This window comes from Maniola hyperantus, chromosome 13 (assembly GCF_902806685.2).
Source record: "Maniola hyperantus chromosome 13, iAphHyp1.2, whole genome shotgun sequence".
In the NCBI taxonomy this organism is placed as follows: domain Eukaryota; kingdom Metazoa; phylum Arthropoda; class Insecta; order Lepidoptera; family Nymphalidae; genus Maniola; species Maniola hyperantus.
Window position 1 is genome coordinate 4,749,393 of NC_048548.1, and position 129,756 is coordinate 4,879,148.

General features: G+C 37.5%; 1 protein-coding gene across 2 annotated transcripts; it reads left to right on the top strand.

The window, feature by feature from the left end:
• The first annotated feature begins 62,897 nt into the window (after positions 1-62,897).
• Positions 62,898-117,161, top strand: LOC117987410 (cell adhesion molecule Dscam2-like). 2 transcript variants are annotated; one of them, XM_034974421.2, is made up of 34 exons: positions 62,898-63,113; positions 66,164-66,383; positions 75,934-76,079; positions 80,547-80,705; positions 81,950-82,078; positions 82,810-82,915; positions 83,487-83,688; positions 84,170-84,389; positions 85,630-85,777; positions 86,349-86,515; positions 86,590-86,680; positions 86,763-86,941; positions 87,024-87,169; positions 87,243-87,378; positions 87,476-87,595; positions 87,690-87,875; positions 87,984-88,128; positions 89,368-89,525; positions 90,156-90,393; positions 95,372-95,511; positions 97,270-97,340; positions 98,223-98,466; positions 103,228-103,409; positions 105,067-105,190; positions 105,892-106,021; positions 108,194-108,375; positions 109,148-109,324; positions 110,389-110,618; positions 111,417-111,729; positions 112,133-112,361; positions 115,350-115,456; positions 115,559-115,711; positions 116,737-116,808; positions 117,021-117,161. In XM_034974421.2, exons 1-34 carry the CDS (start codon positions 63,107-63,109, stop codon positions 117,044-117,046), a joined length of 5,283 nt encoding a protein of 1,760 aa, XP_034830312.1. In that variant the 5' UTR covers positions 62,898-63,106; the 3' UTR covers positions 117,047-117,161. The 2 variants fall into 2 exon arrangements, with proteins under 2 accessions (XP_034830312.1, XP_069358757.1); XM_069502656.1 differs by lacking the exons at positions 62,898-63,113; positions 66,164-66,383; positions 75,934-76,079; ... (1 more) ...; positions 81,950-82,078; positions 83,487-83,688 and having other exon boundaries at positions 82,809-82,915.
• Positions 117,162-129,756: the final 12,595 nt, after the last annotated feature.

Consider the following 129,756-nt stretch of genomic DNA (forward strand, 5'->3'; position numbering starts at 1 on the left):
TGCTAAAAAGTATTGGTTGTTCAGGCGATAGTAGCAAATGTGCGCTGAGTTGAATGTAGGTAATTTTACCTAGTAGCACAGAAAATTACAGGGCAGGTAGATCAACTTTACGCTGGACGGCCACGGGCTTTTCATCAACCACAGCCCATTTTAGTCAATTATGACGTCACGGCCACATGTAGCAATTTACTGCAATTCCAGAAATATTCAGCTTTGCCCCACTTATTGCTACAGATCGATCCATACGTGTTTCCGAGCAACAATTGCTTAAAAAATTGCCCATGTAAGTGCACCATAACTAATGCGACTGTATGCCCAGCCATAGAGTAGACACTAGTGACTAGACAATAGAGAGATACCGCAGCACAAGAAGCGGCGAGAACAACTTTATGCGAACACGGCTACGCTTTTAAGAAGTCAACGTTTCAGTGCTTTGTATGCGGTAACGTGCGCGAAATAGAGATCATGGAACTCTGGAGAGATTTACTCTTAACTCTAAAGCTTAAACAATGCGGAGTTTATTTGTCTGTAAAGTAAACACATTTTATGAGGCCCATGTAGGCAACTTAGGAACTTATTTAAGTAAGATACACATAGCTTGCGTAAATAATTATGTGAAGTTTTTTAAAACCAGTAACTTATTTCGTCTCTCGGTTACCTTCCTAGTCTATTTCTTTAGTGGTATTCAGCCAGCCGTTACTATGCCGTGCGACAGTAGTGCGGCTGCAGCATTGCAACTACGCGTCTGTATTTCCATAGGTTTGTATGCATTTAAGTAACCTCTACTTGAGGCAAAACCTCTTAGTAGAAGCTACTTACGTGCAATGTAGCGAAATAGAAATTACTTAGTGAAAAAACTAACACGTAATTTACAAGATTCCACGTTTCATAAATAAAATATTCTATAGGGATGCTATGATATTATACGTACTTTTTATGTTATATTTATCACATAAAAAGTACGTATAATATCATAGCATCTTAGCACTTATGTTCATTATTTTTAAGGGCTCTACAAAAAGTTTTACGCCAAGCGTTTTCGCATTTATTTTGATAAAAGTACACCCTGTGTCAGGCAAAACTATGACGATAATGTGTATTGAACACTTTAAATATTTGAAGGGGAGGCGGTGCGAACCCATTAAATTGATTGTAGGTGCACTTTGAGGCCCACGCGCCATGCTAAGAGTTTGCAATTCCATTTAAATATGACTTTGTTACTTTTTAATTTTTCGAGTGCACAGTTCTGTAGGTACTACCTCATTCTCCTGTTCACGAGTAATTATTTGTTTGTAATTTATATTATTGTTGCAAAAATTCTAGCAAGTCGCAACAGCTGTATTTACAAAAGTTGCTTAACAAAGTTCGGAAAGTTCTTTTGAGAAAATGCAATTAAAACTGCAGTTTAAATACTTAACTTAACGTAAATACTTAACTTGTTTAACTACGTTGTCTAAGTTGGTAATTTGATCTACATATCTAATCTTTTCTGTTCATAGATATAGAGAAGACACTGGTACCCCGTACCACCGTGTTCTGAGCACACCTAGTTTAGAGAAATATTACAACAGAAACGGCGCCACTGTCAGAAGACATTTTACCCAATTTTTGGGTTTTTTAGACTAATCTAGCCCGTACTGTCCTATCCACAGAACTTTAATGGTATTATTTCTTTACTATCTCAAGCCCGCGATTTCGTCCGCGTGGACTACACAAATTTCAAACCCCTGTTTGACCCTTATAGGGATTTAATTTTCAAAAATCCTTTCTTATCGGATATCTACGTCATAATAGCTATCTGCATGCTTTTCAGCCCGATCGTCCAGTAGTTTCAGCTGCGCGTTGATAGATCAATCTGTCAGTCAGTTAGCTTTGCATTAGATTTTAGTGCAGCCGATTACTTAACCATACGAAACTGTAGACAAGTAATTAGAATGAATATATTTAGTATCTCTAGCATCCAAAGCAACCTAAAATTAAACTGTGCCTAAAGCTCGCAAATAAATGCAATTTTGCAGTAATCATGACTCTCCATCGGCTGGCGAGAACCTATTTACTTATTCAATTTTTTGTTGTTGTACACCAAAACAGAGTGTAAGTCTCCTACGAATCTCTTCACGAGCTTTCACAATGGAGGGTCTACATCAACAAGTTATACAAGTTAAGTCCATAGTAAAGAGATCAAATTCCCGTAAAATTTGAGTGTGGCAAAGATTATGACTAATACTAATATTCCCCTTTTTCTTCCAACTGAGCAAAAAGTATGTGATAGGAGTAAAAGAAGATATAGAAGCATTATGATAAAGAACTTATAAGACCCCTTAAAAACACCTACTGTGGGAAGATCATAAGAGGCATAAACAAATAGGGCACACGATCGGTGTCCCGCCGAGTGGCCATTAGCGAGATCGTTGCGCCTCCCGGTATCGCCTAAGCACCCTCTAGTAGCTTTGTCTTACAACCCTCGACATGTCCTGTCACAATACTGTTACATGATTGCTACTCAAAGCTTTGTTTGCACGATGTCGCCGATAGGTCACGTTTAGGCCCACTTGATTTTGTATAGCGCATATGAATTTTTGATCTGCAGTATTGCTTTTTCGTTTTTATGTAAAAGGTACGTGTTAAAGTCAGGCTTATATTGTAGCTTTTAATGTACGGAGTAGGTACCGTATTTTACTTTTTACACCTGTTACTGTTGTGCTTCCCGGTGTCGCCTAAAGCACCCTCCACTAGCTTTGTCTTACAACCCTCGACATGTCCTGTCACAATACTGTTACATGATTGCTCCGCCAAGCTTTGTTTGCACGATGTCGCCGATAGGTCACGTTTATGCCCACTTGATTTTTTTATAGCGCTTTGAATTTTTGATTTGCAATATTGCTTTTTTCGTGTTTATATGAAAGATATCTAAGTACCTATGTACTTTCAAAAAGAGGCCTATGACCCCGATAGCCATCTCAACCTGTCGCTGACTATAATCATTATAATTTACAAATGCATAATAACGTACTAATTTAATTACTTACACCTCACTAAAGTTTTAAAAGACTGATTGCCTATTCATTTATGCAAATATTTATTGCCTACTTTCACAGCTATTAATTGTACCGTAAAACGAATGAATTTTTATTACCATACGTATGAGTATGAGTAACCTTAACAGGCATAAAATGCGAATTGCGTATAAACAGTACCTCAACCGTATATGTATGTTTGAGTTATTACGAAAACTGAAAATGATTTTAAGGGTTTTATTCAGTAAGTAGGTATAGCATGAGTATTCGGCTATGCACATTTCGAAAACTTCGATGGTTTTTGTGCGAATCAGTTTAAGTAATAAATCAAAATAGAGTAAAAAGTACCATGTCACATAATTGTGGAGCTCGTTAAAATAGTGTAAAATTCGGAAAAAATGCATAATTAATATCTTTTAGAGCGATTTTTATTCCACTAATGTTACTCATCCTATGCCATAATTATGTACCTACCTACAAATTAAATAGTTGTAGTAGAGTGAACTAGTTGTGGTGAGAGAACTAGCTGTGCTTTAAATTTAACGCTTATTTCACACTACGGGACATAAATTATATTATAGCCCGGTCAAAATGGACATTCATGATTAGATAATAATTCGCATACGGCTAAAATTTGGTACGAATGTTGGGACTTGGGAACATCAATATAAATCGATGGGGACCATTCACAATTCATTTATATAATGGTGTTCCCAACATTCGTACCAATTTTCAGCCCTATGTGAGTTATTGTAACCTTGAATGTCTATTTTGACTGGACTATAACATAATTTATATCCCGTAGTCATAGTGTGAAATAAGCTTAAAGCTTCTTGGTCTATCTGTATATTCTGACTACTACTGGTTTATATCCTTTTGATTGATTACACAAATTCTATAATCACCTCGATTAGTAGTTGTATCTATAAGTAGAGGAAATCGACCTCGATTATCATTTTCGAAACTATAAAAGCTATGTACTAGGGCCACAACTCTCATAAAAATTCACCCGCACACTCCAACAAGGGATGAGCTCGTGATTTTTTTAGCTGATTCTGTTACTAGGCTCACTCTAGCGTTCAATTGGGCACTTTATAAATAAAAATATGATTCATATTTAAAACCTATAAAGTTTATTTTTGTTTTGATTAAAATCGCGGACAAAAGCTTGGTTTATAAAGTTTGTAAACGAAGTCTTTAAAGTTTAATGAACCTCTACCTAGATTTAACAGTTTGATTTCGAGAATCAAGTTATATGAAAATCCTATGTTTTTGAAGTTAGAGATATGAAAATTGGCATTTAGGGTTTCTGGGTTCCGTGCCTTAAGGTGAGACTGAGTGAGTAGGTACTCGTACCTAAGTGAGGCCTTTTGCAGCGGGAAAATTTCAGATCTCATGAGAAACCAGAAATTTTACGCGGACGAAGTCGCCGGCAACTGTTAGTATACTAATATTTGACGCCTGCCAGTGACATTGAAGCCTCGACATTTTGTTAGAAGTTCTCTAACTATCATGAACTGTGGCTCTACTATCTGACAACACGAGATAGCAAAAAACCTATGCCTGAAATAATGGTAACACAAGTCTGTCTATCATTTGATGTTTTTAACTTTGACGTTTTCCGTATCAAACTTGTTTGTTAGTATAAACATGGCCCTACCAGGTACCGACCTATTGTGTTGTTCTATCCAATCCAACCAACCCATTGTTTTCAACGTAGTTGTTGGACGGGTTCATTGTTTCGAGAATTTTCGATTTTGATTAATTTTATGACGGTTAATAATTTTATATAGGGCTCTTGTCAGTTCATTTACCTAGTTTAGGTATTGTTTGTTAAGTAGGTACCACTACCACTGGCTTTTTGATAACCTTTTGATAATGGGCAACGTCAATTGGCGAGTTCTGAATAGCATTCAGAAATAGAACGCAAAACATTTTTGAATATACCTTCCACCGGTATTTTCTTGATTAGGTACATAATTAACTTACGTAAAACACCTGCGCATGGAAAATTTATGTTCTCGAGTCGAACAAAAAAATACCTTAGTTATTTTAAGTCATACCCTTACCTACGCGTATGCAAAAAGCTAATGTCACCATATCTAAATAGGTATATAAAAGGAAAAGGTGACTGACTGACTCACTGACCTATAAACGTACGCCTTAAACTACTGGATGGGTCGGGCTGGAATTTGGCATGTAGATAGCTGAGACATCCGCTAAGGATTTTTAAAAATTCAACCCCTAAGGGGAAAAATTTGTGTAGTCAACGCGTGAATGATGAATGCATGCGCATGAATTCGCGGCCACAAGCAAGCAAGTATATATTATTTCATCAACACCTAACGATTAGTTTCAAAGTTATGAGGGAATTGATCAACTTACAAATACACATAATTGTTCCAGTAGTCGGTTAAAAAGAGCCTTGCAGTGAAAAACGTTTAACGCGCATGGCATGCAGCTAGGACGCCGTAAGAGTGCTTGTGAGAGACTTACGGCGACCATAAGAAAGAAAGAAAGAGAGACAAGAACAAATTCTCAATGGACTCATTTTACTCTTAAACGCCGCTGTAGAAATCCAGGCATAAAACTCTAACAGAAAGAATGTCTAGACATAACACAGGGTAGCTACAATATATGCTACGACTGCGTGAATACTTGATACTAAACATAATTTACCGGCTGGATTCAGGCGGCGCAAGACCGTAGCGTGTGGACTGTGTAAGTCCCTACAAGAGACTTATGCATTAGTTAATAATATTTCAATGATTCAAAAAAAAAAAAAATATACTAAGGTACAATTCGATATTGGACGGAAAGAAATAGAAAATAGTGTAAGTTAAAGTGCAAGTCCGAGATAGGCTGCAGACCGCAAACTGCAAGCTGACACCACTGATTTCTATGAATCTGTAGAAATTGATTCCGAGCGCCGCGGCAGCAGACTGCATACAGATAGAAACCAGTGGTGTCGCTTGCAGTTTGCGGTCTACAGCCCATCTCGGAATTGTACCTTTAGTCAAAGTCCAAGATTCTTCGTAGTTCGCACTTTTAATACACGACCGTAAAATTTTATTCTGGTATCTACTTATATTGTCCTTCCTTGTTCAGCATTAAAATTCATGTCGCTACCTACTGCTAAGTACTTAGTTCACACCGCGTTTTACTAGAGAGCCTCTCAGTCGGGTTTTGAAGTACCACGACCGTGAGGGTCCGTGAAAAAGGACTACTTAGCGAATACTAATTACGACAAGCTCAGATAAAGCTCCTGAATATCGCAGTACTTAGTTGTCAGAATCGTAGTGCACTTCAGTTTATAAAATTTTTGGTTGCGTATTTGTTTGAATTTTGGAAATTGTATAAGTAATGAATTTTTTTATCTATCTTCGTGTGATGGGTGCTTTTGTTAACTATGTATCTCGTTTCTATTTTAAATTTATTAATATATCATAGAGTTGTTAGCAAAGATGGTATTTGAATTAAAATAGAGTCTTTAAACTTTTGGTAAGTCAAATAAAATAATTCTGAGTACCACTACTACTATATTATGTTTTGGGTGGATATCTACTGCTGGATGTACCTTACTCAGAGGTCTTTTCAACTTGTTTGTGTTAATCTATAATTCTATTCCCAAATGTTGCATTTTCCGTTGAAGAGTCATCATGCTAACACTTTGGGAAAAAATGCCTATTTCGACCTTTGCTTTGCGACTATTTTTGATGATATTTGTCTCTGAAAAGAAATTATTAAAGTAGACTTTGAATTATGTGACCGTATCAACATCTGGCGTCACGATCGCGTGCCGCAAATATTATCTTTAAAAGTAAGTGGATAAAGGTTTGCTTATTTATTTAATTTTAGATTTTTGTCTTCTTTAAGTAAATTATACCTACCTACTTAATTTATATAAAAAAACATTCGCCGTGTAACTAAATCGAATGTAACAAAATGTAGCCCTTTACACGAATAATCCTCAAATTGCGGTGTTAACTCAGTGGAAACGTCTGAATAACTAAGCTAAGTGTCAGTTAGCTTGCAGTTGCCTCGAGAGATTCATTTGAAATTCATATTGCCGTCGATGGGTGCTGGATTTAGAGGTGAACTAAACTGTAAATGGTGAAGTTTGATGGCATTAGAATTCCTTGTACACCACTAAGTAATAAACCTATATAGTTGATAAAAGCTGTCTATTAAGTACGGGTAGGTAGGTTTAGTACGCGACAGGGTGGGGACGCCCCGCACACCCACACAGCGCCCGCACTAACGACATGCGGGTGTGCGGGCGGATGTGTATGGCTCAACTGTCATATCAAAAGTGCGATTAGCCTTAATAAGGACTAAAAAATCGAACTTTTGACACATAAAGTTAAAATGGTGCGTGATGAGTTAAATTATACGCGTTATAGTTAGGTATTCGAACAAAATCAGCAAATGTGGTTAACCGTCACTTAAAGAGTAGGTAAGTTGTTACTATTGTAGTTTTATTCCACAGCGTCGGTGTTTTTTACTTGAGTAGTAAAGGCAAACGTTGTTAATGAAATTATTATGTAAGTTCATACTTTCTTAGTTTAACATTCATAGTTCATATTCCGGAAGTTTCTCGTTCAAAATCAATTTAAAATGTTTGACTTATTGACTTTAGCTTAGCAGTGCGCTCTTTTTTAGGGTTCCGTACCCGAAGGAAGCCAACGGCACCCTATTACTAAACCTCCGCTGTCCGTCCGTCCGTCTGTCTGTCAGCGGGCTGTATCTCGTGATACTTAGTTGAAATTTTCACAGAATGTGTATTTCTATTGCCGCTATAACAACAAATAATAAAAAAATCCAAAAAAGCCGTCATGAAAATTAAAAAAAAGGTGTTTTTTCTTGTATGATGGTATGGAACGCTTATTTTGATCAATAGCGGAAGAGCGTCAGTCAATCGGATGTGATGGCGATCATCACATTGTCACACTCATCACTTCAAAAGCTAGCTAATAATCCATACCTGCATTAAGATAATTGCCGGATAGCTTCGGATCGCACGGTGGCTGACGCTTTTGTTCCCTACCGCAAAATTCACGCTTTGAAGTCCATAATGTCGATTTGCATGACATAACGTTGTTTGCGGTATCCACTGTGCATGATCGAATTATCAAACCCATTTTATGTACCTTTCATTGCTTAAGTACCTACTAGACTACATACCTAGATACTTAATAACTTATTTTTTTAAAGGTCTATTCGTCTTAGCTTCTTTTTATTGATTTCTAGATGATGCCCGCGACTTCGCCTGCGTGGATTTAGGTTTTTGAAAATTTCATGGGAACTCTTCGATTTTCTGGGTTAAAAATCCATACTTCAATACCTAATATTATAAATGTGATAGTGTGTCTGTCTGTCTGCTAGCTTTTCACGGCCCATCTGTTTAACCGATTTTGACTAAATTTGGTACAGAGATAGCTTGCATCCTGGGGAAAGGGACATAGGCATCATCTAGTAATATAATATAATAATTATACACAAATCTTTTTTGTGCTTTTTACTTGTAACTATCACGTTACTTCCTAAACGTTATTAAAAAATATATTGAGAGCCCGATCTTTTTATGTAGCTGCCTACATCCTCGTATATTTTTTCACGCACAGATAGTGATGTTGGAACTGTAAGGATTTATTTTAGCCTAGCAGTCTAGGGAGCTTTCAAAAATCCCTTTTGAAAACCACTTACTTTCGATGACATCGCTCCTGCCTGCATGATCGATGGATAGATTCTGTTTAATGTACCCGTAGACTGACGTGATCGTTTTATAGAACGGGACAGAACTTATTGCAATATCAGATCCTGCTGGGCAAAGTGATCAAGTGATCAACTCGAGAATTGTTGATAGGTTGTTTTTATCTATGTGTTGTTATAGATTTATTTTCTGTCAGTGAGGGAACGCCCCACACATCCTCACAGTCCCCGTGCTAACCTGTTGCGGACGAACGCGGGTGACATGCGAATGTGCGGCGTGTCTCCCCGCCTCATGCCCCAATTGCCATGTGGACTATACATGTGGGCTGATGAGGTAGTTTTATTTATTAAACTACTGCCCAAAAAATGATTGTGATGTTTTCAGAGTCTATGAATGTATTGCATATGAGTTTCTTTACTCCACAAATATCAAACGGACTCTTGCCACCACAGATATTCCTGCGCTCATTGAGCCGGCAGGAATTAGTCGTGATGATGGGGGCCATCATCCCCCGGGAACGGGGATGGGCGCTAATGTGGGACGCAACGTGCGTTGACACATTGGCCCCGTGTCATATTAGGGAGAAAGCATGAAGACCGAGAGCCGTCGCAGAAATGGCTGAAAACAGCAAGTGGTGCAAGTAGGTATGCCTCTCTTATCGAGAGTTACATTTTTGTTCCGTTTGCCGTGGAGACCCTGGGCCATGAAGTCTTAGTGCAAAATTTTTTTTACGAGACATTTCACCGCGATTAACAGGTTTATCTGGTGACAGAAGGGCTGGCTCGATTTTTTGCGCAACGGATCAGCCTGGCTGTCCAGCGCGGAAATGCAGCCAAGAATACTTCTTGGCACCATTCCACGCGGGAATGATTTTAATATAGATGAAGTAGGTATCTATGATGATGAGATATGATTTTTGTAATAGCCTTCCGGATCGGCGGTGGTAGAGTCATCAGTCAATTGATATAATATCATAAGTGGCACAAGTTGTCCTACTTGGAATAAAATACATCTGATTTCATTTCAAGCGCACGCTGGCGCTTCCAGGCGGGTCGAGCATCCATATTGATACTTAAAGAATGTGCCCATGTAAAAGAGGCCCGCACCGATTTGATGTTTGCTTTGTAGATTACTTTTCGCGCCTCAAAGCAGATGCCGGGTTGCTGCACTTAGTTTAAATTGGAATTCTGAAAGTCCGAGGCCTCTCTGTTGCTTACAAGTGTCTGTCTGTTTTGGATTTAATCACACTAATGTCTTTATTTCAAGATTGCTCCGTAGAGTCTATGTTATTATCTCGAGACATACCTACGTGTCTGAATGTTTTCCTTCCTCGACTTTCTTATAGCAGGTTCTATTAATCACACAATGGTAGGAGCTACGAGCTCCCAGACCTTTCTGCGTACGATTAGGCACAACATTTACCTTCAGAATAGAGTGAAGCCGAAGTGCAGCGTCTTCACTTCGGCTTCAAAAAAGAGAAAGAGAAAGTTTGTGGTTAATGAAGTTGGTTTGAAAAAAAATCATACTTGTACGCAAATTAAGTACAGGTAATTTTTACAAATTCATATATAAGTTAGCTGTCGACTGCAATCTCTCCCCTCTTCGCTTTACTCAGCCTAGGCTCGTTTCGTTCAGGACCTCGTTCGTGAACTTGTTTCTGGCTTCGCGCTTTACAAAAACACTCCCGGATTAGAGTTTTGACTGTAACATATTATACAACCTATGAGGTAGTATTGTAGGTATTTTAGATTTCAGGCAGCTTTTGCCGGTATGTAAAGGTATTACGCCGATATTTGCATACATTGCATCCTCTCTCTACTGGTATGGAGGCCGTTGTTTGTGCAATAATAATTGAAAATCGGATCAAGCCCCCGGCTGCCTATTTGCGCTTATCTTCGGCAGCTCACTCAGTCAGTTCTGACGGATGTAAATATTTTATTGACCGTACAACTTTTTTCACATTTTATTAAGCAAAACTCAATACATTTATTATCATGTCACATCAGTCATCACATATGACATAATGTCCTTACATGTGGCTATACATTGATACAGTACGATGAGGTAAATTCCGCATGACATTTGCAAGCAGCACGCCTTTGATTTTGGTACCTATCAAGTATTCGCCTCGACCACAGATGAGATGGCCTTAGATGGATTTAGATTCCTTAATAGGCGGATATCGCAAAAGATAGAACAAAACTATTCATAGGCCAGAGCATTATATAATATTCAAAATCCACTGAAAACGGAAGTTACTAAAATAACATATTTTTTAAGTATATTTTCCCCCAATATACTTGTACGAGTATACAATCCCCATTGTTTTTAAATATCTATGAATCTGCATGCAAGCATACAGCTTTAAATATATTTTATTATAATTGAACAGTAAAGATGGAGTATCATACAAATGTTCTCCAGAATGAAAAGGATCGCATTCGTCCTCCATTTGTTTTTATTCAAAGAGCGCTATCGGGTGTGAATGCCGAGTTTTTTTCAGTTTCCGAGTCTGGCTGATGTTTAAAACTTGCAGGTACGCGGCACTATTTCCGTTTGGCACAGTTTCATTACGATGTAGAATTCTACCTGCGATATTGCGAATTCCATTTTTGAAAGACTCTCTATAAAGGACTTTTCTCTTTTGTCCTCGTATAGGTGTAGTTTTGTTGAAATAAAAGCTCAAAATGTCGTAACTCGTGATAGCCGCATTCAAGGCTTGGCACCCATTGACTCATTGGTTTCTATTAGGTACCTACCTTTTTTTTTTTAAAGAATATTAACCATGTTAAATGACTAATATTCCCCTTTCCTCTCCAACTAAGCGTCAGGCTTGTGCTAGGAGTAGGTACGACAATAGTGCAACGAGCGGGGTTTGAACCGTCGACCTTTCGGTTTTCAGTCCACTCCTTTACCGGTTGATCTATTGAGGCTTTAAATAACGCGTCCAAACTAAGAAAGGGAAATTGTGTCCACCTTATTGTGACGTCCTTCATGAGGACTTCGTCCGCGTGGACTACACAAATTTCAAACCCCTATTTCACCCCCTTAAGGGTTGACTTTTCAAAGTCCTCTCTTAGCGGATGCCTACGTCATAATAGCTATCTGCATGCCAAATTTCAGCTCGATCCGTCCAGTAGTTTGAGCTGTGCGTTGATAGATCAGCCAGTCAGTCAGTCAGTCAGTCAGTCACCTTTTCCTTTTATATATTTAGATTGTCCTACAAAATCCCTTGAACAATTGTATATGTTGTATAGATAATAATAATTCATACTTTCATTCTTACTAATATCATCAAATATCATAAATGTGTCTATCTATTACTTTTTCACACTGTTTAACCGATTTTAACTAAATTTGGTGCAGAAAAAGCTTGCATCCCGTGGACGGCTAAAGGCTTATAGTAGGTACCTACTTTTTATCCCAAAAAGTAATTATGAGGAAACCGGAATACCTAAGAGTTCCCCAAAATGTTCTCAATAGTGTGTGAAGTCTGCCTATCCGCACTTGCCAGCGTGGTAGATTATGGACAAACCCTTCTTATTCTGCGAGGAGAACCATGCTCAGTAGTGAGCCGGCGCCAGATTGATCATGATAATGATGATGAACCAATAGCATTCCAATAAGTACATGATCATGTCCCTACCTATATTAAATGGGATTTTATGTATCAATTTCACACACCAATGAAGATAAATTACAGTATTAACAGCGTACGATATCCCACCGGAAGCGTACGTACCGGAAGTGCCCGTACTTCCGGCCTACATCCAGTTCAAACTGCCTGTGTAATCTGTGCTGATAAATATTCCGAAGCATTTGAAATTACATATATTAAACCATGGGCATTTGCACTGTATACTAATTAGGCTTTACAGCCAGCGAATGACAAATCAGAGATTATAGCTTACTAGATAATGCCCGCGATTTCATGGATAGGAGTTAGTTTTTCGGAATAAAAAGTAACCTTTGTTACTCTCCGGGTCTTAAACTATACGCATACAAAAATCACATCGATCCTTGTTGCGAGGTGATTGAAGGGCAAAGTAACACACACACACAAAGATAGGAAAAAATCACACTTTCGCATTTATTATATTAAGTACCTAGTAGGATTATTGAAAGCCGTGTAAAAATAAAAGAATTTGGAGTGTTCAGTTTAGGCAATATCCATTGCTGCCCTAGTTGGTGGCTGGTTGAAAATTTCGGCCACGACTAGCAGGAAACCATTTTTGGTATTAGAAGACTACGTAACTATCAACAAAAATAAAATTAAATATAGGTGTTATAAACGGCTCTTTTTTGATTACATAATATAATAAATATTTCTTTGTTTATAGTCAATTATTATCGATGGATTTAAAGACTCCAAAAATCTAGAAAAGAAACCAAAAAATCACCGAGAAAAATACATAATATCATAAAGAGATAATACCATAAAAGCGTAGATAAATTACAGTCATTATAAAGTTTTAAAGTTTAAAACAAAAGATTAATCGAATCGCACTAGGACTCCGGACGTAGATCACGAGTCGCAAGAGGAAACACGTCGTGAACAACTTTACAGGGACACGAATACGCTTTTAAGGAGTCAGCGTAGTGGTGCTTTGTAGGCTGGTAAGGTGCGGGTAATAAAGATGTGGGATTAACTGTTTACTCTGAAGTTATAGAGCTCCCTTAGTGGTCAGAACAGCTACAAATTCTGATCATATACGTCACGGATTTTTAGGTGTATTTGAGTTACAGGTGTATTTTGTGATCAGCTAGTATTGGATATAAGCGTAGTTTTTCATAAAAAACATGATAAAAATTCATTAGCTATTACTAAGGACTTGTGTATTGGCACAAGAGTGTACGTATAAGTCACGAAGTGCAAGAGAAATCGCATCATGACTCGTGAACAACTTTACAGTGACACGAATACGCTTTTAGCGTCGCGCTAGTTTGTGCGCTGGTAACGTGCGTGTAATGAAGATGTGGAACTAACTATTTACTCTGGAGCTTAAGGGCTCTCTTAGTGGTCAGAAGAGACACAAATTTCAGTCACATTTAACTGCCAAGGATTTCTAGGTGTATTTTCAGTTCTAGGTGTGTATTGTGACAATGTTATCACTGATAACTTATCAGCTATAGGTATTGGTTATTGGCTATTGGCGAAGTTTTTCATAAGAACGCATTAGCTATTGTACTAAAGGACTTGTGTGTCTTGGCACAGGAGTGCACCTGAGTCACGAAGTGCAAGAGAAATCGCGTCGTGACTCGTGAACAACTTTACAGATACGCGAATACGCTTTTAGCGTCGTTATCGTGCGCGTAATAAAGATGTGGGACTAACTATTTACTGTGGAGCTTTAAGGCTCTACACAAGAATCGAAAACAGCCTATTTTAATGTATATAACGGGTACATACCACGATTAATTTTTGTTTTGTTGTCGATATTTCATGTCGTTATCAGCACTTGGAATCAAAACAATGAGTAAACAACGGATCATTTTATTTGTTTGAAAATTGGGGATTAGCGAAATTAAAGAGCTTTTCGGATTTGCCGCGGTTTTTCACAAGAATTTTTCCGGTTTTAGTAATTAACTTTTGAATTAAAGATGAACACTACTTAATTAGTTAATTAAGTACAGTAAAAATATTTATAGAAATGTACCTAGGTGTGTTAGTCCGGGGGTACACGACCTAATTTTTTGGCCGTAACATTTCTTTTTCAGCTCTCATTACAGAAATACAGACTCTATCTTCTTTTACTACTTAATATAATTGTTTAAGTAGGCACCTAGGCTGCTATGTTTACCTCCGAGCTAAGATAAGCAATCCTTCACTTCCAACATTTCTGAAAATTGCATGTGAAATTCGGTGTGTGAAAATTCTCTTAGATCTGTGTATATCTAAGCATAAAAAATATTGCTACTTATCCAAACAAATCATAAAAAATCATATCTAATCAGAGTTACAATAGGTAAGAAATTTTATTGCAAAGCTTGCAATAAAATTTCCTTGGAAAATTAAGGCAAAAGGTACCTAATAAAAACATTTAAAAAAGTCTTGATTCAAGTAAAGTGCTTAAGCGAGATCAAAAAACTTTCCTAATGAATGAGTTGTACCAACATTATGATTATTATTTTTTCTCTTTTGATATCCGGTTTGGCTTTCGCGGAATTAGACCAGCCTATTATTTCAATTTTCATAATTTCACCGATTTCTTATTCAAAAATATCTATGAAATAAAATAAATAAATTTAGAAAAGTTACCCTAGCGCTCTCCATACAAACGTAGTTTGGTTCGAATTTAAATATCAACAACTTAAACTCAATGAGATGTTTGTAGGTCACATTCTAGATACAAAATTTGTAAAAATACCTAAAAAATTTGGATGCTAATCTCCCACACGGCTACAATGTACCTAACACCGTATTTTAAAACTAAACATTTTAACAAAAATCTGGAATACCACAGACACATAATACCTATATTGATTTCTAAAACGTGCTTACAAAATTTGCATTGAGTTCGATTAGTTGATAACCAAGCTAAGTCCGTTGGGAGCGCGCTGCGAATAAACTTTTCTCAGTGTGAAGTAACGTTTCACAGCACAGTAGGTCGATTTCGCAAAACCTGCATCAATCACTGTTACAATCGCAATTGATGTGATTGGCTGAATTTATGCTATTCTTATTGCAACAATGTATTGTAGCCAATAGTGAGCGAGAGTTAACCAATCAGAGGTCATTGCGATCGCGACATTGTGGCTGTCATTCTACCGCAATCGAGTTACAGTCCATAATAACGTCATTTTGCTCGTCTATGAATTTAAATTATACTGCGTCAATTTTGGTAAAATTAAGCTTTAATGTGAGTTGACCGAGCCTTAATCGAAATCCAAATGCAATCAACTTATCGACCTCTTCGAAATAGGCAGTAATTTAATTGAAGTTTTCTACAAACAATTTGCTGTTTAAATATTTTGAATACTGCTATTAGTATGCGACAGGTCGCGATGGCAATCGAGGAAGGAACCCCCGCACACCCGCACAACTCCGCGCTAACCCGGTGCGGGTGAGTATGGGTAATGTGCGGGTGTGAGGGGTGTACACCCCTCACACCCGCACATCCCGCCTCATATCCCGTTTGATATCTCAACCTGTCGCGGACTAAGTATTTCTGTATTACTCAATGCCAAAAGAATAAACACTTAAGTAAGTACCTACCTATTAGTAAATTTTTATAACATTCTATTATTTATTAATTAAGTAGTTTCTTTGACGATCCAAAATAATTTGGTGACCATATAATATTATCTAGGTACCTATTTCAATAAAGAATATAATATTTTTATTTACTTAATTTATAAATGGTGATTTGAATAAAATATGTATGTCGCAGTTTTCATAAATTTCCTTTAAGTATAGAGACATTCATGTAGCTTGTAGCGATAAAATAAAATTTACAGAGACCCTTTAAAAAATGTATGTAATTTATAACAGCATTTTATGGATGGATTGATCAGTGGAACAGAAATCGCTTCAGCATTCCCATCGATTGATGCTCGCAGCCAATGGGTCGGAACACGATACCTATTGTTGCTTTCACACATACCAATCTAGATTCAAGCCATGCATGATTTGATGTAACATCGGCATTTTATTGGCGGCCATTGCTTTTGCTTTATTCTGTTAAAAGAATTTAATCGGACAATCTGTTGACTCTGTTGTGATTTAAAAATACCAGTAATTTTTTCATCGCATCTCTAAATAGCACAAGACGAAGTCTGTCCTCTCATATCTAGAATTCATGTGGATTTCATTATTATTTAGAATACTTACGAGGCAAGTTCGTATTTAAACCGCATTTTTTATTGTAAGTAAGATAGGCTGGCGCTTGACGACAATCATGCAGCAATGATGAAGTCTAGGTTGAAGCGCGCTTGCCTAGAAAATGAAGAGGTATTTATTGAAGATGAGGTATTTAGGTTATATGTGGCTTGAAACTTGGACGCCGGAAGATACTATTGGTTAACTGTTTGATTGACTTATCAACATAAAGCTAAACCAGCCTCAAAAAGCCTCGGTAGTTTTGATTATAACTTAGACTCTTACTTAGAAATTCATCCGAGAGAAGCCATGGTGGGTCAGCTTGTTCTTATTACACGAAAGCGTATCTTTCTTCACCGTTTTCAAAGGAGCAGTTCACTTTTACATACATTTAAATTTTTCACCGCATTGTAATTACATTTTTTTTAAAATCCGCTGGTAATATTTACGAGGTTACAAATGCAACAGGCAGGTAGGTACGTACTACCACTCCATTATTAAAATGATGTCGGGATGAAATCATACATAGAGCACAGAATACAGAATACAGAGGACACAACCATACCACTGAGTTAGACCATGGAGCAGCAAATTTAACACATCTAGCTGAGATATCAGGAGGAGCGGACATAATTTATCGAATGATTTTTTTAAAAGTAATTAAACACAAAGTCCACCTTTTTTACTTTTGTTACATTTTAAGTAGCTATAGACAGTGTAAAAACTCATTCATTAAATTGAAACTGGATCTCCAGTGACAAAAAGCATGATTGGTGAAATTGGGTATTTGACTACATCAAAAATATTTTTTTTTTCGTACTGTCACGTTGGATTGATTGCCTTTGATCCCTCCAACTTCGCTTTAGGGAATTTGACGTTCCTTGTGTTTTAAGATTACGTAGTAAGTACTACTTCAGTTAGAGATATAATAGTATTATGGCTCATATCGGTCGTCATCCGCAGGTTGATAAAATTGCGATACCCAATTTGGGTATCCAAAATCCTAATTTGTACATAATATGTAGTTTATGGAATTGCAATAAATTGAAATTGAAATTTCAATTTAAATCATCATTATTATCAGAAAATAGTCTTTAAATAAATATATCAGCATCTTTAACCACAATAATAATATTGTGGGTAAAGATGCTGATATATTTATTAAAATATTATTTTCATTTATATGTATTAGATACTATTGGTACTATTTTATTATTTGTAAGAACGTAATTTTTTTAAAATAACCAATGAAAAAACCGACTTTTTTTTACTGACGTAGTTCTCTATTGCCCTCGTCATATTTTTTTGATATATTATTCTGCTCTAGTAGTATAAAAACTCCCTGGTACGCATTATCAAACAATGTGTTGTGAGGCAAATCGTCATTACGCGCTCCGAAGTGCGAACTCTGCGGAAGCAGGACAAAGCCGCTTTTGTCCCGACAAAGTTCCAGCACTATCCTGCAATTATCTAAATGCAAGTCTAGCCGATGGTTCCCCATACATTTTATTTTATGAAATACTTTGTCACTTTATTTTAACGGACTCGCAGGATGCCATGCAATTTTAATATAATATTTATTTTCGCCTCGATAGCTCGACGGTTAATAGTTCGGACTGAAATCAGAAAGGTCGCTGGTTCAAATCCCACCCGTTGCACTATCGTCGTACCTACTCCTAGCACAAGCTTTACGCTTAGTTTATTTTATTTTATTTTTATTTTATTTATTAAATTAACTAACGGCTACTTACACTAATACATTTAAAAAAAAACTTAATTCTGAAAATATTACTTACCAGTTGGAGAGGAAGGTCTATATTAGTCATGATAAACTATGGCCTGCAGTATTCTTTAAAAAAATATGATTTTCTTGATATATTTGTGTGTGTGTGTGAGTATGTGTGTGTTGAGTATGCCTGAGAGTTCACACACACGCACACACACTCATACACACGTATGTGTGTGTGTGAACTCTCAGGCATGCCGGTTTCTTCAGCAAGTGATATTTTAATTTCTTGAAACGCACATAACTCCGAAAGTTAGAGGTGCGTGCACGGGATCGAACCCCTGACCTACCGTATAGTGCGTCTGTCTATGCTGCAATTATCTAAATGCAACTCTCGTCGAACGATGGTTAGCCATAGATTTTAAGTTGTGTTTTTTAAAATATTCTGTCGCACTCACTTTATTTTAAAAGACTCTTCGAAATCGTATTTTTCAGTTCAACGTAAATTATTACTTTCGGTAGTGCTCTCTCTCGATACGGTACGGTAACTACAGGTTTTTTAATCATTTTGAATGCCTAGAAGAAATCACTACCTACCCATATTATAAATGAGAAAGTATGTTTGTTTGGTGGTTTGTTAGTTTGTCGGATTTTTTGCATGTGTATAGTTAAAGACCTGGAGAGTGAGATAGGCTACTTTTTATCCCAGAAAATCAAACAGTTCCTACTGGACTTTTAAAATCCTAAATCCACGCGAACGAAGTCGCGGGCATCAGCTATTTTTTATATTAAAATTGGTAGGTTGAAACTAGAGTTCGAGGTTGTAATTTCTGCGTTAACCTTGAATTCGAGCTTTAACCTACTGCGCTAAAGCGCGGGTGTAAAAAGTGTTCTTGTATGATGGTAGGTACTGAATGCTTCAGGTGCAAGTCCATCGCACCTGATAGATTTTTTTCTCTATGCTAACCCCCTGATGTTTATAAATCAGGGTCCTTGAATTTCCTTGCTTTATTAGTATCCGCTAGTCGTAACGAAAATCCCTCACTGTGTACCTATAGGTTTCAGCAGAGTGAACTAGAGTGAGGAAACTTTCGGTTTGATCCTGAATCGAAAAATGTCAAATATTAGGCTATGGTGACGTAAAATCAAACCTAAGAAAATTACGGCTACCTGCGTCAAATGTACTAACATTTGTCGCCTGCCAGTGACGTCGAGGGCTCGACGTTTTGTTAGAAGTTTCCTCACTGTCGTGAACTGTGGTGTCAGTATACATCAGTCATCTAAATATATAAAAGGAAACGGTGACTGACTCACTGACTGACTAACTGATCTATCAACGCACAGCTCAAACTACTGGACGGATCGGGCTGAAATTTGGCATGCAGATAGCTATGATGACGTAGGCATACGGTAAGAAGGGATTTTTGAAAATTCAACCCTTCAGGGGGTGAAATAAGGGTTTGAAATTTGTGTAGTCCACGCGGACGAAGTCGCGAGCATAAGCTAGTCTACATCTAACGTTTTACCGAAAGCTCGTTAGCATAAAATAGTCGTATTCACAAAACCACGCAGGTATTTGGTTGTTTTGATCGTGGCATCCTGATGGAACATATCAATCTTGCCTTGAGCCGGCTTCGCATTCCTGACAACAAACATTACGGAAAATCCGCCGAATTCCGCTACAAGCCACGATTTTCTAGAAATTAGCAATTTAATTATCACATACGCTTCTACACGACTACAGATCATTTTCGTACAATGAATTTCGTACGAAGTGAGCCGGGCCGCATTGCGTTGGTCTCCGGAGAATGACTTTTATCGCTATATACCGTCAAGTCATTTTATCGAGATCGGTGCTGTGTGGCATGGTGCACTTTGGCGTGGCGCGGTCCAACTCGTATGCAGAAATTGTAACTTGTTTACGCGTACATATTTTATTTTAAAACTACCTACATTATGTTCATAATAATGCACAATACCTACCTAGTATATTAGACTAAGTACTAACGACAGAGGTATGTGCAGTGCTCAGACAAGCCGCCAAGCGCTTACGAGCACGAAGAAACCAATATTGTAAGTGTTTTTTTTGTGTGGAAAAAAATAATAAAAAAAATCAAGCAGCATTATGGATAGGTATGTGTTAGGTAAGTAAATTATTAAAACTTAACCTTTCTCGAAAAATTTCTATATGATGATGATTGTAATCCGCATAAGATCTAACGTACACAAAAATCAGTGATAGCCTAGTGACGTCATCGGCCTCTTATTCGGGAGTTTTGGGGCTTCGAGCCCGGGATTCAACCTCTAATTTTTTGAATCTATGTGCGTTTTAAACATTTAAATATGGCGTTAATTAAAAGAACGCGTCTTGGCTTTTCTTCACTGCCACTACGCGTTGTGGTCGTATAGCATGATAGCCACGACATGAATTTCCCTATGTGGCTTTTCGGTGATTGCCACAATGCGTTGTGAGCTGTTTTTTCGCTCAATGAGCGTTTTCGGTCTTGGAGCGTAAACCTGTTTTTTTACTGTAGGTACATACCTATACAAACAAATTTCTTTTTATAATAAAAAAAAGGCTTTAGGGTACTGTTGAATATCCATTTTTTTCACCGATATTTTATACTGATACATAGGATTTATTTATTACGTACAACATAGCGCTATGAGCTGTTCCAAAGTACAAAGGACAAAACGCCTATTATATTAAAAGGAAAATCCTCAGGCAATTTTCCCTCATCCATGTAGAGGCGATGAAGTGTAAAATTAGCCCATTGAGAAATGTTCCATTCGGCTCACAATGGTGAAGTGTGTGCGAGATTGCGGCGGTGACGTCACAGGGCACAACAAAGCCAGTGTTCAGAAAAGCCCTTACTATGTCCTAGGCGCCTCGGGCGATAGGCGTTTTACACTTCCGCACTGAAAAATAGAGTACAATCGCCGTCATTTCAATTTTAGGGACTTTATTGCAACTTACATATACGAGTACCTTCCTATTTCTGCATTTAAGGGAATTTACCTAGTTAAGCACGTTAGTACTATTATATTATTCTGTGGCAAACTTCTAGAGGGTGGAGGCTGGCCCTTACTTTAAAGCAAAATTCTTAGCCAATTTATCCACATCCCAATAGAGACGATATATGTAAATATGTAAAATTAGCCTATTGACAAATGTTCTATTTCACTGCAAGTGTGTAGTGTGTATGAGATTACGGCGACGTCATAGGGCACTACAAAGTTACAAAGCCCTTGCAATATCCTACGCGGCTCGGGCTGTAGGCGTTTTACAAGTCCACACTGAAAAAGACAATACAATCTACGCCATTTTAATTTTTTTATAACCACTGCTTCTCTTTTCGCATCGTAGCTCTGACAGCATTGCACCACAAAGAACTTACAGCATAAGGGCGGTTACAGAATACAGACTAACCTTTTTCTCCACGTATTACGCTCAATTTGGAAACACGCGCTAGGTATCTACATGTTGCGCTTCAATTTTATCAAACGCGCGTGCATTACTCCGGCGTGTTCGCTCGAACCATCCCCCCGAATGTGTAAGAAAAACGTATTCATCGTTGTCGTAATCGTCAACAAACTCTGCCCTTTGATTGGCTGTAAAAAATGTAAACAGCAAATCAACCAATCAAAGGCATGATTTTTTGACGATTACGATAACGATGAATACGGTTTTCTTACACAATCGGGGGGCAGTAGTGCAGTGGTGCAATGTCAGTCCGTAGCAATATGGATTGTGAAAAAGAAATCGCTAGCGAGTCCTCACTCCTCATCTTAGATATACACTTGTAGACTATTTAGTTAAAATGGAACATACTAATAATCCACAAATATTAGTTAAAATATCATCATTTTTTTAACAGTAGTTACATAAAAAGAACCTCTTATTAAATTCTCACGCATGTATGTCTACTATCTATAGTACGCGACAGGTCGAGACGGCAATCGGTTTGGGGACGCCCCGCACACCCGCACAACCCCCGCGCTAAACCGGGATAGCGCGGGTGACGTGCAGGTGTGCAGGGCATCCCCCCGCCTCATACCCCGGTTACCATCTCGACCTGTCGCGTACTTAGGTACGCATCAAATGCACACGTAGTAAGTACGATATTTAAAAAAAATTTCGTTGATTATTATTTTTTGCAATTTAGACTACACACCAGACCTTTTAAAGTTCATCGTGCCGTATCTACATCAAAAGCTCTCACCCTGCCCGCGCAACATCAATACTAATTAATCCTCCAACATTTTTATGTAAGCCTTTTTTAAATTAGCTTTTCATGTTTATTACGTTCTAGTCCTAGAGGGATGTGTGTACTTCGAGGTTATATCGGGTGGGAGCTATGCCCACTCCACCTATCAGTATGTGACTCTGAGAAAACGGCAGCTTGCCGTGGCTGCCGAGCCTAACATGACGTTGTGGGATCATTTCCACTCGAACGAGTCCAATAGGCGTCGCGCAGCGGCACCAACGCACGTCCTTACAAGTTCTTGGAGCCTTTCATTATACTATGCACTGAGAACCGCTACCGAGGAGGTTTTAGCGGGTAGGAATCCCATATAACCCGATATCTTCCTATCCTAGGATATCCTAGGATATTGATATCCTTTCCCCCCGCCTGCAACGCAAAATAAAAGTTATACCTACCTATTGGTGACGGAGCATATTATCAGTCAATCGTGCTGGGTAAGCAACATTGTTTCAAATCGGTCACTGATTGGGTGATCAACTGGAGTTAACGATGGTCCGAATTTGGGGTATTCCTTTCCTGCATACTTCCGAGAGGACGCCTAACTGTTGGTTCGCTAAGAAAGGATTTTTTAAAATTTAATCCCTAAGGTGGTAAAATAGCTTGAAATTTGTTTAGTCCACGCCAACGAAGTCGCGGGAATAAGATATTATTAGAATTCATAACCACTTTTTATCGGACAAAATACTTAGTGCTTTCGTAGAAGCGTAAAAAATCCTGACTGTATAATGAAATGAAAAAGTGTTTCACAGAGCATCTCTGAAAACATCGAAACGCAATATTGCGTGTTGAATTTTACATTGTGACAGTTGGGAAAAAGTGCAGCATACATGCACATAGACAGGTACGTGCGCGTTTTAACCACCTGCAGTCGAAACTGAAAACCCGTGGATCACCAAAATACAGGCTGTAACCAGAACGCTAGCAAAAATTTAGCGTTATTGTTATACTACCTAAACACAATCCAATACCAATAACCATTTGCCTCATTTTGTAGTTTTAGTGATTTAGTAATTTTCAAACCCGCAATGTGTAGCGTGCGAAACTCGGGTCATTGCCCCGCTTACGACGCAGCATTGACTCTGAGTGACCTACTAACGTAACGTTCGTTGACCTCTGGCGTCAGTCAAATATTTTAGTTGCAATATATCGTAAACTTTTACATAATACCTAATAGGACTTTTTTATTTGTTTTTTCGCGGTTTTTTATGGTATCATATCAGTAATCATCAGTACTATCCTGTCTTCGTTTTTGCCAGCGTTCTGGTTACACCCTATAGAATTGGTTTTGGTTTTATGGTTTAGCACAAAAGGGCAATCTCTATACTTTGACTGTGAGAATTGGTGCATCACAATAAATAGGTCGTTAAATAACACTGGTTTCTATCGATGTATTTAATTCGACAAGTTGCGCTACTAATGCTAGAATTATAGGCTCTGTGTTGAGAGATACTAAACCACTTGGTGGTTATTAGATGTGGTTTGAATTAATAAAACAATTTGAATTAAAAAAAATCTATCTGAAACATAGTGTAAGAGTAGTGTAAGATAAATTCTTAAATGTAGGTCAGACATATAAGATAAATGACTTGATAAACTTTATATACAATCGTAAGTTAACAAAGGCGAGTTTAAACACGCAGAAACGCAATTTATGGTACAATAACTTAAACATAAACGTTATTACAGCAGTTGGGGTATTGGCGCACGTCCAAGCTGCAGTCGGTCGGCTCCCAAGGTGCGCTATAAACTTATTTGTGCGTTTCGGAATGTCCATGTTGAACATGCTTAAAGACTTGCATGTGCTTCCATATATGGCTAGTATAGCTGTAAGCCAGTATGGCTTACAGCTATACTAGCGGTATACGCTATACGGTATTTGACAAATAGTCATATCAGTGACTTTATATCAAACGTCAAAACGCGCGCTTAGTATGCGAGATTCTATGAAATACTGGGATTTGACGTCACATCTTAATGACGTCCTTTTTTATTTTAATCGATAATTTAAAATGGCTATTACCTACACTTAAAACTAACAAAGGACGTGTATTTTACGTATTTTGGAAGTCCCTCTATTTAATAATCACTGAGAAATAATTTATTCTTGATATAGTCAAATACCCAATGAAATTAAATTTTTAAATTCAACCAAAAAATGTCCTTCAATCTAGTGCACAGAAAAGGTAGACACAATAAATGTCGAAACCTGATGGAGTGCTTTGGCATCCGTATTCCGTACTAGGAAAACCTGTGTCACGGGCACCGCAGCCTTTCCTCGGATCTTGAACTGCGGTTACTTAAACCGTACAAATTTAAATTTTGGCTATTTGCTAATGCTAACGAGATGGAAATCGGAATCGAGGGACGCTCGCACACCCGCACGTCACCCGTAATAACCCGCACCAGGTTTGTACGAGGGCTGTGCGGTGTACGGGGCGTCCCCACCACGATTTCCATGTCGACCTGTCGCGTATTATAGCTAATACTCAAAGGCAAGTTGTGTTTAATATAAACAGACTACCTTCGCTTACATAATATTCCAAAATATTAATCGGAGCGGATTTCAGGAATCTAGGTCGGATGCGGAAATGCGACGGTCGGATCGGATCCGTCCCGGAGCGTTATGCGCATGCATCCGGCGGCTTATCATTTACTATTATTTTTATTACTATTTATATTGATTACCAGTGAACGAAAAATCACAGAAATATTCCGTACGCTCTATATTATTACGTAACAAAATCTCTACCGTGGTGGTATATACATAACATAGTAATATACTCTACCGCACGCGTCTTCAATTTGAGTATAGCTCCGTTACTGTCACATGTGGCCAATGATTGCATCGGTCTATTGCGATTTTAGCAGACGTAAGTTTTTGGTCCTACTTTCGAATGACATTTTGTTACAAACGCGATTTCTATACTTTGTTGTTCACTGATGCCAACTGTAAGTAAGTACCTATCTACAATTTGACATCAACTAAAAAGAAGGAAGAAACGTGGCAGTGACTCGTATTTTACGAGTTTACAGTATACACTTAATCGTGTCACACGCCCTAAATACAGACACTGTAGTACCAACGGGGACACGCGAGAACAACTCTTCTACACGAAAAGGCTTTTAAGGTGTCAGTGACGCACTTTGTACGATGGTGCAGGGTGCGTGACCGAAAGATCCTGAAACTTTTTCTTTTATCTATAAGTTCTATATTTGAAAACTTATTCGTAGTATAATCAACATAATATTATATCAATTTCTATAGGCATTATTTGGGGTCTCATTTAGGGTCGTCGATATTTCAATTGTCAAATAAAACTTTGACTGAAGAATAAGTTTTTCTATAGGAAATTGGACAAAATTATTTCCCAGTTAGGTTACTTAGTGATTAAAAAATCTGTTTACTTAATTATGATCGTTGATAGTAGATGATCGCAGATTGCTGGCGTTTATTCTGATAATTGAAAAACGTGTAGGTACGTACCTACCTGCACCCAGGTACTCGGTTAAACTCCTGTATATAATAAATTAACTTTCAGTTAATAATCTACTTAATTAGTAAAAAAAATATCGTTGATGAAATTGAACACGCTCTTTATATTTTTCTCTATTTTGAAGCTGTGCGCGCTTTGACGAAAAAGTGCAGTTGGTATTTTAAAATTATTTTAATACGATCTTAGGACCTAACTAATTAAGAAAATAGATGATGGGTAATCAACACAGATAAGTCTTTTGCAAAATTTTATGAAGCACTTTACCAACTAAATGAGTTTATAAAATTATTTTTCTGATTTATAACCTGCTACTTATAATCACTTCCCGACCAAATACCTCTCTAGACCTAATGGTAAGAGCCGTTTTTCGCACAATGAGTATTTTCACGGTGAAGGAAAACATCTTGAGGAAACCTGCATGCCTGAGAGTTCTCTATAATGTTCTCAAAGCTCAAAGGTGTGTGAAGTCTATCAATCCGCACATGGCCAGCGTGGTAAACTATGGCCAAAACCCTTCTCACTCTGAGAGGAGACCCGTGTTTGTAGTGAGCCGATTGTCGATGATTATCTTTTATTAGTTAGGTACATAGGAGCAGAAACTGACTAACTGATGTGTCAACGACCAATGTAGATACTTAGGTACAGCTCAAACTGTTGGGTCTAGAAAATTGAGCTTTTGCAAAACTGTTTCCTCTTTAACATTATTATTATAATAAGAAGATAAGAAAGTTAAAGCAAGTGATATTTAATTAATTAAAACGCACATAACTCCGAAAAGTTAGAGGTGCGTGCCCGGGATCGAACCCCCGATCTCCGATTAGAATGCGGACGTCCTAGCCACTAGGCTATCACAGCTTAAAAAGATAATAGTTTATGGATATACAATTAATGATAATAAAAAATTTGATGAGATTTTGCAAATAAACAAAGCAAAATAAAATACGTATCTACAAATTCGTTCCGTCAATATAAAACATTTAAATCAGACATAATTTGCTGAGTGAACACTCGATGATGGAAGCAAACATTCAGGCGTGCGGGCTTGATCCGATTTTCATTTATTACTGCATACAAATATACACACATTCTCTCACATAATAATAATTTAAATGAAGTTTATTGCAGTGTATATTATGTTTCACCACCACCACTAGGTACCTATATACGAGTGGTTAGGACGTAGTAGAACTGCCAAAGACTTAGTTCCGTACCTAAAGAGTACCATTGGCATTCTTTCGGGTAGGTACGGAATCCTAAAAATGGTGAAGAACATTTCAGTTTTAATATAAACATTTTTTCTTAATCTCGAGATGAAAATCTTAGCCTCGCGTTCAAATTACTCGGTACAATTTAAACACTTAAAATTCCGCTCCAGAGTTGTCGTGTAATTTACATAATAATACCAATTACGTTCGAAGAGTTCATTTCGGAGTCTCAATGCGTGATAAGATTTTCTTGTAATCTTATTTACTGAAAAGGTAATTTCGGCTTAACTAAGGACATTTACGTAATGTCTGAATTCCTTGAAATTCGTATCGTAAATTCTTTGAACCCAGAAGCGTTTTGGTATAGTTTTTCGGTCTCTTTTTTTCGTGGTCCTTCACTATTTTCAGGGTTCAGTACCTAAAGGGTGCCAACGGGACCCTATATTACTAAGCCTCCGCTGTCCATCTGTCTGTCTGTCTGTTAGCGGGCTGTATTTCATAAACCGAAATAGGTATAGAGTTGAAATTTTTATATTGTGTATTTCTATTGCCGCTATAACAACAAATAATAATATTTGACACCATGGCAATGAAAAAATATTAAAAAGTAGATACATCTTGTATGATGGTACGAACCCCTTCGTTTGCGAATCGGATTCGCAATGGACCGGTTTTTATATTATACCTATATAGTGACCTATTTATATGTTAAGTGAAGTATGAGTAGGTTGTCGAATTTTCATAATGAGTTTTCCGAGTGCGCCGAGGGACCTGAAGAGAGCCCGCATTACAAGGTTCGCCTTTTTGCCGAGTTTTACGACCCTGTCGGGGCACATGACAACGTTATTAAAAACTTTACCTGCCGGCGACATTAAACAGTCATTTGTTTACATGTCACGGTGCCTTTAGGCCTCTTCCTAACAAGACAAGGCCTTTGACCCAAAACTACATAACATATCTATCAAATATTATGGTAAGGAAACTTTTTTTATTCCATTAGATACAAGTAAGCCCTTGACTGCGATAATGCAGTATAAAATGGACGCATGCAAACTTGGTAGCGGTACGGCAGATTTATTAAACTCTTATCGTTTTCTACACGGTATTATACAGGAACGCGAAATCGCTTTGCTTGCCGGTAGGGTGGTAACTAGCCACGGCAGAAGCCCCTCGCACGCCCAGCGCAGACATTACGGACAAAACCTTGTTGGGAGGTGACACAAAGTCCGCTGGGATTGAATCTCCCAAATAGGAGCCCGACGTCTTAACCACTAGACTATCACCACTTATTTCGGTACAAACTCTATAGGTAGGTAAGGAGATTATGTACAAAAAATATTGATAATGATATTTGGATCATACTCTCAGAGTGAAGCCACACGATGCATTGCGTCGGTAGTGCGGCGCCTGAGCCTTGCCGCTGCGTCATCCTACATAGAAACCGCTGTACCATGCCGCACGATGCGTTACAACGTCGTGCGGCGCCGCACCACACGCGCTATGCACTTGGGACCAGAGAGACGAGGCAGGGAGGGGTGGTGCGTTGCAATGCCATACTTTATGTCAGAGCGGCAAAGCAGTGCTCGTGTGGCTCGGCTAATACTCGAAATAGAGGTGTGGCGCCGCAACGCACTGGAAACGCATCGTATCACGTATGGCCTCAAAGCCTAATAGAAAAACACGCGCCACAAAATATTTTTAGGGTTCCGTACCTCAAAAGGAAAACGGAACCCTTATAGGATCACTTTGTTGTCTGTCTGTCTGTCTGTCTGTCTGTCTGTCAGTCTGTCAAGAAACCTACAGGGTACTTCCCGTTGACCTAGAATCATGAAATTTGGCAGGTAGGTAGGTCTTGTAGCTGACATTCGGGAAAAAATCTAAAAAACGCGAATTTGTGGTTACATCACACAAAAAAAATTAAATTGTAGTCATGAACTAATAATAAGTATTTTCAATTTTCGAAGTAAGATAACTATGTATATCAAGTGGGGTATAGTCATATGAAAGGTGCATTCCTGTGCATTCTAAAACAAATTTATTTTTATGCTTCATAGTTTTTGAATTATTATCGTGCAAAATGTCGACAAAATACGACTATAGTAGGTACGGAACCCTCGTTGCGCGAGCCTGACTCGCACTTGACCGGTTTTTTTAGTTTTCGAGTAGAGCGTGTGCATGCAGGTAGGAGGCCTTTTGAAGTTCACAGTGCCGTATCTACATCGAAAGCTCGCTGGCTGTGTTCCATCGATGCTAATTAATAACGCTTATCCAGCAATGTTTTTACCGGTCTTTTTTTCAAATTAGCCCTCCAAAGCTCATAAAGAACTGTGAATTTACACGGAAAAGCTTTTTAAATAATTATGTTTATTGCTTATTTAATGCAGGTTTTAATACATAAACAGTTCGGTCTGAATCATGCCGGAATATTGAGGTCAAAAATTATAAGAACCATTAAATTATTATTTTATTTATCAACTAGAACTAAACGATGCTCGCGACTTCGTCCTCGTGGATTTAGGTTTTCCAAATTCCATGGGAATTCTTTGATTTCCCGAGGTAATAAGTAAGTACCTATGCTTTGCACGCTCCGCGAGGCGCACTTGAGGTTGACAATTGAGTCGCGCCTTCGCCTTCATTTCAACCCCATGAGGATGGTACATCCGTGTTCGCCGCTGTTCGTCTGAAAATACGCCCCAAAGTGTCCCGTGAAGTGAATTGTGCATGTGCAAGGGACCCAAGGGCCAAAACCCTTCTCACTCTGAGAGGAGACCCGTGCTCTGTAGTGAGCCGGCGATGGGTTGATCATGATGATGATGATGAAGGGACCTCTAAGTGCTTGCGCCAAGCCTGTTCCTGCCTGCATTTTATCAAGGTTAGTGCACGAGTCCTTTATCCTTCATGTACCCCTTCTGACCTGCGTGGACACTTCTAAATTCAATTGTGGTCATGAACTAATAATTAGTGGATATATTCAATTTTTGAAGTAATATCAAAGGTTTACCTGTGTATTCTAAAACAGATTTTTATTTATTTTTATGCATCATAATTTTTGAATTATCGAGCAAAATGTCGAAAAAATACGACTGTAGTACGGAACCCTCGTTGCGCGAGCCGGACTCGCACTTGGCCGGTTTTTACTAATTTATTCCGTTAAGCATGTTAAGCAAAGCTTAGTATGAGTGCTCATTATTTAGGAATAATTTAAGATGGGATGTCGGGACTTCAAACGTTTTGAGTGGGCACCGTTGATATACAGAACCATAGATACACAGTTGGCCACTAAGATACATTAAACTCACCACGGTCTTGAAATACTTTAACAACCAGTCTTGAAATGCTATAATATAGGTGGTAACTGACCACTATCCTGAAATGTTTTAAATAAAAAACGTGATTTTTGTCTTAATTATTCTTTTTAATAATGAATTCAAGCCCCATAAACTACCGCTGTACAAAACATCACATCATTTTATTACTACTGTCCAAGACCCTATTGACCACGTAGTTGAAATACTTGGAGATGACGTCAGCAGCAGCTGCTGCTATTTTTCGGCGCATGCACCTACTGGGGCAGTATCTACTGATGATATTATCATATTTTGATATTCGTATTTCAGAAAAAAGTTGCTTGAGTTGCAGGTAACGTGTTCGGCATTCATTGAACCATGGGTCTTGTAGAAGCAGAGTGAACTAGAGTGACGGAACTCTTAGTAAGATCCTGAATCGACGATATGTCAAATATTACGCTATGGGTGACGTGAAATAAAAGAAAAATAGGCTATTTCATAGGCTACCTAGCGTCAAATTAAGAACCTTTGACGCCTGTCAGTGGCATTGAAACCTCAGCGTTTTGTTACAAGGTTATGAACTGTGGCAGAAGTCATCATTGAAGTAAAAATTTCAATGGTAGAATAGAAGTCAGACGTTTTCCTGTCAATAAAAAATGATAAAATAACGCACATTAACAAAATTAACAACATTTTCAACACAACTTGTAAATATTAAAAAAAAAAGAATGAAAATATTAGTCATGATTAACATGACTAATATTTCCCTTTCCCCTCCAACTAAGCATAAAGCTTGTACTAGAAGTAGGTATGACAAAAGTGCAACGGGATGGGGCTTGAACCGTCAACCTTCCGGAAATCAGTCTGCTCCTCAACCGTTGAGCTATTGAGGCTCTAACCTACCTACTATAGAGTGTAGAGCGTTCGTAGGGAATACATTTTCTAAGGAACTGGCTTATCCTTGAATACTTGTATCAACGGTGGGTACTCAAAGTTTCATACATATTAACAAGAGCCGTATCTCTCCACGACGTGCGTGAATGAACTTATGTGAGCGGTGAAAAGCCCTTATTACAATTTCCACTTTTCCTAATAGCCCCTAGCATATGCGCCCATGCTGCATGTTACGCAATTCGTATATTTGTACGCTCAAGCACACTCGTGTGGTAATTTATGTGCATTAGTTTTACGTTGAAATGATCGTGAAAACCTGTCTTTTCTTTTTTTATATTATGGAAGGTTGAAAAATCGTGGGATGGTGGGTTTTGTATTTTATTTAATTTTGTAGCAGTATCATTTTATTCCGATTCATATTATTCTTATATCTTCAAAAGTATTTACGAATTTATGATAGCCTGAATAATTTATGTTTGCTGTCTATTAGTGCATTTAGAAAATATATTATTGTGGTTAGAAACGACCAATATGATGTGCTTACATAATGATTTTGTTATAACGGGGGTTTGCTCTCGTAATTCGTAGCTATATTTACTAAAAATAGGTAATAATACTACATACTTGTATAAGTTGGAAATCGCCGTCAATCGACAGACGCCCACAGCATGGACAATGTTTTGCCTAGTCTGGATCTAGCGGCTACCTGGGACTCGCTTGGTGTAATCTGTGGACAGAATAAAGTAATGGAAATAGAAACCATTCCTAGCCACAAGTAATTTCGCGCATTTTCGACAAAATACTATTGGCAATCGAAAACAAAAAAGTGAGGTCACAAACGTGGTGATAGTTTTGATTCATGAAGATTTTTCTGTCATTTTTTTAAAATCTTTGCATTATATTATGTAAGTGGTATTATTAAGATTAAGGAAGCGATTTATTTGCGCGTTCCTGTTGCTGTAAGCTAGTCGTAAGCTATAAACAGTTTAGTCCGTGGATGCAAAGCTTTATTACAGTTCATCAGAACGTAGTATAATGTATGCTCTGCGGTAACAGAATGCACGTGTTCCGTCACATGCGCCGAAAATTATATCGTATTCATTACGTAGCGGGCTTTAACCTATTTTATTAATGGTGAAGATTTATTTGCGCTGAAATGTCCTAGTCATAGGTATTTTAATTAATTTATACGTAGGGTTGTTAATAACTACATGGCATATTTACATTGATAATAATGTAGGTATGTCAAGTTGTAGCTTCCTATAGATATACAATATTAGCACAACATATTTATTTAACAGTAGCAGTCCCGCGACTTCATTCGCGTGGATTTAGGTTTTTAAAAATCCCGCGGAAACTCTTTGATTTTCCGGGATAAAAAATGTCACTCAGTTGCTCCATTGCAACGCGATTGAAGGACAAACCAATAATCCAACAAACCAATAAACTAACAAACATTATCAGGTAATTTTTGGTAAAATCGAACTTCAAGTGGTGGTCACCCTGTTTTTCATACAAATAACTTCCCTGATGTATAAAAATGAATTCCACCGAATTAAAAATCAGCTTGGATGAATATTAGAGTATAGGTCTGTAGGGTAGGTATAGGTACTATTTATTCCAAAAAATCAAAGAGTTCACACAGGATTTTTAAAACGTAAATCTACGCCGACCAAGTCGCAGACATCATCTAGTACATCGATATAAATGGCAAGATATGCCCAAGCGAACAAAATTTTTTACGGTTTTGAAACCAAATAAATCAGCGCCACCTCTTAGATACTAATGAACGACCCGTTTGAAATCCAGACGTCACTGAGGTTGCATTGGTGCTTAATAAACATTTTAGGACCAATGAATCGGTGCCATTTTGCTTGTTCAATGGCCCTGTCCTTACAAAGTAATATAAAAGTCAATGATCTAGTTATAATATGCTGAGCCTGCTTATACGAAGAATCTTATTACATAACGCCACACTGTATATAGTAGGTAAATAAGAAGAGTATTTACACAAAACACAACAGTAAAATTGCAAAACATGTATTTTCGAATTTTGCATAATTGCAAGCAACTTTTAATTGTGTTACATTAACGAATCATCGAATTCTGAAGCGTAAATGAACGTCCATTAAATTATGTTCTCTTTACCTTCAACATTTACTTGTTTATGTTATAACTGTTAAAATAAAATGTTTGTTTGGATTTAATTAAGATTTTCCTTTAATTTTCCTTACGTAATGAACATCAGTCAACTTATTTACTAGTGCATACGAAGACGGAAAGGTTTATATTTTAATTCGATGCGTATAAGTGGGCTAAGAGCCAGCGCATGCCAGACCACGTTATTTTATAAAAGCTGAATGTTTATCTGCATCAACACTGGGAGGAACGCTTGTTTGGATCATGGTGGCTTTGAAAGATACCAGGTAATAAAGGTGTAAAAAATCTTACGTCAAAGTATAGAGTATAACTTTTTATATTTTCTTCAGAATAGTAATAGAAATCACGTGATGCATTGCCAGACACTTAGTACCATTGCAACCCCCTGCCAGACACCTTTATCTTAGTAGCATGGCAACTCCCTGCCAGACACTTTTATTTAATAGCAGGGGGAGGGGGACACTAATACATACAAATACGCTGAAAAAAGTGTGCCATACAAAATGATGGTTATTAGTTTTGTCCATCCATCTGAATTTCTGTTTGTCAGCGGGCTGTATCTCATGAACTGTAATAGGTAGAGAGTTGAAATTTCCACAGAGTGTGTAGTTCTATCGCCGCTATAACAACAAATAATAAATTTCAAAATGGCGGCTAGCTAAAAAAAATTAAAAGTACATACCTAGTGTTATATTATTTTGAAAGCACGATAGTACGGAACCCTTCGTGTGCAAGTCCGACTCGCACTTGACGTGTTTTTTTGTTAAAATACCTAAATTCACGCGGACGTAGTTGTGGGTATCGTGTAGTCTTCTTCTTCTAAATATATAAAAGGAAAACGTGACTGACTGACTAACTGATATATCAACGCACACTGCACAGCCCAAACTACTGGACGGATCTGGCTGAAATTTGGCATGTAGATAGCTATTATGACGTAGGAATCCGCTAAGAAAGGATTTTTGAAAATTCAACCCCTAAGGGGTTGAAGTATGGGTTTGAAATTTGTGTAGTCCACACGGATGAAGTCGCGAACATAAGCTAGTAATAAATATATGCCTAATGATACAACGAACGTTACCTTTTTTTTACGAGTGACTCGACGGCTTCAGCCCTCTTGACATATTGGAGAATCACTTTCACCGTTGAAGGGATTTCTTGTAATCTTCCCCTACTTTAGAAACGTAAAGAAAAGGAAAGAAAAGATGAATCAGAATACAAATATAAATGATCATTTACATCAAAGAATAATATTTTTGACGATCGCAGTAGACGCAGTAGACAACGCTACGATTTTATAAGTGGGAAAATCAAAAATTTTAATCAAAGTAATTAATTATTTCATACCAATACCAATCTCTTTAAATTTTAGAGATCCTAAGTTCTTCACATTTCTGTATTAAGACGTGTAGTCCCTCCAAGTTATCCGGCTTAGACTTTCCACGTGAAAAGAGACCATAGTCAAAAACATGCCATGGGATAGAAAAAACAAAATAATGTAGGTTCTTAAATATTTTATATTGTTGGTGTAAAATCAATACGAAGTTTATAAAAGCGAGTTATATAACCTTGAAACTTTGTGACGTTAATTAGTCCCTTTGTATTTTCTTCTTTGTTCGTAATTAATACCTATCTATTCAGTCTGTTAATTATACAGTGAAATGCGAACGATTTACTTTCTTTATAAATCCGTTAATTACTTTATTCACCAAACTATTAAATATATTTAACGCGACCTCGTCCGCGTGGATACAGGTTTTTTTAAAAATCCCGCTTGAAGTCTTTGATTTTCCAGGATAAAAAATTGGCTTTTTATTACTTCTGAATAAAAGCCATTTTCATTTCTTTCAGCCAAATCAGTTCGGTCCTTGTTGCGCTAAGGAGCATCAAACATCCAGACTTTCACATTGTAGGATAACGCAGCGGCAACGCTCAGGCGCCGCACCGCCAACGCAATACATCGTGTGACTTCACTCTTATGGGATAACACTCATGTATCTCATGTAGCTATCTATCAACGAAATTACAACATAAGGTTATTATATATTAAAAAAAAAAACGCATTGGTGGTTTCTCTGGTACTGCAAATGTTCATGGGCGGCGGTAATCACTTAACATCAGGTTAACACCTGCAGCTGATAACACCTGCTCGTTTGCTCGCTATTTTAATATAATAAAACAAAATTACAATCAGATCATTAGATCCAGAGAACCAGTAACCCCTTGGACGAATAAACCACTAATTATTCGTCCAAGTCCCCTACAAATTTACAAATTTGCCTCTTTTTGATAAATATTACTTAGGGTAGATAAATATAGACTTATAATTTTTATCTTTGCATACTCACTTACCATTATAATAAAAAATTACGTGTACAGAGTAACAATCAGACAAACTAGCTGATGTTGGCAACTTAATCCGCGTGGTTTAAGTGATTGTAAAAAAACATTTTACGTTTTACATTGTAATTAATTTGCGCAGTTATTAGAATTTTCCTAGCTTGGAGGTATTAATCAATCTGGTGGCAGCATGTAACCCAATAACTCACACTTAAAACGGGTCGGCGCACATAAACAATAAAAGGCTATAAAACTTCAGTGGAAGCATTTCCCCGACACCCTAAATGCTCTATTAGGCACTTTATTTGAGTAATGACCCTATTTTTATTTTCTTTACACTGTTTCTCTACGATTGTTAATAATAACCTAATATACAGGGTGTAACCAGAACGCTGGTAAAAACGAAGACAGTACTGATGATTACTGACATGATACCACAAAAAACCTATCAACGCTTTTTTAGATTGGAGATGTGTATTTGCAGACAGAGTAAAATTGTCTGTCTCGCCGTGGCTGCAGGCTATACAGTAGACTGCATTTTTCCCACTTACAAAGGTCTGTATCTCTGAGAATCTCTGAGAATAGTAAAGGACAAAGACCAGTAAAGTTTTTGACTATCTGTTTTGTGAAATATGGATTAAAATTACAATAAGATATTAAAAAAAAGTTATCTGCGATTCTGTACACGGGAGTGTGTAATAATTCTAATAAATAAATAAGTACCTACGTAAATAGTGTTTGTCTCGTGGGCCCCGTCGCAACGGAACAACAGATCGTAGAGAATTTTTTGTAAAGTTGTAGTCAAAGACCTCATCCCGGGAAATCAAATGATTCCTGCGGGATGGCATGCTATTTTCAAAAACAAACGAGCTTTCACGGGAGTTTCATCATCATCATCGGGCATCGCCTAGTTCTATTCTCCTTTCTCATGAAATATTACCTAAATGATGTCAAAAGTGTGTTGTTGTTGGCTTGTAAGTTAAGTTTTAAGTTCAAGCTAGACTTTACAATACGCGACAGCGACGCGCGACTAAGACACGTCGCGCCACTTGCATGCACGTTGTTTTGTACAGAAATATGTGGATAGGGCGAGAGACCGCGACGCGCTACACTTTGTATGCAATTGCGCGGCACTAAGTGTCGCGTGTCGCCAACGCGTGTCTCGGTCGCGCCTTTAAATTCTCAGCAGTGTACACGTGTCGCCTTCCAAGTGGTGCGTATCGCTGTCGCTATCACGGTCGTGTAGCTCAATACGCAGATTGTGACTGTTTTATATAGAGAAGATACTAATTACGTCGGTAACTACTTATTAATTTTCAAAAGTAGAGAACTATGACGTATTAAGCTATCTTCTTAATATTTTGGGCTTATAATGGAATATAATTATAATATTATAGTCCTATAGTCCGCGACAGGTTGAGATGGTAATCGGGGTATAAAGCGGGGGTCGCCCCGCACACCCGCACGTCACCTGCGCTTGTCCGCACCGCGTTAGCGCGCGGGCTATTCGGGTGTGCGGGGCGTTCCCTCCCCGATTACCATCTCGACCTGTCGCGTAATAAATATAATCCTAGATCTAGATCTTTCTTTAATATTAGTAGGCTTTTTAATTTAACTTTATTATGCAAAATATATTTCTTGATAAAGACGTCAAAAATACTTTTAAAAATATTACTCTCCTAAGAAGGAAGGAAATAAGATTATAGCTTAAGCTTTATCGTGAAATCCTAAAATGAAAGGTAACGCGGCCATTAACGGAGTAGACTTGGGTGAAATAAATTCCCTTTGTGTTTCGGGAATACGAAATCTGGACGAAATTTTTTAAGGCGCAAAGGTACTTTAATATTGTAAGCAAAGACATCTTTCTGAGGGGATTTTCTTTGTCGAGAATAAAAAATTGCAAACTCTTCGAGTCAGATTTACACTGCCGAGAGATTTGGGATTAATAATATCATGATTCGTGACACTCGTGAATCATAACGTAGGTACGTCTTATAATTTTCGGTTGATACTACGATTATTAAGTAATCAATTGTTATTCAAACAACGCTGGAATCTACCAGTGACTTTAATTAAAACTAACATTATTTAAGTTGGTTATTCATTGTGGGGCCCCATCAACTAATTGTCACCATCTGTCCCCGAGGCTGAAAAATTCGATCTGATGGCAGTTTGGGAATAAAGTTACAGAATGTGACAGGGATGCAACAGGGCAGAAATGCAGTGGGGGATGGAATAAACATAGAATAAACGTTCATGGCTTCAGCGTATGCAAATCGAAAGACAAATAAGAATAAAAAGACGAAAGAATAAATAAAAATAAAAAGTGTACAGGGTCCCACTGTGCCTTCATAACCCACGGTTGAAATTTGAACCCCCCGAACTTAATCAGGTAGGTGCAAACTTTTAACTGTGTTCTATCCGAACTCAAGCTCGATGTAGTATATAATTCACCATTAATTTTAGTTCTCTTAACTTATCCTTATTAGTCTAGAACTAAATACCATGATAACAATTACAACGATCCTTAGAGAGCATTTAAAGAGCAGGTACTTAACACACAAATTTTCTCATTAGGAGTCTCACTACCATAATTCCCTGAATAGAGGCTTTAAATCTCTCGCCGTGCCCTGATTCATTTGTTAAGAAGCGCTTTGCTGAATAGACTGGTACTTACACAAAACGCTTAAACAAGCCCTGGTCACACAAAACGCGTTATAGCAGCGACTCGTGCAAGTTTAGCTTACTTCATACAACTTCTAGTGTAGTGGTGCTCGCTGTTATCTATAAGTAGAAAGTCCTGGCCTAGATTCCAGACAAAGGTAATCCAAAAATTTATTATTTTTACATTGGCTTTGATAAGTGCCTAATGGCTGAGTGCTGACCCATCCGATTACGTATGTGACTTGTATGAAGGACAAACCAATAAACCAACAAAAAAAAACACACTCTCGCATCTGGGTATCTGATATCTCTTACGATAGTTTAAACGCTAGGAAACATGTTGTTCCTAGTATTAATATTTCTGGGAGCGTTGCGCGTTATTTTTGACCAAGGACTTGAGTATCTAAAGAGAAGCAACAGTAATTCAATGAAAATTGTATTAATTAATTCAATTCTCATAGAATTAATTGTTCAATTTTCGCCACCCTGTTTGATTATAACGAGACTTAAAAGTAAATATTTTATGAGTAGCAGTAGTAATTTATTAACATTTTCAACTTCTGATTTAATTATGAGGAGGTTAAGTAAATATTGGAGTGAAGAGAAGGATGTGTATTAATTAGAATAAAAATAATACATTCATTAATTTAAATACAGTAAGAACATAATTTATGTGCCAAACATTTTTTAATCAGAAACAAGTGAACATTTGCAATCCCACCCGATTTGATGTAACTTGAGTTTAGAGTTTCTCTACGTGATCAAATTAGAAATGAGGAGATCCGTAGGAGAACTAGAGTAACTGACATAGCTCAACGAAGCCGAAGTGGCAATGGGCAGGGCACATAGTTCGTAAAAACGATAGACGTTGGGGTCGAAAGGTGCTGGAATGGCGATCTCGCACCGAAAGACGCAGTGTTGGAAGACCCCCCCCCCCCCTCCCACTAGGTGGACGGACAATATCAGACGAGTCGCAGGGAGCCGCTGGATTCAGGCGGCGTGAGGAAGAAGACCGTGGCGTGTGGAAGTCCCTACAAGAGACAACCATGTCCAGCAGTGGACGTCTATCGGTAGATGATGATGATAAGTCACACACCAGCCTAGCGCAGTATTTATGTACCTTTATGACCCCTACGAGCATACTTAAAAATATGGCGGCCCGTCAGGTACCAGTTTATAGAAGTATAAAAATAATCCATGGAGAAAAGTAGTGGTGGATTTTGTCGGCTTGTGGCACTTTCAGGCGTCCGCCTCAGCAATAAAAGCCTCTTTGTGCGAACCTTCGTGTTGCCTGCAATAACTCTTTCTATAGTGTGCTGTACACACGACGAGAAAATAGAAAAGGGATCTGAAACACTAAGGAGGGACCTAATATGTCGTTTCAAGAAATCCATGCTATCCATACTAGTGCATATCCAATCTAATATTACAATGCGAAAGTGTGTCTGTCTGTCTGGCTGTCGGTCTGCCTGTCTACTAACTTTTCACTGCCCAACAGTTTAATCGATTTTGATGAAATTTGGTACAGAGCTTACATCCCGGGAAAAGACATAAGCAACTTTTATATATAAAAGGAAAAGGTGACTGACTGACTAGCTGACTGACTGATCTATCAACGCAAAGCTCAAACTACAGGACAGATCATGAAAATTCAACCTCTAAGGGGGTGAACAGGGGTTTGAAATTTATGTAGTCCACGCGAACAAAGTCGCAAGCATAAGCTAGTTTGATATAAAGTACTAATCCGTAAGATTGTCTGACGTGACGTAACGTTGTTAATGCTAATGTACCTAATGGACTAAGAGCCAGCGCGTGCCAGACCTTCGTTATTTTAACAACCGGCCAAGTGCGAGTCAGGTTCCGTACTACAGTCGTATTTTTTCAACATTTTGCAGGATAATTCAAAAACTATGATGCATAAAAATAAATAAAAATCTGTTTTAGATTGCACAGGTGAAGACCTTTCATATGATACCTCACTTGATATAGTTACTTACTTCGAACATTGAATATACTAATTATTAGTTCATGACCACAATTTAATTTTTTTGTGTGATCTAACCCTAAATTCACGGTTTTCAGATTATTCCCCAAATGTCAGCTATAAGATCTACCTACCTGCCAAATTTCATGATTCTAGGTCAACGGGAAGTACCCTGTAGGTTTCTTGACAGACAGACAGACAGACAACAAAGTGATCCTATAAGGGTTCCGTTTTTCCTTTTGAGGTACGGAACCTTAAAAAGCTGAAAGATTCTCTGCGTGAATAAAGGTTTAAAAAATCTTACGTAAAAGTATAAAGTCCAATTTTATTATATTTTCTTCAGAATAGTATTAGAAATCACGTCATGCATTGCCAGACACTAAGTCGTGGCAGCCCCCTGTCAGAAACTTTCAGCTTTTATAAAACAACGAAGGTCTGGCACGCGCTGGCGTTCTCTCTATAATACATGCACATCTAGATACCTACATGAAAACGCGCGCTTTTATAATTAACGTGTCCAGGTAAGCGATTGTCCGTAGTTAGCATCTCAACGTATAAAATTACTAGCTGATGTCCGCGACTTCGTCCGCGTGGAATTGTTTTTAAAAATCCCGTGGGAGCTTTTTGATTTTCCGGGAAAAAAGTGGCCTATGTCACTCCAGGTCTTTATCTGTACCCATGCAAAATCACGTTAATCCGTTGCACCGTTGCGACGTGATTGAAGGACAAACCAACAAACCAATAAACCAACAAACAAACACACTTTATAGATAATTGATAGTGTACAATTACATCAAGCCATGTTTTTTACTTGTAAACTTCCTTATAAGAATCTATCTTGCCTTCAAAAAACAGCGCTAAAATAAAGACATTATGTACCTATGTATACCTAAATTTATTAAGGCGTTTTTCGCTACACGGGGAGTTCATTGTTCTGCGCCACCTGAGCGCACATATTTTTCAAGACTAAAGTGCAATAATAAACCTAATTACAAAAAAAATAAAAACCGACTTCGTTACACAAACACTAAAAATTGAAAAATAATTTAATTTATTACCGAATATATTATGTATACAAGAGTTAATATAGTTCCATAATAATACTTTTTGGTGCCGGTGCCAATTAGCTTTAGCTGCGCGAATCGTCTCGAAATCGTCGTTCATATTTTTATGGGACTCCACAATGGCACCTCATTGGCACCGACCCCAAAAAATATTATTATGGAACTATATTAACTCTTGTATACATAATATATTCGGTAATAAATTAAATTATTTTTCAATTTTTAGTGTTTGTGTAACGAAGTCGGTTTTTATTTTTTTTGTAAAAAATTTTTATTTCACAATTTTTAGTGGCTCCATGGAATTATGCTATGACTGGTTAAAAATCTACTGTTTACTAAGCTATTACACTGATCGCGAGCAATTTACTCTTATCCGTTGAGGAGTTCCAGTATCTATCTTCGAAGATGTTCATCAGATCTTCACCAAATTGAAATGGGACCAACTTTGAAGTATACCCTTTCAAACAAAAAAAGAATTTTCAAAATCGGTCCAGGCGTTTTCGCGTAATCGGGGAACATACAAAAAAAAAAAAAAAAAAAAAAAAAAGATTCCGACGAATTGAGAACCTCCTCCTTTTTTTGAAGTCGGTTAAAAATTATTATCTAAGACCGTATTAGAGTAAGTAACGTAGAGTGAACTTAAGTTTGACGACATCCCTGGTGCAGTGACGAGCACTGTGTTCTTATGACAGAGAGGTCCCGGGTTCGATTCTTGGCAAGGGCAGTTTTGGAGTTTATAATTTCTAAAATTCTCCCTGGTCTGGGTCTGGTGGGAGGTTACAGCCGTGGCTAGTTACCATCCTACCGACAGAGACGTGCCGCCAAGCGATTTAAGTAGCGTTCCGGTACCATGTCGTGTAGAAACCAATATGGGGTTTATAACTGCCATAACTCTTCCAAGTCAGCTTGCTACTTAGACGTCACCATCACTTACCACCAGGTGAGATCGCAGTCAACGGCTTCCTTGTAATCGAATAAAAAAAAGTAAGCCCATAAAGGAGAAATTTAGAGTTACAGCGTAACATAGGTATGTATGCCTTAAAATTATAAGCGTTCAAGGTTTTGTTCGTTTTGGTTAGATACAGAGGTGGTATTCTCGGTCATTTAAAATTATTCTTTTTAGTTCATGAGCTATAGAATAATATACAATAGTAAGTAGAATAGCTAATAGAATACAAGTTCTTCATATCTTATCACAGGTAATACAATGTTTCTGTTGAGACTATTTACTTATTTAGTCTCTGAAAATATTATTTCAAGAGAAAATAAAAGAGTAAAATTGCCAATGCATATAAGATAACACATTTTATATTTAAAAAATTTGACGAGCGAACTGATTACTTGCATAAATTAAATAAAATTATGTAAATGCTCGACAGCGCTCGACATTTTCACAAGAGAAAAATGTTTATATTTTCCCTTTATGCTCTCGTTCTAATTAAGGAAAAGGCCAATGAATAATTTTATTCTTGGGTCTTCTTTTTTCTCGTAAAATAAAAACATGTATCTCAGCTTAGCCTTAGCATCGCGTAGATTAAAATAAAAAAATTAAAATTTCCCTTAATTACCATCTAAAAACTTAGATGGTAATTAAGGGAATTGCAATAAACATTAATTTGACTTTTTTGCATCAAAATTCAAAATTATGCACTTTTTGATTGTTAATTGTTGAGTTTGTAAGATATTATAATAATTGACATACTTTAGATAGGTACATTAGAGCCTAGCTCTTAGCACATTCTCTATTAAATTAAGGTATACCTACTTATTATTTTTCAATCATTAGTACCTAGTATGTGATCAGATATACCTATGTCTGCCTAGATACTACCTAGTACATATCTAGTAAGTAATCGGTACATTACCTAGAAAGTAATCCCTATTAAACATTCTTAAAACGTTAAGTAGGTATATATTTGTTTCTCAGATTATATGGTGATTGCTTATGAGGTAAGTATATTATCTTTTTACTAAATAAATAATACAGTTTTGTAGTTCTTTTGTCAGTTCTGACTTTAAACGTTTTGGTAACATAATATAAAGTGATCTCCAAGCATTAAACCAAGTAACTTTTCATGCGAGGTTGGTAGGTAAATGTCAGGGAGTTTCTAGTTGTTCTTAGTTCGCTGTCGTAAATTAACATCAGACGAACAAACTTTGATACTGCTTTGGTATACTTAACATTATAGACAGCCAGTAGACAGCTGTTTCAGGGACACGTCGCTCAAACTTTAAGTTCTTGAACAGAGTGTGTAAGTTTTTGAATAAACATAGCTCAGCTCGTTCACAGGTGTTGGCGTTACATATCTATTTTGTATGAGCCAGTACATTTCATCATCATCATCATCATTATTATCAATTGATAGACGTCTTTAGCTAGACATAGGTCTCTTGTAGAGATAGAGATCCAGCGGCTCCTTGCGATTCGTTTGATGTCGTCTGTCCACCCAGTCTTACGGCGCGGCGCTGCGCTTTTTGGTGCGAGGACGCCATTCTAGCACCTTAGGACCCCAATGTCTATCGGTTTTTCGAACTATGCCCTGCCCATTGCTACTTAAGCTTCGCAACGCGTTGAGTTACATTGGGTATTCTGGTTCTCCTACGCTTGGGCAAATGTGGCAAAAGAATATTGATAAACTCTGGGGTTCCAAGGTGCTGGAATGGACCTTATACTGGAAGTCGCAGCGTTGAAAGACCCCCCCAATAGGTGGACAGACGACATCGAACGAGTCACACGGAGTCGCTGGATTTACACGGCGCAAGATCGTGGCATGTGGAAGTATGTGTTATGAACGGCACGTGCAAGAGACCTATGTCCCAGGAGTGGACGTATATATCTGTTAATAATGATGATGAATTTCGTTATAGTAATTTTCGAATTGTTATCTTCCATGTAGACTAAGAACGTGCGTAGTTTACACAGTACCTACTGCAATTAAGCTCAAGTAAAATTCCCACCGGAAGCAAACATCCGGAATAGATATCCGGCTCATTTTCAAAGCCTAATTAAGCTCTATGTAGTATCAGTGGTTTGGAACGATTACATAATGTGGTAACCTATTTTGGCCCTATTTTTTTACTTATTTATACATAATATATAAATGAGTAATATAAATCTGCTATATTATAAATATGCCAACAAATAATTAATATGCCACGTGTTAGTAAATTGGAAATGCACATATTTCAAAATCAACGATTTAGGTTTGTCTACAAAAAGGTAGCTGAATTTTCCATTAACTTCTGAATAAAGACTGTTTAGGATATTACATTATTTATTATTTTCTTTGAAAAGGAGTTATCTTACAGCCTTCGCCATTTCCTCCTGATACCTAAACAAGTTATTGTATGTGGTAGATACCATGGAAATTCGCACAAAGAGGCTTTTATCGTTGATGTACCGAGAGTGCCTCTCTTCCGCAAAATCTGCCACTTTTTGAAAAGAGCTATATTCGTTAACGTTCTGGATAGATTTTTAACATTGTAACAGTTCTATTGTTTGTTTACAAACATACAAATCGATATAACTAGGCCTTAGATTTGTTAAAACTACTCACTAAATCATCTGATAAAAATAGTTCCCTCCACTACGAATATAAATCCAATCAAGTTAATTTTCACATGTGAAATAAATTAAAAGTATGGCAAGTTGGCTTTTGAGCGAAAATAGGATTCCCTGCTAAGTAAAGCTCTACATGCTCTACGAGCTACGGCGTAGTGGCAGCGTAGCTGTTTGAATTTTATACTTAATTTAATCTAAGCATGTACGTAGTATTATAATATTACGTAATAAACAATAATATCTTAATAATGAAAAATTTGGCTTTATGTATGTACCTATGGATACATCGTACGAAGGACATACTAGGTACGGATTGTTTATTGATAAAAACATATTTTATAGTATTTTAGGGTAATATCTAAATCTTTTTACATATTTTGCTGTAAAGTGGCACATAATATTACCAAAAGAAAGGTACCTGTTTAATCTCCTAGTGCGATTGTTTTATGAACAAAGGCGATGCCCCTTATCTGTGACACGGGCTATTCAACAAATAGCCGTTGTTCGATGTTCATTTGTGAAAGAACGCGTCAGATCCCCTTGTCTCCCACTCGGTACGACAGTCAGCTTTGTTGTCTGGTGCACAAATAGGATTTAAAAGCTACTAAAATATCATTTCGCGATTATTTACTCGCCGATTACGGCAAAGCCAAAAGGAAGTGTATGATTTTAGCAGTCTATGAATGTATATATGTTTGTATCTATATTCTGTGTTCCACCGTAGCACCTAAGCTACTGGGCCGATTTTGATGAATTAAGAATCAGACTAACAGCCGCACTCAGAGTCCCTAATCGTTACGATGCGACGTTTTAAGATTGAGTTAAAACGAGACATATTTGTGTGAGAGATATAGCTCTGTCTCGTTTTAACTAAACTTAATTAACGATTAAGCGACTCTGAGTACGGCTGTAAGGATCTCTGGATACATTTAAATGTGTGTCCACGCGTCAAGACATTCTAGCATCCACAAGGGTCGTCCGCACAAGGAGTGTCGCGGAAATGAGGGTTGTCTGGTGTCAGACACCATTTCCGTCTCGAGCGGGCCGGAAGTGCGCGTTTCGATAAACATTGCCGCCATCTACAATTCTGATATACAAAGCAAAGCATTGGAAATCTTTACTATCACTGCGTTCTAAAGGATCTCTGAAACATCGGCGAGATATGTGTCCGTCAACTTAGCAGAGAATATGCCAGTAAATATGGCGGTTTTTTTGGTTAAAACGCCAGAACTATCTTTAAAAAGTATCAGGAACTCTAGAACTCCTTTTTATTTTTGATCTGCTGGCACATGCTCTGCTAAGTTCACGGACACGGCGAGATATTACAGATCTAGTGCTATCCTTTTCTGCACAAAGCATTATGAAAAGGATAGCAATACATTTAGGGCTATTACGGAATTATTACGAGTAGCTGCATTAATAACCTTTATATTTGTATGAGATTCTGTATCTACAGTAGGTACCTATAGTTCTTCAAAGTACATAAGAATAAAAAATTATTTAATACAACATTTAATGCCCACAAAATAAACATATTGGCAAGGAATTGTAAAGCAATTTATCTTCCTTCGCCTGCACAAGAAGATCAGGAAACGATGTAGCTACTCGTATTACCGACAAGCTGTTGCGGTCATTTCCAGTTTCTAGCAAAATCCCCTTCAGGAGAGAATATAATGCAATAATTTTCCTCGAATTCGGTATATTTTGTTTTGACTATTTTTTATTTTCCATTTTTATTTATTTATTTAATGAACTTGGTTCTTTTACGTGACTCTTTCAGCGAAATATCAAAAATCACTCTTAAAATTATTATAATTTCAATTGGTTTTATTATTTAAACAACAGATCTATATTTGCCACATGTACCTACCTTAAATACTTTGAAGGACTTTTTAAATCACCTATTTTTTTTCTTTATTTATTTAGGGGCTTTTATATTTTCAAGACCTAAGGTCTTTTTAATCCACTATTTACTTAAGAGACTCATTAAGCTTTTTGAAATAAATAGGGTATCCTATTAAGATGTATATTTATCCTTTTAAAATACTACGGCACTAATTCGGTTGTATACTTAATAAACGAAATTTATAATCAGTGTACTGCAAGTTTACAGTAAAAAGCGTAACTTTCAGATCTATCAATTAAGTTTAGAGATATTAGGAGTACTTTCGAATTGGTACTTACCAATTTATTATTATCATTTACGATCGTAAACTAAGTGGTTTCCAGTCAAATACCACTGGCTCTATATAAAAGGATTTCATGAATAAATAAGAGCTGTACATGAATAAATAACGGCAGTTAACCTTAATGCTAACAATGGCAGTCCAATGAATGTACCTACAGTGCTACATGCGCATGTACACATGTGATAAACGAGCTGCTCGCGACACGGAACCGCTTTTAGCTACCGTGTCCACCTGGACGCCTATTACGAGGTTCCGGGAGAGAATTTCACGTAGGTAACAATTTTTTACATGCAGTGCGGTAAGTACGGAAGTAAATGATATATATTTTTAATGAAGGCTTTTGAATTCTACCTAGGTACATAATTGTAGGATTCCATACCCGAAGGGTGCCAATGAGACCCTTTTACTAAGCCTCTGTTGCCCGTCCATTGGTCCGTCTGTCTGTCTGTCAGCTACCTGTGTCTCATTCGCCGTAATTTCTTTTTCTATTACAAGTTAGCCCTTGACTGTCATCTCATCTGGGGTTAAGTGATGATGCGGTCTAACGTGGATTTTTTTACCAAACCCATATTATATCTACCACTTATCGGTTTCTACACGGAATAATTGTACCGGAACGCTAAATCACTTAATTTATCGCTACATCGCTTATTTTTAATTAAATATAATTAATATATATATAGTATGGCAAAGGCTTTGCCGTTACGGTGGTAACTAACAACGACCGCCCTAATTTGCCCCCGCTGGGAACCAAATACGGAACCTGCGGAAAATTAAAATTTTACACATCCGAATTTGATGACATACCTATAAGCTAGTATAGCAAATATTATAGCAAAATAAGTAAGTATGATATAACAATTTCCTTTTCTAAATAAAACAGAAATAAAAAGTAAAATCTTGAAACGGTCCCCTGCATAAAAAAGAAAAGTAATTGCGAAATATTGTTTAAGACTTTCAAAAAAAGGTCTTTGTTTAGCTCCGGAACCGGCGATTCCGGTTAAAATACCAATTTTTTTATAAGCTTACTTGAAACCACGTAAATCCGCGCTCTGTGTGCTTAGTATAGATTTTTTACCTCACCAACGTTGACGGAATTCGAACGTTCGTCGTCCCAGCGTACCTGAGCTGTGCGTCGCGGCAAATATGGTTTATAATATGAGTGTATATGGAGCAACGCGCTGTCGCGTCGCGTAGCTCAGCGCGAATGTGTTTGGACCATTAAGCGTTAAATCAAAATGACTTTAACTGCCTTGTTTTAAAGCTCAAGTTTGTACATAAATCTACAATTGGCGCTACAAGTGAAAACCAAGGTGAAATTCAAAGTAAAAAAAATATCGGTGATATTGAATTTTTGACTTTAAATCAAGAAGTTTTCGGTCCATTTCACTCTGATGTTATTATATTTTATCACTCGATTTTTTTTATTCCGTTACAAGTTGACCTGACTGCGATCCCACCTTGTGGTAAGTGATGATGCAGTCTAAGATGGAAGTGGGCTAACTTAGAAAGAGTAAGGTCTTTTCAAAGTTTTTACTAAACCCATAGGTACCTACCGGTCGGCTTCTACTGGCAACATACTGGAGCGCTAAATCGCTTGGCGGCACGACTTTGCCGCTCGGGTGGTAACTTGCCACGGCCATAGCCTCCTATCAGACCAGACCAAAGACAATTTAGAAATTATAAATTCCCAAATTGCCTCTGCCGGGAATCGAACCCAGGATCTCCAACTTCTATCAACGTTGGTGAGAAGTGAAATCTCATACTAAGCGCACTGAAAGCCCGTCTCCGCAATTTTTTCCGTGTATATTCTACTATTGGAGGAGTTATTGCAGGCACCATGGCTCACACAAAGAGGCTTTCACTCTGGATGAAAGTGCCGTTAGCCGGTTAAATCCGGAAGTAGTGCCGGATTTGGGCTGTGTAAGTCCTACTTTACTGTATATAGGTTATTTTAAAATATATTAAACAAAACATTTTAGTCGGCCAAATCGTTTCAGATTAGGTACCTTTTTATAGCAAAATATCATTTTATGCACTTTAAATGTCTACTTAGACACTCTCGCCAAAGAATAATAACTATATTACTTACTTCGTAAAGAAGCGACACTCACTCTCTCCGTGTTTTTAACGTAGGGGTAGGCCTAGTAATAAATAAATAAATAAAGTATTTATTGCTGAATTTATATAACAACAATTAATTCGAATCTCGCACTTTAGTTCCTTTGCGATCGATCATACGCGGCAGAAAGTAATGTATATCGGCCATTAGAATGACATTCCGGCTTTGTAGAGCGTTGGCTCTGTGACTCATACCTATATGACGTTTTGTCGGTCTCAACGACAGAGACAATGCTCTACAAATCTGCTATCTCCTTCTAAAGGTCGATGTACATTACTTTCTGCCGCGTAATGTAGTGAAGAAATACAGATGACGACATCATAACTCCTACTCATTTTTAGTACCTACTGAAATATTATGCCTCGCTCCTTTTTAACCAATGATTGTATCGATATCGCTGTTTACAGCCAGCTGCTAAAACCCCTTATCTATGTTATACCGAGGCTCGGAACAATTTCCTCATTTTTTAACCGAAAATATTCTTTGTTTCACGCCCGAATAAGGAAATGATGCATTTAATACTACGCATAAAATATTTGTTGGGTTTTTTTGAATATTATCGTAAGTGAAACACCGTGGAGTGCTTCTTAAGAAAGAAACATACTTTTAACAGGCTGGGCTCACTTGGTCATGTGACCCGAAAATTACACCTAGGTAGGTACAATGTCGTGCCCCTTTGAGGGCACTTGCGTAATTCTTATCTATATGAAAGGAAAAGCTGACTGACTGAATGATCCATCAACGCACAGCTCAAGCTACTGGACGGATCGGGCTGAAATTTGCCATGCAGATAGTTATTATGACGTAGACATTTGCTAAGAAATGATTTTTGAAAACTTTAATTCCGAAAGGGGTAAAACAGGGGTTTTAAGTTTGTGTAGTCCACGTGGACGAAGTAGTCGTGGGCATAAGCTAGTCTCTTATAAGAGACAGGAAATGAGAAGAGTTATCTTTACTAAATATATAAGGAGGTAATGTCGTAAGTTTGTTTGTAGGGGGTAATCTTTGGAACTACTGAACCGATTTTAAAAATTCTTTCACCAGTAGAAAGCTACATTATTCCTGAGTGACATAGGCTATACGGGATCTTTAAAAACCTAAATCTACGCGGGCGAAGCCGCGGGGATCAACTAGTGCGTTATAAAGAGAGGCATATCTGACGCTGTGCGAGCTGAATTGCACTTTATTGCGTCGCAACAGGACTCACTATTTATTTAAACATCTTTGCGGAGTGATCCTTTTGTACCTGAAAGGCACTATTAAGTATTCCGTGGTGTTACTAGCGCCTTACTTAACTACGCAAAGACATGTGTCCGCCCCTAGTCCCTCGTCACTTCAAAACCTTGAAAGCCACAAAAACGCATTGCCGCACTAATTCTGCCTTTTGTCAACTCACTTTGCGTTATAAATCCACGTAAGACATAATAGTAAAAAGTAGGAGAGTAGTAGGAGCGTGAAAAAACAAGCCTATTCCCAAAGGTTTGGGTTGCTTTATGGCTACCATACAGTTACTTTTTATTCTTTAAGAACTTCAGTTTGACGTTTTCGAACGAAACGACGTCTCTGAATTCTCTTGTGAGCGAATGGCTTCGAAATGTTAACACCACCAAAAATGACTTAGGTACGTGGTGTTAAAACTTAAGCGAAGAAATGTAAGCGTGTTTCTGCCTTTACTTTACAGGGAACTTCTCCGCTTATCACAATAGCATTACGAGTATGTGGATCGTACATAGCCGTTAAGCAGTAAGGGCACGTCCTGCTCAAACTACTGAATGTCGACGACGCTGTTGTTTAGCGCCAGTACAGATAAGCCGGCGCCCTGAATTACTGAGATAGGCTAATGGGAATCATTTGCTCGACGTCGCTTGCATACTGAGCTCCATTTTTCAAGCGTACGAGGTTATTAGACGTAGATACGTGTGTAGCGAAATTGTGGTCGTTACGGTATGAAGTTATCTTTATTACGGTTATTTATACTACATGCAGTTCATATAAATTACAGCACCTAATATATAAAAGTTGAGCGCTATACTCCCGCTATATCCCCTGTGTATAGGTAACATCCATCGATCTTTATGGTGGGTACGTAAGTAAAAACAAATGCCATACTTGGTCTATGGCTGGAATTTACTTGTTCCTATATGCGACGTCCATGCCACGCGCTATTACGTCCTAGAGACTTAAAATTTGGAGGGTATTTTGTTTCTTAAGAGTATCCACAAACAAAGGATTTTTCGAAGTTCCACCCCTAACTGGGTTAAATGGGAATTTAAAATACTAACTGATAATAACCGGGTCCAATGGCTCACTGTGATCTCCAAAGCATGGCGGATCGATTCGGATTCGGCCTTCGACCAAATTCGGATCTCCAGGCCGGTCACTCGTCCAGTTTTTGACTTGGGTCAACATTCCCTATCAACCGCAACAAGTCAACATTCCCTATCAACCGCAATCGATTGATATGCGTTGTCAGAAGTAGGCCACACGTCCCACCTATTAAAAATTGAACAACTTACAATTTTTTTCTAAAGTACCAGCGATAAATTTAAAGCTAAAAGGTGCAATTTTTTTAGAAACTCTACCAAGCGTAACATTTTAGTACCTTTTGTGTTTAATAGGGAATATTGAGAGAGGAAAATTATTTTTACGGGCAACGCATTAAGGTAATGAATTTTCCACTTTTTCGGCCCGACACGAAGGCAAATCGGGCCTTCCAAAAGATTGAATAGAATCGATAAAGGGAATGAAGACATTACCTTCTTATTATTAGGTTGAAAGGATACAGTGCGTAATTGATATTCTACCGAGGACTCTTATTTCTGAATTGCGACTTGATTTTTGCTTAAATAATTTGGGTAGGCTTATTGTAACATAGTAATTTTGTCATGGTTATTGATCACTTGCTTTAACGGTGAAGGAAAACATCGCGAGGAAACATGTCTGAGAGTAATTTACTGAAAGGTGAGAGAGATTTCAGATTGTTTCACAGTACTTAGGTAACTATTAGTACCTAGGTAGGCACGTACCTATTGTAGAATATCTTTACGATAGATGCCTTCATTGATCGATCGTCCTTGAAGTGGAAACTACTGGTACAATGTAATGAGAGGTCAATTAAGGCTAATAAATGCCGCGGCACGTCCTATTGATGCGGGGTTAGTTGACTGAGTTATTTTTGCAAGATTTGTTCCAAGAAAGCGAGAAAAATACTTATAATGCGTCCTAAAGAAAGGCAAGATAGAGAAGTTTCATGTTTCCTTGCCTTTCTTAGAAGACCAAAGACCTTATTCCAGTGGCTATAGTCTTCTTGGGAGGTCAAAAGTTTGATCTCGTGCACTCACCTCTAACTTTTCATATAGCTCTCTGAGAAGTTCTCAAAGGTGTGCGAAGTCAGCCCATCCGCACTGGGCCAGCGCGGTGGACTATGGCCTAAAACTTTCTTATTCTAAAAGGGAAATTCGTGCTTAGTAATGGGCCGGCGCGGGCGATAGGTTGATCATGATTATGATGATATTGCTTTTATCTTTTTAAATAATCATAATTTTTCTAAAGTTTATAAGTGTGCCGTCTTATCCCTTACCTACCCTACCATTCTGCTTTCGTCTGATAAGATAGTGGGGTTCGTCATTAACGCCCAAAAATATTAATCAATCCTATCTGTAACTTGTCGATAAGTTACTTAGCAACTTTGTTATTGACTAAAAAATGTAATACCGTATAAAACTTTACTCCTCACGCGCCATTTTAACTTTTTGTGTCAAACATTCAAAGGTACGATTTCAGTCCTTATTTTTGACAGTTAATAAGACCCATAGAGTTAAAATGGCGCGGGAGGCATCATTTTGTACGGATTATGTAGTCTTTTTTGACAGTCAACAACGTTGTTAAGAAATGTATCGACATATTACAGATCTTACAGATAGATTGTTTATTAATTTCGGCCGTAATTAAACTCTAGAGTAAACATAAAACAGAGATACAAAAAAAAATTCTTTGCACTTTCAAAAAAGCGCTTGCTTAGCTTTATAAAAATTGTATTCCAAATGCGTTCATAGTTGCATAAATTACGTCGGGCGTACTAATTATTCTGATGCACAAATGGTGCTCGGCGTCGTTTATATAAGAGCGAATATATTTTCATTTGTATCCTTTTGCGCATTCGTTTTAATTCATGCAATTTTTTTAAATGCCGTGAAAAACTGACGGGTCCGAGCCAAGCAGCAATGTTCCGCTGCATTGCTGCTGCGACATTGCCGCCTAGCTCGGAATATAAGCTTATAGAGATTGTATGGGGACCAGTAGTGCTGCGACAGCACTGTTGCGGCAGCACTCCTGTGTGCAGCGTGCTTCGGAATCATACTTTTAATCAGACAAATTAACCTTCTTCTGTCGTGTATCAAAAATCGACACCATCGAAAATAAAAATAATCGTGTCGTGCATACAAAGTAAGCTCGACCTCTTTATTCTTAAATACTATTTAAGTAGTAATTCTTAATAGAATCTGGTCGATTTTATTTAGGACTTCATACTAAAAATATCTCTGTACAATTCATAGCACTAGAGCCAAACGGCCGCAAAAGGAGTATCGCGGAAATGAAGGTTGTCTGGAGTCAGACGCCACTTCCGTCTCACGCGGAAGCGCGCACTCGCTAAACAGCGCGTGAGTGGTGATATCTGTGTGTCTATGACGCTCCATTGAGAGCATTGTCTTGTTTTGTAGATGTTTTGAGCTAACCTGAAAATCGCATCAACCAAACGGCCGTAAAAGGAGTATTGCGGAAATGAAGATTATCTGGAGTCAGACGCCATTTCCGTCTCGCGTAGAAGCGCGCAATTGCTAAGCAGACGGTTTGAGCTAACGTGAAAATCTGTACAGTTAATAGCAACAGCCAAACGGCCGTAAAAGGAGTATCGCGGAAATGAAGGTTGTCTGGAGTCAGACGCCATTTATGTCTCGAGCGGCCCGGAAGCGCTCACTCGCTAAACAGCGCGTCTGTTTAGCAGTCGTGATATCTCTGTGTCTATGACGCTCTATTGAGAGCTTTGTTTAATTTTGCGGATGTTTTGAGCTAACGTGAAAATCTGTACAATTCATAGCACTACCCAAACGGCCGCAAAAGGAGTATCGCGGAAATGAAGGTTGTCTAGAGTCAGACGCCATTTCCGTTTGGGGCGGCCCGGAAGCGCGCACTCGCCAAATAGCGCGTCTGTTTAACAGTCGTGATGTCTGTATGTCTACGACACTTACCACACTCCATTGAAAGCTTTGTCTTATCTTGCGGATGTTTTGAGCAAGCTTGAAAATCTGTACAGTTAATAGCACCAGCCAAACGGCCGCAAAAGGAGTATCGCGGAAATGAAGGTTGTCTGGAGTCAGACGCCATTTCCGTCTCGTGCGGCCCGGAAGCGCGCACTCGCTAAACAGCGCATCTGTTTAACAGTCGTGGTATCTGTGTGACGACAACGCTCCATTGAGAGCTTTATATTGTCTTGTCCTACGGATGTTTTGAGCAAACTTTTGGCATCCTCATCAAAGTCAAGCGCTAATTTACTAATCTTAAGCTCAAGTTCGATCGTGCATGGAGTACTGCAGCCATTTATGGTATGGTTCTGTTCAGTATCGTCATGCTAGATGAAGCGCTAGTGCGCTAAACTTTAAAGTTTCCAATGGCGCCGACTCTGTTGTCTTCTCTAAACTAAATTTAGAGTATCTGCATCTTTCTCTTTTTAATATTACTAAAAAAAGACGGAATATGAATTTGAAATTTAAAGACTCTAAATTTTAGAGCACGCTACAAATTTATAACAATAGGTTTGTGGCTGGCAGCAGTCGCGAGGTTTGACCAATGACTTCTATGTTATATTAGAAGTCATTGGACAAACTAGGCTACTGCATAATATTATGACTATATTATAGTGAGCGAGTTTTATACCTAAGGAATCAATGAATGAATGAAACTAAACATTTCACATTTTCACATCATAAATAAAATATTATATTATAAATATTAGATACGATTTTAATAGCGGATTTATATTCAAAGCTTGAATAAATACGACCATTAGCGGGATGAAACTTCGCTCAATACTAAATGGGGTAAAACGGCTGAAGTGGATTGCACTAATACGGTTACAAGGGCGGCTTATCAGTTCCGGATTTGAGTTCCCTTTGGGATTAGTTAGGAACTACAGATTGACCTTCATTATTCCTATTGATGTTTTATAAACTCTATGCAATGAGAGTACTTGTGTATATTATAAAGAAAATAAAATTGTCTGCTAAAATAAATAAACCATTGTCTTACAGACTGTCAATGGACTAAGAGCAAGCGCTTGCGAGACCTTCGTTATTTTATAAAAGCTGAAAGTTTCTCTGCGTGTTGTCCCCATGTTTGTTTGGATCATTGTGGCTTTGGGAGATACAGGTAATAAAGGTGTAAAAATCTTACGTCAAAGTATAAAGTCTAATCACTACCCTTATTATAAATGCGAAAGTGTGTTTGTTGGTTTCTTGGTTTGTTGGTTTGTCCTTCAATCACGTCGCAACGGAGCAACGGATGGACGTGATTTTTGCATGGGTATAGTTAAAGACCTGCCCCCCAATTGTGTAAGAATAACCATTTCATGGCTATCGCAATCGTCAAGAATTCTGCCCTTTGATTGGCTGTGAAAAAATTTAAACAGCGAATCAACCAATCAAAGGGCAGACTTTCTTGACGATTGCGATAGCCATGAAATGGTTATTCTTACACAATTGGGGGGCTGGAGTGTGACATAGGCTACTTTTTATCCCGGGAAATCAAAAAGTTCCCACGAGATTTTTAAAAACCTAAAACCACGCGTACGAAGTCGTGGGCATGAGCTAGTTTTTCTATACTTTCTTCAGAATGTTTTTACTGAATGTAGATACTGATAGAAGAAATGTCACAATAGCGATACAATATAAAGCGAGGAAAAAAAGAAATTCTATATTCAAAGCTCGAATCAACAAGACCATTAGCAGACTGGAGCTCCACTCAAATCTAAATGGGGCATAACAAGGCAAGTGGGCTGGACTGGAACGGATACAAGGGCGGCTTATCTGTTCCGGATGCGAGCCTCCTCGGGGAGCGCGAGCCGAGCCTTGATTGCCGTACTATGTAACTAATAGACTCTACTACATTTATTTGTAAGTTAACTATTCTATCGGTTTATCATCATCATCATCAACCGATAGATGTCCACAGCTGGACATAGGTCTCTTGTAGGGATTTCCACACGCCACTGTCTTACGCCGCTTGAATCCAGCGGCTCCCTGCGACTCGTCTGATGTCGTCCCTCCATCTAGTGGGGTGTCTTCGAACACTGCGTCTTCCGTCTCTATCGGCAGTTCTATCGGTTAGTTTAGGTTAACTCAAGGAATTTCCGCTTCTGTTACTGCTAATACCTACTGAATAGAAGAAGACACTGTTTTACCTCGGAACAAATAAGTAGAGTACCATCACTAACCATATCATAGATGGTTGTAGCGAAAATATGTTTGTTTGTCCTTCAATCACGCCGCAATGTAGCAATGGATCGACGTGATTTTTTTCATGCATATGGTTAAGGGCCTGGACTGTGACATTGGCTAATTTTTATGCCAGTAAATCAAAGAGATTTCTAAAATACGCGAAATAATTGTAGGTTTCCTCGTGAGGTTTTCTATCACCGTTAAAGCAAATGTCATTTAACATCACCCTAAAAAGCTAGAGGTGTGTGTCCGGGATCGAACCCTTCACCTCCCAAATAGGAGGCGGACGTACTCACTAGACTATCACAGCTTCACTAAGATATTACATATCTTAATTAGCCAACACTGCCCTGTTATCCTCATCATTCGAGTAAATAATATTAATATCGGAAACAACAATTCTGCGTAGATCCTCCCAACGTAATTCAATATCGTATAGCCTGCTGATGTCGAACTCTAATGAGACAATTGATTTTCGTCATTCCCTTTCATTAGGTCTATCGGCATTTCCGCTACCAGTGGTATAATGCGGTGGATTTTCAATGACATTAAGTATAACAATAGGGTATTTTACCCCATTGTGTTTTTTGAAAAGTGTTCTTATTTGATCCTATAAAGTGATAGATATTAAACTACGATAAAATTTACAAAAATATGAGTCGAGCGGCTTAGTATTTAAAATTAAATAATTATTTAATGCTACTAGTTTAGTAGATTTTAGTATATAGTGTATAGTGGCCCCGCTTTAGAATAGTATTTGAACGCAAGTTAAATAGTAGATCAAGTCAAATAATAGGTTATTCTTTGAAAATAATTTTACGGCACAATTGCATATTCCGAGTTGAAATTACCTGTGAAATGTTATAGTTGCAGACAAACTTGCTTTGGAACTTTAAATTTATATGCAACTTGCGGACGAGTTATATTAACTGCTGTTGCGAAGAATGAAGCCAAGTTTTGCTTAACGTTTTCGCTGACACAACTTGGCAATTTTCCTGTTCAAGGTCTGCGAATAATTTTACGATGAGAAGATACACCCTATGTACAACGCACATCTACAGAGTGAGTGACAAAAGGATTGTTTCCGAGCGAGTGAGATGAAAAATGAATTAACAGCTTTACCCCACTTTCTAACTCCCAGCGATTTATGAGTGTATCACTTGGCGGAGTCTCAGCTGTTCACCCGTGAGGAACGATACGGAAGTTGGGGAACTTAAGTTTTAAATAAGCACTTAGTTAACTCAGCCGGCGAAGTGTTAGTAAACTTTTTGCATCCCTAATTACAGTCATCATCATCATGATCAAGCTATCACTAGTCTCTTCTCCGAATGGGAAGGGCTTATGCCATAGTCCATCACGCTGGCGCTGGCCAACTGCATATAGATTGGCAGACTTTACAAACCTCTGAGAAAATTATGGAGAACTCACAGACGTGTAGATTTACTTGCGATATTTCTTTCATCGTTAAGTCATATTTGTTTGTCTATGATAAGAATATGAAAAGTCAAGTCAGATTGTTAATTTCCAATTTTGTCCTTATACTTACCAGTTTTTTATTTATTTATTTATTTTATTTTTATTATTCATGTACCAAAAATTGTAGTTACAAAGTAATAATAAATTAAGTTACATCGGAAATGCTTATGTCTAAACAGAGATTTCTTCCAGCTTCCCATTCAAGGTTGTGAGTAAGGCGTATCAAGAGGTGGAATAGGTCTACGGTACTAGAATCTAATAAACTACATAAATATCTTATAATAAATACCCAAATCAACTTATATACAATAATAATACTTATCATAAATAATTATATACATAATATATGAAAAATATAAATACATATAATATATAAAATACTCTATATTAATATATTTTTTCCTAGTCTGTAAACTCCTCAGAAGTTGCGAGAATCTTAAGTATTTGCAACAGTCAACATGCGGTAAACAGCTTTACCCCACTTTTTAACTCCCAGCGATTAACGAGTGTATCACTTGGTGGAGTCTCAGCTGTTCTCTCGTGAGGAACGATACGGAAGTTGGGGAACTTGAGGTTTAAATAAGCACTTAGTTAACTCAGCCGGCGAAGTGTTGGTAAACTTTTTGCATCCCGTACAGTAGTTGAGTACAGTGGTTGCCAACGAATTAGCCAGCTGTAGTGGCAGTGGGCAAGCCACGTCTGCCGCAGAAGCGATGGCCGATGGGGCAGACGTGTTCTGGAGTGGAGACCGCGTATCAGCAAGCGCAGTGTGAAACGACCTCCAACCCGCTGGACTGACGACCTTAAGAAGTTAGCGGGAAGTGGGTGGATGAGGAAAGCGGAGGATCGTGTGTGGTGGCATGCTCTTGGGAAGGCCTATGTCCAGCAGTGGACGCAAACAGGCTGATTGATTGATTGATTGATTGATTGATACAGTAGTTGGCGTGAAAAGCTGATAGAAATAATTAAGAGATGAGCCAAAAGTAATGACAAATAAAAAAATATAGTGCGTACATTTTGAGATCTCGCTTATCATTTTAGCTAATTTAAATATAAAAACGAAAAGGTGATTGACTGACTGATCTATCAACGCACAGCTCAAAATTTATATAGACATATAGACAGACAGACAGACAGTACACTTTCGCATTTATGATATTAGTATAGAAGTACGGATTAGTATGGATAGTATGGATTATACATTACTAGCTTATGCTCGCGACTTCGTCCGCGTGGACTACACAAATTTCAAACCCCTATTTCACCCCCTTAGAGGTTGAATTTTCAAAAATCCTTTCTTAGCGGATGTCTACGTCATAATAGCTATCTGCATGCCAAATTTCAGCCCGATCGGTCCAGTAGTTTGAGCTGTGCGTTGATAGATCAGTCAGTCAGTCAGTCAGTCAGTCACCTTTTCGTTTTATATATTTATATTATACATTACAACATACTCCATGTTCCGCAGCTTTAGAATTTCATGAGTAGTTTTAACGTAAATCCTAGCCGAATTCCCGTAAAGTTGTGGGTTAAAGTAGAAAATATCATTCCACTACCGAAACTTCTTAAGCATTAAACTTTTAGATATAACTTACAGGTGCTTTTAAAAACGTCTTTTACCTAAAAGCTTATAAAATTGGTAGATAAGTTTTAACTTTTATTACAATAAGCTTTTAAACCTTCGATATTCGACAATGATGAAAGTCTAGCTAGGCTGACAATTTTCTCATTTTTCAAAACAATGGGAGCTTTAATTGAAATCAGCATTTCGATAATTGGTAAAACAATGAGGGTATTTAATTTAAGGGCCTGTGCTAACGAGCCACACGCCACAGTCTCAGATTGCCGATGACAAACTACTTTTAACATTTTTTTTTTAATGGAGTCGCTAGCACACGTGTAGCCGGTGACAGTGACGCAGTTTGCAGCCACACCGCTGCACATTTTAGTTACCCCACTCTCGGTGTAAGTTATGCCACAACTAGTAATGGTGAGTGGTCCGTTTAGACCAAGCCTAAGTCGACAATGTTAAGAAGTTCCGAGAGCTTACCTACCTAAAAGTTTCTGCTAAATTAGCCCTTATTGTTTCAGACGTTTCATAAGTTTCAAGGCATCTCAGAGTTTTGTACTTTACTAACTTCGCAAGAAATATTCAGCAATTGATTTGCTCTACTTAGTCTCACAATTATTTTCTGATAAGTAGATAGGTACTGTGAAGAATCTGTGATTTATAGTGGGTAGGACGTCCGCCTTCTAATCAGAGGTCGGGGGCTCGCTCAAAACAATAGGTTATCAAAATCACAAATCATCAGATTTATTACTAAAAACCGCATCAGAGCCGCTCTATTGAAAAATATTTTAGTAAGATCAAAATAGGCTTTACAGAATTAAAACCACGAAGATATTTCCACACTATGTTATGATTAAAGCCTCCCTTTATTCATATTTTCAATCGTGAGAGTAGCAATTTTAGTAATAACAGGCACGCGGCGATTTAAATGCAGCGCTGGCCATTTTGCAACGCAATTAAATGTTGCTGACTCAATGGGACTTTTAAATAAAACCTGCCTCGGTGTTTCCATTCTTTGTGAGTAAAATAGCCCTTTGTGTGATGGAAATAGATTTTATCGTCTGCCACTTCGCCTAGTAGCGCCGTAGAAATGCTATTGTAATGCTAAAAGCTGTGTCGCTTAAGCATTTGAAATCATTTGCTTTGCTTTAATGTTTTGTAGTTTTTTTCCTTTATATTATTTTGCTACCTGAGTTTTTTTTTGTTTTATGTGACGCATTTTTTACAGGGAAAATTGAAGGCACAGGCATGTTACCGTAACGGTGAGCATGCTGACGTCCCTACTTATAAGTATGCGACAGGTCAAGATGAAAATCGGGTATGAGGCGGGGGGACGCCCCGCACACCTGCACGTCACCCGCGCTATCCCGCACCGGGTTAGCGCGGGGGGCTGTGCGGGTGTGCGGGGCGTCTCCACCCCGATTGCTATCTCGACCTGTCGCGTACTTTATTAGTCGCGTTTTTTAAGTCGCGCAATAATATATTTACTTGTACGCGTGAGTTGGGTACGTACCAGTAATGACGTGCCACCAAACTATTAATCGTTCCGGTACGATTCTGCATGGAAACCGATTAGGGAGTAGGTACGGGTTTAATAAAACTGCCATTCTCCTTCCAAGTGAAGCTCATTTTATCTTAGACTGCTTCATTACTTACCACAACCCACGAGATGAGCAGGCAAGGGTTAACTTGTCAACGAATGAAAAGAATTTATTAGATTGCAGTTGGTTGCACCCCTTGCAGTTAGCATTTGGTACGAAAAACATTTACTTACAAAATAGCATGGAAGCTAATGTTAGCAACATTTCTAACATAAAGTTTAACGTGCGCGGCTTGCTATTTAAAATGCACTTTAAAAGCGAAAAAGTGCTAACGCTGGCACCCCAGTTCGGAACACTGCAAGTCTTATTGTGTCTGCGAAAAGTGAATATTATTCTGCATTTACTCTTTTGAGACTTCCGTACCCGAAAGGTGCCAATGGGACCCTATTACTAGGACTCCGCTGTCCGTCCGTCCGTCTGTCTATCATTGTCCACTGATGTATGTGACATACGTCTTGTCCACTGGACAAGTATCTCGTGAACCGTAATAGGTGCCTACTTTAGAGAGTTGAAAATTTCTCAGAATGTGTATTTCTATTGCCGCTATAGCAACAAATACCTACAATTTTTTTTAAAATGGTCGCTACGAAAATTAAAAATAATTAAAAAGTGTTTTTTTTTGTACGATATGGCACGGAGCCCGCCGTGTGCGATTCCATCTCGCACTTGACTGATTTTTTTACTCCATGATGATTTAGCCTGCGATCTTATCTGGTGGTTATGTGATACAGTCGATGGAAGTAGGCTAACTTGGAAGGGTATTTTCAGTTTAATTAAATTAATACCCCTAATCTATTTCTACGATTCAATTTTTTTATTCGAAAAAAAATATCGAAAAAATCTTTCTATTTTTATTACGCAGCCATCGTACCGGAACCCTTAATCGCTTGGCAGCACGGCTTTGGCCTTTGCATAGAATGGCAACTAGTTAGTTACGCCTTAATAAATTTAAAGTCCGACCAGACCAGGAATTATTTTTCTAAATTTAAGTATAGACTAGTGCTTGGTTGCAATCAGACCTGTCAGCAAATGATGATGCAGCCTAAAATAGAGCGTGCGTAGAAAATTTTGACACTATTCCAAAACTCTGCCGGAACCTCAATAAAAGTTATTATATTCCCACTTAAAAGACAGCAGCGTTAACCACTGCGCTAGTCAAAATGTATCTAATTGAACCACCCCCAACAGCACAGCTATTATCTGGAGTGAGGGTGGCTGTCCTTCCACGCATCTACTCTACATAGTACATTTCCACGATCCACAGTTCATTCGCGATCTTCATGGGGGCTGCACGTATTTGAAAGCTCCCTGATTTAGTGGGAAAAGTTTTGCGATCGGCGGGAGTCGCGTAGATAAATAGAAGTAAGAATGGAGTACTTTTTGGTTTGTTAAAATATATGGCCGATTAACTGTGACGTGGGGTTTTGATAATGACTTGGAATTGTGTGCAGTGATTACGGGATGAAAGGTTGGTTTAAAAAAAAACATTTATTTTAATTTTCAGATGTTCTTTCTTAAATGACAAGTTAAAATAAATAAGGTGTACAAATGTGTTAGTTATTTTTTTGAACTAATAATGCAAACTAAAAAAATATCCAACGTTTAAAGCTGAAATGTATCATTATTTAATGTAAAAATGAATTATACAAATAAAATAGTTTTGCGAAGATTTCATTCTTAATTCATAGACAATAACAATAAATTGAAATTAAAAAAAACTCCAGTCAAGAGTGCCTTTTTACGGCACATTTTTTCCCTACAAATGTATAAAATAAATAAAATATTTATTTCGTCTTTACATATTCTTTAGAGATACCCAAATCAAACCCTAACAAAGCCGGGTTTCTGGGTACCATCTCAATCAAATTGAATTATATCTCAAGAGCTCAAGCCTATTATTGTGAAAGGGCGCCAAAAATACCGCCGTTCTTGGGTTCTATTCACTTTTGTTCAGGTAAAATTTCAAACCCTATTCTCTTGACTCTTGACCTTATATTGTAAATGTCCTGAATGGGGCCCAGTTATAATCAGTCATTTCATTAGTCCAGAATAGTGAATGCGGTAAAATTTTGGTAAATAAAACTTTTCTTCGAAGAAATGATAAGTACCCAGTAAGTATCTATTGGTTGAGATGGCAATCGGGATCGGGGTATGAGAGGGATCGGGTGTGCGGGGCGTTCCCTCCCCAATTGCCATCTCGACCTGTCGCTTACTATAGGTAGGTAGTAGGGTACTTAGGTACGTCTTAACAAATTCATGAAATATAACAGCTATAGGTAGGTTCCTTAAGTCTTACTTACGAAGTTTGGTATAATTTTACCTAATTTTCATATCTACTAGCTCTTGTTTTTGTTCACCCATCTATTTGTCCTCTACAATTTCATACACACTGTCACGCAAATATAGCAAACCTCATTAACATTTTCCTGTACCTCTACCTACTCTAATATTTTATGCATTAAAAACCAAACAACATTTGTATTCATGCATAAAATGTTATTCAAATCGTAGTTTAGTTTACGACAAAATGGTTAGCGTACATTTTACTATGCGGGGCAGATTTTCCTGTGACAAATAAGAATATCGTTATAATAATGGTTTCACTACCCCTATTATAAATGCGAAAGTGTGTTTGTTTGTTGGTTTATTGGTTTGTTGGTTTGTCCTTTAATCACGTCGCAACGAAGCAACGGATCAACGTCATTTTTTGCTTGGGTATAGTTTAAGACCTGGAGAGTGACAAGGGCTATTTTTGATCCCGGAGTCAAAGAGGTCCCACGGGATTTTTAATACCTAAATCCACGCGTACGAAGTCTCGGGCATCAGCTAGTATGTTTATTCATAAGATACAATATCCATAAAACAATATTCACATCATGAGATGGCATTAAGCTAAAATATTTAGCACAAATTTTACTATGCGGGACAGTGGCGAATTTTTCTGAACGTAAATTCGCAAAATTTAAATTTTACGATGACACATGAAAATTCGGAATCTCTCCCAGTTTTTGGGCTTGTACCTATTCGCTGCGCAATAAAACGCTTGTTGGGAGGATACAAGACCGTATCAACCTCGATTTATACTCTTCTAATGCTAGTTATAGTGGTGATAGCCTAGTGGTTAAGACGTCCGCCTCCTATTCGAGAGATCGCGGGTTTAATTCCGGGCATGCACTTATAACTTTTCGGAGTTATGTGTGTTTTAAGCCATTTAACATCAATTGATTTAACAGTAAAGGAAAAAATTGTGAGGAAACCTGCATGCCTGAGAGTTCTCCATAATGTTCCTAAAGGTGTGTGAAATCTGCCAATCTGCACTTGGCCAGCAATTTAGGTTAGGTTTAGGCTACAATTTAGGTTTTTCAAATTACAGTGTCAACTCTTTGGTTTTCCGGTATAAAAGTAGCTAATGTGCTAATTTACGGTATAATCCATCTCCATTCCAAATTTTAGCTAAATCCGTTCAGTAGTTTTTGCGTGAAAGAGTAACAAACATACACAGACACACACATGCTAACTTTCGCCTTTATAATATTATACTGTGAATGTGATTAGTATGATAGTGTGATGTGATGTGATATTAGTATGGATTAGCTTTTGCTTTACGATTTATACGAATAGTTTCGATTATCCCATATAACGCAGGTTGATAAGAATCTTACAATATACCGTATAATACGATTATCCGTAGCTACTCACTTTTAGAGTGAAGCTCAGAAACACATTTTCCGGCGACTGATTTTATTATTTTACGCTATAAAATTTATACAATATATTTAACATAAAGATTTTATGGCATAGTATTTTTTATGTTATGCTACAAAATGTAACGCATATAAAATATTCAAAAATCCTTTGTTATTTATCTTGTTAATTTAAGTAACATATAATTATTATTAAAAAGGTTTAAGCCATAGTCCCCCACGCTGGCCGAGTGCAGATTGGCACACTCCACACCTTTGAGAAAATTATGGAGAACACTCAGGCATGCAAGCTTCCTCACGAAGTTTAGTGATATTAGATTGTTAAAAGTGCACATAGCTCTGAAACGTTAGAGGTTCGTGCCAGGGATCGATCCCCGGACCACTTAAATAGGAGTGTGGCACATTAGCCACTAGGCTGTCACCCCTAAATGCATCAAGTTTATCATGGTACCCATTATACAGGGTAACCAGAACGCTGCCAAAACGAAGACAGGTGATAGTACTGATGATTACTGATATAATAGTGATACACAAAAAAACGCGAAAATAAAATACAAAAAATCCTATAATTTTGTAAAAGTTTACAATATATTGCAAATAAACATCTGACTGACGCTAGAGGTCAACGAACGTTGCGGGGCATGGACCCGAGTTTGCACGCTATATTATGTTTAGTTAGTATAATAATACGTTTTTGGCTAGCGTTCTGGTTACAACCTGTATTATGTCGAACGGCCAGGTAATAAGATTAATAACTGATAATCTTGGTTGAAAATATAACTTTCATTTTCTTACAAAATCATTTTGTTATTAGGCCACAAAATACAATGGATCATCGGCATCACATTGGCAGTTGGTCTGGCAGCCAGTTCTGGTGACAAGAGACCACACTTCGTGGTGGAGCCACCGTCGCGGGTGCTATGGCCGGCTACACGCGGCGCGTATGCAGCCTGCCGAGCCTCTGGACATCCCACGCCTGATGTCCACTGGGTTACCGCTGAGGGACAAGTTATAACTACTATACCAGGACTAAGGTAGTGTCTCTCTCTCTCTCTTTTTCTGCGCCACGTTCCGTGCGTGGGTTTAAAATAAAATTCATTAAATTCTTGATGAACTTTGAATGACCTTTACCAAATATCTAAATTGAGAAATATTATTTGGGTATTATGAAACCGGCAAATTTTCCTTTCCACTCGACTTTTTTTAAATCATAGGTATTTTGTTTTAAAACAAAATATTATTAAATTATATTATGGTAATCTATAGTAAACTAGCTAAAGAAAGGAATTGTAATATTTTATGTAGGCACATTAATTCGCTTTAATTACAATGCTTCACTAAAAAACAATACACAATTCAATGTAAACTTAATTTAATATGAGTGGTAATTTCAAATTATATAAACTTAATAAATTCGTTGAATAGAACTTTAAAATAGTCTGCGAAGGACCTATGACGTATAAATAAATCGCTTTGATCTTTATAAAAGTTAACTTAGAAACAAAAAATATTAAATAGGTATGTCTAACGATTAAAACCATTTCCAGTCTTATTATTTTAGTAATATTTATTCTACTGAAACTTACATTTGAAACATATGTTTTTTTCGTTTAGAAGCTCTTTTGAATTGCAAAATACTATTTTGTTTGCAAACACGCTACACAGGGCTAGGGGTCTGCTTTTGCAAACAATAAATTCTAAATTTTTTGTGTCAAAAGGAGCTGGATTAATAATATGAAAAAAGCTAAGACATACAAATTAAAATTATTTGGCACAACGGCTAACTAACCCTGGCCATCCAGCGCGCGAGGCAATAGCCCCATAGTGTATTGGACACAATATTGAGACACCATACCCAATAAGGATGACTTGGACGTTGTATATTTTCTGTAAATATATTAATTTTTGGGTCCTATAAGTAACTAATAAACTAGCTGAGTCGCCCCAGATTCACTTGAGTGGAATTTTTGCAATATCGGTGAAAGGGTGGAATTTCCAAAAAAGTGTCGAATGGTATTTTGTTTCATTTCTGAGTACTGACTGAAAGCCCAAATACCAATTTTCATTGATATAACTGGAAAAGTTACAGACTTTCATACAAACAACTTTATTTAGACGTAAAACTTCTGAAAATTGTTTTAGTGAGAGCTTACATATTTCAAGTTTTTCACCTCAGTAGTTAAGACTGTGCGTTGATTAATCAGATAATCAGTCAGTCAGGACAAGTCTTGATGTTGTGTTTTGTTCTGCGTGAATTTTTCCAAATGATATTATTTACAACAAAACAAATATAATTTTATCTCATAAAATATGGGTTGCGAGAAAAAAAGTCATTGCTTTTACGACTCCAATTAATCTGTATTTTTACGAGTCACGGTAATGCCTGCACTAGCAGAGCATAAATCGAGGTTGACGTGTATCCTCCCAACAAGCGTTATTTAGTGCGCAGCGAATACGAGCTCAAAAACTAGGAGAGATTTTCATGTGTCATCGTAAAATTTAAATTTGCGAATTTACGCTCGGGAAATATTCGTGGTTGTCCTGCATAGCAAAATTCGTGTTAAATATTTTAGCATAACCAACTGGCGGTATGAATAATATTTTATTGCTATATTTTAGTTTATACTAGCGATTAGCTCCGGCTTCGCACGTGAAGAAGAACTAAATATGTACTTCAACGTTTTTTTTAAATATACGTAGCACACGCTTCGGAATCTCCGATGGGACGATTAATTTATTAACCACGCATCTCCACGCCTTATCCTCTAGTTTACTATATTTTATAATTTTTATGATAGTGTTTTTACCTATACCGGGCGTTGGGCGCGAACCCAGAAGACGTAGGTTGAAATCCTGCCTGTTTCACAAGTTTTGATACGTATTTAAAGTTATTTAAAATATTTACTGCTGTACCTTGTCCTTCTCACTGTAATACTACAATGTAGCAAGTGAAACTTTGTTATCTTTTCTGATAAAACATTATTTTACACATCGCGAACACTTTGGAAAGTTTATTCGCCATAATAATGTAAGTTTGCAACTATGTTTTTCATATTCTTCTCTTTTCGCCAGGAAAAATTGATCTTTTTAACCCCGGAAGCAAACAGAGAGGTGTTATAAGTTTAACGTATATGTACCTATATGAGTGTCTATCTGTGGCAAAGAAGAGATGATTCTTAGAATAAGTTTCAGAATCAATGAACCTTTGTCTGGAGTTTAAGCATAACGTAAAAAGACAAAAGATAATTGTCTAATATCATTATGTCTGAATTCAGTGACTTCAAACTAATTATGATGAGAGGCTCAAACTCTGGGTTAAACTTTCTAATTGTGATTGAGGCCACGTGCGAAGTTTGACCTAGTTCAAATTCTAAGCGACTCTAGTTATAAAAGACATGGGCCTCTTTGGCCTTACAGGCTGCATTTATGAAAAAGGTTTCCTGCCTATTAAGTGCCATAGTCAAGAAAATTCCATCGCGTGAAGGCATACCTACACCTATTTAGGAACTATGAGCTTATATTGGCCTATTTAGGAAGTAGGTTAGCCTATTTGGGAACTATAGGCTATAAATGTGAGGTTGGTGCTATTTGGCTCTATATTTCAATCTTCTCTTGCATTCTCAACTTTCTCTTTCGCTGCGTCCTATTTCTCATTGCTGAGATTCGCGATCTCTTTTCATTAATTAGATAATGGTAGGGGTTTTCTTAAGATAACAATGCGGTGAGCTTGCAGATCCTTTCGGAAATGACTCAACTAAGAGTAAGAGATTTCAATTGTTATGACGTCGAAATGAAAATAAAATGAAAGTGTTATGAAACGAAATGCATTTTGTTACTAACAACTAATTTTACACAACAATCAAAATCCACAAAACGTTAAAACTGTATCTATAAATAGGTGGCCAAAAAGAAAGAAAACAATAACAGAAAAATATCAGGGTAGGATCTAGGTTTCAGGCCGGATTTCCTGTCGTTTTCTTAATACTGCATAAATAAATAGATTGATGATAATAATGGATTTATCAAAATTCCACCACTTGAATAGGAAGGAAATAATGATAGAGAATGGAATCTAGTAGAGTCCCATTGGATATAGAGGTACGCAACAAGAATGTGCTACACATTCTTTGCGGCTAATCCCTATTAGAAGGGTTATTGGATTGAAAGTCGAGAATCGGGCGGGATGCCTTTCAAACTCAAGATCTTAATATTCAGCAAAGCGTTTGGAACCGAAATTATCTCCAATTTGTCAGTGGGGAGTGGGGACTCAGGGAGTCGAAAATTGAATTAATTACTAACCACATATCATCCGAAAGTTGAAATAGTTTCATCTAAGTTTGATGAGATATTTGTTGTCTTCAGAGACTTGCAGATATAAGTTCCTGCTCACTACTACCTGACTTAAGAAGTTCTATAAAAGTTCATTAGACGTTCACGATTGGTAACCATCTGTTCTCCAAATATCTTGTAGTAAAATAAAGTTGCAGTCGGCGTTTGTGTGTGAATTTGCTTATAACTTTTAAACTTTTTAATGTAGTTTCCCCTAAGTTTTTAACATAACACAAGGAACATTTATTTACAATATGAACCCTTTATGTATATGCTATACCTAATCTTCATAATAATAGGCAAGCTTACCCTTGATAATATTTTTAAATTTTTTACCAAATAAGATGTAATAAGAAAATCAATGCTCCTTTTCAAACGTACTATAGTTGTGGTAATAAATTTGTATTTTCAGGATATTTATCTTTGAAAATTCATGGTAGAGTTAACTTTGCATACAGGCTAGTGGATTCGTTCTTTTATTTTTATCATCGGCCTTAGCCAAGCTGGGACCCATTTATTAAAATAGATTTTATGAGGACCAATTAAGGTATGTTAGTTACCAAAGGAGCTCTAGTATAGGCTATTTAGGCATGGCTCTCTTAAAGATATGATCAAAAGGGCTCTTGCCACCATATACATGCCTGCGCTCATTGAGCCGGCAGGGATTAGTCGGGATGATGGCAGATACCTGACGCTGGTTCCCTCTGGGAACGGGGACTAGCGCAAGTATGCCTCTTTTATCGAGAGTCACATTTTTGTTCCATTTGCCGTGGAGACCCTGGGGCCATGGAGTGCTAAAAAATTTCTTAGCAGGTGATTGCCTCATCAGGTGACAGAAGAGCTGGCTCATTTTTTACGCAATGGATCAGCCCGGCTGCCCAGCCCGGAAATGCAGCCAGTATTCTTGGCACCATTCCACGCGGGCATGATTTGTATAGTAATTAGATAAGGTTTGCTTTATGTTTTAGTATAATATTTTCAGTCGTGTAGGAAAAGGTTGAAGGGTAGCGCTGATTTTCGTCCGAATAAAATTATATAGTATGCTCTAACGAACACTTTTATCGGAGCAATCGTACAACTTTACAACGTGACCGTCCATGTGTTGGGAAATTCCCGATTTGTGAAATAGGTGAAAATACCCGCCGTACCTATATAGAAAAATTTATTGAAGAATTTATTTCGATAGAGGATTTTAGCTTTAGTGAAATGTTTTGTAAGAAAAAAATTTAATACATGACAGTATTTTCTTTCATGTTCAAGAGGTGTTCAACTTCAATTGATAATTAAGGAATAACCTACATGTACTCTATCAGGTTGAGGCATAAAAGTCATGTTGAAGTTCATCATCTTTATTATAGTCTTCTTCAATCAATATATATAATTAAATTTACTTTATTACCTACATTGATTAAAATGCAGCAAGCTAAGTTAGAAGCAAAGTATTCAATGCAAATAACCGCATCAATATCGGAACCTTGATTTTTAATAAATTGGTATCAGACATACACACAATGACGTAAGCTACCTATCTCTTACCCGAAACGCATATATTTCATCTCCGTTCCAAATTCCACCGTGGACAAAAATAAGACGTACCTATATCTACTAGATGCATTTTCTAAAGTACTTACCTAACATGTTACAAAGTATGTATGTATTTGAAACAAATTGTACACAGAATCAAATGTATGGCAGAATAAAGTTTGGATTTAAATTCCATTCCTTTGTGAGTTTTATCGCTTTTTGGAAACGCAATAAAGTTTCACTTTGATGCGGTTTTAGTTAGTGGCGATACGAACTTTAAATATTACTTTGTGTCTCAAATCCGGCTTTCACCGAGTTCCCTAAAGAGAAAAGTTTACTGACAGATACGACTTTTTTATTCTTCAAGGACTTTGTTAATGTATGTTTTATTACATTACTATAATATGATGCCTGCGACTTCGTCCGCGTTAGCTACGGTTTAATAAAAACCCATGGGAACTTTTTGATTTTCCGGGATGCAAGCTATCTGTGAACTCAACAGACCAGCAACTTTTTCGGCGTGGATTTAGGTTTTTAAAAGTCAAGAAACTATTTTATTTTCCAGGATAAAACTTGCCCATGTAGCTGCGTAATGCCCCGCATCTCTCTGAATGAGGCTTACCCCTCGATTAAATATTTTCCGAATGTAATTTTCTTATAACACTGTAAAGTTTTGATATACGTAGGTACTTAATATTAAAATCAATTTCGCCTATTTGTTTGAGATATGGGTCTTAAGTTCCAGCAAACTATTTCAAGTCACGAATGATATGTGGCATAACTAATTTGACTTTGCCGGTCGCCGTTAATAAATTGGCTAGGTCAGAGTGAACTATGCTTGGTCCCGATTGGAGTCTTGGAAACTTGTTCGCATTGTGTTACGACTTTATGACAACTATCGGAATAGTCAGAATTTCTTCCCTTAGTCTGATTTACGTTGGGTATATTTTTTTTATCATTTCTATATAAGTGTATGAGTTTTTGAATGAAAAGACAATTGCTTTTATGCAAATTTGTCACTAAGAAATTCATCCATTGTGTTTAGATTTAACAAATAAGCAGTCTGGAATATTCTACCTCAAGAATGTTTTGTAAAGAGCGCAGCCAACCAAAGGTCCTGACTCCTGAACGAAGGTCGAGCAGGTGAATCTAAATGAAGGGATGATGTAATGAATCTTCTGGCGTACCCCATTTAAAACACTCAAGAAGTAGGACCGATAAGTCTGCAGTGGAGTCGGAAGACTTTAAAAAACTACTTTTGCCTAACTTCTGTTCACAAACGTTTTAGTGTATTTTGATGGTATTGACTAAAAGAATTCTTTGTGACTGTTATATATAAGATAATATTTTGTCTTCATTTTCTCATGACGCGCGACTAGTAACATGTCTACTTTATAAATGGGTGATTCTGCCACATAGTTTAATAGATGTTAGAATAACTTCAGCACGTGACTGTTCTTGGGGACACGAATAAATTTAGAGACATTTAGAGAGTTCGCTAGTTCAAACAGCGTCTTTAGTGATGTAACCAAATTGCATGATAATATAACGAAATGATTCGGGTCTTTGAACAGTATTAAATAAGTGAAGATTGATACAAGGGGGTAAATTGATTATTTAATTTTGCTGGAGATTATAGGTTGTAAATACTTTAACAACTTATATCATCTTTGTGTACACACAGAGTAGGTATATCATAACAAAAGTATAGTACGCGACAGGTCGAGATGGCAATCGGGGACGGAACGCTTAGCAAACCGGAACAGCCCCTGCTCTGCGGTGCGAGCGAGTGCGGGTGACGTGCGGGTGTGAGCGGCTTTTCCCCGCCTCGTACCCCGATTGCCATCTCAACCTATCGCGGACCATACCTACATATGACTTTTAGTAATTTTCTTTTATAAACTATAAATAAAGTTATTTAAATTAGGTATCATGTTAAGGTTTGTACGACAAAGAAATTTTGTGTGTTTGGTTAAAATAAATAGCCTCAACTTGACGACATGCCCACATTTTCAATTTCATAAACCGGCTTTCACGTTAAGAAAAACGTTCAACACGTGCCTAAGTCATTTGTCTTGGGAGCACGCTGGATCACGTGCCAGTAAGTCAACCGTCTCCATTATCGTTTTTTTTCATACTTCCCCTTGTTTTATTGCCGATATGACACGGGTAACTTTTGAGATGATTGGGGGAATTCCCGCCTGGCACGTTACGTTCCGCTATATTGCTATTTTAAAAAAATCTCTCATCTCAGCCTACTCTCTTCTTTGTAAGACTTTTTTCGAAAACATTTTGAAATTACGCGACAGTCCAGATATCAATCGGGGAGGGAACGCCCCGCACAACTGCACATCCCCCACGTTAACCCGGTGCGGGCGAGCGCGGGTGACGTGCGGGTATGGGCGGTCCCCCTACGTCACACCCCAATAGGCTACTTGACTCATATCTAATTTCGTCCAATAAATGATTATTTATTATAGTATTTTGCTTAAGACAACGAAATATATCAATAACAATTATTAAAAACGCAGGATGGATATATAAATCCAATTTTAAAAAATACAGTTTTTATTTTTATTTGAAACTCAGAAAACGCTGTCAGCCATGATGTGACGTCATTAAATATGTAAACAAAGAAATGTCATCCCTATTGACTAACGTAGTATCCATATATATAAAATTTCAAGTCCTGACTAACTTATATATCAACGCACAGCCTAAACATCTAAACAGCTGGTCCTAGATACATGAAATTTGGTGGGTGTGTTCTTTGTAGGTAAAGAGAAGGTATCCACTAAGAAAGGATTTTATGAAATTCCACCCCTGAGTGAGTTAAATGGGGGTTTGAAATTTATGAAGTCCACGCGGGTGAAGTCACGAGCATAAGCTTGTTTTTCTATATTTCTAAAAACTCAGAGTAAACGTAAAAAAATATCGTTTTCTCTTTATAAATTGAATAAGTTATTAAGTAAGACTAACAACAAAGTGATCTTTGCAAAAATAAATTTGGGTTGAAGTCGTTAGTCATATAGCCTTTAAGCAAGTCTTCGCGTGTTACGTATATTTATTTCACTGGGCACTCTAATCCACAACTTAATAATTACTATATTTACTATATTTTTAACGATAATTACTATATTTTTCATGTAAACTAGTATAGAAGTCATGTTTATTAAACTTTGGGAGGTTATGCTGTTGTTTACAAATGCATGACGTCAGAGCACAGATAATCTATCGGCCAAACATGGCCGACAGTGTTTTCACCTGTCTAAGAAAAATATATTTTTAAATTAAAGTTTTACGGTTTTTAGGGCGCAAAAAAATATAGTGTTAATTTTTTTGATCTAATAGGACAAATATTAACCATTTAAGACCTACTTAAAAAAAGTGTCAACTAGCCTATTGCCATCTCGACCTGTCACGGACTATGTATCCATACAGACAGACAGACACACTTTCGCATTTATAATATTATTATAAATGCGAAAGTGTGTCTGTCTGTCTGTCTGCTAGCTTTTCACAGCTCAACCGTTCAACCGATTTTGACGAAATTCGGTACAGAGATAGCTTGCATCCCGGGGAAGGACATAGGCTACTTTTTATCCCGGAAAATTGAACAGTTCCCTCAGGATTTTAAAAAAACCTAAATCCACGCGTACGAAGTCGCGGGCATCAGCTAGTAGGCTATAAATTACATATGAACCTCGGACGAGGTCACGGACAAAAGCTAGCTATTAGGTAAAATTCTCAGTAACTTTTGATAACGTTGTTTAGTTTTCTCGGTCATTAACAGCCGCCTAGTTAGGAGTTAGGTCATTATCGGCAGAGAGACCATAACTATTAACCATCGTCCATTTTCACGCTTAAATCAAAGTTTTGATGGCTGTTTTTGCTATAAAATACTCCTCCACAACTTCGATTTATGGATGTCTGCTGTGAATTGGCTTTCTTTTTTATGGTTGTTCATTTTTGTTGTCTTTTATTTCATAGTAGGTATTTTGGTGGCGAATGTGGTACAATTGTGATTCATTCTTTGCCTAAAACTGTTCTTTTTAAAATCCATACCAATATTATAAACTAGCTGATGCCCGCGACTTCATTCACGTGGATTTAGGTTTATCAAAATTAATCCCTTGCTTTTCCGGCATAAAATGTCACTTTCCAGGACTTTACCTATAACGAGGCAAAAAATTACGCCAATCTGTTGTTTCGTTGAAACGCGATTGAAGGACAAACCCAAGTGACTATAGTAATGCAAAAGTGTGTCTGTCTGTTACCATTTCACTGCCCTTTCGCTTAACCGATTTTGACATTGAAATTTGTTAAAGAGATAGCTTGCATCCCGTGGACGAATATCTTCTAATACTTTTATCCTGGAAAACCAAAAAGTTCCCATGGGATTTTTAAAAACCTAAATTCTCGCGGACGTAGTCAGGGGCATCACAGTACGCGGCAGAAAATAATGTACATCGACCTTTAGAAGGAGATAGCGGATTTGTAGAGCATTGTCTCTGTCGTTGAGACCGACAAAACATCATATAGGTATGAGTGATAGAGACAACGCTCTACAAAGCCGAAATGTCATTCTAGAGGCCGATGTACATTACTTTCTGCCGCGTACAGTACCTAACTACATTTCGGGAAAAAGCTTCGCTTTAAAATGCCATACTATTTAGCGAATATTTATTATTTTCTAATATCATACAAGTAAACTTGTTTCTTTGTTTACAGGCATTTCTTGACCGATGGTCGCCTGGTGGTAGGCGCACGACGGTCCTTAGTAGACGCGGGAGGAGGTGGCAGTAGCGCTGTCCTGCGATGCAAGGCGTCCAACCGAGCTGGAGTGACGCTATCCCGACCTATGTTGTTGCAACCAGGTAGGGATACTTTACAAAACCTATTTAATGTACCCTTACCGGGGAAAGAAGTGTTATGTGACCCCATATAAATTATAGAGGCAAAAATCTCAGTGGCCATTAACCATTTTGAGCAGTGAGTTGAATTTCGAATGTTTTTTGAAAACATTTTCGAATTGAATTTAGAATGTTTTTGCATGAACAAGGCTTTTAGTTAAAAATGAAGAATATGATGAATGATTTTTAAGATTTTTGGAAATTCCATCCCCAAAGTCCGTCATTTTTCGAATTATGTCCATGAAAATTGGTATAACATGGGCTTTCGGCCAAAAATGAAGAAGCATAGGTAATAAGATGTGATTTATTTCAATTCCACTCCTCACCGATTTTTAATGTTTTTTTTAAAGAATATTAGCCATGTTAAATGACTAATATTCCCCTTTACTCTCCAACTAAGCATCAAGCTTGTGCTAGGAGTAGGTATGACAATAGTGCAACGGGCGGGGTTTGAACCGTCATCCTTTCGGTTTTCAGTCCACTCCTTTACCTGTTGAGCTATTGAGGCTGAACTTCCATTCAAGTGAAGCCGGGACATATCAACAAGTTGTCTTCTGCAACTGCACGGTGATTAATGATTATAAAGTTCGGTTCCAGGAGACCTTGACTAATGTATAAACAAACTGGTCATCATGATCAACCCATCACTGGCTGGCAACTGGCAATAAATTATGGTACTTACAGTAAAATTTAGGCGTGGTTGTGTATTTAATTCTGACCTACCTATATTTTGCTTTATTTCAAATGTAACGATAATAGCTGAAATGTAAGCAACAGATTGAATAATAAACAAATGTACGAGAGGAGGGCAAAACAAATTACAACTTCGAGTTGAGTTGAACCAATTAATTAACTTTCCGTTACAACAGGGAAAATATGAAATAAAATGAAAAACAGCCCTCGGCCGGCTGAGTTTTTACACAGGGAAACTTTTAATTAAGGGATTAAAAAATGACATTAGAGCGAGTTCGGAGCAGGGTAAGTTTCTTTTTGTTCATTGTAAGCCGACGAAAAATTCTTCGGCAGTAACAATATTACCTAAACACTGAACTCAGTCTTAACTTTAGCGGTCCCGTTTCAAATTTACATTCAAAAACTTTAATAGAAAAAATTTGGCTCTCAGAAACACCCTTATAAAAGCTTGTAAAAGTTTCCATAAGTTACCATTGGTATAATTCTGAGATTGTAACGTAAGTTTTTGGTTTTAAATATCACGGTTAACGGTTAACGGTGAAGGAAAACATCGTGAGGAAACCTGAGAGTTCTCCATAATGTTCTCAAAGGTGTGTAAAGTCTACCAATCCGCACATGGCCAGCGTGGTAGACTATGACCAAAACCCTTCTCACTCTGAGAGGAGACCCGTGCTCTGTAGTGAACCGGCGATGGGTTGATCATGATGATGATAATTAGGTATGTAGTGCAGTAGATATGCTGTGCCATAATGATAGTTCTTTTGTTGATAGTGCTGATTCGAAGAATCCCATCGAGCGTACCGGAAACTACCGTCTTGACAGATGTATCATCAGTCATCACTAACGTTATTTTAGTTCCGTTCACCAATATAGCCAAGTTGCTTGAAAATACGTCGTCAATCGTAGATCCGGCGTACTATGTAGATAGTATTTATAATATTACTAGCTGCCCCGGCGAACTTCGTACCGCCTAACAGTCGATTCTTTTTCAGGATTTTAAAAAAAATTCTCTCCGTAACAACCATCCCCGTACTTCAAGGAAAAAAGAATTAGCAAAATCGGTTCAGCTGTTCTCGAGATTTGCGATCAGCAACACATTCAGCATTCATTTTTATATAATATAGAGAAGAAGATACGAGTGGTGAGAAGGTACACACTACATAGACAGTGCATTTGACATTGATATGAAACCTATCTTTTCTATGATATCTATTATCTAAATAGCTAATAGGTGGCTTTTGAAAATAAGAAAATACATTAGGAACAACGGAAAACAGTAGCGCCTTAATAAGAAACCAAGGAAAAACGCTCTCTGAATTTGAGGCTTTTAGCTAAATTTAGTTGATCTTATATTTTTATGAATACAGATTTTCGTTTTGCCCTGAAAGTAAATTAATGTATAATATCCACGAAGAGAAATACAAATCCGAAAAACTTTGTATACCTACTTAATACCTATAATTAGGTAAGTGATTACTTACAAAGAATTTTTGTTTCAATTCTCTCATTTATGTTAAACAATTTGGAAAGTTAAATTACTTGTGGAAATGTATGTCACAGAAGTTGCTTCGTTTTTCGGTTTTATGATCGGAGAAGTATCATGTATTTTAATTTTAGGAAACGGATCTATCTATGCGTTTAAAGTTAATTTAAAGTACCTAGTACTACGCCTACACGGAGCTTTTAGGATTGATGACTCCCCGCCCCGCCTAGAAATGATGTTCAAGAAAATATTTTTTTCTAATTATTCCAGACTAGATGATACCCGCGACTTCGTCCGCGTGGATTTAGGTTTTTAAAAATCCCATGGGAACTCTTTGATTTTCTGGGATAAAAAGTAGCATATGTCCTTCCCCGGGATGCAATCTATATCAGTACCAAATTTCGTCGAAATCGGTTGAACGGGTGGGCCGTGACAGATAGACAGATAGACAGACAGACACACTTTCGCATTTATAATATTAGTATGGATTTGGCAATTTATTTCAAAGTAAGACCTCTTTTTCTGCTTTTTTTCAAGAGACGTTCAAAAACATTTGAAACAAAAAAAAATGTAACTCCTAATAAGTATAACGAGAACAAAGAGAATGTCTGTCGCAATTACTTTTGTATTGTATCAATTGTATCTGCTCCTTTGCGATTGCTTATTATGTTTCTCGTTTATTTCTTTACCCAATCCTACCGGCGATATAAATGTTCTACTAGATGGGCAGGGTATATAGTTCAATAGATGATGGGATCCCACGGTCAGAGGCGGATTAAATGTCAAGAGTGCCCTAGGCAAGCACCTCATAGGCGCCCCTCTAACAGCCATATTAATTTTTTTACTAAATAACTTCGAAAGAACGAGCAATTGTTTCATTGCATAGCTGGTAGTTGGTGATTATATTTATTTATGTGAACGAGTGAAGAACATCACGTCATGACACTTTGCTACATTAAAGAAGAGGCAGTTTGGGTCACTCCAAGATAATATTACTTAGTAGGGATAATTAGCTAGGCTAGGTAATGGAACTCTACATGATCACCCCTGCGCCCCTTCGTAACCTCGCGTCCCTAGGCACGTGCCTAGTTTACCTTAGGGATAATCCGCCTCTGCCCACGATACTAAAATTTTGCGCTGGAACCATGTCTCGTTAACATTGAAATAACGTCATTTTGACGTCATTTGACGTACCTATATTTAAGTAAAAATATACCATCAGCTCGAAGCTTCAGTCTAGTGCTGACGTTACTAAAATGGCAGCCACACGCATCAGCAATTTGCGGGACTTATACGATTGACAGGACAGGATACCGATGTTCGTTGGATCATGTTGTTACTATGAAGCGCCGCATCTAGTGGAACATTAATTTATACCGCTGCCCGATAAAAATTTATAAAGAAAATAACCGGCATAACTGGTAGTGAACTTGCCCTTTGCTATATTTTATGATGTTCCGTACTTGAAAAGAAAAACAGAACAGTTTTAGTTCGGTGTCTGTTTGTCCCTTCGTCTGGAACAGTGGTTTAATTCAAAAACTATTAGAGCTGGAAATCTGAATATTTAGTAGGTATAGCTTTAGAAACTTAATACTTGCCGCAAAACTTGAACCTTGCTAAAAGTTGGCGCCAAACCAAATTGCTAAAATATGTACAAAACTACATTCGTAAATAAATACAATATAATATTCATATAGGTGTCGAATTTGAGAACCTCTATTTTTTCTTTGCTATAAAAGGTATACAAGTTATTTTTCTTTTTATTTTATTACTTATTCACTGATTCCATAAAAAGTAGAAATAACATCTGGTTAGTATGAAGAATGATCATAAGTATTTTGATAAAAATATTTATAATCCTTAATTGTATTTCGATTGGAAAAATTCTCAAGAATATCTCAAGGTGTTACAAAGAGAAAAGAATATATTTTTATTCCAATTACTTTTTCGTTGAGGATTCCTGAAAGTTTTAATTAAGTAGGTACCTAAAGATTGAGAAAACATTTTCGTCACAAAAATACCTCGTTATAAGTTTAACAGAAAAAAGATAATACTTTATGCCAAAACATTTTTCGTTGAAATGGAAAATAAATTCATCCAAGGAAAATAATAACAGTTTGACGAGAAACGTCGAGATTATAAGTTTATAATGTTATGAAACTTTAGGCAGGTGTAATGTAAAATAATTAACGGACATTCGATCTTGTAGCTTGGCTCATTTGTTGTAGGTACTATAATATTTTTTCTTTACGCAGTGGAAGACAGCGTGCTATCGCATGTGGTGCGCCAGCTCATTCCGGCGAAGGTGGGCGGTTCTGTGGTGTTGCGGTGTGAGATATCCCCGCAGTACGGCCTGGTTGACGTCACGTGGCTGCAGGATGGACTGCCTCTGTCGTCTGGGTACATGGGCGCTGGTAAGTATGATATCTCCAGTCTATTAAGCACTGGTTGTTCTCAGAATGAGAAGCGCTTAGCCGTAGTTCACTACGCTGGCTAAATGCAGATTGGCAGACTGCACACAACTTTGAGAACATTGTGGAGAATTCTCAGGCGTGCCGGTTTCCTTACAATATTTTGCTTCATCGGTACCCTATACACCCTGTACATCGGACAGTAAAAAATCACGAAAATTCCAGTGGCGTCGATAACCCAATTACGCAATGGTATTATCTAAACGGCCACTCACTGTTGCACGTTTGTTTGTTGTGTTGTTTAACATCTGAAGGTTCCATCATAAAATTAATCAAGAGACAACGCGTAGTACCTATCTAAAAAACTGAGACATTTTCATATCACACTTTCTATTACACCTACTTACTGAAACTGAAGGCGCCAGCAAACATTATATAAAATGATTTATCTAAGAAAATAAAGCTACTTAAAGGCACAAACGTCCCCAAAGTAGGTACATACTTCCTTCCTTAACGATTGCCTAAGTGAAAATATATTTTATGCAAATCCCATGCGGCACCAATAAAGTCTTATCCGGTATAGTTTATTGTTACGTTAACTGTAAGTTTTTAACAGACATTCTAACTTGGCTTGCGCTGACTTTGACGTGATCGATTGGTCTAAAAGGAATCGACTAAAATATAGTTTTTTATGGTGAGGTTCGTTTGTTTTGTTATTAAAAAAAATTGTCGCATTTACAATGTATACCTAAGATAACATAGTGTAACGCTGATATTCTTCTATGTTTGAGAGGTTATTATCATGATCAACCCATTACCGTTGCACTACAAAGCACGGGTTACCCTTAGTCTACCACGCTGACCAAGTTCGGATTGGCAGACTTCACACACATTTAAGAACATCATGGAAAACTCTCAGGCATAAAGAATTTGTTATTCTCACGATGTTTTCCTTCATCGTTAAAGCAAGTGATATTTAATTGCTTATATCAATAACACGCATAGCTCCGAAAAGTTAGAGGTGCACGCCCGGGATCAAACCCCCGACCTCCCCAATAGCTATCACTGCTTTTTGAGGTACAATTTATTAATTTAAAGCTGCTCAAAGCCTAATTTTACACACTGTAGATTTAATCCTCTACTTAACAGCAACTATTATAATATAATATAGTCTTATAGTTGGGAGGTTAGAAGCAATAATTGAATTGGGTCGTATGTTAAGTCTGTTAACTATAAGCTTTGTTCAGAAACTCGTTGGATATCGGGCGCCAGCGGGCTGTTACTTGGCCTGGACCTCACACAGGCGGACATACAAGCGGAATATTCATGCTTGGCTCTCGACACGCTCAGTACGTCTCTGAAACTAACAACAGATGGTGAGTACAAGCCTTTGAAATTATTCAGTTTAGTTTATTCCATGTAGTGTGTAAATTAGTTGGCACTTTGGCTCTTTAGTACTTGGTGCTACGAGAGTGCTACGAGGAAATGTACAAAGTTTTACAATTGGCCCTTTTCTAATTGTAGTCTGGTATGGTAAATTGTTATATCCATAACCTATATCTATACTAATATTGTGCGAAAATGTAAAAGTATGTATGTCTGTTACCTTTTTAAAGTCTATCCGTTTAATTAATTTTGATGAAATTTTGTACAGATACATACAACTTGTATCCCTAAGATGGACGTATAAGCTACTTTTTCTCCGTAAAAATCGTTGAAAAAGAGTTGTCTCGGGATTTCCAAAAATTATCCGCGCTTAAATAAATCTAGTATTGTTATGTATTATAATATCTATCTTCTTGTAAAAAGCTGCGTTTGCTAGGATTTCTCACAACACATTCTTGGAAAAAGGCAATGTGATAAATTTTTGCGATGTTTTCATTTAGTACCTACCCCTTAACTACTTTCTCATGTGTCTCCAATAATATAAAAAATAAACTATAAATAAAATCACTGTTAAAAAAATGTTTTACAGTACAGCTGAGCTTTTGCCATGAAAATTATTCATGAAATGAATTCATTGAAAGCCCATATTTTTGTTCAAACTAGAAAAATGGTATTTTATATAATGGAGTGCAATTTGTTTACGATTTTATTCTTTGAACAGAGAGCAGTTGGCTAGAAAATATTGAAGTTAGTTCAATAGAAGCTCGCACAGGGGACACAGTTTTACTTCCGTGTATACTCAGACATATCAATAAGCATACTATTACGTAAGTCCTTTCCTTGATTATTATAAAATCACTAAAATTGCCTTGATATTAAAATAAGTATACTATAGATAATCGTGATCATTATGTAGTCGTGATGACATTTCGGCTTTGTAGAGCGTTGTCTCAGTCACTCATACCTATATGACGTTTTGTCGGCTCGACGACAGAGACAACGCTCTACAAATCTGCTATCTCCTTCTAAAGGTCGATGTACATTACTTTCTGCCGCGTACTGTAATTATGTAAGGTATAGTTCGCGACAGGTCAAGATGCCAATCGGGCTGGGGACGCCCTGCACACCCTCAAAACCCCCTGAATAACCTGCACCGGGTTATCGCGGGTGACGTGCGGGTGTGCGGGGCGTGCCCTCGCCTCGTATCCCATACGCGACAGATAGTGATGGTGATTGCCATCGACTTCGACATCGACTTATCTTTTCAACTTCTACCAAGCCGTTTGTACCTACTGTCGTGCTGCGATGCTGTCGCGAACTTTCAAGTTTTCTTTTTGTTTCTTTTGATATTGATAATACCAATACTAATGTAAATCAAATGGTAAATTAAATCATCAGTTGGCAGCGACAGGAAGCGAATGGCGTGTGGGTGTCAACAGGAGAGGGCATAGTGCGAGGAGGCACACTTGTGTTGCCCAGTGTACGCACACACCACGCAGTGCGATACGCGTGTTCTCAAGGGACGGAAACTTCGCCAAGAGTGATCGTTAGGCTGGTTGTTTTTGAGCCCTTGACAGTCACTGTTACGCCAAATCCATTAGTAAGAGACAGTTGTTAAATAAACTTTTATTATAATTTATAGCGTAGGTAGTAAGTATAAGTAATGCGCGTGGCCGCCTTTTTAGTGACGTCAGTACTAGAATAAATTTATATTAAACTAGACGATGCCCGCGACTTCGTCCGCGTGGATTTAGGTTTTTAAAAATCTCGCGGGAACTCTTTGATTTTCCGGGACAAAAAGCTTTTCATATATATCAAGCTTTTCACGGCCCATCTATTGAACCGATTTTGACGAAATTTGGTACAGAGATAGCTTGCATCCCGGGGAAGGACATAGGCTACTTTTTATCCCGGAAAATAAAATAGTTCCCACAGGATTTTTAAAGACCTAAATCCACGCGGACGAAGTCGCGGGCATCATCTAGTAGCTTATAATATGATCATTAATTTGTCTAAACTCTAAATTATTGTGCTTATAAATCTACATAACTTTCGATATCTCATAGAAGAGATTTTTTTAGATGTTAGGCACTGGAGGAAGTGGTCACTTCAATTGTACAGTACACGGTGGAAGAGGTGGTGGGGTCACATTAAGCTGGCAACACGAAGGACGCCCTCTACATTCTCCTCAGCCGAGATTAGCGTTAGGACCAGTCAGACCACACCACGTTGGCCTATATCAATGTACGGCTTACGACCATTCTGATTCTGCAGTAGCTGGCGCTGAACTGGTTATAGCTGGTAATACTTTACGATACCCTTCACTCTTCCCTTCACTCTTAGTCCAAAATCCCACGACCGCCAGACATCACTTATTTTCTAATTACAAAAAAAATAAAAACCGACTTCGTTACACAAACACTAAAAATTGAAAAATAATTTAATTTATTACCGATTATATTATGTATACAAGAGTTAATATAGTTCCATAATAATATTTTTTGGTGCCGGTGCCAATTAGCTTTAGCTGCGCGAATCGTCTAGACTTCATATTTTTATGGGACTCCACAATGGCACCTCATTGGCACCGACCCCAAAAAATATTATTATGGAACTATATTAACTCTTGTATACATAATATAATCGGTAATAAATTAAATTATTTTTCAATTTTTAGTGTTTGTGTAACGAAGTCGGTTTTTATTTTTTTTGTAAAATTTTTTTATTTCACAATTTTTAGTGGCCCCATGGAATTATGCTATGACTGGTTAAAAATCTACTGTTTACTAAGCTATTACACTGATCGCGAGCAATTTACTCTTATCCGTTGAGGAGTTCCAGTATCTATCTTCGAAGATGGTCATCAGATCTTCACCAAATTGAAATGGGACCAACTTTGAAGTATACCCTTTCAAACAAAAAAAGAATTTTCAAAATCGGTCCAGGCGTTTTTGAGTAATCGGGGAACATACATTAAAAAAAAAAAAAAAAAAAAAAAAAAAAAGATTCCGACGAATTGAGAACCTCCTCCTTTTTTTGAAGTCGGTTAAAAACAATATGACGTGTGGGATCGAATAGAGTTAGTGTGTACTCAGACTTAAATCATTTATTCAGATTTGGTATTATTGTAATACACTTTCTGATTGTTACTTGCTGAATTTGCAATACAATGATGTAGTGGTGATAATTAATACGTAAAATTAAAAATAAAGCTAGCTTGTGCCAACATGGGCACAAACTAGCAGATATGCCTAGTGTACGCGCCAGGTCGAGATGGTAATCAGGGAGGGAACGCCCCGCACACTCGCACAGCCCCCGTGCTAACCCGGTGCTGGCTAACGTGGGTGACGTGTGGTTTTGCGGGGCCCGATTGTCATCTCATCTTGTCACGGACTATACGTTAAAAGTACACAATATGATACTAATCTGCCCCCCATATTTTGTTTTGAAAATATAAGTTGAGGTCTGGCGGTCACGGGATCTTTTATAATTTCGTTTATTTTGTTCATTTATCTTGTTCAGTTATGATTTCACGTTTCAGACAGGCCGCCTAGATTGGTGTCAACATTCAGTGAAGCTATAACGAGGATTGGTCAAACTATTGCGTTTAGATGCGCAGCTAACGGTATTCCTTCGCCGCGGATTATGTGGACTTTAGACGATAGACCACTTCCATCAGCACCTGAAAAGTAAGATTTCAGATTAAAAATATATACATCACCTTATAATTCGCAATCTAATGATTTTAAGCTTATTTCGTGGTTTAGCGACATATTTTAATGAAAGTAGATAACGGGTACATACCACGATTGAAGTTTTTATTTGTCGATATTTCAACCCAATTGCACGAGTCGTGGTCACGACTGCCGTGGTGGGACTGCGGTGCTGCGAGAGATGAAGTTCGTGCTGTCATGGGCAGTAGCGAACTACCCTCTTTCTTGTTTTTTTCTCGTTATTTATTAATCGTGAATAATCATGGTATTTACCCGTTATCTAAATTAAAATAAATTGCATCCTTCTTTATAGCAAACATACTTATAAAACACACACAATCATACACACGTGCAAGCACACACACACACACATGCCAGCAAATAAAATCATTAATTATTTTAATAGTAATATTATCAATTTAGTTTAAATAATTATCTTACAAATAGTATGTTAGTATGTGGTAATATGCCAATTTAAAATTTTTAGATAGAAGAAATAAGCGTTTCATATCAATGATCATTTACATATTGTATTCCCTAATTTCAGGTACAGTGTAAATACAAGGGCTGAAAAGTTAACTGGTGGTGAAGAAGGTACTATAGTATCAACATTAAGTATAACTATTAGGAGTGCAGATGAAGGTGGAAGGTATGGCTGTAATGCAACTAATTCCGGTGGATCACATGCACATCATGCAAGACTGAATGTTTTTGGTAATAATTCGTATAAAAAATGAATTAATCTCAAAGTTATAGGTGTGGATTAAACAAAAAAATCGGTTTTGCAGGTCCACCAAACATAAGGTATTTGCAACCAATACACGTAAAGACTGACACTGATGTTACCCTACATTGTCCTTACTCAGGATATCCTATAAAGTAAGAATCATAAGCAATTTGATGAACTATATAATGTTACTAGTATAATACACAATTTAATAGAAAACATTGATATTTTAAGAGAAGTAGTTTGGCGTCGTGAAGATGGTGCTCTAGTAGAATCTCCAATTCAAACTAGTGATGAGAGAGGAATACTACGATTGTCTTCAATAACAAGTTCAATAGCTGGAACGTACACTTGTGAAGTGAGAGCAGAAAGTGGTGAACTAGCTAGAAGAACAGTCAGAGTGGAAATACATAGTGAGCAAAAACAAAAGTTCAATAAATCGATAGCTAAAAACAAACTTACACTTAATTTTAAATAACGTCACATTGATTGCAGAACCTCCAAAAATAATGCCGTTTCAATTCCCTGAAGAGTTAGAAGTAGGAGGTAGTACACAAGCAACTTGTAGCTTGGTTTCTGGAGACAAACCTATACAATTCTCTTGGTTAAAGGACAATTTACCAATCCCGTCCACTTTGAAGGTACATTAAAACTTTATTCTATAAAATCCATCTGCATTGAATATTCAGAATATTTAAAATTTTAATTTTTCAGGTGGAACAGAAAAATATGGACTTTTTCACCTTACTGGTTATTCAGGATCTGAATTCGATGCATAGCGGAGAGTATACTTGTAAAGCTACAAATGATTTTGGTACTGTCAGTCATAGTGCATCTTTGATTGTAAAAGGTACCTATTTATTTTCACTCAGATATAATTCTGATGATATGAATTTTTATTTCATTGTAATAAATAGGATAATAAATAAAGTAGTCTCTCCGTACAGAACCTCCTACCTGGGTATGGCGGCCACAGAATACTTCAGTCTCAGCCGGAGCAGCAGTTCTCCTACCATGCTCAGCTAAAGGACAACCGATGCCGAGAATATCATGGGAATTTTCATCAGGTAGGGTCTTATTCGTGATAATTTTTTATATCGATCTTTGTCCTAAATCTAGTTAGGTTATTGATCTCATTTTTATTTTTTATTTTTCCAATAGAAGGAGAAAATTGGCGTCACATTCTATGGGGTCAGTCAGATTCTACAGATGCTAGTGAAGGATCAATCCTATCAGATGGAACAGTTTGGCTCAGATCAGCTACACCGGAACATGAAGGCTGGTACCGATGTACTGCGCGTGTCCAACATGCATTTCTTCATCATTCTTTTTATCTAGACGTCAGAGGTACAACCTTTACTGTACATCTTCATAATGTTGGATTTCAAAATCTATAAAACTGATAAGTTTTGGTAGTTACTTGTGATTTCATCTCATTCGATTGTTTTTGTGCAGAACCTCCAAAACTAACAAGAGGGGGTGGTGCTGGGGAAACTAGATGGGTAGTTCGAGGATCAACAGCACGTCTTACTTGCACTGTTCGAGGAGAACCAGAAATTCACATACACTGGACTCACGATTCAAGACCATTAGCTTTGCAGTGAGTTTCCTAGTATAATTTCCGTTTTGTTTTATGCCGTACGTAGATTTTTCTTATTATTTTTGATACATATTCCATGGGCAATGAGCTGACTGAAATTATGTTTTTGTTTTTTCTACGTATGAATGCCTTGTAAAAATACATTTATTAATACTCTCGGTCACATCTTTTGTACTAAATTAGATACACTACATTCTCATCAAAATTGGTTTAAAAACTTTAAGCAGATGATAAACAGAGTTTCAGCTTCGTTGTATTTTTGCTAAAACTAGGCCTATAACTCTTGTGAGTTTTTCTTAGATGTTCATTTTCATCAAGGTATCAAAATTCCTTTTTTTCTGACCAAGGCGCATTTGGAACTTCCATAACTTTAGTTTTAATTTGACGAAAACAATTATCACCAATACTATAATCGAATACCTATCATCAATCATGTTTGAATATTGATTTTGACCAACCAAAGTTCTATTTTAAATGGTGAATTTAGTTATTTATTATTATGGGTTACGCAATGTTGTTTATTAGGGACTATGTGATATTTATTAAAGACCGTGCCAGACCAGCCGGCTTAATAATATGTCAAGGCTGTCAGGCGAATAGAAATGGACTAATTCGCTGGTAATCTGGTGAATCCTGGTTTATATGTGCCGTGTAAATTGTCGCTGGCGTGCCATTTTACTGTGCGGTTTAACCTATCACAGGCTTAGTTACCCCGAGCTTTGCGTGTTTTGATAATTAGTGGTTGTTCACTTATGGTATATCTACCTAATATGCAATTGGCAGTAAATTTTCACTCTTTGAATTGCAAACTTTGCAATTTTATACAATCAAGACAATATGTTTCATAAAGAAGAATTAAAAATTCTTTGTGGTACAAATTCCTTCAAAACATGGTGCCTACTGTATCAACGATCGATAAGAAAAGACGTTCTATTTATCTTTTTTAATATTTTTGGTTACACTTAGTTCATATTACGAATAACGATCTGTTTTTATGCTGAATCCACATTAAGGAGTTTTTTATTAATTTTATGGCCATTGCGGAAAGTATGTGATACATCGATGCGTTCTAACTAACCATTATACAATTTAGAGCTGCACCAAAATTATTCAAATGTGGACCCAACTTAAGATATTTTAGCGATAAAGCACATCTTATTTAATTGAAAAATGTCATTGTGTTGTCTTACCCATCCACATTGAAGATGTATTTATGAAAGCTTAAACATTTTCTGTCAGTGGTTCAGGTGGCGTTGAAATGAGAGATCTGGGAAACGGGGCCATGACGTCAGAGATAACTATAACTCACGCCGGCCCGGAGCATGCAGGCGACTATAGGTGTATGGCCAGAAACCTTTATGGCACTGACGAGTTATTGTTCCGGTTGTTTGTTAAGGGTAAGTTACTGACTATTACAGGAAGTTCAATACGAACCGTCTACATTTCCCTGTTTATCTCCTATCATGCCTTTCACTATTCACGAAACTCACTGAACTGCTTTTATGCTCTTGCATGATATTAATAATTTGCAATAGGCATTGTACATTATCGTAAACATTCGATGTATTAAATAAATTAATATAATATTTCCGCATTTAAACTACCGTGAGTGATTTCCATTCTAAATAATATCTGTCCCGGCTGTACTCACGTGTGTAGTCGACGTTAGCCCGACTAGTTTCGAACCCATACGGAAACTAGTCGGGCTAACGTCGACTACACACGTGAGTACAGCCGGGACAGATATTATTTAGAATATTTCCGCATTTTTTATATATGAGCACCTAAATATTTTTTTAAAGTCAACCCACCCTGAGGGCACTGGCTTTATACCGCAAAGAAGTCGTCGTGCCGGACTAGAAATCATTATGTAAATTATAGAAATCGCCAGAAGTAGGCATTATATCATCAATGTAAAGCCGGCGGGCCTCGGTCTCTTCATTAAAATATTGATTACTTAGGATAGGCATTTTTTCCTTACTAAGAAAGAACTGGTAGAGTTTTAAATTTTTTAATATGTAAAACAGAACGTCCAAGTACACCAGAAGAAGTACGAATATCAGAAGTGTGGTCACGAAAAGCGCGAGTGACTTGGAGACTGGCGCGAGGAGCGTTCGTCTCACACTATTCACTGCAATATCGTCCCCTTACACGAGACCTTACAAATGCTCCGCTCAACGCCCCGCTACCCGCTCTGCTTGACTCTTGGGACTCACCCGAAGTACTCAACATCACGCTCGCCAATTCTGATTTGCTACATGTCGCGTAAGTATTTTTGACTTTTTTTTATTAATGAATGTCAGAAAACAGTCGCAAGTTTGGGCTGCATGGGACAAAGTGTCGACACGTACCTTAAAATATGAGTGGTCTACTGCCTACCTACCTACATATTCTTGTGGAAAATCATAGGACCCTTGTTTTTCTCGGAACTTGACTTTGTTCTGCATTGTTTTATTTTTCTTTATAAAACCGATAGGCAGAATCTATCTTTAACTTTATACGGCATTGCTTAGGTTTGTTACTCTAGGCGTTACGTTTACTATTCGGAAAAAAGTTTTTTTTAATTAGACAGACAGATATTAGACATGTTTATCATGACTAATATTCCCCTTTCCCCTCCAACTAAGCGTAAAACTTGTGCTAGGAGTAGGCCCGACAATTATAGTGCAACGGGTGGGGTTTGAACCGCCGACCTTTCGGATTTCAGTCCGCTCCTTTAACGGTTGAGCTATTGAAGCTATTTTTAAAATCTTATCTTATAGCTTAGGTTTATTTATCTAGATGTGATATGTCTGCGCCACATCTGTTATATTTCACTTTATCTTACCATTAACTACAGCACTTAGCGGTCCACTCGACTAATAAATGACTCCGGTATAAACTATGAAGTAGGTACTTAACTTAGCTAAGTCTAAATAGCTCCATAACACCTTAATTATGTAAGCTTATGAATAAGAAATAAGCTTTCAACCATTTTAGTGGATCTCCTAAACGTTTTGTGGGTTGTAATTTTAATCCCGTCGAAATCGTATTACTTACTTATCATTAGTATCTTGATAATTTGTAAATCTTCATAATCTCATTACCTTAATCCATGTCCAGTTTACTTCTGAGCTCAGGACTCCTCTCAGAATGAAAAGGATTTTTAGTTGATAGTCCACCACGCTGGTCAAGTGCGGATTGGCAGATAAAAATTGTTTATTGTCAAAATTATCGCCACAAAATTCATTTCGTGTAGGAATTTTCACGAGTATTGATTTTTATTCTACTTTTACGTGTGTATAATGATCTAAGCTATCGCATAAGTTAATCCACCAAGCACCAATCTTATTGCATAAGCTGGGTGCAATTATCAGAAATACGTGCGACCGACCAGACATGCTCTGAATACATTACCCCTCTAGCTCGCTAAAGTGTTACAGCTTATACTGAAAGCTTCGCATCGCGTCGCCTACTACGTTTGTTATTGATTATGAATAAGAAAGACGTTTTTAAATTCCGTTCCGGTTTAGAATTCTGAAACGGTGACAGTGGGATCGACACCTAACCCTTTGTTACTAATAAAACTCCACAAAAACACTAATTGGTCCCAATTTCATTGTGTAAGTTGGATGCAATTATCAGAAAAACGTGCGACTAACCGGACATGCTCTGAATACATTACCCCTTTAGCTCGCTAAAGTGCTACAGCTTATACTGAAAGCTTCGCATCGCGTCGCCTACTACGTTTGTTGAAGTTCATGAATAGGAAAGGCGTTTTTAAATTCCGTTCCGGTAGCATTCTTAAATGTGCTTTCTTGTTATGAAATAAGCCTAAATATAGTTTTCATATTTTTTCGAAAAAATGTTGCTAACGAAACGTTTCTTTTATTGATTACTCGCTTAACTTTTTATTGAGATTCCATTGTTTTTTACATGAGAAGGAAAAGGTTGTATTTTAGTATTGTTTATTTATGTTTGTTTGTTTCCTCAGAAACGTACGTACAAACTACTTTAAAATTTAAGATAAATAAACGAGGTCTCTTTAGCACTGTTTATATTTCATCCGTCAGAAACTGACTTGGGATGCCAGCTACTTTATACTATAGTACCATTATAATATTTAGTGAGTTTGTATGTAGCAAACCATCTCCAGAACTTACGATCTAATTCAGAAAATTCTTTCATTGATAGATAGCTACCCGAATGCTTAATAAGTCATGAGTAAATGTGGCTAATTCCTTTGTACACAATCTCTAAACTAAACTAAAATATCACGTCTAAATATATTGCTATCCCTTTCATAATGTTGCTTGCGAAAAAGGAAAGCACTAGATTTAAACCTGTTAATTTAGTTTAGTTTAGAGATTGTGTACTAGAGAATCGGCCCCAATGCTAGATAGTACCTTATAAAATTTGATGCTAAACCTTTTTGAACAAGGTAATAATTGGTCCCAATTTCATTATTAAAGTCCCTAAGTATTGTGCTGTTATCACAAAAAAGCGCAACTAATTACTAACCAGACATGTAGTGCGCGACAGGTTGAGCTGGCAATCGGAGTATGAGGCGTGGGATTGCCCCGCACACCCGCACGTCACCTACGCTCGCCCGCACCGGGTTAGCGCGGGGGCTGTGTGGGTGTGCGGGACGTTCCCTCCCGGATTGCTATCTCGACCTGTCGCGGACTATACCTACTGTGAACACATTACCCTCTAAGCCTTCAAAGTGCTACGATACAGCTTATTCTGAAAGCTCTACGTCGCCTTCGACGTTTGTTAAGGTTTATGAATAGGAAAAGCGCTTTTAAATTCCATTCCGGTAGCATTTGTGAATGTGCCACGGTTCGCGTTCCACGTTACGCAATAAGCCTAATAGTCGTTTTCGTACGCGAATTTTTGAATTACGGCAGTATACAATGTCGCACCTCAAAACTGTTTTACTCGCTTTTTCAAAACACGCTTTTTTGAGAAACTAAGAATGATATTTAATGTACAGAAGCTACTCAAATTAAAAAAAAAAACGGTTTATGAAGAATAAGAATAATTGTGTTTCGATCTTCTTTTAAATAAATATATAAAAGGAAAAGGTGACTGACTGACTGACTGACTGACTGATTTATCAATGCACAGCTCAAACCTCAAACTACTGGATGGATCGGGCTGAAATTTGGCATGCAGTACCCGTAGTATAAGATTTTACGTCTCACCAAACGTTGCTAGAATTCGAGAGTCGAAACACAATAACATCAAAGTAAAATGGACCTAAACAGACTTGAATTGAAGTCAAAAATTCAATGCCACTGATTTTAATTTCGCAATGTTTCCGCTTGGAGCGCTGGCTGTAGATCTTTAGACAAACTTGAGCTTTAAAACAAGGCGTTTAAGATCCAGTTTACTATAACGCGGAAGTATTTCGACCCTCGAATTCTAGCAACGTTTGGTGAGACGTAAAATCTTATACTACGGGTACTGATAGCTATTATGACGTAGGCATCCGCTAAGAAAGGATTTTTGAAAATTCAACCCCTAAGGGGGTGAAATAGGGGTTTGAAATTTATTTAGTCCACGCGGACGAAGTCGCGAGCATAAGCTAGTATAATATAAAGCATAGTTAATACTTATATTATAAAGTTCCATTCCCGTAGACTCTACGGCGGTGGTGTAGAGATAATCTAGTCAGGGACCAGAAAATGAGTTTATCTCAAAGGCAAGGTTTTAAGTTGAACAGTTTTGATCTAGGGATGCGATATTGTGTACGAGTATTATACATTTCTTAATTAACCTGAGATTCCAAGAAACTAAATCTGTGATTCTAAGAATTTTAAGAACAAAACATTTCACGATTAAAGTGAAATATCTTGTTAGAGAAAAAATTTCCTTCAAAGAAAAATCCTCTTCAGATAAACGGTGAAACTTTTTTAAGCTAAATATCATGCATTCTACTAATTATTATCAAAAAAATGAAATAGGATTTTTATTTACCCGCAGTTTTTTGGTTATACCTACTGTGGATATTTTAGAAATTCTTGTATCTGAATTTAAAAAATATCACTATTTAGTGATGAACTGATTTAAAAAAAGTTCTGCGCAGGTTTTATTTTGGTTAGCATAAGAGCTTTTCACGAAAAAGGCACCTAACATAATAAAGCCTAACCGTGCAAAAAAAAAATTATTCAATTAAACTTTTACAAGTATTTTTGAATCGTCAACAGCATCTACCACTGGTTCAACTGCCGAGCTTATCAACTTTTGGGTATTTAATATACTCAATATAAAAAATATGCTAAGGGATCTCTAATTAAAAAAAAATATATAGCCTGTCACTCAAGAATAATCTAACTTTCTACTGGTGAAAGAATTTTCACAATCGGTTCAGTAGTTCCAAAGATTACTTCCTACAAACATTACATCAATTAAACATCCCTTGTACCTTATAAATTTGCCACTTAACAGAGCTTTCTCTTATTAAATGAATTGTCTAAAATCTAAACCTCTAGTAGGTTGGTACTGCAGTACTTACCTCCACTTCAGTTAATTCTGAATACCCCTCTCGTATAAGTACGTGGAGTCGTGGAGGCTTATGAATATGAAACGCTGTACTAATTTCATTGCTGTCACATTTGTGGCTGTGATACGGGTCGTCGGTGCTGCTAAGCTTTTATTTAATCTGTAGGTATATATCAATTCTATATATTTATACAATTTTATTTACTAACTTTTACTCGCTTTATATCTAACTAGTTTATGCTCGCGACTTCGTCCGCGTGGACTACACAAATTTCAAACCTCTATTTCACCCCCGTAGAATTTGAAATTTCAAAAATCCTGTGTTAGCTGATGCCTACGTCAAAATAGCTATCTACATGCCAAATTTCAGCCCGATCCGTCCTGTAGTTTGATAGATATCATATAGATATAGATAGATCAGTCAGTCAGTCACTCACATTTTCATTTTATATATTTAGATCCCAACATTACGTTATATTAATACTTAAAACTATATGATGTATGCGCGTGGGTTTAGTTTTTTAATTCCGTTAGAACGCGGGATAAAAAGTATAGTCCGCAACAGGTCAAGATGGTATGAGGCGGGGCGCCCCGCACACTCGCACGTTTCACGCGCGTCCTCTAAATATCTATGTAAAACCTATATGCGTGGGCTTATAGACTAGACGTGGTTTGCATCGTTGTATCCAGCCACCTTTATCTACACTTTTGTTCCATTTTTAAAAACCTAGGCTTTCACCAAGTAAATCTCTCACAGGACTGAAGGACCGAGCCGGGCGGGCGCATCAGTAGCGGGATTATCGCCGGACACCCGCTATGTGCTCAGACTGGCCGCCTATAACGACGTCGGCGCCTCCCCATACACGCCACCTCTGCATTTCACCACGAGGGAGGAAGGTAATATTTTACTGACTGATCATATTAGGAGTAATTTTTCAACCTTTTTCCCGACTGTGGAAAAGTAATTATTAACAAGACTTTGTCTATATGTTTTTATGTAGCAGGTCTATTCTGAATCCAAGCGGCAATGCAATTTAGTTGTACTGTAAATACGCTACAGAAAGGCCGCAAAGCTAACAGTCAAAACTCTCAAAGTTATTATGTAGATATAACTTCGGTAACCAACAGAGATGACATCGTAAGAACCTACTGAATCTTGGAGACAGTAATCTATTACCGGGATTCAGTCGGTCGGTTACTGTCTTACCGCAAAAAAATAATAAACCAGTTTCACTGATGACTAATTTGGAGGTTTTTGCTGTTTTCGCATGGGAATGTCAGGTTTAAAATAAAACGTGTTTAACTTTTGTTTTCTTTCGTTAATTTTTTAGTGGTAAGAGAAGATAGTCTAATCTATACTATGGATATAAGAATTTATTAGTTTTATTCAGAATTCTGTGTTCAACTCAATTAGGTACATAGAGCTACTCTAACTTAGGTACAGAATAGTCGGCTCATAGAACACGCGCAAAAAATATCGAAACAATTATACTTCAAGTTTGACATATTATAATTTATATGGCATTTATAAGTTTAATTGAATAAAAAATATTTTTATTTTGTTTATTGCTAGATGACGCCCGCGACTTCGTTTGCGTGGATTCTGATTTTGAAAATCCCGTGGGAACTCTTTAATTTTCCGGGATAAAAAGTAGCTTATGTCCTTCTTCGGAATGCAAGCTATCTCTGTACCAAATTTCGTCAAAATCGGTTGAACGGTTGGGTCGTGAAAGGCTAGCAGACAGACAGACAGACGGACAGACAGACACACTTTCGCATTTATAATATTAGTATGGATTTATTTTATTAACCTATGGAAAAACATACAATTATTCGTTAGTATTTTCAATAGAGTAGGTAGGTATTTAGTAAAGTGGTCGGTTATAGTATTTTCATTGCATAGCGATTCCGTAGGTTTGAAAATATTAAATACTTATGTATTACGTACATACCTGATTAATGCAAATATGGCATGCATAAAATAACCAAACAAAATATTATGTTAAAGCAAACACAGTGTGCATACATTATTTCAATAACGAGCAATGCGTACCTACTTTAATTAAAAACTCTTGATTAAAATAATTATAGGTAGGTTTTGGATCCTTAGCAGTATCCATAAACCAGAGTAGGTAACTAAAAAATTTTTAAATGGGTATCGAATCAGGCGCTTTGTTTAGTCATTAATATTTTGTGTCTTGTAGTAGGTACCTAATATTATTTTTTACTAACTGTTACCCACGAATTCGTACGCGTGGATTAAGGTTTATATTAGTATTAGTATTGTGTGTCCTTTTTCAGTACGACAGTTACTTATATCTGTTTCGAACTTCGTCAAAATTGATTTAGCGGTTAAACATTGAAAAGTACAAGACAGTCAAATTTTTACTTGCTTATTATTATTTTGGGAACAAAAATTGGGAGTGAGCGACGCATTTCCAACCAACTAAAAAGTAGGAGCTTCTCAATTCGACGCGTATTTTTTTACATCAAAATTGCATAAAGTCATTGTATTTTTATTCTTTGTAATATTGTAGTTAGCAATAAATATGTTCAAACAAATAAATAATAAAAAGCATTTGTATGATATCATTTCATGTGTAGCGTACCTACCTAAGCTTCGTCTCGGTGTAATAAGTCCTTTGTTTGAACAAGCCCCCGGAGGAGTGCCCCGCGACATCACAGTCCGCGCACTCCGAGCAAGAGAACTTCAAGTTACGTGGCAGGTGAGAGTAGCTCACTTTATAAAGTATAGAGCTTGTTTTGCTTGCATAGCACTATATTAGTTCTCTAAGTGGCGAACTTGACGTTTAAATATCGTTATAGAGTTCGCGACAGGTCGAAATGGCAGGGGGACGCCCCGCACACTCACACGTCATATCATGAAGCTTAATACTCTTGAAAAAATATTTCAATAATAAGAAACCCGACAAATAATATTTGTTTACTTTCGTATAACATCTAAAAAATAAAGCAAAAAAAATATTCGAAAAGCCGTCTTGTCCAATTTTATACTTTCTGCTTTCAATCCTAGTTCAAAGAAACGCCAACTTACAAGAAAAACGAGAAAAGATGCAGTTTTCAAACAGATAGTTTTAAAACTATTCCTAACAGTTAGCAAAGTAAACCTGAATGTTGAGGTGATTTTTAAAAAACAGTTTTCTGTTACTTCTACAGAGAGAGAAGAGTTTCCCAGTTTTAATTAAAATATAGTTTTTCGAGTCTGAAAAAGCACAGAGGGCGAGCTTAGTTTTCATTTAAACTTCGAAAAATATGACAATGTTGAATTTAGTTTATACGTTTGAGTATAAACTAAATTCAACATTTATAATATAAGCATCATTATATTTTGCGATTTTACTTTACCGAGAAGAACCGGCAAGAAACTCGGTGATTGCTCTTTTCAAAGGTTTCGATTTACAACATTGTGCTATGTCTATTGCAGTAATTGTAGTCCATGCATTGCTGGACAAAAATATGTGCTGCCCAGCCTATGAGATGCGTTTCGTTTTACTTTTTACGGCTTATATGTTCCCAACTCAAACGTCTGTGGAGAAGTTTCACTTCAAAAGTAACAGTCCTAAATCCTAATTATTTTATTTATCTAGCCCCCTCCAAGGGAAACATGGCACGGTACTCTCCTAGGCTACACTATCCGATGGTGGGAAGCCTCCGAAGAAGGGAAGGGTGCGACTGAGGGTGGTACAGAAAGCGGAGCCAGTGCGGACGCCAGCAGTACAACACTACGGGGCTTAAAAGCGGCCACGCGATACGGAGTCACTGTCAGGACTTACAATGCTGCTGGTACTGGGCCTTTATCACCGCCTCATTATCGACATACCTTGGAATCACGTAAGTACTTAAAGCAAATGTAGGTTCTTCCAGCTATACTCACATATTTAGTCGACATAAGCCCGACTAGTGAGCTGAGTTCCTGGGAAAAAGTGCCCCGGATAGGTTCGAAACTAGTCGGGGTCATGTCGACTAAATACGTGAGTATAGCTGTAAGAACCAATATGCATCATAATGCATAGTTTAATATGGATAGTTTAAACATTAAAATACGTAAACAACTAAAAGAACATTCATCGTCTCATCAACATAGTCAACCCATGTCAACTCCTCTCAGAATGTGAAAGGTTTTAGCCATAGTCTGCTTGCTGGCCAAGTGCAGTGAATTGGAGACTTCACACACTTTTGAAAGCAAAATAACAAAACTTACAAACCAAATATGGACTATTTGGTTTATAAATTTTGTTATTTTGCTTTTGATAATAGGATGTTAATAATGTACCCACCTGAATGTATTTGACAAACAATTTAGCGCGATATCATCAGCAGTAAATAATGATGTATTCTATGGATGCATGCTAATCTGGCAGTAACATGGCATTATAATTAGAGGTTATTCTCTAATTCACTTAGTTAATAATGTTTGTAGCAACCATACTAGAACGGTAAAATGCTAGACTCTTATCAGATAACAGCCTAATATACAAAGCGACCCGACCAAGCAACAAGGGATCGAACTTTGAATCTCATTATAAAGTGATAAGGCATCGCTCAATTAAAAAGTCAAAATTTATTCACTGTCACTAGTTATGCTAAACGTTTTCGATTTCAAAATATATATTCTAATTTATGTAAAACTTTCGCTGAAGGTAAAGAGTGCATCTGCAAAGTTTGCAACCTCAGCGCAAGTTTGCCTATCAGTTTTCTATATGAAAATGCTCAAAATTATACGACCTACTTCCCACTTCATATTTTTCCGCAGAATCGCAAAGTTTGAAAACTTACCGACAACCGATTGTATACGGAGACTCGATTTGGGTAAAATTGGCAGTTCAGTAGGCCAACCGCTAAAGTTAGACAGCTATAGTGTGACGAGCACAATCACATCTAAGCACCTCTGATTAGCTGACACTGTCTCGCTATTGGCCAAAATGCACAGTATTTTCTTAATCAGAAAGAAAATACTGTGCATTTTAAGCCAAAAGCGACAAAAATGGCCAAAATGCACAGTTGCAGCAAGAATAACATGAATTCTTTCAACCACAACAATTGCAATTGTAGCAATCAAAATTTTTATGTATTTTTGTGACCCATTACCGCCACCCATGAACATTTGCATTAGCACCACAGGAATGCCAATGCGTTGCCAGCTTTTTCAGGAATTTGTTGATCCGCATGTTCTTCGCCAATCTGTCTATTCGCCAATTTAGCTTTTTTTGCCTAACTTTTTCTGTGCCAGTGTTGCCAATTAAGCATTTTCAACAAATTTTAACCCAAATCCCATTTCCAATTCCTCTTTTCTAACACGAAACATCATTTTGGAACGATTAATCTTCTTTTATCTGAAAAACATTGCTTTATGCAGTTATTAATTTTTTTAAAGAAACAGGATACTTACGTTCTGTCTTAAATTATGAGCCTTGTTATAAATAGAGCATTTTCGTATTCTGTCCCTAAGAAGTTAAACAAAACTTTTAATGGGAACGGAAAAAAAACAACTTTAAGAAACAAGACTCATTTGAATATGTAAATATGAAGAACGAGTATGTACTTTAGAAGTCCAATAAAGGAACTTTTCCCTACTGACACTCGTGAGTTTGTCCCCGCTACGTGAATATATTATTCAGTATGGGCCAAGTGCCATTATGGATAATGCCCGGGTGTAAAAATAAAGTTTATTAATTGAAATAATTCAGTTTCTGAAAATTTTGATAAATGCTAAGAGACAATAGATTAAAATAAGACCGAGGATTCAATACGGTATTTGCCTGTGTCAAAAATAAATTATTTCACCGTGATTAATAAATAGAGGGGTCTCACAAAAATACGTAAAATCCACATTCTTTGTTTGTGTAATAACCATTTTACATTATCGATTAAACTAAAAAGCACGTCAAAATAATGTGACGTCACATGCCAGTATTTCATAGAAGCGCGCATACCTTAGTAGGTACACACAAAACACGCGCTTAGTAGCGCGTGTTTTGACATTTGATAAAAAGATATTGATTTGACTAGTTGTCAAACACAGGATTGCCAATAAATAAAATTTTTGATATACAAATTATTCCTCAGTTAATTTGGATAATATAGTCATCAATAAATTATAGACATTTTAGTAAAAAATTAACCTTAATCTTTATTTATATTGCCTCAATATTTATAATCATTTTGCCCGTAACGTATTCAACGTTTCTGTCGCAAAAACGGCTATCATAAATTCCCCCATCAAAATGCAAAATGGCTTAATTGAAGCGTGCCCTCCACCGATCCAGGTCAAACGGATCGGAACAAATTGATAGCACTTTTATGCGATTTTAACTGACTTTTTATTGTAATTTTACTTTTGGGAATACAAGGCCTAAAAATATTAGTGAATCAACTATGTAGAGTGGTTTGTTTTTTATATCCAGAGGCTAGGCAATTACAAATTTATTGGTATCTAGTTTTTAAATAAAAACATTTTTTAAATGTTACTTTTAAATGCGTTGACGTCATAACATAGAAAGTTATCATCATTTGTATTACACATTTTACCTAAGTTTATAAGGCAAATTTTATTTTACGTACCTAAGTATAAATTGGTCCATAATTTTTATATTATTATAATGTTTTTTTTGAACTTTGGACCTTATTCAGCAGCGATTATGTACAATTATGTGTGTTATTTGTAGGTATTTTATTTGTCTTGACAACAATTTATATTTAATGATTTCAAATAATAAAATAATGTTAGTCAATATTAACATTTGCAAGAACATGAATACCGAGGCAAAATTTCCAACTTTTGCTGTTAAAAATTTAACTACTTTGTGCAAAACCTCTTTCCCAAACACTAAGCTTCAGGAGTCTGCATTTTAAAAGAAGTTAGCGAACTGTTCCATTTAATTACTTTGTAACGTACAATTCTCTACTTTACTGAAAGTTCGCTGAAGCAATAAAGCCTGAAATACAGAAAACGCGAGACGAAAATTGCACGAATGAATGCCCGACTTTATGTCTGCAATTGTGTACTATTTGTCATCATTTGTTATTGACGGCCGCATGCAATACGCGTTGCGCATTTTGAACGCATTTATACGATTTTATTTTATTTTATTAAAAAGGCACAAAAAATTGGTCAAAACGTCAGAACAGCAGCTGGTTAGAATCCTAGTAAGAACCCCGTATATGCGTACACAGCACTGATAAATGCAACTAACAATTATTAGCTTTTGCCCACGACTTTATCCGCGGGATATAATAATAATAATTTATAGCCTATAGCACTCGGGGGTTGATAGCTATAGCTATCAGTCAAATATTTTTCAGAACGGGATCATTAGTACCAGAAATTACGCTCTACATATACACTAAAAAAATTACCTTATAAAAGCTAGAAAAAAATATTTTAAGATTAGAGGGTATTTTAAGATAAAAACTTTGGTAATTTTGAGCTTTGTGTAACTTATGAAGCGACATAGTCACTAAGTGACTAAGCTTCTAAATAAAAAGAGAAAAAAACTCCTTAGACCCGGACAATCTCCCTCCACACGTTCTGTTTGACTCAGCCTTAACTACCTACAACAGTTAGTGCCGCCATTCTTAACTCTTTTATTCGCGTTTTGTATGAAAGAGTCGCTGTAAATTTTTTATGTCAATGACCTCGGCCGAAATAACTAGAACCTTGCAAATTGTGCTCGGCATAATGTCCAAGGTTTCCGCAGTGCTACAAATGACAGAATTTAAAAATGTAGCATGAAATCTTGTTACGAGAGGAAATTGTATCATTTTTCTTCTGTTGTAATGAAACTTGGGCGTTACTAATCATAGCTTGACCTCTCTGGCGTGGTGGTGTGAGCTGTGTTCTAATGAGTTTAAGTAAGTCCCGGGTTCGACATGATATTATTATTATGATTTTGGAAATATATACCTGTGTACTTATGTTTAATTTCAAAATTGGCTGTAGGACTCAAATGTAAAGCTGCTCACCGATTTAGTGTTTGTGATTCTGCGTAGAAATCAATGGAGAAAATGCGTATTGATTTGTAACTGGTTGGTAACTGCCTAATGCCTACCAGATTAGCACTCTACTTTTGTAGCGTCACTTACTTTCAGTTAGGCGCCAACTTTTAAAAATAACATAGGTAATCAAAATAACTCTTGACCTACTATTTGATATAACCAAAGAACTCTATATAGAAACTCAATACGTACTCGATGCGCACAGACATGCCAAATTAAGGCATAAGGTGTTCTATGAAGCTATCAAAATTGTATAAACAAAATATCTAAGTTATAAGCAAAAGCGAGCTGCAGTCCGCAATTGTTTTATGCGGTATTGCCTGTCAAGTGCGTAGTTGTGTACCTACGCGATAAGTCAAGATGACAATCGGAGTTTGAGGCGGGGGGACGCCCCGCACATACACACGTCACCCGCTCTATCCCGCACTGGGTTAGCGCGGGAGCTGTGCAGTTGTGCGGGGCGTCTCCACCCCGATTGCTGTCTCGACCTGTCACGTAGTATGGGTATATAGAGGTCGTTAAATATTCCTAATTATTTTTGCAGGATTCTATGTAGTGCAGTGTGTTTAAAATATTGTCTTTTATGTTTTTCTGTAGCTCCAACAGGAGGGCCCGAGAATCTTTCGTGTACCTCGAGTAGCTCTACATCGCTTCGCGTATCATGGCGTCCACCCAACCCAGATGCAAGGGGAGGACAAATTACTCATTACACATTGCAGTACACAAGGCGAGACTCAGACCCTTTGCAGCCGACCCAAGACGCACATTTGAGAGTACAGGTATAGTATCTCTCCGTATCGTATTCCTCAATACTGAGAGGATCATGACCCCTTTCCATTAATTACTATGGCAGAAGTTTCCTTGGGATGATAAAGCGGTGGACTCTCAGATCCTTCCGCATATGAACTGACGGAACGATATTTCGATTCTTAGAGTGACATTTAAACATAGATCGCATATTGACTTTGTTCAGACTTATATAATAATGTAGAGACCAAAATATTTTTTTTTGTACTTTAATTGCCAAAGCAAAGCAAAGTTATTGCTTGGAATATCTTGTTTTGAAAACGCTATGAATAATGAAACGAAGAATGGCAACGCCACGCCTCACATTTATGTTAGGTAACATATTTTTGACTTATTGGTATTTTTATGGATTTTTTAAGAAGCCTGATTTATTTTTAAACTCAGTTTAAACTGCATAAACGTGTTAAGTATCGAAATCAATTTATGGTGAATTTTATAGTAACGGATTCTCGAATTTTGTCATATTTGTATTATGCTACTAGCTACTTAGCTGTTGCCCGCGTTTCTTTTTTTGATATTTTCCCGTGGATTTTCCAAAAAAAAATTCGTTCATTATATAACTATTATTACAAACACAACAAAAAATAATCATCAAATTTTTTGTTTGTCCTGAACCTTGCCATTAGCCATTAGCTAGAAGTATCAAACAATGATTTCCAATGATTATGTCAACTCAATCAAAGGTGTAAACACGTATATATTCAAACATCTCAATTTGGTTAATGTGATTACTGTAGATATAGCTTCGTAAGGGTTGTGTTTAATTATACCGTACCCATACCGTACCTATTCATTTCGTATCTACAATTTAACTTGAATCAAATGATAAGGATAATACGCTTAGATACAACTAGTTACTTAGGTACTCGTAAGTCGTAGGTATATATATAGTAGCTACGCGACAGGTCGAGATAGCAATCGGGGGCTTACGGATCGTTCGTTGACCTCTAGCGACAGTTAGATGTTTTATTTGCAATATATCGTGAACTTTTACAAAATATAGGTTTTTTTTTTTGCATTTTTTCGTGTTTTTAGGGTTCCGTACCTAAAAAAGAAAAACGGAACCTTTGCAGGATCACTTTGTTGTCTGTCTGTCGGTCTGTCAAGAAACCTACAGGGTACTTCCCGTTGACCTAGAATCATGAAATTTGGCATGTAGGTAGGTCTTGTAGCTGACATTAGGGGAAAAATCTGAAAACCGTGAATTTGTGGTTATATCACACAAAAAAAAATTAAATTGTGGTCATAAACTAATAATTAGGATTTTCAATTTTCGAAGTAAGATAACTATATCAAGTGGGGTATCATATGAAAGGACTTCACCTGTGCATTCTAAAACAGATTTTTATTTATTTTTATGCATCATAGTTTTTGAATTATCGTGCAAAATGTCGAAAAAATACGACTGTAGTACGGAACCCTCGTTTCGCGAGCCTGACTCGCACTTGGCCGGTTTTTTTGTTGTTGTTATCATATCATTATTCATCAGTGGTATCACCTGTCTTTGTTTTTGGTAGCGTTCTGGTTACACCCTGTATAAATATCTAGAGTAATGGAAATAGTGTAATATCGTTAGATAGAGGTAGTAATGATGCATTTAATAAGAACCTGGCTATTACTTTGTACTAGGGTGAAGAAGCAACAGTATCCCGCCTGACGTCATTCGCTGAATATGAAATTAGAGTGCGGGCTCATAACGCTGCCGGCGATGGTCCTTTGTCCGCACCTCAAGTTTGCAAAACTGATGAAGATGGTAAGTGAATATTCTTCTTATAAGCAAATAAGCACCAGCTCTTGGGTCACCAGACGCGTGGATCAGCTTTTGGGACACAACGTTTATAAAAGCTTTCGTTATAAATGCAAAACTGTTTTTCAATATAAATAAAATAATATACATGTAAAAATAAGTTAAAGAACGATTTTATTTTTAAACCACAATTTGTTAAAGAATCTTGTAAGAGGTAACTTCACGATTGTTCCGAAAATGACATCGAAAAATTTAAGTTAGCTCAAAATCACTAAAATATAAATTAGCTAAAAAGCCTTACATTACTAATAACGTGTGCTCCAAAAATTTTTATGGAGTTGCCATCATCACGTCGCCGGCTCACTACAGAGCACGGGTCTCCTCTTCAGAGTGAGAAAAGTTTTGGCCATAGTCTACCACGCCGGCCAAGTGCGGATTGGCAGACTTCACACACCTTTGAGAACATTACGGAGAAGTCTCAGCCACTATCTATTCGTGTGGCTCAGCCGTGCAGGTTTCCTAACGATGTTTTCCTTCACCGCTAAAGCAAGTGATATTTAGTTACTTAAAACGCACGTAACTTTGAAAAGTGAAATGTGCGTCCCGAGGATCGAACCCTCGGTCTCAGATTAGGAGGCGGACGTCCTAACCACTAGGCTATCACAGCTTATGGAGTTGTAAAATGATGAATATTAACATTGTCGCAGTACCGAGCGCGCCAGGCGGCATGAAATTGATTGCCCTCAGTGAACGGTCACTGAGAGCCTCCTGGCTGCCACCCCTGGAGCCTAATGGGAGGCTTACCCATTACTCCCTCTATGTGAAGGATCTGTCTGGGTATGTACTTAATATTTTCAGAATTTATTAGTAGTACATCATCATCCTCAACGTTTTGCGTCATCATTCCTCATACGCATGGAATGGTTTGGAATACTCTTCCACGATATGGGTGTCCTACCAATCACAGCCCGGGTATCTTTAAAACAAGAGTGAATAGGCATCTTCTAGGTAAACGCATACCATCCTAGGCCACATCATCACTTTCCATCAGGTTACCTATAATGAATAAATAATATAAATAATCCTCATAAATCCTCACTCCATCGCCCGGCTCGAATCGAAAATCGATTGCTATTTTGATCGACTTGCTATTTTGTGAATTTTCAGTTGCAATTTTTTTTATAGCTGTCCCAAACACGAAAGACAGTCAATGAATAAATAAACAGATGATTTTTATTACAGTAGGTTCTTTTATATATCCTACAAGCTGATGCCCGCGACTTCGTCCGCGTTTTTAAAAGACCCGTGGGAACTCTTTGATTTTCCTGGATAATATTCAATTTAAAAAACCCGTTGGATCGATGTGAATTTTTCCATTGCAACGTGATTGAAGGATAAACCAACAAACCAACAAACTAACACATTTTCGCATTTATAATATGGGTAGGTACTCAGTGATTTTCGAGCTATACATTAAGCTTAGACAAAATCATAACACAAACACATTTTATGATTCGTTTAATAAGTTATTGAAATTAAATTTTGAATACCCACGCAAGCACTACATACTTATTAATTAATTTGGCCTGTGTTTTGAACTGCCTTTTAATTAAACAAATTTCAAATTTCATCATAATCATAATAAGCTTTTGTGCGATGTTCTGTTTAATTTGGCATTTTCCCAATTAAAGTTGTATTAAAAGTCATTTTTGATTTAAAGTTCAATAGCTGGAACTAATTTAATTTAAAGGACACATTTTCCCAAACGAAAAAGGAAATTCTGTTCTTAGGAAACTTTAACTCTCAAGAAAAAAGTTTCGAAACCGATAGATAAATATATGTACCTTATTAATTTTATTCATATGTACCTACTATTATACTTCTTTTTTTCTTCTTCCTGACCTTATCCCCACGCCACATGGGGTGAGCACAACATATTGTCTTTTTCTTCCAGTCACTTCTGTAATCCGTCAACGCATTATCCACCCTTTTTACACGCATATCCGGTTTTACGCAATCCATCCACCTTTTCTTTGATCTTTTCTACTTTTTCCTTCCACATGCATATGTCAATCAAGAGGATTACCTAAAGGAAAATGCTCGTATTTGGTACAGGGTACAGTACCTAGATATAAGCGTCACTGTCATACGAATCAAATTAGGTGTAGGTACCTATTGTAGAAATCCAATAGTCAAAGTCTGCTTTTTTGAGTTGAGCTAGTTCAAACCGCAAAATGCAAATTCACAACGTGAGCAATCGCGCTGCTCGAGTTTATGCCACAAAGCGTTTTGCTGCCCGAATGAACAGTCTTACGAAGCGAACCACTTTGCAAATTTTTGCGAAGCGTCCAGCGAGCTTGCAGTTTTTGTCGATGCATCGTTGCGTTGCGGTTATCTGATTCGGTCCTTCAGTTATTACAGAATTATATTTTACCGATTAGAATATAAGTGAGGACCGAAACACAAAACTCCGTTGCGACATGATGTGAATTTGCAACACAAAAAATCGCTAGCCGAAATGATTTCGCGCCGTGTCTTCTACTTCGTCTAATAACCAGCCAAACCATTCATTCGAGGATCGTGAATAGGTACTGGACTATTTTTTATTATTGAGGATTTGATTAGTGTCATGGATCGCAAAAAGTATATTGCACATCTGTTATTTCATAGAGTCATTAGAACATCGATCGGTAGGATGTGCGAGCTCGTAGACTTTGACGATGCGTCGTCGCATCGTCGCTGTTTTGTGTTTCAGTTACTCTGTGAATTATTTACTGATTAGAATGTACCTATTGTTCGCGACAGGTCGAGATGGCAATTGGGGTATGGGGCGGGGGGACGCCCCGCACATCCACACGTCGCCCGCGCTCAACCATACCGGGTTAGCGCTGCGGCTGTGCGGGTGTGCGGGGTGACCCTACCCGGATTGCCATCTTAACCTGTTGCATACTATACCGAATAGGTAGTGCCAGAAACTAAAAATTGAAAACCATTATTGTATTACCATAGATCGCAAGAGCCAAACATAACTCGAGTCAATGCATGCACGGATGGTGAAGGAACTGTGGAGTGCATGAGACCATTACGAGGACTTCGTGCTGGAAGAACTTATGAAGCTTGGGTTAGAGCGTCTACTAATGTTGGGGAAGGGCCGCCATCTGCGGTTGTAGCTTGTCAGACTAGTGCATTGGGTAAGGACTTTTTTCCAACTTAGGGCTCTTTCATAATACTGGCGGTGCGACGTCGCGTCGTAAAACTGTACGACAACGCATCGTGGGAATTTACTTGAGATACGTACGACGTAAACGTATTGGGTATACGTCGTTGGGTACGCGACATCGCACAGCAAGTATATATGAAAACGCCCTTTCTGTGCCAAAAACTATTGTTCGAGGAATTCTAAACTTTCTATATGACATAGATTTAATTGTGCTATTGATGAAACTGAGTAAATCAATGATTATGTGAACTGCAATGAAAAAATATTTAGTGCTTGACTGTAGTAGTAAATCAAATCAATAGTTTTACAACTTACAGTAAAGCAGTATCAAAATAAGAAGATATTTTTTTACAGACAATACCTACAGTTATTCTTTGGCTAAACTGCTATTGAAACAAGTATTATGAGCTTCCAAGGCGGTCAAGCGGTTAGACGTCAAGACTCAAGAACGTAATTAACCGTTTACAAAGTTTGCTTGATGCTTGAGTCAAGTATTTACGTGCTTGACGATGATTGAGGCGATTTTATATTTTTGCTTGACGTAATGTTCGAAAAGTGTTCGAGATATAAGAAAAGTGCCGTTTGCTGGCTTAACCTGCTTGACGGGCGCATCAAGCTGATTGATGTGACCGCGCGTCGAGCAGTTTGGTCAAGCAAAAAAAACTAAGTGCTTGACGTCAAGCCGCTTGACTGTCTCGGGAGCCGTTCAGATTGTTTTCTAGAAAATTACATTACATTTATAGCACCTGCTCGTATCTCTTCATTCGGTGGCATTGCCGTCGGAGCGGCTGGTAGCTCATTGTCTCTAAGATGTGTGGTCGGAGGAGTTCCACCACCTGCCAAAAGGTGGCTACGAGGAGGAAACCAGCTGCATCCTAGATCACCATTCCATTTGGATGGAGACGCTCTACTTATAAGAAGTAAGTTCAAATTTTTTATCTAATTACACGACTGCCCAAAAAAGGAGTGTAATGTTTTCAGGGTTTCATCATAATTTTTAAATGCCTGCACGGGTTTGAGTGTTTAGGGTAGACGTAAGAATCCTTACATCATTTCAAGTAACTTTCGCCATAAACTAAAAAAAAAATCAATATTATAGTGGCTATATATGGCGCTATTTCCAAATGTGTTTTTTTTTTCAGGGCAGTCGTGTTTTAATTACAGCCTCGTTTTCATTTTTCGTCCATCTTAAATTTTCCAATGTATTTTTAATAAGTACCTAATGACATTAATTATAATATTTACTTACAACTAAAGTTGCATAAAATATGATAAATTCATACATAATACTTATTTCAATAAAATCTTATTTATATTTCTTTTATAGATTGCATACTATTAATAACCTCAAGATTCAGGAAGCTATTCTGTAAACTTGATAGACTTTTGGATACTGTTAGGTGTCCTTATTGGTATCGCCAATCAATAACTAATTTACTCAGCTAATAACATCGTCGTGAGCTTATCGTTGCGAACAATTCTTGAGTAACTTAAAATAGAGTTAACATCTACAAGGAACGACAAGCTTAATTTGCTATAATCCGCCAAAAAAGACAAATCTGTATGGTACCTACGACGTGCAGTAGATATGCGATATGCCACTTTTGCAAAGTGCACTTTTGTCAGACTTTGCAAAAGTGGCAAAAATGCAAATTATAAATTGCAAAAGTGCAAATTGACTATTTGAATTGACTAGTCTACATCTTCTGAGGCTGCTCCGGTATCAGACTGAATCGTACCTTTGAGTGTGTTCTGGAAGTTCTGCGTGGTGTTGTGTGGGTGGTGTGTATTGCTTGCTTTTCCTGCTTCTTTAGTAGTGGGAGGGCGGGCGGTGCAAATCACATACTGCACGTTATACCATACAGATTTGTATGTTTTGGCAGATTACAGCAAATTAATCTTGTAGTTCTTTGTATATCATGGAATTCTGCAAAGTAACGCCTGCTTCTATACTAAAAAAATTACATTGTTTTAATAATTTTAGGCTTAGAATTGTCACATGCAGACAATTATACATGTGTGGCAGAAAATCCACATGGCTCAGATTCTGTCACATGGCGAGTTTATGTTTTGAGACCGCCTACGCCTCCAGGATTAGCACTAGTTGAAGCCAGGTCCAGGGAATTAGAGTTGGAGCTTCGACAAGCCCCGAGAGCTCAAGGTCATGCCTTGCCGAAGGCGTACACTTTGCATTGGAGGCTTGCTGCTCCAGAGGTATGTAAGAATTACAATAATTACAATATTTTTTAGAAATACACCGATATCCATACCATACTATAATTACTATATACTATTATACTATATACTATACTATATTTTTATTTTTTATTATTAATATTATAAATGCGAAAGTGTGTCTGTCTGTCTGTCTGCTAGCTTTTCACGGCCCAACCGTTCAACCGATTTTGATGAAATTTGGTACAGAGTTAGCTTATATCCCGGGGATGGACATACTTTGGTGATGGCTACTTTTTATCCCGGAAAATTAAAGATTTTTTACGGATTTTTTATTATTTCAAAAAAACCTAAATCCACGCGTACGAAGTCGCAGGCATCAGCTAGTATTTTATAAGTAAGACGTAGGAATACTGTCAGTCTTCTAGGCAAGCGCGCTCTAACTTAGGCTGCATCATCACTTCTGCAGCAGATCTGATTGCAGCCAAGTGCTATTTTTTTAAAATGGGGTGTCCTCTAGCAAAATGGACCGACGATATAACGGTGGCGGGAAGTCACTGGATGAGGAAGGCTGAGGAGCGGCTGTGGTGGTGCTCGTTGTAAATGACTATGTTTAGCAGTGACATCCATAGGTTAAAATGATGATGATGATGATGATTGTATAATTCTACTTAGCGAAGCTTACTTTTACCAAAAGCAAGAGCAACGGTACCTCGCTTGGATCATAATGCTATCATCACCGTGAAGTCCTTAGAATAGAAGTTTTTTGATAGCCTGTGAAAAAGTCATATAAAATTTTTCAATAAAATATTGAAGACGTAAACATATTATTTTTAGGGTGAATGGCGAATACAATCAGCAAGTCCCGGACCAGTTATACTAACAGGTCTCCGATGTGGATCCGCGTATAGGGCATATGGATCCGCAGGAGGAGCTCCAGGTGCTGAAATATCTATACGAACATCTGGAGGGCCCCCCACTGCCCCTCCAGATACTAGATGGATCAGGGCAAATGCAACTCATGCTAGATTTGACACTAGTATGTGGTCTGATGGAGGATGTGGACCAGTTGCATTGAAGCTTGAGTGGGGTGGCACTGGTGTGAGTGGTGCAAGAGATGTTCCGGTTGGGGGTGAAGTTATTTTAGGAGGTAAGTTATAAAAGGGTAAGGCTATAAAATTGACTTCCATAATAGGTACCTATAGGTCTACGTATAGGATGGGAATGTAGTGGTCTTCAACTTACTGCAAATAATATTCAAGTGAATGTAACGGTGACGGAGGAACGATGACTTGGTGAACTGTCATCATTTTATTCCCGGCATTTGACCGTATAACCTGCAATAAGAAGCTTCGATTCAAAATAAATTATTTTGTGCATAATATGTTTTGTGCATAATATTTATTAGGTATGTGGTAATTTGATATTTAAAATTCAAGTAGGTACTTTTTTCATGCAATATTTAAGTTGACATTTATATCGATTTCAGGCTATTTTCTAAGCCTGAAGATTGAAAGGTTTTCTTTGGTTTGAACTTTATAATATTTCCTTAGGGTTATCACCAGGAACAAGGTATCGCGTAGCAGCTCGTGCGTCAAACGAGGCTGGTTGGACGAGAGAAGTGTTCGAGTTTATGACAACCCCCGCTGAGGGCAGTTACGCTGAGGAAGTAGATGCTCCTTTCCCAGCCACTGCAGGAGAACTCGCCTTATTGCTGGCGTTATGCGCTGCATTGTCACTTGCGGCGCTTACCATACTAGCTATTCTATTGAGAAGAAAAAGGTAAGTGCTATGGTTTTTTTTTTTTCAGAATATTAGCCATGTTTATCTAGTCTAATATTCCCCTTTCACCTCCAACTAAGCGTAAAGCTGGTGCTAGGAGTAGGTACGACAATAGTGCAACGGGTAGGCTTTGAACTGCTGAGCTTTCGGATTTCAGTCCGCTCCTTTGACCGTTGAGTTCCGTACCTACCCAAAGGGTAAAATTATTACTAAGACTCCACTGTCCGGCCGTGTGTCCGTCTGTCACCAGCCGTATCTCATGAGCCGTGATAGTTAGACAGTTGTACATCAATTTTTACAGATGATGTATTTCTGTTGCCGCTATAGCAACAAATACTAAAAAAAAAGGAATAAAACAGATATTTAAGCAGGCTCCTATATAACAGACATGATTTTTTGCCGTTCCGGTAATGGTACGCGGAACCCTTGGTGCGCGAGTCCGACTCACACCGGCTAGTTTTTGAGTTTTATGTCGTTTTACGTAATAAGCCTAACAATTTTCAAAATCTGCATAGATTTTTCTTGATAATATATAATTACGGTGATCACCCCTTTTAACCTAGTTGTGACTTTTATGAATGTTATTATATCCAGAGCGGAACTATAGTACTCTTTATAAATAGGTATTATTATATCCTTCTACTCGTAACCCTGCGAGAGTTTTAATTATGTCATAAAATGGAGCATTTTAATTATAACGTCATTATGAAAGACAATTATATTCATTCATCCTCATAACTTATGGTTATAAAATTATAGGTATTATTTCATTATTAAATTAGTACTTATAATGTTTTATTTCGTTTTCAAAACCTCTTTGTTGGCTATACTTTACCATTTGACAGCACTAATAAAGTGCTTTGCACTCAATTAAGTAGCCTTATATTTTTGTTAAATAAGAGAAGAAATAAAAGGATATTTTATTTATTATTATTTATCTTTTATCTGAATATATAAGAGGAAAAGGTGACTGACTGACTGACTGAATGACTGACTGATCTATCAACGCACAGCTTAAACTACTGGATGGATCGGGCTGAAATTTGGCATGCAGATAGCTATTATGACGTAGGCACCCGCTAAGAAAGGATTTTTGAGAATTCAATCCCTAAGGGGGTGAAATAGGGGGTTGAAATTTGTGTAGTCCACGCGGATGAAGTCGCGGGCATAAGCTAGTTTATTTATATAAGGTGTGATAGCCTAGTGGTTAGGACGTCCGCCTCCTAATCGGAGGTCGGGGGTTCGATCCTGGGCACGCACCTCTAACTTTTCGGAGTTATGTGCTCTAACGGCTCTATCTATCACTTGCTTTAACGGTGAAGGGAAACATCGTGAGGAAACCTGCATGCCTGAGAGTTTTCCATAATGTTCTCAAAGGTGTGTGAAGTCTACCAATCCGCACATGGCCAGCGTGATCGACTATGGCCAAAACCCTTCTCACTCTGAGGAGACCCGTGCTCTGTAGTGAGCCGGGCGATGGGTTGATCATGATTTATTTATTTATTTATATCATAGAGTAATTTCGATTTGACGCAAACCTACCTATAGTAGGCAACAGGTCGAGATTGCAATCGGGGTGGAAACGGTTGACTTGCGGGTGTGCGGGGCGTCCTCCCACCTCATACCCCTATTGTTATCTCGACCTGTCACGAACTATACATACTTTTAGCTCAAACCGACTTACTTATTTATACTTACTAGTACTTACGAGATTTGTACGAGGTACTTATTTATACTTAGTCTGCTCGACCGTCTCTACTAATCGCATGGCATTCTTTGAGGTTGAAAAGAAACTAAAAACTCGACGAAACCTGCTTCAGATTGAGGCAATATCTACATTTAAACTGCTGGGGCTATCTATTGTGGATATTATCTAAAATTTTCTAAGAATAGACCAATAAACAGCGCATACAACAGTGACAGTACCTACTATGTTTTAAATTCCCTGAAGACGTATTGAACCTAAACAAAAACGCTGACAAAGTGTTATTAAAGAAACAGATCATAGTAAAGCGTCGATTTTTTTGCATGAAAAAAGATATTTTCCGTCAGCAGAGTGACAAGGAGCTGACGGAGGATTTCTATCGAAAATTCGACAGAATTTCATCTCGTTCAAACGCAGATTTCATTATTGGAAATTCAATTTTAGGATTATAGTAATATGCTTGGGTAGGTATTTTCTTGTTCAAAAATTGTAATAAAACTAGATAAAAGAACTTCGCCTGATATTCGCTGTTCAATAAAATGAAATAAATAAAAATATTTTTATCCAATTAAACTTTTACAAGTATTTTGATTAGTGTGCGACACACGCGTTCGTCATGAAATAGAAATACGATTAGATATAGTTTCCTCGATAAAAAAAAATCCAAAACTGCCCCAAATAGGTATTTTTTTTTTAGTTTTAATTGGAAACGGCAAGTAATAATTTTTGTGAAGTTTTTTTAGTAAGTATGTAGATAATTATGTTTTTAAAACGCTATAATTTGATTTTTATATAAATTGCATAATTATTTTGAACTTTATTTTTTTTTATTTTAGATTTGTAAATAAATTTATCCTTCTTACATTTTTGCTTCGTTCTGGTCTCTGTAGTACTGTGGTGTTTAAATAATTAATAAATTCTAAGTGCTCGACTACACATTTTAGCTATTTTTCCTTTCTTTTAAAGCGCAGTGGCTAATTTATTCTCTTCATTAAGAGACTCCACTCCCACTAAGGTATTAAGGGACTTTGTCTCTGTACATTTACTTCATAATTTTGCGAGATGATCCCGCCTTTAATTTGGGCCGGTAATATTTTAATTTGGAAAACTAAGATGTTTTATTCAGGACTATCTTAGGGGCTTACGACTTGACACTATCTTACATGGATAAGATCACCCAGAATTTATCTTTCACTTCTCTATTGCGATAAAACGTAGTTATTTAGGTCCTAAAATGTCATGTTTCCTGAAGTTTTTCCTCAATATTCGGTGTGTTTTCTTAGAAGTGACGGAGCGGTGGCTCGCGTGATCACCAACAATGACAAGCCCAGCTGCGGGACGTATCGACCGCCGCCCCATCCCACGCCGAAGCTGCCTCCAGACCCACCAGGTAAAGTGTAATAAAGATGCAAGCAAACTTATTTTAATGTAGATAACGGGTACATACCGTATAAATGAAATATTTAACATAAATTTCATCTCACCACAACAGACGTATACGAAATAAGTCCATACGCAACATTCGCGGGCGGCGTAGACCAGCTTGGCGTAGGCAGCGGCTCGCGCGCGTACACGTTGCAGCTTCGCGCGCTTGCGAGGCACGAGGACGACGCCGCACCACCCTCCCATCCTCCGTGTTGCGACGGTAAGCATACGCAAAATTCGCGGGCGGCGCGGACCAGCTAGGCGTGGGTGGCAGCTCGCGCGCGCGTACACGTAGCTTCATATACTCGCGAGTCACGAGGACGACGCGACGCTGCATCGCCCTCCCATCCGCCGTGTTGCGGTAAACATACGCAAAATTCGCGGGCGGCGCGGACCAGCTAGGCTTGGGCGCCAGCTCGCGCGCGTACACGTTGCAGCTTCACGCGCTCGCGAGGCACGAGGACGACGCCGCACCGCCCTCCCATCCGCCGTGTTGCGACATTAAGCATACGCAAAATTCATCGGTATATTATATAGATTTTATACGTTCACTACTGCTATCAGTCTTAATGGCGAAAATAAAGTTGCTTTAAAAACAGCTCGACAATTGCAGTTCCAGCACGTTCCAGCGTGTATTAATAGAGGTCACTGAGCTGTGCTATTCGTAAGCCTAAGCTAAACAACATGCATAGACACCTCTTGACATTCTAGTATTTAATAGCATAAGGACTTAGCCTGTCTAGTAAAGCTCCGGTTACATCTTAGATTAACAAATGACACGTGGCGCGTACAAGCAAAGCAAGTGTCTAGTCAACGACCTGAGGCATTGTGTGTCAATGGTTTTAGATTTCACCATTGGACTCGACAGACTAACTCTTATTTACCATTTAGCGACCCTAGGACGACTTTTTAATGAGTTTGCATCTAAATATATAAAACGAAAAGGTGACTGACTGACTGACTGATCTATCAACGCACAGTTCAAACTACTGGACGGATCGGGCTGAAATTTGGCATACAGATAGCTATTATGACGTAGGCATCCGCTAAGAAAGGATTTTTAAAAATTCAACTCCCAAGGGGGAGAAATAGGGGTTTGAAATTTGTGTAGTCCACGCGGAGGAAGTCGCGAGCATAAGCTAGTTTTAGACAAACTTTAAGAAGCCGGATTGGATCAGTTAGTTACAAATAAACTCAAATAAATTAAAAAACTTAAATAAATATTTCAATTAATTTTGTTGACAGAAGAAACGTGTGTGGATGCGTGCGAAGCCCAGCGACGCAGACGACGACGAAGGCACTACTGCCCGGATCATGGTAAAAAATCTCATAAAGATTTGTTTTAAGTTTCCCAAAACATTTTTTAATGTAATTATATTACATCCAACATTTCACACGATCACATTCACATAATTTCAAGTCAATCGAATTATTGGGATTAGCCAAAAAATCAGTAACCAAGTTCCACGGAATGAAAAAATACGAAGTCAAATTAATAAAATGTTTTAATAACATGTTTTTCTCCGCAGGTTGCTCACAAGACTCAGGGAGTTGAGGAAACACTGCCGAATTGTTTAGTGAAAATATCTAGTCAACATAATTAGAAAATTCAGTTATACATATTAATATGTATACACAAATTTTTACAATAATATTGTCTATTTATATTATGAGGTTTTTCTTTTATTCGATATCCCACCGATATACCTAATAACTAAACCTACAAATAACCTGAACCTGAACCTGACCTAACAAACAAACTGAAAATTATTTTTTAAATACTTCAAAGACACAATATCCGTGTTTTTGACAGCCCAGAAAAAGGAGTGTAAAGTTTTCAGGGGTCATGTAGGTCATGTAGTACATACGTACTTATGTATGTAGTTACTTTATTTCACCTTAACTTCTCAATGACTGAACAGATTTTGATCAGATCATTAGAACCCATACATCATCCTGAGCGACACTAAAGTGACACTGGCTAATTTAAAAAAAAATGGCGGCTGTATGATGCCATTTTCAAATCTGATTTTTTTCCTTTTTGTTTGTTTTTTTGGCAGGGCAGTGTGTTTTTTACATCTCTTATGTCTTAGACTTGTTTGTAAAATAGCTTTGGTGTAAACAATTTCTCACTTTTGCGTAGGTTGATTCTGCAAATTTTTGGAAGAAATTAAAGCGCCATTTATCATTACTCAGCTTCACTTAACAAATTAACGTTGATGGAAAAACACTGTTAAAGTGCTTTGAAAGCGAGCTTGACGTTGTAATAATTATGATTGACAATGGGATTCACGCGGCTGCGTCTGCTTAGTTGGCTTGCAATTTTGAAAACTCTGCAATTTAGTTACATGTCTTTTTTCAAAAGACCGGTTTGGGTAATCTCTGGTGTTGCAATTAATGTTCTCATGGGCGGCGGTAATCATTTAAAACATCAGGTGACCCGCCTGCTCATTGGCTCGCTATTTCTATTTAAAAACAAAGACCGCAAAACAAATAATCGGAGGCTACGAATAGTCCAAAGCTGAAACACCAGTGCACAAGTTGGCCCAGCCAGTAGGCAGTATGCCAAAAGCCTTTAGTCCAAGGGTAAAAGGATTATAGTCCATTCTAGAAGTGCCTCTATCTCATAGTCAAAACTCAAAAATCGGACCACCTCTGAAATATGTCCTACAAAACAAAAAAAGAATCATCAAAATCGATTCATAATTGACGGAGTAATCGCGTAACAAACATACAAAAAAACATACAGTCGAATTGAGAACCTACTCCTTTTTTTGAAGTCGGTTAAAAAATAGCCAGCCACTCCTTGCACAGTTAGGTAAAAATACTATTATTTCATCATTGTGAGTACCTACTTATGCTTTAGTATTTAATCCAGGCTGAGAGCCGACACAGTGCAATTAGAGCGTAATAGGATTACTGCATTAATGGAACTTGAGCGAAAAATCAATAGGATCCTGTTGCTTTGCTCTATTGTATTATCGAGACATACCTATTGATAGCAACAAAAGGTTATTAATTTGCTAGTTAGATTTTTATTTAAGTACTTACCTAACTGTAAGATCACAACTTTACCAGTCTTCCTTGATAAAAAGAGGTGAGAGAGCTTGTCTTGAAGTAAAAAAATATGCGATGTGTCGTGTGGTGTCGTGGCCCGGGATGCCCGACAGAAGCGAAGTTCATTCATAATGGTTCACAATACGCTTTGCCTAGCCCATACATTTCATGGTTTTTGCAAGTTATATTAGTTATGCTTCATAGACGTTAACAAAATTACCAAGACTCACCAATTACTTGATGGACTATACTTATAGTACGCGACAGGTCGAGATGGCCATCGGGGTATAAGGCGGGTGTTTTTGAAATTTTATAGAATTAAAATAAGATTTTCATCAGGCAGGATAATTCTGTCTTTTTAAAATATGCTTTCATATTTTTTATGAGAGCATATTTTAAAAAGACAGAATTATCCTGCCTGATGAAAAGCATCTAAAAAGTTAAGGAATATTCCTTAAATATTCCTTGTATTTTAATAGAGTAAAATCCTCTATATTGCTGTACACAAATTACTACAATTGGACCTAAAAGTTTACCGACTCCAGATGGTACATCGAACACGAGTTTGTGTAAGTATATTACGTCACATAGCAGGTTCGTATGCAAATTTTATTCCTAAAATCCACAGCTTGATGGAAAACGGTCGCCGAGCGTTATCAGGCCAACCCGAAGGAAGTTTTGGGTCGAGTTGATAACACATACGCACCCGAGCCGGAGTAGGTACATGCATCGATTAGCTTATAAACCTTATTTGAATATCGATATTCCGTCGATTTAAATCGGGTGGCGTGCGGGAAATATTACCATACGTCTACATTGTTACGGGCATTGAAAATTCGAATACATAATGAATTTTCTGAAAAATAATGGAATTTAGATATTGATTGACAATAGGTAAAAGAAAAACTAGGTTTCAAAAAAAATTTCTTGTGTCATTTTAGTTATTGTTACTTATTTTTAACATAAAAAATTACGTATCTAGATTGTGGACTCTACCTACTTACTTTTCCTTGTCTATCTTGGAATGGATTTAAAAAATAGAACAGTACTTAGTTACTTCAGTGCTTCTGTTTAATACAGCACAATACAGCCTCAGTGATAAACGCGCTAGCAGTGCAGATTAGTCTGTCTCCTGCGTGCTATTAATCAACGGTTTAGAAGCTCACACCTCGGGCGGTTGCTGCCACGTGATATATCGGCCTACTCGTATGCAGGCCAGATACATTGGAAATTCAACTATTCTATGGTACCTATTACCTCATAATCATCATCATCAACCGATAGACGTCCACTGCTGGACATAGGTCTCTTGTAGGGCGACTCGTCTGATTTCGTCCGACCACCTAGTGGGGGGGTTTTCCAACGCTGCGTCTTCCGGTGCGAGGTCGCCATTCCAGCATCTTGGAACCCCAACGTTTATCTTCGTCTTTAAAAAAACAAAGTTATAAGTACGAGATTTTCATATAACCCCAGTAGTTGAACTAGTGGGAACGACTCAAACCACGTGGATGAAGCCACGAGCATCAGTCAGCTAGCTAGGGACTCAATAAATATTTCACATGAATTTGATATTCGATTGTGATAGGTACGGACTACTGTACATACATATTAAGCTTCTTAACGGTTGAAATCTATATAAGTATATATGAAAGGAGAAGGTGACTGACTGACTGACTGATCTATCAACGCACAGCTAAAACCACTGGACTGATCGGGCTGAAAATTGGCATGCAGATAGCTAAGGCATCCGCTAAGAAAGGATTTTTAAAAATTCAATCCCTATTAAGGGGGTAAAATAGGGGTTTTAAATTTGTGTAGTCGACGCGGATGAAGTTGCGGGAATAAGCTAGTTTAATACAAGAGCTATCACAAAGCTATTAATAGAAAGCTCACGAAGCAGCTAAATACTATCGATTTCAGAATGCTCTTCATCATTATATCCCCACCACTAATATGTATACGTTAATTTGAATTAATTAATACCTATACGTAAGTGATTTAATTATAGATTAATTCTCAATTTCTCAAACACCTTAATATAATATATAATTATCGATATATAATTCTTTATAGCCAGATATCTCATATTATAAATGCAACAGTGTGTTTGTTTGTTGGTTTATTGGTTTGTTGGTTTGTCCTTCAACCACTTCGCAACGGAGCAACCAACCGCACTTGGCCAGCGGGGTAGACTATGGCCAAAATCCTTCTCACTCTGTGAGGAGACCCGTGCTCTGTAGCGAGCCGGCGATTGGATGATGATGCTAATTTAATAAATAAATTAAAAAATGTCGTCTTACGTCGATCGACCTCTCTAATATTTACTGAAACTGGTAAAAATACGATTTCCCGTAACAATTGACACGTATAACGTGGTACAACGTGATAATTAGCCCAACTAGTGACAAACACGTTCCTGCAAACGTGACATCATGGATCAAGATATCACAATATCCAGCGTGTGACGTGCTTTCAGAGAATGTGAAGCTGGAAGAATACCCTTACAAATAGATCATTCAATTGAGATGTTTATTTATTTCTATTCACTTCTGTAACGTAACGTTTTCTGATTTGCAGGCATGATGTAAAAAGGATTCGATTAATTATTATTACCATTAAAATCCATGAAAGCTAATTACGGTATAGGTGCCTACTTGGGTCGTCTAGTAGGGACGTCCAACCGGGCGTAAGTGGATAAACGAAAACTGCAAAGACCTGTGATCTGAAGAGCGGACTAGCTAGCTAGACTAGACGAAGTGGCGTAGGACAGGTGTATACTATGTAGGTGGCAGCTACTAGGATACTATATGCTCACTCTGTGCTACTAGTGTATCGAAAACTAATATATACCTATTAAAGGAAAGGGTGACTGACTGACTGACTGATCTATCAACGCACAGCTGAAACTACTGGACGGATCCGGCTGAAATTTTGCATGCAGATAAATATTATGACATAGACATTCGCTAAGAAAGGATTTTTGAAAATTCAACCTTTAAGTGGGTCAAATAGGGGGTTGAAGTAGTCCACGCGGATGAAGTCGCGGGAATAAGCTAGTATCGGATGTGAGTTGTAGGGTTTTGGTGCCAACGAAGTAAGTCGTAAGCATTGAAATAGTAGTGGTAAGTATTTGATTTGAATACCTGATTACGTATGTAGGTATAGTAGGTAGGTAGTAAAATTCGGCCAAGCAATCTGGCGCGATACCGTTTTTAAAATTAAAATTGCCTAATGTATTTTACAAGCCTTCAAAACGCAATAAAGAAAGAGGGATGGAAGGAAACTTTACGTGCTAAATTTTTCGATCATAGCTGCTTACTTTCGGTTATTTAAAAAAATGGATGGTCAAGGTTTTTGATCACCCTCATCATCGTCAACCGATAGATATCCTCTACTGAACAAAAGTCTCTTGTAGGGATGTCCACACGCTACGGTCTTGTGCTGTGTGAATCCAAAAGCGGTTTCCTGCGACTCGTTTGATGTCATCTGTTCACCTAGTAGGGGTCTTGCAATGCTGCGCTTTCCAGTGCGAGGTCGCAATTGCAGCATCTTGGGACTCCAACGTCAATCGGTTTTTTGAACCACGTATCCTCTATTAATGTCACTTCAGATTCGCAACCCGCTAAGCCCTGTCAGTTAGGTTCTTAGTTCGGAAGAATCGTCCTTCTATAACTTTCTTAGAACGCCAATCCTTTTCATATTGCTTCGTATATTTATTTAGGCCTACGGTAAATATGTGTAGTCCTGAATAGCGAAGGTACATAAAAAAGAGTATACATCAGGGACTACTTCGTTCTTTGAAAATATCTTATTATCTCTGAATAAAATTGTATCTACCTTTTACAGGTCTTATTACTTTTGATGAAAATAACATCTTGCAAATCTATTAGCAAACCCGGTCTGCGTTTGATTATTAGCCAAGGTCCTACCTATTCACATGCGGTGAGAGGGAGGGGGGCGGGGGGGGGGGGGGGGGGGGGGGGTTGGTAATACCTTCGTAAAAAATATATTCCAACCCGATAATATACCCGATATAATAATTAAAAACCATTGCCCTCAGGAGTCTGCGCCAATCTTGTAGTGCCAATCAAGTATGTACTTGCATTTTACAGCGCATTACAAAAATGCACCTCCTGCGAGCTTTGAATCTTGCGGCTATGTGCGATATCCTTTATATCTAACTAACTGATGTCTGGGACTTCGTTCACGTTAATTTAGATTTTCATAAATCCCGTGGCAACTCTTTGATTTTCTGAGATAAATAGTAGCCTATGTCACTCTCCAGGGCTTCAGCTATATTCATGTACCAGGTCAATCCGTTACGGCGTGATTGAAGAACAAACCAACAAACAAACACACTTTCACATTTATATGGGTAGTGATAATTACGGAAATAATTATAGGCCAGCGTATTATTGCTCTGACTGAGTAAGGAATTGCCGTGAATATCACACTGAAACTCAAACAATGATGTAAAGTAATTCATGAATAACTTTAAAGGAATTTTCTCACGTTCGCCTTGACGTTGTACCTACCAACGTCGTAATAAGTAATAACTCTTCTAGTGCGAGTGTAAGAGCAAAACTATGATTTTTTAATGAACTCGCTGACGATATGCTTTATTCAAATTGCTACGTAAATTATCATAATGACACTGTAGGAAATTCGATATTAGAAATATCTAATAGAATATGATGAAGATACTCAGGGAACAATTTCAACGGTTTTTTGTAAGCAGCAAGAACAATCGTAGGGGCCAAACATCTGCCAGACATATTTTAGTGTCAGCCACCGTATACTCTGGACCTATGAACGATACGTGCTCTGTCATTTGCATTTTTAGAAGTGTTGAGCTGGAGATTGACTTGTACCGTTGGTTTGTAATGTACCACTCGAGTTCTTGGCTCAAGTGTGCTCTATTTTTACTCAAAATGGCAGACGTTGCTCTGACTTGTGCCAAACAAACACTCAAAGGGAATTCGTGAAAAACCCGACAGTCGAGTGGAACACGCGACGCTCGCCACATAATGTATCACGCCATGATACATTACAAACTAACGTTACATGTCAGTACAAACCGAATGATTTGAGTTACAAAAACTCGATACATTACATCAAAATGTTATAAGTCAGTCTCCAGCTTAAAATGCGTTTGGTGCATGAAGCTACACTAGATAGTGCAGGTAAACTATGATCAGCTAAGCATTTACGACTATTTTAAGAGTTTTCCTTGACTTTTATCATTCTGTAGTTTGTCTCGTCTATCACTTAACTTTATCTTTGATGCCAACGCAATTTAGTCTCCTTTGTTTATGCAGACTTTTGCGAGCATTTCGAGCTGTATTTTTCTTTGAGTGTAGGATTTAATCTCGGTGTAAACGGTACGCGGCGGCCCTATCTGCACGCGATCTGCGGTGAATGCCCAAAGTGTACAAACAGGCTGAGATATCTTTACTCAGGTGTCGCGAGACGCATACACACGCTGCGCCGAGGGGAGTGATGTACAAGGATAACCGAAAGGGTTCTAAACATCGGAGAAGTTTTATAAATGTATCTGCATATTAACTTTTATTATTTTAGCCTGAACGTGATTAGCTTGTACTTATTTGAATTTACGATCTTTTTTTAAAAGAATGTTCTTGTAACTTATAATAAAAGAATCTGCGAATACACTTTACTAATTTAAGTATTTTTGTTTCATAATAATAATTATTTTCAATACGTAAAAGTTATAAGTAAGCCTTAGGTATTAATTGCCCAATAATCTCTCCACTAACATAATATTTTAAAAGTCTGCGAAACTATAAGTTATTTGAGGTCAATATGTACATGTATTGAAATAAGATAAAGTCATTGAAAAGTAGGTACTATTAAATGTTGTACATACGTAAGAAAATACCATTGTAAAAGTACCCAGTACTTAAATACAAAGCTCTACAGTAGATATCACCTAAAAGAAAGTCCAACATACTTGCCTTCAGGGTCTCCCTCGAGGATTACGATGCAAAGAGAAGGCCTAGATATTAATGCCGTCTCCATATTTCATCTACCCACGTCAAAGTGCTCATATTACACATACAGTCTCGGCCCGATGAAAGAGCTCTCTAGGGGCAAACGTCGGACCTTTTAATGGCAACTGCTCGCTCCCGTGTCTGAATGAAAAATAAGGATGGCAGTTTCGCTGACAAACAAAGGTAACATCTAACAATGGGATGGGAAACTTTTATGATGGGAGAACTATAAACGATAATTCTCTAGTTCTAAATGCTGCCTGGCATTCATTGCTGACAGACCGTTTTTTATAGATTAGTCATAACTTTATGTAGATTAGGTTTAAAATATGAATATAGTTCACTCCTTCCTTCCATCATGCGATATTTTTTCGCAGTGCGTGGATGCTAATGTATTTTGATGGTTCACAGATTTGCGATTTTTTTCGCAACGATTTTTTTTCGTTGTGCGCGCTTAGCCTAAGTACGATAATATGACATTTTTAAATGGTTCAAGACACACGGAAGTGTGTTCGCCAAATTCGTATAAAATTCTAATAAGAACGGTAAATGGCGAGATATATATTGTCATGGGCCTTCTAGATTTCGGTATGCTGTCAAAACCGTACCGTAGAACCGGAGAGAGACGTCTACTGATATTTGAATGACTGAAGTCATCTTTTAGTACAAAGTTTTCGTGGCATAAGGCCTGAATTTGTACGTATTTATATTTTTACGTAGTCAGTATGGCTAAGTGGTGCGTATCATAAAAATTTGTACTCGTATGTGCGACCGACGTACGCGACCGATGTCGGGCGAGGAGAATTCGGAGCAAGTGCCGTCAAAGTAGTTTTTCGGTAGAGTCAGTTAAGTTTACTGATAGCTTGATGCTGAGTTGTAGAGAAAAGGGGAATAATAAGAACATTCTTTTAAAATATTGGTAGTCAGTTGAAACTTCAGACAGAAGTGAAAATTTTAGAAATTATTAACATTAATTTAGTTTTTAGATCTATTGGCACTCCGGGCACTATTAACATATGCATGTTGGTGACGCCACCTTTTTTTACCGACTATGGCAAAGCCGGTTATGATTTTAGCAGTCTATTTGTTTCAAAAATATTTAAATGCTGTCTGTTCCTTTTAAATCCACAGACCGCAAAGAAAGAAGCCACCAAGCTATTCATACAAGCGTCGCATAATCTAAAAACTGATACTTACTCTCAACGAGTTATGCAAATCGAATCAGCCGTTCTCTGGCGTCCGGTTAACATAGTTCTTTCTCTAGGATGTGGTTGCAGGAAAATTGCGCTGTTTTGCATTTTGATGAAATATTTTACTAAAGCTACTTTGATTTTCAACTATGGCAGTGCTTGCATAGAAATCTTTGTGAATGCACTATGACGAGTGATAGTAGGTGCCTACGTGCGTTTAGCAATATCCTCAATTTATTGGGCCTTAAATAAGGGATGATTTATGCTAACACGTGGCAGACACGACCTGTGCCAACTGCCAGTTTATTCCTTAGCAGTTTATACTCCACCGTGTGGCGTCCGTGCACGGACATCAGCTGTGGGCAGACGCCACAAAGTGAAGCATAAACTGCTTAGTAAGCTGGCACGGCACGTGCCCGCCACGTATTAGCAGTAGTCAAGGTATGATTTCATCCCTTAATTTATTAGTGAAGCTTGTAATAAACTGTGGTTTGTTCCAGGAGCCTTAAGCTAACTGACCTTGGCTAAAAAGACTGCGGCTTTTAGTTAGGGCTTTAACATGCCAGTATGTTAAAAATGCCTCGTGCTATTATACCGCATATTATAAGCGGCAGTGGTGTATATTATCCTACTTAATTCCCATCCTCTCATCAACCAATCGCTAGCCCACAATAGATCACGAATCTTTTCTCTGAATGAGAAGGGTTTAGGTAAGGCAGACTTTGAGAAAATTATTGAGAGCTCTCAGGTATATAGGTTTCCTACGATGTTGTCCTTCACCTTTAAGGCAAGTTATATTCAATAGCTTAAAACGCACATAACTCGTATGGTTAGTGAAATTTATAGAATATTTGCCCTCAATTTTTGAATTCAGTTAAGCACTAAGAAAGATAGATGAGAAAAGTACTGAAAAACATTGAAATGAATTATCATTCATTCAGCGCTTTTTATATTTTATACGGTGTGTAATAAAATATAATCCTCTCTTGGAAAAATGTAATATGCACTCTTTGTAATATATGCGAGTACATACTGTTCATTACAAAGTCAGCGATCCGAAAAATAAGCTCGCAATGAAATACGAAATACATTATATTTTTGACTGAGGGTACTTTTTATTCCGGAAATTATACTCCCACGGGATTTTTGAAAAACTAAATCTACGCGGACAAATATGCGGGTGTAAATGAGTTACCCATATACCTACATAGGCCATAGATATGTAAGTACATACATTTTGTACCTACGAATTATGGCAAGTGTTATTACCGTATAGTCCCGCAAATTGCTATTGCGCTTGGACCATGTCTTATTAACATCGAAATGACGTCATTTTGACGTCAGCCGAAATAAAAATATACCATCAGCTCGAAACTTCAGTCTAGTGCTGACATCACTAAAATGACGGACACGCGCATTAGTAATTTGCGGGTCTTATAGCATACTTTTAGCTATCGAACACAAATCGCTGAACTTATAGCGTAGCAAACGCATTAATCGCTTAATATATTTAATGACAGAGTACTAAATCGCAAAGTTGCTTATGGACGGTGGAGTTTCAGTCGCCGCACAATTGGCTCCAGCAGAGCAACTGCACTCCATGCCTTGTTAAAACGCTTATAATACTTGAAACTCTTATCTACTCGACCAAGAATTTTATTTACGAACTTTTTGTGAATTTTATTTACTGCTTATTTATTTTTATTTACTACTTATTTTATTTAATGAGTGTAAGGTTTCATGTTAAAATATGACACCCCAGTTACGTTAATGTAACAAATTGTATTATCATTAATAGCCCACTTTAGGAAGAGTTTGGTCACGCTGGCCAAGTGATTGACAGACTTCACTCACCTCTGAATACTGGGTAGGTATGTTCTAAACATCACTTTAACATTCCAACACTTTTTTTAGCATATATTATAAAAGTCAATTAGAATACCTAGTAGGTATAATAAGTCTATGAATAAAAGTAAAGTTTATTGTCTACAATTATTTTAGATAAGCGATTGTGAAATTAACTTACGATACATTAGTAATGCATCATAAAATATATTGATCATTCGTCATTTTACATCATAATCAACCGATAGACGTCCCCTGCTGGACATAAGTTGCGGAACATTAGGTCTCTTGTAAGATGTAGGGACACATGCAATACCCTAGTCTAATGTCGAGTTGTGATAAATTAAAAAAACTTAAACTAGGATGAGTTTAAAGCATTCATAATAATCGGCTGTTTTACTAAGGTTACTTGTAACACTATGTTCACTGTTAATGGAACAATACAGTGTTAGATAATAATATTACTTAGCCCATGGCAAGTACCAGATCGTTTCAAATGCGTCTTCATGTAGCAAGTTGGCGTGCCCCTCAGTGAAAGTTTGGAACTTTGGATCTGATGGGAAAAGACCACTAAGTCGATGGCCAGCTCACTTTAACTACTGATGGGCGGTCTTACAATCTGCTCGGGGTTAATAACTTGGTAAATCTAACACTAAGTATCTACAGTTAGAGAACTAACGATCAAGATAATTTTAGGGTACGTAATACCTACAGACTACTTTGTCACGCATCATCATCATCATCATCAACCCATTATTTTAAAAAAATTATCATCAATTAATGTTGTTATACGCTGCTATTAAAAAACTTATCAAATTAATTACAAAAATAATATTATACCTATAATACGTATTGCATAATATTATGATATATTTTCATCCCGTAGTAAATAAAATTCAGAGTGTGTTCTTGCGTTTTTACCTTTACACACATAATTCTATGTTACATTTCCCATGGACCTAAACAAATACAAGACGCAATATAAAAAGGATCCGTATTTTGGGCAAAGTTCTTCATACAACCTTTTTCTTATGTAGAAGGATAAAGAATTGTTTATATTGTGTATTAAAGGAAATTCCTTTAACCATAACAGCTAAAGTTTATTTCTTTATAAGAACTGTCTTTGACTACGGATATACCTAGTTAATAATTATCTACTATTATTTACTGCCAGGGCAGGGCACATAGTTCGTAAAACCGATAGACGTTGGGGTCCCAAGGTGCTGGAATGGCGACCTCGCATCGGAAGACGCAGCGTTGGAAGACTCCCACTAGGTGGACGGACGACATCAGACGAGTCGCAGGGAGACGCTGGATTCAAGCGGCGCAAGACTGTGGCATGTTGAAGTCCCTACAAGAGGCCTATGTCCAGCAGTGGACGTCTATCGGTTGATGATGATGATGATGATGATTTACTGCCAAGTGTGACTTGGTTGATTACAGAAAAGCTGCTTAAATCAACAATCGCAAATGTTGTAATTGGCTGAATTTATGATACTCTTGCTGCAACAATGCATTTCAGCCTATAGCGAAAGAGTGTCGGCCAATCAGAGTTAATTATTGTTATCGTCAAAATTGTAATAAAGTTTGAGCTTCAGGTGATTTATTTCATTTTTAATTCCATTTTCGTCACCCAAGTGAAGGAAGTATAACATCAAACAAATTAGGTATCAATAAACCCAAGATACAAGTGAAAACCAAACTTTTTGAAAACACCGAGAAAAGCTCGGAGCGAAACCAATAATTAATCTATGCTCGTGGCTTTTATGTTCTTTTTTTCATTCTAAAGTAAAATTGATTTGAGTACGTATGAATAGGTAAGGTACATCATCATCACTGTAGAAACAATGTACGAAATGTCTAACTTATACAATCTAAGTAACTACCTATATAAAATGAAGACGACTGACTGATTGATTGATCTGTCAACGCACAGCTCAAACCACTGGAGGTATCGGGCTGAAATTTTTGCATGCAGATAGCTATTATGACGTAGACATCCGGTAAGGAAGAATTTTTGAAAATTCAACCCCTAAGGTGGTAAGATAGGGGTTCCAAATTTGTGTAGTCCACGCGGTCGAAGTTGCGGGCGTAAGCTAGTACAATATATAAACAAAATAAAACCATACCTACTGTTTTTTTCACCAGAATTGAATGCAAGT

What these genes read in the sequence shown, in the direction of transcription:
- LOC117987410 (XM_034974421.2), top strand. An exon ending in TGCAAGACTGAATGTTTTTG is followed by an intron (nt 86,516 to 86,589) that starts GTAATAATTCGT and finishes TCGGTTTTGCAG; the next exon opens with GTCCACCAAACATAAGGTAT. An exon ending in AACTTCAAGTTACGTGGCAG is followed by an intron (nt 97,341 to 98,222) that starts GTGAGAGTAGCT and finishes TTATTTATCTAG; the next exon opens with CCCCCTCCAAGGGAAACATG.